The 144,179-nt window shown below is 39.3% G+C and overlaps 1 protein-coding gene across 1 annotated transcript; it reads right to left on the minus strand.

The window, feature by feature from the left end:
- Positions 1 to 2,435: 2,435 nt before the first annotated feature.
- Positions 2,436 to 71,632, minus strand: LOC128544927 (deleted in malignant brain tumors 1 protein-like). The gene is made up of 12 exons (XM_053515240.1): positions 71,620 to 71,632; positions 68,970 to 69,284; positions 64,648 to 64,653; positions 45,867 to 46,181; positions 35,625 to 35,642; positions 22,571 to 22,885; positions 21,894 to 22,196; positions 9,505 to 9,819; positions 3,935 to 4,288; positions 3,548 to 3,718; positions 2,707 to 3,006; positions 2,436 to 2,578 (listed from the first exon to the last, which is right to left on the minus strand). The coding sequence occupies exons 1-12, from the start codon at positions 71,630 to 71,632 to the stop codon at positions 2,436 to 2,438; spliced, it is 2,568 nt and encodes an 855-aa protein (XP_053371215.1).
- Positions 71,633 to 144,179: the final 72,547 nt, after the last annotated feature.

Here is a 144,179-nt window from a genome sequence, read left to right on the forward strand (position 1 = left end):
GCGCATGCGTGAAAAATGATACTCGGTTCTCGTAAACCAAGAAAATGCTCGTTTTTCAAGTTAAATTTATTAAAAATCTTTGCTCGTCTTGCAGAACACTCGTAAACTGCGTTACTCATAATCCGAGGTTCCACTGTATTTTGCTTTGAAGAATTTTGGCACTAATATACATCCATAGAACACTGCCAGTCAACAGTTTCTATTTCCCTAGTCTTTCTTTTTATGTTTTAAAATAATAATGAATGTATCCAAGATGTGCTGTTGATTTTGAGACGTGTCTGCTAATCAAGATCTGTAATGCCTTCATAACGGCTCTAATCTGAAGAACTGATTTCTGAAGCTGGTAACTCTAAGAGAACTTCTTCTCTGCAGCAGAGGTAACGTTTTGGTCTTGCTTTCCTGGAAAGGTCTTCACGAGAGCCAGTTTCATCATGGAGCTTGTTGGGTTTTGCAAATGCACTTGACACAATACTGTTCTTGCAAGAACTGTTTTAGAACAGCTGACCTTTGAGTCTTAAAATAACAACTGACTTTCTGTTGATACTTACTTACCCAATGCCATAATTATTATTTCATAGCTATAAAATACTTTTTACTTATACTTTAAGTCTATAAAACCCATGTTACTGGAGGCAAAAACAGTCATTTCAAAAGTGGTGTTTTAATGATGATAGTGGATTATTTATTTAGTTAGTTTGTTAGTTAGCTACATACTTATGTCAGAAAATCATGCGATTTTAACAATGGTTAAATGTTTTGTTTTATGTCCATTACATACTCTACAGTATATTTTTATATAATAAAGAACAATAGAGGTAACATAAAGCAAATATGATGAGACAGTAACACAGCAAAATACAAATTGTGAAAAGGTTGTAAGGAGAACAGCATAAAGCAGACATTTTGTTGCATTTTACTCACTGGCTTTGCTTAAGGAATAAACGCACCCATTTTTTTATTCATCTTTAATAATTGTTTCACTATAAATTAGGAATTTTACCATTTTGGGGTAAATTAGATTATTACACTTTTATTTATTAAAATTTGCAAAATGTTGCTGCCAAAAATCTGGAAATTATTAATAAAAATTTTTATATTAAGACAAATTATAGTTTTATAGAAAATAAATATTTGCATAATGTTTGGTTTAAAAATGTTAAATTTTTGCCACAAAATCCCAAAATGACATTTATAAAACTGATTAAATATTACAGAAATATAAGAATGCATATAGCTATGTAGCATCTACAGTGCCATGAAAAAATATTTGTTGATTTTTCTGGTATTCCCTTTTTTTTTTTTTTTTGCAATTTTGTCACACTATAAATGATTGAGATTATCAAACAAATTTTAATACTACACAAAGATAACCCAAGTAGTTACAAAATGCCGTTTTTTAAGCTGTCCAAATCTACCTGACCCTATATGAAAAAGTAATATTATAATTGTAATATAATAAAATAAGTAATAGTGCCCCAAAATCTAATTACTGGGTGCCACCCCTGGCAGCAACAACCACAATCAATCACATTTTCAATAACTGGCAATGAGTCTATCACATCGCTGTGGAGAAATTTTGTTTTACTCTTCTTTCAATATTGTTTTAATTGAGCCAAGAGTTTGCAAACATGAATGGCTTGTTTAAGGTCACCTTCAACATAAAAAAAAGTTAAATGTCTATAGTTTTAGACTATAGACTATATTGTTCTTTTCTTATTTATTTTTTTACAATACCTATAATTTCAATTTAGAAGTAAGTAATTTTGGATAAGTAAATTTGGATAAAATCAGTAAGACATTTCATAAACTTAGTTGGAGCTATTACATTAACACCACCACCAGTTTTAATTCTTTAGCTCTCTACAGTACACTTATATTACACAGACTATCCTCTTCATCATTGCCCATGTCATGCTTTTGTTCTTCAGCATCAACGTGCATCTGGTCAATGTAGAAAGTCGGCCGAATCCTCCATTTGGTCCAAAATGGTTTCTTTTTCATAATCAGCTTTGTCATCCATCTCAGTCTCTCTAAAGAAACTTTCATATGTGTTTCTGGCACCTACAAATTAATTAGTGTTAAATATATTTATGCTATAGAGACAGATATATTCACTTAAACATAGTACATAATAGAATAGAATAATAACACAAGTACTAAATACAACTATCTGTGTTTAACCTGTTGTGTTGTGCTGTTAATCTATCTATCTATCTATCTATCTATCTATCTTTCTATCTATCTATCTATCTATCTATCTATCTATCTATCTATCTGTGTTAGGTTGTTACTACAGAAACCATAGCATATTACAATAAGTAACCATACAGTAATTTAAAAAATAGCTACTATAAAATCAGTCAGCTTTAACAGTTGTGTACAAAACAAAAGTATATTAGTTACATCTTTAAAGGGTGAAACATTTATGACTTTTGCTACTCACACTGTGTGTTCTTGCTATTGACACGAAATGTCTGTCCTTTTTGTGTCTTCACAAAGTACATAATGACTGGAACTAAGATGAGAAGCAGTCCTACTGTCACTCCAACACCAATGTAGGGAGCCAGGTGCTGAGATGCTGATAGAGAAATCGAAATCATCATCATAATCATCTAATCATAATCATCATCATCATCATCATCATCATCATCAATATTGTCAGAACTTTGACTGCAGAACATACAAAATAATTCATTTATACTTTACCTTTTACAGTGATGAACAGGGGTTTACTGACAGTGGAGGTAAAGGTGCGTGCAGACACGTTGACTTTATAAGTACAGCTGTAGTTTCCCTGATGGACAGAATCTGCCTTAGAAAAAAGGAAGACAGCTGCATGTTTAATAGTTGATTGAGTCTTGATGAGATTGGATCCACTGAGCTCCAAGTTGAAGGAACCTCCTGGATACTGAGGTTCAGTGGAGCAGATGATGGAGAAGCTGTAGCCTCTTGTTACTTCTGGTCCATCAGCATTACTGAAGGAGATACTTGGTTGCTGCAAATTTACTAGAAAACAACGGACATGGTTCGTCGGGAATTTCAAACATAAAAGCCTGCCAATGTGAGTCTGTCTGAATGAAAAAATTACAAAGATAGAATACAATCAACATTGCAAAAATTGTGAAATGGATCCAAGATGGCGGGGCAGCATGAGCACACAGCAGCGGCTCTAGTGACAAATTGGTGCTTATCACCACAAAGTATTGGAATGTGTCATGTCAAGTTATCACTTTTGTTTGCACATTTGCACTTTGTTTTTTTTTTTGTTTTGTTTTGTTTTTTTTGTATAGGACTTGGATAGTTTTCTGTTGATTTAAAAATGTCAACCTGTCTTGTCTCAGCTAGTCAACTAATTAGGTTTCTTAATTAGCTAGTTAGTTTTGTTAAAGTATGCTATTTATTTATATTGTATGTAGCACCTTGGTCCTGAAAAAACTTTGTTTCGTTTCACTTTGTATCAAACTGTATATGGTTGAAATGACAAAAAAAAAAAGCTTAATTAACTTGTCTTGGTACTGGGAACAGATATCCAGAAAATGTCTCTTACCCACAGTGATGGTAATGGAGCTGCTCCTGGATGATGTGGAGTTACTTTCCCTGTATGTGTAGTCACAGGTGTACTGGCCCTGGTGTGATTCATCTACAGTCAGAGTAAATGTTGTTGTAGTCTCTGCAGTTTGCTTCTTTATTAATGTCCCAGCTTTATACAAGCTGAAATCTACAGAGATGCATGTTGGGCTGGGTGTGGAACATCTGAACTGAAGGACTTCTCCAGGTGAGACCACAGAGTTTGGGGAGATCCGAGTCAGTGTGGGACTCTGCAAATCTTATAATAATAATAATAATAATAATAATAATAACTGTACATTTTTGTATTACTATTGTAAAAGTAGTAAAGTAGTGCCTAAGAAGAAGAAGAGGAAGAAAAGCTTACTTGAGCACACGACCCCTGAATCTTCATGATGTCCACAGTCCTCTATTCCAAATCCTCTGTGTGAGCACTGATCTATGGAGCTCTCAGTTCCAGTACACCGAACATCATCCAGCCAGGTTGGTTCACTTCCCTGACCAAAGCGGGCATTATAAGGAGCGCTGACTGCTTTACCACATCCAAGCTGTCGACACACCACCTTTGCATCCTTTAAGTCCCAGGAATGATCACACACTGTTCCCCAACGTCTATTGTACTGGATCTCAACTCGACCACAACAGTTACTCGTACCATTCACCAGCCTGATCTGATTTAGTCCTGATTTATTACAGAAAAAAACACTAATGACTCCTAGACCTTAAAAATACACAAAAAATTAACACCACAAGTAGAAAAGTACTGTATGTCCTTCAAACAAATCTTGTGTTCTTGAGAATTGTCATTTTTGTTCCCTCCAAATGATGATTTAGTTAAAATAATCAAACTTTAATATAAGTGCAGGCCATATGGGCATTGGTGTCAGCCGGAGGCTTCTCATTTGCCCTGCAGAATGTGGAGTTTGATTAACAGGCGATACCCCAAACCAATATATTAAATAGAGTGTTGTTATTTGAAAAATGGTTACAGGTTATATTTGTATTCAGCCCCCTTTATTCTAATACCTTAAACAAAGCTGTTCTGTGAAGTCTCAGTTGTTTGTTAGCAAACATTAGTGAACAAACAGCAAAATGAAGCATGAGGAACACACCAGACAGGTCAGGGATAAAGTTGTGGAGAAGTTTAACACTAGAAGCGCCGCGCCAGTGTCACCTACTTATAACGCGGTTCAGCGGTCATTTGACCGCCTATTGTTTTGAATGGGAAGCTGTTGCTGACACACAATGATCGCTAGATGGCGCTTTCACCCAAAGCAAATAATTTAGCTCCAAGATCAACTTGCACTTGACAATGCGCCATTCTTTCCCGCGTTGATAATCAGCGGTATCTTTTTTTCATATTCAACTGAGAAAACCTACTACAGAGTCTCTAAGGGGACAAAGGAAGAGGGAAAAACGGCAGAAAAAAAAACAAGTCATGTTTTGCATTATAACCCAAAGTTTTTGGCATGACATTTTTCTGCGGTTTTTTTTTCCTCCTTTGTCCATCTAGGGGCTTCGTACTATAACAAAAAGGAAAGCTCTACCTAATTTTATATCGTATGGAGAAAATGTATTCGTTTTTTCATTCTATTCGAAGCTTCTGAACGTCTCGGATGGAGCAGGAGCAGCGATTTAGTTCTGAACTCGATTCCGTGAAATTATCGCTAAAACAATATTAAATTTGTATAAATCAGATCTACACACAGCAGATAATAAACTATGCTATGTCATAACCGAAGCAAACACCACGATCATGCCTTGTTTCGTTCAGTATTGCTAGGCAACGGACCATGCGCCTAATCGGCGGGAACGTGGTTCACTTTGCCGCGGTGTATTATAAACCTGCGGAATGTTTCACTGCTTATGTTCATGTAATAAAAGCGAGGGAAATGTGGAAGTAATGTGTGGCCACTTAATGAGAACTAAATCAAAGATTTCGGTAACTACACTAAGTGTAACATCTGCATAGTGACACTAAAACGCTGAACAACTTTACTTTTCCGTAACACCTTCCAACCACCTCTCATAGTCTATTGTAAGTTTTAGTGATTTGGCAAAAACTAATTATCACTACATAAGTACCCCAACACCATTGATCATGAGTTTCAGCTGAAACTAATTCTATAATGTAGATGTACATTCCAAATGTATAAAGATGCATGATATATATATATATATATATATATATATATATATATATGTGTGTATGTGTGTGTGTGTGTGTGGCTCTATTTAGGGGCAGTGCCCCCTCAACTAAATGTCTGCACATGTTAATATTAATTATATATATAAACTGCATATATGGAATAAAACCTGAGATAGTTACATATACACAATGAATGACGCATAGATAGTTGGCGCGATTCCTTGCGCCATCTGCTGAAAGAAATAAGAATCGCAGGTTGGAAAAGGCAGGAAACGGCATGACCGGCGCGCAGCTGTCAGCGATTTCACGTAAATAAGAGCAAAATAGCTTTATACTGGCTTTTACTAGTTTTTTTTTTTTAAATGTAAGCATACAGGGTGATTAAGCTCACAGAACTAGGAAAAGTCATGAAAGGAGGGTCCTGGAATTTGATCGAGTGTGAAGTATTATTTTTTTTTACCCCCTTGCGGTCAAATGATCGCTGCTCTGGGCTTCTAGTGTTAAAGCAGGGTTAGGTAATCAAAAATATCCCAAGCTTTAAACATCTCTCTGTTTAATCTATCATCTGAAAAGAGTATGGCACAACTGCAAACCTACCAAGACATGGCTGTCCACCTTAAAGGAGAGGGGAGCATTAATCAGAGATGCAGCCAAGAGGCCCATTGTAACTCTGGAGGAGCTCCAGAGAACCACAGCTCAGGTGGGAGAATCTGTCCACAGGACAACTATACTGTAAGTCATGCACTCCACAAATTTGGCCTTTTGGAAAAGTGGCAAAAAGAAAGCTATTGTTGAAAGAAAGCCATAAGAAGTCCTGTTTACAGTTTGTGATAAGCAATGTGGAAAAGGTGCTCTGGTCAGATAAAACCAAAATGTAACTTTTTGGCCTAAATGCAAAACTAACATTTACATTTATGTTTAGGAATTTGGCAGACACTCTTATCCAGAGCGACTTGCAAAATGTGCTTTGAAGTTTCCGTCAGTGAATAGATACTTACATAGGGTTTCTACATTACTAACTGTGTGTAAGTGCCATCAGTTAAACACAGTTTTTTTTGTTTTTTTTTTTGAATGGGGAGGTGGTCAGAGTTTATGGAAAGATGTATGGAGCCAAATACAGGGCAGTCTTAGACGAAGCCCTGTTAGAATCTGAAAAAGACTTGAGACTGGGGTGAAGGTTCACCTTAAAGCAGAGCAGGGACCCTATACATACAGCCAGAGCTACAATGGAATAGTTTAGATCAAAGAATATTGATGTGTTAAAATGCCGCAGTCAAATTCAGAAATAAATCTTTGACAAGACTTGAAAAAGACTGTTCCATCTAATCTCACTGAGATCTTGAACTCTAGATGTACAAAGCTGGTAGAGACACCCCCAGAAAGACTTGAAGCTTTAATTGCAGCAAAAAGTGGGTCCACAAAGTACCGCCTAAAGATGGCTAAATACAAATTTACACCACACTTTTTAGATATTTATTTGTAAAAAAAAAAAAGAAAATGAAAAGTCTGTAGCCTAGTATAAGAACGCAGAAGCGACGCAGGCAGCGGTGGCTTCTTTCTTTAATTTACATTAGTTGCGTTTCGATCGACCTGAAGTACCCTGCGAAGTATACTACACAGGGTGTTCAGCCATGTTAAGTGTGATTCCAAACCGCAGGAAACAAAAATGTTCTGTTCAAAGGGAACAACAGGTCTTCACTTCACCGGAAAAGGGAATAAAAAAATTCACATAATTCCCATATTCATTGTGTCTCGCTGGAGCTTGAAAAAGTATTTATTTATTTATTATCGTTATTATCGAGGATGAGATCATATTAAAAGGACACAAAAATTTTACATTTTATTTAATCAAGAAATCGTTAGTATTATATTGGCTAGTAATCTGTAAGAAATCTGTACATCTTTAATTAATTATTATTATTAATCAATAATTTATTTAGTTATTAGAAGTAATAGACTTTTCAATATTATGTTTTATAATGATATCAGTTTTTGTTTTAATCAATTTTCAATATTTAATGTCCGTAGTGTTAAATTTCAAGGTTAATATGCCCGTGGGTGTACATAAGCAACACTAGTTCCGGGCCGGGAGCTAATAGTTGTACTTATGTTTGGTTAGTCAGTGTAGTTAGGGGGCATCCTTCGCCCAGACTTTGTTTTTGTTTTGTTTATTAGATTACATTGTTTGCCACGTAAAAGTTAGAAAGTGTTATGTTTTATTTATTTATTTGCTTTATGCTCCACTCGCGGCTCCCATTGTTGAATTTGCTATTTGAATCTTTTGTATATTTTTGTAAATATTATTTCTTTCTTTAACTGAACTTTTGGTTTCCACTGTAACTATGGAGCAATTGCATGTATTGTTGTAAATTTTTTACTAAAGTATGCTAACACTCGCAAATTTCGAGTTAGCCTCATTCTTACACACAGTTCACTCTCCTGGCTGATATCAGTAACAGCCTTTATTATATTAATATTTCTTTTTTTTTCTATTTTCCCCAGACATCAAAAGCAAGAATAATAAGTTAATAGGAAACTGTAACATAATTGCGTGCTCATCCTAAAAAGTTCACCTTTTTCTCTACTTGGGGAGGTACTCTTTGAATTCACATTTTAAATTAAGTGACTCATGTGCCGTCCTGATGCAAATGCAGCTTGCAGGTAGATAACATGACTTAAGCAGAGTTCCTGTTTTAGTAAGAAGTACGTCAATATGAATTAGCATATTATTATTATTATTGACCATGGCATTTAATTTGCAAAGAATCTCTAATGGAAAGTAATCGAGAAATGTAGAAAAGATGACTTGTTTATAATAGCTACCCACTAACAGATTCCTGTTTTAAAGCAATCCTTAAAAAAACAAATTAAAGCCGAAGTGATCGAAGATCGGCTACAGTATGTGAATTGGGAATTTTAAAATTAACTAATGAGACTGATCCGAATACTGACTTCTTTGAGTTGGCCTAAAGACGTCTGGTCACTGCTACTTCAATGCAAATCAGTTAGCAAGGCTTTAGAAGTGTATTTTATATTAAAATTGGAAGATGGTTTGAAATATGATGTAGTTAAATAGGCCATATTCAGAGCATATACATTAGTTCCGGAGGCCTACAGGCATGTTTTTGTAATCGCAGTTTCGTATTATTATAATCAATGGAGTTTTTAACTCTTATAACTGTGGTGTTTTATTCTATCCAATCAAAAGTCCCGCTTTGAATTAAACACACTCTTATATATCTTACTTATGACCTACGGTGATCGGCAAGCATGATAAAGGCTGGAGTTAATAAGTCTTTGCTGCATCTGCTCTGGTTGCTATAGTATTCTTGCATGTATGCTAATCGCACTTTCATTGGTTGGCAACAACAATCATATTATCCTGTAGTACACTGTGCAAAAGCAAAAGTACTTTAGATTGGTTAAAGCTCAATGCATGGATAAAGGATATACTCAAGTTCTGTCACTGTTCACGAGCCATAGCAAACAGTCAACTTTAAGCTTCAGGAACAAAATGTTATAACTCCTCTGTCATGTTTTCTCAGTCACTGGTGAGTGTTGACTCTGCTGCTTGACAAAGATTATCAGTAAATGTTCAAACTATCTGCATCCTGGTTGTCTTTGAATTCTGCTCTGTCTACACACACAAACTGCTCAAGTAGTTTTAATAACAAGCTAAATAATTGTGTAATCTGTTGTTTTTTATTTACATTCCAATAAAATTATTTTGGTAAATATAAAAAAAATCACATTAATGATAAGGTCATAATTGAAAAGTTTTTTTGTACCTGAGCAAGTAACACCAGCATCTTCACCATGGTTACAGTTGTGGGAACCAAATTCAGTATGAGTGCACTGTGTGATGGAGCTTTCACTTCCAGAACAGCGAACATCATCCATCCATATTGGGCCACTTCCCTGACCAAAGGCAGCACTTCGATTTGCGCTGACAGCAGTACCACATTCAAGCTGTCTACACACCACCTGTGCATCATTCATGTCCCAGTCATCATCACACACTGTTCCCCACTGGTTATTATGATAGACTTCCACTCTACCAGAGCAGGAGTTACTGCCACCAGCGAGTCGTATGTTAGAGCCATCTAAAACAAACATCAAAATATGTGGTGATATTAGAAAGGAGATGTAGGAGGTACCTTTTAACAGTTGGTAGGTAAAGTGTCAGTTCTTAGACAGTTCTTGACAACTGCAATACTGGGTCATTTACCCTCAGAACACCTAGTCTGCTTTTTGTTTTCTCTCTTTCTCTCTCTCTGTGTGTGTGTGTGTGTGTGTGTGTGTGTGTGTATGCATATTTTATGTGTATATATATATATACGGAGTTGTATACATAAGGGATCGCTCTTCAACCGCCCACTAATGGTAGGAGTATGTGATGGCGAGAGCATGGTTTGGTTTAATGCCGGTATGTGAAGGATGTAAATATCATGCAGGTGGATAAAAACTCACACTCGATGAGAATTTGCTTAATTATTAAATGTCTCTTTGCATAAGGAGCATTAACTGAGCAATCAGAGTGAGAAAAGAGAGAATACCACTTGCAGCTCCACCACATATATGTTCTTTACCAAACGCCAAATAAACAAAGGAATACAATTTTGACTCACAACTGTCACCAGTGTCTATTGTCCTTCCCTCAATTTGTCCTGTTACAGTCACATTTATTACAGAAGAGTTTGGCAGGTTTGTCGCTGTTGTCACAGGTATCCAGCTTGCTGTTAACAAGTGGAAAATCAGAGCATTTTTTGACAAATCTTGACAATTTATAGCAAAATGTTAGATGCAGTAGTCCCTTTGTGACAGTTGAAAGGTAAATCTTTGAGTACATTTTAATATTTCATAGCTAATATATAGTCAATTTATAAAGGATGTTAGCATGTAATGTCAAAGAGTTGAACAACAAAGAACCATCAAGAATCCAAATTTTGGACAATTCAGCAGACTCTAGACAAACATGTGGGAAAGTCCTCCATATTTCTGATGAAATACTTTACATTCTTTTTGTAGGTAATAATTTATTTCTAGTGTGTTTCATGATATACTGTGTGCATGAAAACAGAGTGTTTTCTTTTTTCTTTTACCTCGACACGCTGCACTATCAATAAACACATTCCATAGTATAATTTTCCTGTCTTCCACAATAAACATTAAACATCTCACTGAGCACTTACTTGTGTGTTTCATTGAGGGGTTTCCCTGGATCCAGGCAGGACAAGCAGAATACAGGCTGAGCATTGAGCAGACAAAAGGGGGTCTACCAAAATTCAAGAAATCCTTACCCGGTCTGTAATACCTCTAATCAGGTGAGTGCTGTTTTTTTATTTGTCTCAATAAGGATAGAGCAAGCATGCTCCCTGGTTTTTGGTATCTGGACCATATACGGGGGAGGTTTGTCTTGTGGCTTTTACGCCTGTTTAGTCGCTTCTGAAAAGTTCCTTGAACTGAAGCAATGTGGAAGCTGTATTCTGTTGCCCGCTCTTTGTTGTTGTCTTTGTTAAGCTCTTTTGTTGTCTTTGATGAGCTCTTTTGTTGTCTTTGTTGAAGTATTGTGTGTTGTTTGTTGAAGATATTGTTTCTTTCTGTCACGGGTTAATTCACTTTTTTAAAATGGGTAATAAGAACACAACTACTTATCCAAAGCCGGACACAGAAGAGGTTTTGTGTGACTGGATGAATAGGTGTGGACTCACTTACTTTACCACACCATGGCTCAATAATTTATCAGGGTGGACTGAAGCACAATCTAAATTTTTTAACTATCCACACAGAGGTACTTTTAAGCCTGAATATCTAGCCTCTGCTTACTCTCAGATGTATATGAGGGTATGGGTGATCCAGGTTGGGATTATCCCTACATGGGTTCATGTTACCAAAAATTCATCGTGTGTTTGTGGGCAGTGGTGGCTCAGAGGGCTATGGCACTGAGTTACCGACTGGAAGATCGGCGGTTCAATCCCCAGCTCCACTAGGTTGCCACTGTTGGGCCCTTGAGCAAGGCTTTTAACCCTATCTGCTCCAGGAGTGCTGTATCATGGCTGACCCTGCGCTCTGACCCCAGTTACGCTGGGATATGTGAAGAAGGAATTTCACTGTGCTGTAATGTATATGTGACAACTTAAAACTTACTTTGACATAAAAGAAACTAAAATACAGAGGGAAAAGATTCCAAAGGTCACATCCGAAATTAAATTCAAGCCGCCTGTTCACTCAACCTTTTCGATCCCTCCTCAATATCATGCTGACATAGTAACATCAGCATCTAACCGACCTATTATTGAGAAAATCTCCCCTGTACCCACAAACGCATGCTCACCTCCATCGCTGAGGAAGCGAGGGGAGCCTCGCTGGAAGGGTGTTACTCAGGAAAGGGAAAGACTCCCAAGAGGGTGTAGGGACAAACTCCTGACAGCCTACTTTTGGATGATCCCGAGGATACTGATGGTGAGGATGATGATAACCTGGACCGTGAAGGTCCGGATGAGAGGTCTCGTCCTAAACCTCGACAAGAAAACACTGCGTTTGTTTTCTCCATGGGACCAAAGGGTTCAAAAATCCTTTCACCATCCGTAACACACTGAAGGACATTATTCATTTGCTCCCTTCGCCCAACAAACCTTTGCATTTTGTTGATATGCTGATAAAGACTTCTAGGCACTGTCAGCTCGTGTGTGCGGATTACCACTTTATTTTGCACATATTTGATTATCACTTTATTATTAATTTTGGGAAATGGGTATGATGATGCTGAATTGATAATAACTGTAAAATGCTTAGACCCTAAAACAGACAAATGGGTTGTAGTGGTGAAACAAGAAGAAGTAGAAGGGGGGGACGACGGAAAAAAAAGGAATAAGACTTACTTTGGGGTAATTCTAATGAGGCTATGAAATTCTTAAAAGATGAGCTAACTACTTATCTTCTCGCATGTCAACAAGCTAGTCAGAATGTGTCACAGGTAACTAACCCAAAGTCTTCCCTCTTGGCTCTTGACGAAGGCGGTCGCATCTGCTCTCCCTCCCTTATCTCTCCCCGCTTGCTTCTCTTGTCTGTCTTGTGAATACTATTCAGAGACTCTCTTCGTCTTGCTCTTGAAAATAAAAAGGAATATGGATTTGATCAAGTGGTCTCTGAATGCAATTGACACGATCTTCTCGACGAGAAGTGTGGGTTCTGGGGAACCTACTTGTCCTGCTGGGACGTTTGCTGCTGGATACACGATGGACGGTTGGGAGAAGTGGCGCATTGTGTGCCTGGCCGCACTGTCTCTGGAGGATGTTGAAGATATCTACCTATTCGGAACTCCGATAACAGGGATTCTGCTGATTGGATTAGGTGGGATACTTGGATATCGGAAAATTTTAAAAGCAGTCAGTCTCAACCCCAAGAGACTGGCTGGCTGGGAAATAGTGATGACGAGAGCTGTCAGTAATCAGACTGTGGTTCTGGACCGCAAATTGGATAACATCTTGGTGAGACTAGCAGCTATGCAACGTGATTTGGACAGACCGGGAGACCAGTGATGGACATTAAATATCTGCGAAATTGGCAGATTTTGATCGAAACCTGGAAAATATGATTTTCTTTTTCGGCTGCCCCTTTTCTCTCCAGCTACTGCATTCAAGGCCGTCGCTGGAGACATAACTAACTCCCCGAAGACCAAGATAACGAGACGCTCTGGAATCCTAATCCCCACCCCCCTTCAAGGACACCTGGCGCAGACTATTACAGGATGTTACAGGCTTACAATCTGACATGCACACACATAACACACACATAACAGCTACAGATAGACACTCTACCTTCCCCATATCCAACGCCTTCGTGTGCTTATTCCCTTCAGTGTGGGTAGGCGGAATCGGGACCAGCGCTCTCTAGCTGCAGGGACTGGAGCTGTCTGCCTACGTTGGACGTTTCCTATCCCCCTGTACCTTCATCGTTGCAATGTTTATGTCTTGTGATTACATGTTTTTATGTGCTTGTTGCTGAGGTATTTTTCACCCCTGATCGCACACTGCCCTTTTCGAAGGACAGTCTGGGAGGGGCTTTTTTCCCCTAGATATCCTATTGTATCTTATTCCTTATTTTTCTATGATGCCGCTGGTTCGGTGGCTGCCGTCGCGACTCTGTGGTCGCACAAATCATTTCACTGCATATTGTACTCTGTATGATTATGTATGTGACAAATAAACTTGAAACATGAAACATGACAGCTAATTATAGACAAGAAAAGAGTGAGACTACGCCCAAGCTCCTCGAGAGGTTTTGAGAGACCTGGACCCTTTTGGGTGGTATTCCTTTGCCTAAGGCAAAGCCTTACCCACTATTCCTTACCACCTTCTTTAATAAGTGTTGACCAAAAATTGTGAAAATTTTAAAGTTTTAATTGTCAGATCGTTCTACAATGACTATTAAAAAAATTGATGAGTGTGTAAGAACAATGGAAGAAGATGGTATTTTAGAAAGCAAACAAGTGGCATGTTTGTTTGTGGAGAGTGAAGGATACAGAGGTAGGAAAAAGGGGGCTAGAGGAGGCAGAGGAGGCCATGGAAGAGGTAGAAGAGGTCTGCAGGATCAGACTCCCCGTAGGTCTGGTAATTGTTATTATTGTAACAAAGAAGATCATTGGGCTCGTGAATGGCTCACGAAGGGTTAGGGTTAGGTTAAACAAGTGCTACAGAACCTTCAAACACAACATATGACGGCTCAGAGACAGTATGGGTATGAAATTATCCTTTGTTCTACAAGTAACTTAGAGATACAATTCACCTCTTCTTTTGATACTCTTGAATATGCTTTGGCACAATTGATCAATGCACAGGACGACACGCTAGTAGATACAGATCATGACTGCTGCTCAGAGATTGTTCACTCGACTAGTATACGTCCTGATCTGACTTCTACCCCATTAACAACTGGTGAAACTCTGTTTGTTAGATGGTTTCTGTTCAAAACCTATGACGGGAAATTTTTCTGTGGTTATGCTGTGTGTGCGCTGCCAGATATAACTTTTGAAGCTGACTGTCTCCCTTTCTCGTCTGCTCAGGCAGCTGAACTTTTTGCTCTTACCCATGCGTGTGTTTTTTCTGAAGGAAAAGATGTCACTATATATACTGATTCTCTGTTTTTGGTCTGCTAAGGGTAAGTCTATTTCTCATTCTTCTCTTGCTCAGGATTTAAAAAATGCATGCCATTTACCTAGTACTCTTGCTATTGTAAAAACTAAGGCTCATTCCTCTGGTGACTTTATGGAAGTGCGAGGTAATTCTCTAGCCGATTGCATTGCTAAAAAAGCGGCCCAAAAACAGATTTTCTTCCTGATTCTGATCAGATCAATACATCTTTTCTGAATGATTCCTCTTTTTGGCAAGCTCAAGGTGCCTACGTTGTTCTGATGGTTTATGGTACTGTGCTGATGGTCGTTTGTGCCTGCCATCTCCTTATCCTCCGTTCCTTGTGCGCAATGTGTAACACCGTGGAGGGCAGTTAAGGAAGATATGAAAAAAACTCTTTTGCATAGCTAACATGCTTGGAACAATTTATTAATTAATATCTAGATGCTTGGTGTGTGCTCAGAATAATGTGACAAAGGGTTTAGCTAAACACAAAAGTCTTCTGTTACCTACTGCTCCGTTTGCCGAGTGGCAAATTGATTTAACACATATGCCTGCATGTGGCCCAATCAAATATCTTCTGGTTTTGGTCGACAAGTTTTCTAGGTGGGTGGAAGCTTTCCCGTGTGTTCGAGAGAATGCAAAAGTGGTGACCCAAGTCATAGTGAAAGAAATAATACCTTGTTATAAGTCAATAGCCTTATGCTATTGACTCAGATAAGGGAACACCTTTTGCATCACAGGTAACACAGAACTTGTGTAAATATCTTTTACTGTCCTGGTATTTTCAAATTCCTTATCATCCACAGTCATCAGGTATAGTATAAAGAACAAATAAGATACTGAAAGAAAAATTGACTAAACAATGCAAACTATGGGGAGTAAAAACTGGGTTGATTTGTTACCTGCTGTTCTAGCTGAAATGATAATGACACCAAGAAAAGATGTGCACATGTCACCACATGGAATTATATTTGGCAGACCCTTTCTTGTGCCATGGAGGAAAGGTAAACCCGCGATAGGACCAACTGATCTTGATGTACATATTGCTGAATATTCTGCTGCTCTAATAGATACTCTACCTAAACATTATGAACAAATTGCTGATGTGACTCCAATGCCCTCAACAAAACCCACACATCCTTTTAATGTGGGAGATACTGTTCTGGAAAAATCTTTGACCCCCAGAAAACTGGGAGATTGTAAATTTGACGGATCAGCAGAAATAATCGCAATCACTCGTACTGCTCACTCATAACTTTTTCCACAGTGGATCCATGCTACTAGGCTGAAGAGATGTCCTGTGGTCATGAGATCAAAAGATGAAAAAATGCGTGTGTATTATTATCTCTCTTTCTCTGTGATTTTTTTTGTTTCCCAGACTAAAGACCTGCTGCAGTGATGACCAACCCCTGACGTGACACAGAGGGGAGACATGACAGAGGGATCGTCTTGGGTTGCCATGGGATGACTTCACTTCTGCTATTAGTGTACCATTCCTGTCTTAGCGCCTCGTGAGGTGGGACGAGTGCAGATTGGGCGTGCCGGCACTCGTAGCATCAAGAAAGGCAATAGTTCACCACCAGTAGTTACTGTATTGATGAGTCAGACCTGTTGTGTCTCTTTGGTCTGTGCATTCTTCACTGTGTACAAATTTTTTTGTATAAGTATGTTTCAGGTTATGTTCCTGTGCCGCATCCAATGACCTATTATCCGCCGGCGACTTCTGGAAAGCTCTGAGTTTTATTCAGTAATGTTTCTTATGAATAAAAAGGGGGAATTCTAAAGAATATTTAATTTCTATTGTGTTTCATGATATACTTTGTTCATGGGAACAGAGTGTTTTCTTTCTTTAACCTTGACACACTTTGCTATCAGCAAACACATGCACCCAGCTTTTTGGTGCTTTTTGTGTGTGTGCATATATACTGTATACTCCTGTCTTCCACAATAAACTTTGAACACCTCACTGAGCACTGACTTGTGTGTTTCATTGAGGGGTTTCCTGGATCCAGGGGGGGCCAAGCAGAATACAGGCTGAGCATAGAGTAGACAAAAGGGGGTCTATTAAAATTCAAGAAATCCTTACACTCAAAAAAATTAACCTGGCTACCTGTTACATGTACTAAAATGTAATATGTGTTTTGTACATAATAATTTCATGTTTCCAAGAAGAACATGAATAAATTATGTTGTATTTACATGAAATTCAACAACTTAACATGTATTAGATTTAATCATGTTGAGATAAACCAAAGAGATCTTGTCACTATAAAAAGCGGAAATATCAGATCAAACATCGCGAGAAGAGAACACAGCGTGTTGAGAAGACAAACGTTTGGCGGGCGTGTGGAAAAGGTAAGCAGGAATTAATTCCCATCTTTCTAAATAGAAACGAAATACTGAACATAAATGTCACCTGCTGTTTAGCGATGTTTAGTCACGTTATTTTGGTTTAAGCTATTTCTTGTATTTTTAATCACACTTAAAATACAGACGGTTATATGCGCATGCTTAATCTGCGGTTCGGTTCTGGTTTCGGTCTGTTCTCATGAGTTGTGAAGCGAGAGGAAGAAAGTATAAATATTGTTCATTTGATAAATTAAGTATCATGAATTTTTATTGAATCTATCTCTGTATTTTTTTACAGGAGTTTGTGAGTGAAAGTGTCCTGTCTGCATCTGACTTCAGGAGTTTCCTGACCAACCGTCTCTAACGGTCATATTTAAAAGTTATAACGTACGGGTATAAAGTACAAAACATTTCTGTTGGTGTTTAATTGTTTTTCTATGATTAATACTTATATGTGGTGTTTTGTTTTGTACATCTTTTCAAATTGAGACGTCATTTTTAAGTTGCTGCTGGAGTAAAATAAAAATCTCCGTTTTATCCAGTTTGTCTTATGCTTCCTTCGTTCACAGAATTCTGTTGACCAGGGCTTGAAATTTAAATTTACTTGAGTTGGATCAACTTAATTTACAACTGAAAAATGTGTTGTACCAACGCTATTCATTTATGTTAACAGTATTAAATTATGTTGGACGCAGCTGTAGTAAATAAGTTAAATGAACCTAATAAAATTAATTTGACTGAACCTAAGAACATTAAGTTGGGCCAACAAAATTGCTTAATGCTGAAAGAAAGCCAATAAATCAAGTGGAAATTCTTTCCATAATTTAATTACGTTCATTCAACAAGTTATTTTTTTGAGTGTATACTTTTGAACTAGTTCTTCTTCCCTGATGGCATGGCCGTCATCGGCTCTTCTGTTTGACTCTACTGTGTCATGCACACTCAATACGTGACCGGCACTAGGAAGTATAAGAGGAGTAAACAAACCACGGCTTAGTGCTCAGTCATTGAGTTTGGCCCATGTCGGTTCAGGATGTTCATCTACCAATTCGTGACTCACCTTTTTGGGTTTTGCTTTCTGATTTGAGTGTGTGTTATAGGACGCAGGTTAAATTTGTGTTTTTCCCTTGCTCCCCTTTTGTGAGAGTCCTTAGACCAACTCGCGTGGCTATCCTGCCTACTCGCTTGCTTCCGTGTTTGGGTTTACCAATCACACTACAAAGGGCTAACTGCTAAAGCTAAGCCTTCTGGTCACTTCAGGTTATTACAATCCAGTGTCTTCTTGTGCCAGTTATGTTTCAAAAGTCTTCAAAAGTGTTACGAAGTGCATCCGACGTAAAACTTTGCCAAATCAATGATGTGAATCACAAATACCATTTCCATACCGGATCGGTCGCGGCCCGGGTTAACAACGACCGCCACCGGTGCTGTTGACCTACGTGTTTGAAAAGCAGAGAGAGAAAAGGAAAGGCAAGAGTTTAGGGTTGATAGTAGGGACTTTGAATGTTGGGACTATGACAGAGGAGGCAAGAAAGTTGGTTGATATGATGCAGAGAAGGAAGGTGGATATACTGTGCGTCCAGGAGACCAGGTGGAAAGGTAGCAAGGCTAGAAGCTTAGGATCAGGGTTCAAATTGATTTACCATTGTGTGGATAGGAAAAGAAATGGAGTAGGAGTAATTCTGAAAAAGGAGTTTGTAAGGAACGTTCTAGAGGTGAAGAGAGTATCAGATAAAGTGATGAGTCTGAAGCTGGAAATTGAAGGGTGATGTTCAATTTTGTTAGTGGCTATGCACCACATGTAGGATGTGAGTTAAAAGAGAAGGAGACATTCTGGGGTGAGTAAGATGAAGTGATACAGAGCATCCCCAGAGGTGAGAGAGTGGTGATTGGTGCAGACTTCAATGGACATGTTGGGGAAGGGAACAGAGGTGATGAAAATGTGATGGGCAGGTTTGGTCTTCAGGACAAGAATGTAGAAGGACAGATGGTGGTGGACTTTGCAAGTAAATACTTTCTTCCAGAAGAGGCAGGAACATGGGGTGACATATAAGAGTGGAGGCAGAAGCACTCAGGTGGACTACATCTTGTGTCGACATTGTAACCTGAAAGAGATCAGTGACTGCAAAGTGTTGGTAGGGAAGAGTGTAGCCAGACAACACAGAATGGTGGTGTGTAAAATAACCCTGGTGGTGAGGAAGGTGAAGAGAAGAAATGCAGAGCAGGGGACAAAGTGGGGGAAGCTGAGAAAGGAAGAATGTTGTGTAGTCTTTAGGGAGGAGTTGAGACAGGCTATGGGTGGTCAGAAGGTGCTTTCAGTTGACTGGACAACTACAGCCAATATGATCAGGGAGACAGGTAGGAGGGTACTTGGTGTATCATCAGGTAAGGGAAAAGTGGACAAGGTGACTTGGTGGTGGAACAAGAAGGTCCAGAAGTGTATACAGGGAAAGAGGCTAGCTAAGAAGAAGTGGGACTCTGAGAGGCCTGAAGAGAGTAGGCAGGATTACAGGGAGATGCAGCGTAAGGTGAAGGTAGAGGTGGCAAAGGCCAAACAAAGAGCATATGAGGACTTGTATGCTAGATTGAATAGTAAGGAGGGTAAGGTGGATCTGTACAGGTTGGCGAGGCAGAGAGATATAGAGATAGAAAGAATGTGCAGCAGGTTAGGGTGATTAAAGATAGAGATGGAAATGTACTGACAGATGCCAGGAGGGTAATGGGAAGATGGAAGGAGTACTTAAAAGCGTTGATGAATGAGGAAAACGAAAGAGAACAAAGAGTAGAAGAGGTGACTGTTGTGGAGCAGGAAGTAGCAAATATTAGTAAAAGTGAGGTGAGAAGGGCATTAAAGAAGATGAAGAGTGGGAAGGCTGTTGGTCCTGAAAACATACCTGTGGAGGTACGGAAGTGCTTGGGAGAGGTGGCAGTAGAATTTCTGACTAGTTTTTTTAACAAGATTTGGGGGAGAGAGAGGATTCCAGAAGAATGGAGGTGTATTAGTGCCGATTTTTAAGAACAAGGAAGAGGTGCAGAACTTTGAGGATGCTAATGGAGAAGTACAGAGAAGTTAATAAAGAGTTGCATTGTGTCTTTGTAGATCTAGAGAAAGCGTATGACAGGGTCTTGAGAGAGGAGCTGTGGTGTTGTATGAGGAAGTCTGGAGTGGCAGAGGAGTATGATAGAGTGGTGCAGGACATGTATGAGAGCTGTAAGGATCGGTTTGGAGCCCCTTTTTATTTGCTAATGACATTGCGCTGTAGCGAAAGCAGGGAACAGGTGGAGGAAAATTTGGAGAGGTGGAGGTAGGAATGAAGGTTAGCCACAGTCGGAAGACGGAATACATGTGTGTAAATGAGAGGAACCAAGAGGAATGGTGAGACTACAGGGAGCAGAGGTAAAGAAGGTGCAGGATTTTAAGTACTTAGGGTCAACGGTCCAGAGCAACGGAGAGTGTGGAAACGAGGTGAAGAGGCGCGTACAGGCAGGTTGGAATGGGTGGAGAAAAGTTTCAGTTGTGTTGTGTGATAAAAGAGTTTTAGCAAGAATGAAAGGAAAGGTGTACAGGACAGTGGTGAGACCATCGATGCTCTACGGCTTAGAGAAAGTGGCATTGAAGAAAAGACAGGAGGCAGAGCTAGAGGTAGCAGAGCTGAAGATGATGAATGAGTTCATCAGAGGGACAACCCACGTTAGATGTTTTGGAGATAAAGTCAGAGAGACCAGATTGAGGTGGTTTGGGCATGTTCAAAGGAGATAATGTGAATATATTGGTAGAAGGATGCTGAGGTTGGAACTGCCAGGCACGAGGTCTAGAGGAAGACCAGAGAGGAGATTTATAGATGCAGTGAGAGAGGACATGAAGTTAGTTGGTGTAAGAGAAGAGAATGCAGAGGATAGGGTTAGCTGAAAGGGAACGGCCTAAAGACAAAGAAGAAGAAGAAGAAGAAGAAGAGGCATTCTAAAAAAGATGATTACAGTGAAAACGAGCAAAAAAAAAAAATAATAATAATAATAATAATAATTTAAAATCACTGTCTAATTCTAAATACTGTTAACATTATTTGTAAAGGTTAGAGGTCATATGTTTAGCTCTGTCTAATCATTTTTTAAACTCTCTTTTAAAATAGAGCTTTCTACATTTGGGTGGAGGGTGAGGGGTGTTGTTGTGTGTGCACACCCCACAGTTTGTATACCTGCTCATATGGTAACCTAAAATAACTTTACATGGGTAAAATATATTAAATGTTGTTTTTATAAATAAAATTACATTTTGTTCACATCATTTGCAAATTAACATGTTAGAAGTAAATCCCTGTGAAATGAATCCTACACAATCACAATCCCTAAAGACTTTGCTCCCTCCCCTATGGGTGGTATTGTATTCATGGTTTTTAAGACACTGATGAGTGCTGGCTCTTCTGCTTGACTCTACTGCATAAAGATTATCAGCAAACACACAAACTATCTGCATCCTGGTTGTCTTTGGGTTCTGCTCTGTCTACACACAAAGTGCTCAAGTAGTTTCAATAATCCAGCGAACACTCTATCATCAATGCATGTACATGCACAAATGTCAAAAAGCTAAGTAACTGTGCTATATCTATGTATTGTTTTTACAATTCACTAAAATTTATCTGTTTAAAATAAAATAATTACATTTATTATACGGTCATAAAAAAAAGAGTTTTTACCTGAGCAAGTAACACCAGCATCTTCACCATGGTTACAGTTGTGTGTTCCAAATCCCCTATGAGAGCACCGTGTGATGGTGCTTTCAGTTCCAGAACAGCGAACATCATCCATCCATATTGGGCCACTTCCCTGACCAAAGGTGGCATTTTGATGAGCGCTGACAGCATCACCACATCCAAGCTGTCTACACACCACCTGTGCATCATTCATGCCCCAGTTATCATCACACACTGTTCCCCACTGGTTATTATAATAGACTTCCACTCTACCAGAGCAGGAGTTACTGCCACCAACGAGTCGTATGTTAACGCCATCTAAGACAAATAACAATGTATGGAGATATTATTACCATAACAGAAATACAAAATAAATAAATTCCTTCATTTCTCAAATTGTGAGGTGTAAGAGGTGTAAGACTTTGTAACAGTTGGAAGGTAATTTGTGACAGTTCAAGGATGAAAACTAAATGCATCCTGGTTGTCTTTGGGTTCTGCTCTGTCTACACTCACAAAGTGCTCAAGTAGTTTTAATAATCCAGCAAACACCAGATCCTCAAGCTACATGCACAAATATTAGAAAGCTAAGTAACTGTGCTATATTTATGTAGTGTTTTTACAATTCACTAAAATAATTATTTTAAAAAATACATATTATATTTATTACAAAGTCATAATAAAAGAGTTTTCTGTACCAAAGCAAGTAACACCAGCATCTTCACCATGGTTACAGTTGTGTATTCCAAATCCCCTATGAGTGCACTGTGTGATGGTGCTTTCTCTTCCAGAACAGCGAACATCATCCATCCATATTGGACCACTTCCCCGACCAAAGAAGGCACCGTAATGAGCGCTGACAGCATTACCACATGCAAGCTGTCTACACACCACCTGTGCACCATTCATGTCCCAGTCATCATCACACACTGTTCCCCACTGGTTATTATAATAGACTTCCACTCTACCAGAGCAGGAGTTACTGCCACCAAGAAGTTGTATGTTAGCGCCATCTAAGTCAAAAAACAAAATATATGGTGATATGAGAAACATGACAGAAATACAAAAAGGAGGTGTAGGAGGTACCTTTTAACAGTACATAGGTAAATTGTTAGTTTGTAGACAGTTCTTGACAACTGTAAGAGGCTGTGCAACTGAGCCTCAGCTTCTAGTAGAAATACATTTTAAATCAGAAACTAAACAGAATTGCTAGTACCAAACAGCAACATAAAAAATAAAACAAAAAGCTGTTCATTTAAAACATACAAAAATAACTGTGGTGACTTCAGGATAAAACAACAGAAATTACAATTACACAATCTTACATATCACTATGGAGTGATATCTCGGACAATATTAAAAAAAAATTGCAAATTGCATTTGCAAATGCGTTTCCCATATGTGAACGCACAAAGTGTGCCATAATTCAAATGCAATTGCAAACTTTGCATTACCGTTTGCTTTTTCGCCTTCGCGAATGCACACTGACTGCCAAATTTCAAATGAAAAAGAAAAGTCCATTTGCATTTGCATTTCCCACATCGAATCATCTGCCTCCATCTAACCCTATCCTCTGCATCCTCTTTTCTTACACCAACTAACTTCATGTCCTCTCTCACTGCATCCATAAATCTCCTGTTTGGTCTTTCTCTAGACCTCCTGCCTGGCAGTTTAAACCTCAGCATCCTTCTACCGATATATTCACCATCTCTCCTCTGAACATGCCCAAACCACCTCAATCTGGCCTTTCTGACTTTATCTCCAAAACATCTAACATGGGATGTCCCTCTGATGAACTCATCCTTGTCACTCCCAAGGAGAACCTCAACATCTTCAGCTCTGCTACCTCCAACTTTGCCTCCTCTTCTTTTCTCGTCTTTTCTTCAGTGCCACTGTCTCTAAGCCATAGAGCATCGCTGGTCTCACCACTGTCCTGTACACCTTTACTTTCATTCTCGCTAATACTCTTTTATCGCACAACACACCTGACACTTTTTTCCACCCATTCCAACCTGCCTGTACCCGCCTCTTCACCTCCTTTCCACACTCTCCGTTGCTCTGGACCGTTGACCCCAAGTACTTAAAGTCCTGCACCTTTTTTACCTCTGCTCCCTCTGTATCCTCACCATTCCTCTTGGGTTCCTCTCATTCACACACATGTATTCCATTTTACTGTGGCTAACCTTCATTCCTTTGCTTTCCAGAGCATACCTCCTCCTCTCCAAATTTTCTTCCACCTGTTCCCTACTCTCGCTATAAAGCACAATGTCATCTGCAAACATCATAGTCCATGGAGACTCCTGTCTAACCTCATCTGTCATCCTGTCCATCACCAGAGCAAACAAAAAGGGACTTGGAGCCAATCCTTGATGCAGACCCACCTCCACCTTAAACTCTTCTGTCACACCTACAGCAAATCTCACCACTGTCTTACAGCTCTCATACATGTCCTGCACCACTCTAACATACTTCTCTGCCACTCCAGACTTCCTCATACAACACCACAGCTCCTCTCTTGGCACCTTGTTGTACGCCTTCTCTAAATCTACAAAGACACAATGCAACTCTTTATTACCTTCTCTGTACTTCTCCACCAGCATCCTCAAAGCAAATACTGCATCTGAAGTACTCTTTCTAGGCATTAAACCATATTGCTGCTCACAAATGCCCACCTCTGTCCTTAACCTAGCTTCCACTACTCTTTCCCACAGCTTCATTGTCTGGCTCATTAGCTTTATGCCTCTGTAATTGCCACAGCTCTGCACATCTCCCTTGTTCTTAAAAATCAGCACCAATACACTTCTCCTCCATTCCTCTGGAATCCTCTCACTCTCCAAGATCTTGTTAAACAAACTAGTTAAAAACTCTACTGCCACCTCTCCTAAGCACTTCCATACCTCCACAGGTATGTCATCAGGACCAACAGCCTTTCCACTCTTTATCCTCTTCAACGCCCTTCTCACCTCACTTCTACTAATATTTGCTACTTCCTGTTCCACAACAGTCACCTCTTCTACTCTTTGTTCTCTTTCGTTTTCCTCATTCATCAACTCCTTAAAGTACTCCTTCCATCTTCCCATTACCCTCCTGGCATCTGTCAGTACATTTCCATCTCTATCTTTAATCACTCTAACCTGCTGCACATCCTTCCCATCTCTATCTCTCTGCCTCGCCAACCTGTACAGATCCACCTCTCCCTCCTTACTGTCTAGCCTAGCATACAAGTCCTCATATGCTCTTTGTTTGGCCTTTGCCACCTCTACCTTCACCTTACTCTGCATCTCCCTGTACTCCTGTCTACTCTCTTCAGTCCTCTCAGTGTCCCACTTCTTCTTAGCTAGCCTCTTTCCCTGTATACACTCCTGGACTTCCTCGTTCCACCACCAAGTCTCCTTGTCCACTTTCCCCTTACCTGATGATACACCAAGTACCCTCCTACCTGTCTCCCTGATCACATTGGCTGTAGTTGTCCAGTTAACTGAAAGCACCTCCCAACCACCCACAGCCTGTCTCAACTCCTCCCTGAAGACTACACAACATTCTTCCTTTCTCAGCTTCCACCACTTTGTCCTCTGCTCTGCCTTTGTCCTCTTTACCTTCCTCAAGTCAGGCTTACAAGTCATGAGTCTGTCATATTTGAATAGCAAAATCAATTACCACGTTTGCTTTTTCACTTTCTCTGCGTCACGCGTCAAGCCGGCCAAAATTCAAATGCAATCGCAAAACAATCTGGGCTTCCCACACACACAGAAACACACACACACACACACACACACACACACACACACACACTCTCTCGCCTTTACAGTCCCTCTCCCACCCTCTCCTCCTCTCGGCTTCGCACACACACACACACACACACACACACACACGCACACTCCCTGCCTTACCCAGACACTCCGCTCTGTCGCATTTCTTTTCAAAGGTAAAGTGCAGGTTAATTTATTTTTTATTTTTTTACTTTTCAGCAGTGATTTCGTATATGTGCTCACGTGAGTGTGACTAGCAATGTTCCTTGCTAATTTTTACCGATAAAACAGTCTCTCTGTTAATGTGTGTGGGTGCACACGCACATTACACACCGAACACACACACACACACACATATCTAAAATCTGGTCACACATACACACACACACACACACAGCGCCTGCATGCACAAACGGAAACACTTATTTGTTGGGATTTATTTTTACTTTTTTTAAGGTAAAGTGCAGGTTACTTTGTTTCATTTTTACTTTATATTTTGTATGAATTATTTTAATGTATTTATTTTTTGGGGGGCTGTAGAACAAATACTTTGAGTTTCCATTATTTCCAATTTCCGGAATGAATTATGCTTATAATCCGAGGTTCCACTAATATATATATATATATATATATATATATATATATATATATATATATATAGTGTATAAAGTGTGAAAGCAAATTTCCCCATGAGGAATAATGCTGTTATTATGAACGGAATCACTGCTGTAAAGTAAAACAAACAAACAAATGAACCTGCCCTTTGTCTTTGAAAAGAATCACGACACAGCAGTGTTTCTGTGCAAAGCAGACAGAGAAAGTTAAAATGCTCTTTATTACTATAGGTCACACTTGGTTAATACACTTGTTTCAACAATTTCATCAGTACATTATATCACATCACATGAGTACCAAAGAAGAAAAAGGTAAACTACATCAAACGTGAAAGAGATATTTTTCTTCGACAACTGAGCACAAAGCCCCATTACGACACCATTTCATGTCAAAGGTTGTCAAATTCTTTGTAGACTTATAAAAACAAAAATCAATCAACACTTGTGATTTCACCAGATTTAAAAACATTGCCACCACATCTTCACCAGACAGTCTTTCAAAGCTCATTTTTCCTACTCATGTAAATGTAAACTTAGCCTGACCTAGAACAAAATTCAAAAGCTGACATGTAGCCCTTTTGGATCGAACAAACTTAAAACCAAAAATAAACATTCTCATTGAAAACAATTCATTAAAAAAGACGAAGCTTTTTTCCATAAGTAGGAATAGAGGTTTCAGTCTATCACATTCCATGAAGGCATAAAAGACGGTTTCTCTTTTTGAACAAAAAGGGCAATCAGCAATGACTTCAGGATTAAGAACTGAAACAAAAATATTAACTGCAATGGCACAGTGAAGAAGTCTCCACTGTATATCCTCTGCTCGTTTAGATAATGGTGGCTTATACAGTGACCTCCATTTAGGTTTTACATTTTCTTCTACACCCAAAACTTTGCGCCAAGGTGTGTCAACTTTTTCATTCAGTACTTTTTTATTGAAGACTTTAACACATGTTTTATAAAATGCTTTACCAGTAGCTGTGGACAGCATTCAGCATTTAAAAAGGTCTCTTACAACCCTCCAATTTGAGTTACAAGGTAAAAAAATTAGTTCAGAGTTGGTAACATTTACTCGTTCATAATTGTCCATCAGTAGACTTTTTTCTTCATCACTGACCAGTGACTTCAAGTTCTTTAGCATCTGTTTAACAGTCCGCAAGGACATGACTTTTAAACAACAGGGCACTTCCTCTGTTTTTCCAAAGTCCATCCCAGCAACACGAATCAAACGGCCAAGTGGCGATCTGTGAATTCAGCAACAGTGCATTAAGTCCACAAAAGGAGGAATTGTCCTTTGTTAGATCAAAACGTGCTCCATTTATTAAAGGCTCTTCCAAAAGCCAGTGAAGAGAAGGTGTTGTCTCAATTCTCTGCAAGTTAAAAAGACTCCAAACCTTAAACAGATTATTATAAAACACTGGCAGTCTACTCACATTCAGTTTAAGGGGGTCCATTAAAAACAAAGGTTTATCCAACCTCAAACCTGCAATGCTGTGCAAGATAGAGCATGTAACAGCTCGCCAACCGTTCACTGTGGACCCATACAAAAATCTTTGTAAAAATTGCAAACGGAATGCTGCTATTCTACTTTTCAATTGTATTAAACCATGACCACCCTTTTTTTTTAGTCTGTGCCAAAGACTGGAAGCTACTAAATTATTCACAATTAATATTCTCCCTTTGTATGACATCTTTGGTATTAGCCATTTCCATTTATCAAGTCTAACTTTCACTTTATCAACAACCCCTTCCTAGTTTTTCTGGATGAATGTTTCATCTCCCAAGTACACACCTAAGTACTTAAACCCTCTTGTTCCCCAGTTCAAACCTTCAGGAAGGCTGAATCTCAAAATCCCACCCTGCTCTCAACTCATTCTTATACAAGTTTTCATAGAATGTACAAGCTCTTTTACGTATTTCTCCGTGACTAGTTAAAATATCTCCTGTCTCAGAGCGCAAAGCATGCAGAGAACGTTTTTGTCCATTTTTCTTTTCAAGACTAAAAAAATATTTGGATGGTGCATCAATCTGTTTAATACTTGTAAAATGAGAATGAACATGTAATTTTGATTATTTATATCTGTCTCCAAGGCTTTCATCGACTTATTTAGCTCTTTGGTCGTTTTTGGACGTTGCAAGTATACTGTTGACAAAGTTGTTTTATTTGAACCTTTCCGAAATCCCACCATTGCTTTATGTTTTGAAACAAATCTTTGGTTTTTCTAAAGTCTTCCCAAAAGAGCTTATAGACGTCCTTAAAGTCCTTATTACACAGTAAATTTGTGTTAAAATGCCAATAAGCACTATGGGGCTTGATTTGACTTAAAAAGAAAAAACACGAAATCATGTGACGATCAGAGAAACTGACTGGAGATATAACACAGCCTTTAAAGATACCCAACTTTAAAACCCATGTATACTGTCTCTGTCCATCATGAAAATGTCTCCAAATGTCACATAGATCATTCGTATTTATAACTTTAATAAGACGTTTACGTGAAAGCATGTGGGGCTCAGTGTGATTTTTTTCATTAGGACTTTCTGTACAATTAATGACACCACCTAAGAATAAATATTGTTCTGTACTACAACTTTGTGCTTATGCACCAACATTGGCAATGGAAAGGTTGTTGTTTTTAGATATGCTTAGTTCTAGAATACAAACAAAAATCAAAACATATTTTTCAAAAATTGCTCTTATTTTTACAATCTCATCAACTTGATATAAAATTAGACAAAATTGTTTTGAAAATAAAATCCCCACACCACCACTAAGTGTGGTTTTGTGACTTAGGATAGAAACCCCATCCCATTCCTGCATCTAATCAGCAGCATTTGTAACATCACTGTGTGACTCTTAAATGAAAATAACATCTATTTATTTTGTTTAATAACTTCAAACAGTTTAGCTCTTTTTCTGCTATTTCTAGCACCATTCACATTAAGTGATGCAACACACACTTCAGTCATACTCATAAATAAAAGCAAAAGTACAACCAGACTGCTATAATTCATTTTTGTTAATTTAAGCTTTTTCACCGCCATCATTCAGGGTTAAGTTTCCGTATTATGTTCTTTAACCGGGACACTTCTTTATTTAAAAAACAGCCTTCAGCCATGTACCTTTGGGTTTTTTCTACAAACTGTCCCACATCTGGGAAGTACTTATTGACTAAAACCCCTTTCCTTTTCTTCGTTAACTTAAGGAACAGTTAGAAAACTCAATCTGTGACAGAGTTACACTTGAGTCAGATAATTCACTTTCACTCTCTGAATCGATCTGATTTTCAAGATCTACTTTCTTAATCTGCCGAGAATTGTTTACTTTGTCTGACTTTTTCCTTTTCAGTGGCACCTTAAACACTGTTTGTTCTACACCAGTTTCATTAAGCCTATTGTCAGCCTCCCAAACATCCCCAATGTCAATTTCTAAAACCATTTTATCACTTGGCTCACCTCTGTCTCTCTCTTCTTCAACATCTTTTGCACTTTGGATTTCCTCCTCCACTGAAACCGCTGCACTCTTCGCAATCCCAGTGCCATGAGCATTATCATGGGCGCTCACCTGCGCCACCGCTGATTCCACCTCCGCGGAGTCTTTTTCCCGTCATTAGCTGCGCTTTCCGCGCCAGCCGTGCGGCCACTCTTTCCTTGTTTGCTGGGACAAGATCGAAACAAATGGCCGATTGTTCCACGGCCAAAACATTTAATCTTGTCAGTGGTTATAAAAACCACATAATCAAAGTCATCCACTCGGAAATTTAGCGGGAGGTCTAGATCAGAGTCATTTGTTATAATCATGTAAACTGAGCGTCTAAAAGATACAACGTGTTTCAGTAAAGGAGAAACGCTACCAATTGGAATCTTTTTAACAGAGGAGACCAGTTTTCCATAGACAATGCTTGTATTAAAACGTTGTCACTAATAAACGGCGGGATGTTCGATTTAGTGACTCGTTTTGACGGTAATGAAAGTGGTAGAACGGGAGTGAAAACGCCGTCAAGTACGATTCCTCTCTGAACTAACTCATTGGCCTTTTCAATTGTGCTTAAAAAGATAGCGATGGCACTGTTCATTCTTGAGGCAGACAGTACATTATCGTGTCCCACAACTTCACCCACAGCTAAAGCCCAACTCTCCACGCTCACTGCAGACGCCACTTTCACACCGTGACGAAGCGTGAGTGAGTTTAAACCCCGTGCACCTGTAGCTACCATGGTTCTCCTACACCCAAAAACCCACCCTCCTACAAAGACACAACCCAAAAATTATCTATACTAAGAAAAACAACTAAATCTTCACACTATACAAAAAGAAAAAAAAGATAAAGAAAAAGGTTGAGCAAGAGAGAGTTTGTGTGAGTGTTTGTGTGGGTGTGAAACAGAGAGGAGTTGTGGGGGTATGTAAAGGTGAGAGAGAGAGAGAGAAAGAGAGAGAGAGAGAGAGAAAGAGAGTATGCACACACATAACGACAGGCTGAAACAGAGAGGAAGAAAATGGATTTTTAACCTCTCTAATGATAGTTTCTTTTGCTTTACACGCACGCACACACGTGTGTTATAAGAAACAGTAAATGCACGCAGTACACACACGCTTACAAACACAAAATAAAATTTTAAAGCACACACGTGGTCACAGGTTATAGTAAACAGTACACACGCGCACGGATGTTAATTATACCAGTAAGGGACATGCACTAAGACCCAGCAGGGGAGATGATTACCCGCAATAGAGAGAGAAAAAACATTGGCTCAGGTGTAATCATGTGGTGCTCGGTGTCAAAACAAAAAGTGCATGCGTGATACATGAATGATACTCATAAACCAAGACTTGCTCGTTTTTCAAGTCAACATTTATTAAAAATCTTTGCTTGTCTTGGAGAACGCTCGCGAACCGCGTTACTCACAATCTGAGGTTTCACTGTATATATATATATATATATATATATATATATATATACAGTGATATATATACACAGTATATATATATATATATATATATATATATACAGTGATATATATACACAGTATACAGTGGTGTGAAAAACTATTTGCCCCCTTCCTGATTTCTTATTCTTTTGCATGTTTGCCACACAAAATGTTTCTGATCATCAAACACATTTAACTATTAGTCAAAGATATCATAATTGAACACAAAAAGCAGTTTTTAAATGATGGTTTTTATTATTTAGGGAGAAAAAAAATCCAAACCTACATGGCCCTGTGTAAAAAAAGTGATTGCCCCCCTTGTTAAAAAATTATTTAACTGTGGTTTATCACACCTGAGTTCAATTTCTGTAGTCACCCCCAGGCCTGATTACTGCCACACCTGTTTCAATCAAGAAATCACTTAAATAGGAGCTACCTGACACAGAGAAGTGGACCAAAAGCACCTCAAAAGCTAGACATCATGCCAAGATCCAAAAAAATTCAGGAACAAATGAGAACAAAAGTAATTGAGATCTATCAGTCTGGTAAAGGTTATAAAGCCATTTCTAAAGCTTTGGGACTCCAGCGAACCACAGTGAGAGCCATTATCCACAAATGGCAAAAACATGGAACAGTGATGAACCTTCCCAGGAGTGGCCGGCTGACCAAAATTACCCCAAGAGCGCAGAGACCACTCATCCGAGAGGCCACAAAAGACCCCAGGACTACATCTAAAGAACTGCAGGCCTCACTTGCCTCAATTAAGGTCAGTGTTCACGACTCCACCATAAGAAAGAGACTGGGCAAAAATGGCCTGCATGGCACATTTCCAGAGCGCAAACCACTTAAGCAAAAAGAATATTAAGGCTCGTCTCAATTTTGCTAAAAAACATCTCAATGATTGCCAAGACTTTTGGGAAAATACTCTGTGGACCGACGAGACAAAAGTTGAACTTTTTGAAAGGTGTGTGTCCCGTTACATCTGGCGTAAAAGTAACACAGCATTTCAGAAAAAGAACATCATACCAACAGTAAAATATGGTGGTGGTAGTGTGATGGTCTGGGGTTGTTTTGCTGCTTCAGGACCTGGAAGGCTTGCTGTGATAGATGGAACCATGAATTCTACTGTCTACTAAAAAATCCTGAAGGAGAATGTCCGGCCATCTGTTCGTCAACTCAAACTGAAGCGATCTTGGGTGCTGCAGCAGGACAATGACCCAAAACACACCAGCAAATCCACCTCTGAATGGCTGAAGACAAACAAAATGAGGACTTTGGAGTGGCCTAGTCAAAGTCCTGACCAGAATCCTCTTGAGATGTTGTGGTATGACCTTTAAAAGGCGGTTCATGCTAGAAAACCCTCAAATAAAGCTGAATTACAACAATTCTGCAAAGATGAGTGGGCCAAAATTCCTCCAGAGCACTGTAAAAGACTCGTTGCAAGTTATCGCAAACGCTTGATTGCAGTTATTGCTGCTAAGGGTGGCCCAACCAGTTATTAGGTTCAGGGGGCAATTACTTTTTCACACAGGGCCACGTAGATTTGGATTATTTTTCTCCCTAAATAATAAAAACCATCATTTAAAAACTGCATTTTGTGTTTACTTGTGTTATCTTTGACTAATAGTTAAATGTGTTTGATGATCAGAAACATTTTGTGTGACAAACATGCAAAAGAATAAGAAATCAGGAAGGGGGCAAATAGTTTTTCACACCACTGTATATGATGGTTCAATGCCGGTATGTGAAGGATGTAAAGATCATACAGGGGAAAAAACTTACACCTGATGAAAATGTGTCTAATTATTGAATGTCTGTTTCAAATTCAATTCAAATTCAAATTTTATGTCACATACACAGTCATATACAGTACGAAATGTAGTGAAATGCTTATACGACTGCTAGTGACCCTAAAAGATAATTAAAGTTTACAATAAGAAATAAATATGAATCAAAGAAATACGATAGAAAAAATAAATAGAAAAATTAAATGAAACTAGGAAAAATAGAACTAAAAATAAAAATAGAAATATGCTAGGAAAAATAGAACTAAAAATAAAAATAGAAATATACTGTACTGAGAAATATACTGTACAAACTGAAATATACTGTACTGGGTGTGCAAATATGCAGAGAACAAAGTGTCTTTGTGCAAAGTTATTAAAGTGTCTTTGTGCAATGGTCCAGGATGTAAGCGTAAAACATGTAGTGTAGATATGAAGGAAGGTGTGCGTGTAATTATCCATAGTGTCCATGGATGTAAAAAGATTGATTGATTGATCAATTGTGAAAAGATTGTGTTAGTTCTAAATATATATATGTTTGCATGAGCTGGAGGAGCATTAACTGAAGAAACAGAGTAAAAAAAGGGAGAATACTTGCCGCTGCACCACATACTGTATATGTTCATTACTAATCTCAAAATAAACTAAAGAATACAATTTTGACTCACATCTGTCACCAGTGTCCATTGTCCTTCCCTCAATTTGTCCTGTTACAGTCACATTTATTACAGAAGTATTTGGCAGGTTCATCGCTGTTGTCACAGGTATCCAGGTCGCTGTTGAAAAATCTGAGGATTTTTTAAACAAATTTTTAAACAAATTTTGTTTGTTTCTTGACAACTGTAAGAATATATATATATATATATATATATATATATATATATATATATATATATATATATATATATACAGTATATACAGAGTTGTATGCACAACGGATAGCTCCGAAACCTCCTACTGATGGTAGGAGTATGTGATGGTGAGGGCATGGTTTGGTGCCGTATGGGAAGGATGCAAGGATCATTTAGGTAAGAAAGAACTTAAAAATGTGTCTAATTACTGAATGTTTAAATGTGTCTAATTAATGAATGTCGGTTTGCATGGAGAAGCATTAAATGAGGAATCAGAATGAGAAAAGGGAGAATGCCACTTGCAGTTGCACCACATATATGTTCTTTATCAAACTCAAAATAGACAAAGGAATACAATTTTGACTTACAACTATCACCAGTGTCAATTGTCCTTCCCTCAATTTGTCCTGTTACAGTCACATTTATTACAGAAGAGTTTGGCAGGTTTGTCGCTGTTGTTACAAGTATCCAGGTCCCTGTTAACAAGGAGAAAAATTATAGGATTTAGATTGTTAATCTTTAAGTAGTAGTAAGTACATTTTAAAATTTCATATCTAATGCATAGTCAATTTATCAGTGATGTATAGCATGTATTGTCAAAGAGTTGAACATCAAAGAACCATTAAGAAACCAAATTTGGGACAATTCAGCTGACTCTAGAAAAAAAATGTGGGAAAGTCCTCCATATTTCTAATGAATAAATATTTTACATTCTTTTGAACTAGTTTTTCTTTCCTGATGGCATGGCGTTACATTTTATTCAAATTATTTGCAAATTGACATGTTATAAAAAAAGTTAATCCCTGTGAAATGAGTCCTACACAATTACAATCTCTAAGGACTTTGCTCCCTCCCCTATGGTTGGTATTGGTAAGATGATAGAAATACAATAAATGAAATAATAGAAATACAATAGAAAAAAAGAAATTAAATTAATGTCAAATTAGGAGGTACTTTGTAACAGTTGGTATGTACATTAGACAGTTCTTAACAAATCAGCATGAATTTGGCACATTCCATAGTGATTTGATTGTATTTTTAAGACTTTGCTGCTAACATATATTTTTTTCCAGATCTGATTTATGACATGTGATGTCACAGAGTTCAGGCAAACTAAAACCATAGTGAAACCACACATCGCTTCCACATTTTCCTCGCTTTTATTACATGAGCATAAGCAGTGAAACATTTTGCAGGTTTATAATACACTGCGGCAAAGTGAACCACGTTCCCGCCGTTTACGCTTTATATCCTCAGGAGGGGTCATTACATTGTTTTAAAGATAATTTCACGAAAGCTTCTAATAGAATGAATAAACTAATGAATTTTCTTAAAATGTTATAAAGTTAAGTAAAGCGAAATGTATGTATATATATAAAATCTCAGGTATATATATATATATATATATATATATATATATATATATATATATATATATAGCAGGTTGGAAAAGGCAGGAAACGGGATGACCAGCGCACAGCTGTCAGCGATTTCACATAAATAAGAGCAAAATAGCTTTATACCGTCTTTTACTGGTGCGATTTTGAAAATGTAAGCATTCAGGGTGATTAAGCTCACAGAACTAGGAAACGTCATGCAAGGAGGGTCCTGGAATTTGATTGAGTTTTTTTTTTTTTTACCCCCTTGCGGCCGCTGCTCGGCGCTTCTAGTGTTAACAACCCACCCCCACCGAACTGACACTATTAAACTGCACTACAGAGATGAAGATGGCCACTTAATAGACTATTTGCTGTAAGTGGTGTTTTATTTTATAACATTTGTTTGGGGTAGTTTACAGTTTATTTCCCAATTTAGTTTTTTATTGGTCCCTTTTGAAAATCACTGGCAGCACCAGCAGCGGTCAGATGTGACTTTAGATAACTTAATGGTCTGTTTACCAAGTCTGGAGTTAACATTACAGCTTACTGTCAGTGTCACAAACTTAAAATGTCACTCCTCTTTTCCTCAAAAAGATTTCAAAAACGTCGAAAATACTAATAATCTCTATATTACAACACATTGTTACCATTTTTAATCCTTGGAATGGAAGAAATTAATATTTTCCTTATGATAGCATACATTGCATAGTTTTTAATCAAAAAGGCCAATTTGTCTTTTCCTCATAAAGTGTTTAGGTGAAATTCCACCTATACAAGTGTGACAAATATGCAAAGGAAAAAAATAAGGAAGGGGCAAATACTTTTTCATGGCACTGCACATGTAGTCAGATTGTTCCACTGGGATGAAACTGTGCCAGGTGGAGTTAAAGCACTTTCAAAATCCCACTAACTTTACACTGAAATGATCTCGGGGATCGCTGGGAAGCGATTCCGCTCCCTGAAAACCAACACAGAGAGACTGAGGAGGAGCTTCTTCCCGCAGGCGATAAGGTCTCTCAATCACACCACCACACAGGAGTAATATCTTTTAAACATTGACATTGACTGGACAATCATGGACACATTCATTCAAGTCACTTTTATACAATACATGTTTATATATCTGAAACCATTGCATGCATATTTGCACAGCCATTGCCATTTTAAAACACTTTAAAATTTTTATATTCCCCCCCTATATTCCTATATTTCTATATTTTGTAATATTTTTATTATGCCCTTATTTGTACAGTTTGTTTATTTTACTAGTTACATTTATTTTCTTCTCTATTTCTTTTTATTAATATTTATTCCTTAGTTTTTATTTTCTTTTTTCTTTTTAAGGTCACCAGTGGTCGTACAAGCATTTCACTGCATATCGTACTGTGTATTACTGTGTATGTGATAAATAAAATTCGAATTTGAATTTGAACATTATAAAAGCAAGGCGTGGAGTTTAGTCCGAGGTCCGGGAAGTACGTGATGTGGTGGAGAATAGGCAGTGGCGGTTCTACACTGAACTGCTTCCCGGGCGAGACTCCCTCCCGGTGCCCCCGGCAGCGCCACTTTTAAACCCCCCCTACACACACATTATATGTGTGTATTATATGAAATTTTATTTGATATAGGTATATATTAACTCATGCTTGGGTACTTTTACTATGCTAAATTTATGAATTACACTCAAAGTATCAAATCCAACTATGAAGTCTGATTTAATTGTTAACATTAAACATTTTATATCTACTTATGTTTATTTTTCTATTTATGTTTATGTTTTGCTGGCGAAATACATTTTAGGCAGAGACGTCTGCTTGGTCTTGTTAATTTGTTTTAAAACCCCCAATTCTGCGAATACCCCCAGCAGCGAAACCGGTTTGATAACTTCACACCTACAGTATCGTGAATGAAAGGTAAGATGGGGGATTACAGTAACTGTGGGTGCGCTTCACCTCAGTGAAGTCTGATTTTTTTAGTTTTTGCATATTTGTCACTTTTGTATGGAATTTCACCTAAACACTTTATAAGGAAAGGACAGATTGGCCTTTTTTTGTGAGTTATCATGAACATTTTGCATTTCGGAGGTATCATCTTAACGCATTGTAAGACATACCACTCATCAGTGATGATGAACCAGTGCCTGCTGATGATGACCAACACGTCTCCCCTGATCTACCAGAGCCAAGTAAAAAGAATGGCAATCAAACTGAATAAAATTAGTAGCATCAGTAACTCGTGCTAGTAATTATTATGGTAGTCAATATTAATATTCAAAATAATGTTTCTCAGCATTATTTCGTATTAATATTGACTACCATAATAATTAAAATAAGTAACTAGTTTACTAGCATGAGCTAATGCTGCTAATGATTTTATTTTAGCTTACCTGTTCAGTTTTATTGCCATTCTTTTTAAAATATTGTCTTTATAGATTTATATGTTGTTTGTCTTGATGTTCTTTTCTTCGTTCCTTTGTTTTACTAATATGACCCAATATATGTTCAGTGATACTTCAAATAATATGTTTAAATAGCATTGATTTCTGTATTGTGTTATATTTTTATGCTAGTAATTGGTGGTTAAAATTTATCTCTACGTTAATGAGCCAATGTATTATGGTGTGGGCTGCTGTGGGCGAGAAGGTCAGGGCCACTTTTTGGTCCCAGTCCGCCCCTGAAAAACGAATGGAGAAAGCGCAGTCAAAGCCCGGGGATTCTGCGTTCCGCGGTGGCCAGTCGTGAATAGCTGACACTGAGTAACAGCCAATGAAATTGAAGCATTTCTGCGGCTTTCCACGTTGTGTGGCGTTGCTTAAATAATAGTATAAAATCGTCCAGACTTTATAGCAACTGTAAGGTGAATGCTAATGTGTTTTATAGCTTAATTTAAAAAAATCTCAATTGTAGACATGCATTTAGTACTGAAGCATAAATTAATAATATAATGGCGTGGTTATATCGGGGGCATTTTAGGGCATGACACCACCCCTGGGAATCGAACCCGGGCCTTCAGCATGGTGGGCAAATCACCTACCACTAAGCCACCAGTGCCCAGGTACACTTAAAGCGCATAAAAACAATAAAACAATAAGGCTAACGTGTCATACATCTTTGTAGTCCTTTTGCACACACATGCGGGTGCGTTACAATAATAATAATAATAATAAATTCGGAGAACTACTACTAATAATAATTATATAATTCTAAATGGAGAAAACGCAGCCAAAAAAGTACTATCATTGAAGGAGAGAAGAAAATGAAGAATAAATACATATCAGTTTAAGCTTGACACGTTTATGAGCTCTGTCGCTTGCTGTCAATGGGTGCCTAAGAGACACAACACATTTTCGGCTTCAGTAGACACACAATACTTCAGACTGAAACACGACTGCCCCTACAGGTAATGAAGGGCATTTTCACAGTCGCAGGATCCCTTTTCTCAAAACGTGCGTTTTTAAAGGCCAGATCAGTACCGTCCAGCTTTTCTGCAGTGAAAAAAACATTTAGGAGGGTTTAACGTGCTGTGCTGCACGGAAATGTATGACAAGAAAATCGCCTCAAAAAATCTACAATAAATATCTGATTCTGATCGAGTTAGTCATGAAGTTAAAAGCGTTCTAGCCACTTTTATTAAAACCAATATAAATACGACAGTGCATATATGAGCATTTATTTTTTGACATAGTAGAGGAAGCGGAGCTTCCCTTGTAGACTTAGAGAAGCCGCCACTGTTCTACACATGAAATCTTTTCAGTTGTGGCTAAGCGCCAGGGGATTTTATTCAAGGGCCAATCACCAGAGGCAAATAAGGGGGCTTCTTACCCTTTCTATGTGATTCAGACCCTGGTTTCTGACTTTGGGTCCCACTCTAGGTTCCTTTACGGGCTGGGGTGTGGTCTTAAAAGGCTGTCTAGCCCAAGGGATCTGGAGAGGTCATCTTCTCGCGTGGCACATCAATTGCCTCCAAATGATGGCTCTATTTCTGGCCCTAAAATACTTCCTCCAGCAGTTGAGAGGCTACCATGTCCTACTGCGGGTGGACAACACTACGGTAGTCTCTTACATAAATCGCCAGGGTGGACTGTGCTTGCATCGCTTAAACAAGCTAGCGCACCAGGTTCTGCTTTGGGCACAGGACAAGTTTCTGTCCCTTGGGCCGATTTACATTCCGGGGCATATGAATGTGGGAGCAGACTTGCTGTCCAGACAAGCTGTGACACATGAGGAATGGAAACTCCACCCCGAAGTAGTCAGTCAAATCTGGGAAAGATTTTATGTAGCAGAGTTGGACCTCTGCCTCAAACAGCACAATGTCCCCTTTACTATTCTCCAGATCCAGGGGAGTCAGCGATGGCCCATATGTGGCCCAGATTACGTATTTATGCATTTCCTCCGATAGCTCTGCTTCCGGGAGTCCTGGCGAGGGTCCGTCAACGAAGTCTCTTATTGATAGCGCCCCATTGGCCGACCAGAGTGTGGTTCTTGGATCGAATATCTCTCCTCAATGGCTCACCGTGGGTGATTCCAGTGAGGAGGGATCTTCTGTCTCAGGTGCAGGGGACAATATTTCATCTACGGCCTGAGTTCTGGAAACTTCACGTTTGGCCCCTGAGGGGGACCAATTAAGAGATGCTGGTCTTCCAGCCAGCATAAGTGAAACTATTCTAAGTGCTGGAGCTCCCTCCACTAGAAGAACTTATGCCCTCAAATGGAGTGTATTTGAAAGTTGGTGCATGGCAAAACATGTAGACCCAGTACACTGCCAAATTGTTTCAGTGCTGGAGTTTCTGCAAAAAAAGTTGTCCTCTTAGAACGTATGTAGCTGACACTAGGTCCAGACAAATCAATCTGAGGAATGTTGCCGGCTCACTCCTATTTATAACCTGCAGGTGCGTCTAATCAGATGAATAGCGTTTTCACGCAGCATCGAGTGTAGCCTTTGAAAGGGAACTGTCAGTCTCCCCATCCTGCCTAGACTTTGCCCCTGGGCTAGTCAGGGCCATTTTGCATCCTCACTGAACTATCTTCCGAAAGTTTAATTCTTAACATGCTAATGTTGTCTGATGTCTCCGTTACCTTTTGTTCTGATGTTTATGCAGTAAACCCATGGGTGAACACGATAATTTAAGAATTTAATTAAACACAAATATATACACTACGGTTCAAAAGTTTGGGGTCACTTGCAAATTTCTTTGTTTCTGTTTAGTGATTTATTTTCTACATTCTACAACAATACTGGGGATTTCAAAACTATAAAATAACACATATGGAATTAGGTAATTAAGTAACAACAACAAAAACGTCTCGGGCTACTTTGCTGTAACCCTGTTCCCTAAAAAGGCGGGAACGAGATGCTGCGTGAAAACGCTATGGGAACATCTTGTCATGTTGCCGGTTGTGAAGCATGTGTGTAACAAACACGCCAAATTTTTGGCTTATATAACCTTGGTCGAGTGACGTCATCTGATGAGACGCACCTGCAGGTTATAAATAGGAGTGAACCAGAAACATTCCTCAGATTCTTGTCTTCACCTAGTTGTGAGCGTTTCTCTGTCTAACCAGCAAAATAAGTGTTTAACTCACCGATAATGGCAGAGTTTTAAACAAGATGTCCCTCCGTGTGTATAATCCATATCGGAGGGCGGTCTCTACACTTTATTGCTTCGATTAAGTGCTACGCGCGCGCCTCGCATTCCTTGAGAAGCTTCGAGCCGCCGCGCATTCCTGGGGCTTAAACTCGTGCATCCGGCAGAGCTGTGAGAGATGGATTTAAAATCCTTTCTTTCGCGTTCTCATCGGATCGGGAAATTCCTCTGTCCGCACTCAAGCACGCCCTGGCGCTTCTTGTAAATGGGCAAGGATAAACATCCTCTTTTGCTTCCGCGGAGATGGTAATAGCCTCTAAGCACTTAAAAAATAAATTAATAAAAAATATAAATAAATAAATAAATAAAAACATAGACAGCAGGTTCTGTCAAGTGGCCGGGGGGCGGAGCCTCAACGACGCTCTCTCCCCTTTTCCCATCTCCATATGAGTTAACCCTTTCATGGAGTAAGCTGTATTTATTCCGTGTTTTCCTGCCATCAACTTACTTATTTATTTATTTATTTATTTAAATATAGTTTTGGTGGAAGCGCGGGGTTATATGATGACACCCAGATAGAAGAGACGCTTCCAGGCTATCTCCCTCGTGGGACATCATCCTTCCTGAAAAGCTATTACTTCCTTTCAAGCTGTGTAGACTTTTTATCTTCCCTGGAGGGAAAAGCTTTTCAGGCAGCAGGTCAGATTGGTGCTTCATTGCACACCATGGCGGTTTTGCACGCCTACCAGGCTGACCTGCTGAGAGACTTGAGTACTGGCGGGGCTCTTTAAGGTAGGGCGTATTGGACTTAAGCCGGGCCACAGACTTGTCTCTTCGTGCAACAAAGCAGACGGCTCGTGCTATCGGCCGTTTTATGGCTGCGATGGTTTCCGCAGAGAGACACTTGTGCTTAAATCTCAAGGGCATCAAGGAGAAAGATCGTGTATTCCTCCTTGATGCCCCATCTCGCCTCCCAGCCTACTTGGCGATGTCGTTAACTCGGTCGCCACTAGGTTCGTGAGGCGAAGTTATATAACAAGCCTTCGGGAAATTCTTTCCCCGCCGTGCTCAAGAGTCGGGACTGTCGGCCACCCAGTCTCGACCGGGTCTGACTGTTGCGGGGCGTGAAACACACAAGAAGAGTGTTTTTGATCCGGGCACCACCTCGTAAGATTGGGGTGCGTCACGCAAACTGCCTTAAAAGAGGTCAGACTGGCATATTGTCTTCTTCACAAAGAAGCCCTGAGGTTCATGTGCCCAGGACCGTGGGGGGTGGCCCCCCAATGGGGAGAGGCACGCAGAATTCCATTCAAATAATGAAGTGTTCTCTCTGGCACCCCCAGGAGATTGGTGTTCTTGCTCCACCACCACCACTGGTGTTTCGGGCAACACCAGTCTCCAATAAAATGATAGTTTTTCGTTTTTTTCTGCCATGTTTCAGGATGCCGAACATCTAACCCCCCCCATTTAACCAAGCCGCCGAGACTTTTTCCCTTTCTGAGAAACTGGCAGCGTGGAAGCTACTGCCAAGTTTATCTTCTTGGGTACTAAGCACTGTAGAGAGAAACTACAGGATTCCATTCTCACATCACCCTCCGCGTTTCAATGGCAGGGTCTCCACTTCCATGAAACCGGAAAGTGCACATCTGCTGACAGAAGTTGCTGGGAAATGGGGCCATGTAACATGTTCTCCTACTAGACAGAGAGTCAGGCTACTACATTCGGTATTTCTTAGTTTCCAAGAGGAACGGGGGACTGCATCCAATTTTTTAGATTTTGCAGGCTTTACCGCTATCTAAAAATAAATCAATAGAAATATTGCCACATCACAGGAGGTTCCTAAGGTTCGCTTTCGGAGGCGAAGCTTACCAGTATCGAGTTCTTTAATTTGGTCTAGCTCTCTCACCCGCACATACACAAAATACATGGATGTAGTTCTGGCTCTTACGACTCCAGAGCATCTGTATTTATTTATTACTTGATGTGCTGTAGGTGTGACATTTATTACTTGACTGGCTGGCCCAGTCTCAGCAGCTAGCGCTTCGACATCAGCATGTCGTCCTAGCTGATCTTTGTTTCTTAGGATTGAGATCCAACGCCATGAATGCATGCTCTTTCCTGTTTAGAGGACAACATATTTGGGTGTCACATGTAATTTGAGCGTAAGCGGGCACAGCTGTCGCCCGCTCGTGTCGAATCCATTCTCAACACCCTCAAGGAAATCAAGCTAGACCAGAAAGTGACCATCACTTTCAGAGATCTTAGCTCTCATGGCAGCTGTATCCACGGTGACACCTTTGGGCCTTCTGCACATGAGAGCATTTCAGTTGTGGCTAAGAACCAGGAGATTTCACTCTAGGGCCAATTCCCAATAAGGGCTACGCGCCAGGTGCTTCATACCCTTCCTATGTGTTCAGACCCCGGTTTCTGACTCTGGGTCCCACTCTAAGTTTGTCTTGTCGTCGCAGATGCTAACGACAGACGCTTCCCTCATGGGCTGGGGTGCGGTCTTAGATGACCGTCCAGCCCAAGGAAGCTGGAGAGGCCATCTCCTTGCGCAGCACATCAATTGCCTGGCAGTCTCATTTATCAATCGCCAGAGCGGACTGTGCTCTCGCCGCTAAATAGCTAGCGCACCAGGTTCCTGTCCCTCAGGGCGATTTACATTCTGGGAAAATTTCATGTAGCGGAGGTGGATCTCTTTGCCTCGCAAGATCAGCAAATGTCCCCTTTACTACTCTCTGACTTCCAGCCCCTGCGTTTGGACGCCTTGGCGGTCCCTGAACAGGACCAACTAAGTCAAGCTGGTCTTCCAGCCAGCGTAATTAAGACTATTCTAAGTGCTAGGGCTGCCTCCCCTAGAAGAGCTTATGCCCGCAAAGGGAATGTATTTGAAAGTTGATGCATGACGAAGCAGGTAGACCCAGTCCACTGCCAAGTTGTTTTAGTGCTAGAGTTTCTGCAGGAAATATTTGTCCTCGGGCTTGTGCCCCCTTGTTAAACCACTAGAGTCAGCGCCTCAGGTTTTCGACCCTTAAGACGTTTTTTCTAAATGGTGTTACCTCTCTAAGAGGATCGGAGATTTGTCAGTCTCCCCATCCTGCCTAGACTTTGCCTCTGGGCTAGTCAGGGCCATTTTGCATCCTCACTAACTATCTTCCCAAAGTTCCATTCCCAACATGCACCCTATTGTTTTTGAAGCCTTCTGTCCTCCGCCTTTAGAGCTTCTAGCAGGAGAGTCTTCACTTACTGTCCAGTACATGCTCTTCAGATTTACATCCACCGCATCAGCCAGTGGCCTAAGTCAGAGCAGCTTTTACATGTTTTGGGGCCGCATCCGGGGGCAGCCGCCACTACACTGGGTGAGAGATGCTATTGCCCTCTCCTATGAGGCGCGTGGGCTCACTTCGCCTTTAGGAATCAAGGCTCATTCAACCAAGGAGATCGCCTCATCTATTGCACTAGCAAGAGGTATTCCCCTGCAGCAAGTGTGTGACGCATTTGTTAGATTTCTGGATGTTTATGCCACTCCGGGCTTACGAGTCCTCGAGTCGGCTTCCCAGACGTATTTCTGAGACCTTGTGCGCACACGCTACACAATTCAAGGGTCTAGACACTTGCAGTGCGGTGACGTTGGTACTCTCGTTCCCATAGCGTTTTCACACAGCATCGAGTGTAGCCTTTGAAAGGGAACGTCTCGGGTTACTTTGCTGTAACCCTGTTCCCTGAAAAGGCGGGAACGAGATGCTGCGTCCCAATGCCGCACTGCCCACGTGACCGGACGTACGTTCAGACAAATCAATCTGAGGAATGTTGCCGGCTCACTCCTATTTATAACCTGCAGGTGCGTCTAATCAGATGACGTCACCTGACCGAGGTTATATAAGCCAAAATTTGGCGTGTTTAGTACACACATGCTTCACAACCGGCAACATAAAAAGATATTCCCATAGCGTTTTCACGCAGCATCTCGTTCCCGCCTTTTCAGGGAACAGGGTTACAGCAAAGTAACCCGAGACGTTTTTTTTGTTTCATCCCTCTCGCTTTTTTGCCTTTTGTGTTTTCTCACTCCGCTTCTATGTCTGAATTTATTGGCTGACTGCGCTGTCCATCATCAATATGACATCATGATGCTCTCCCAATCCGCTGATGTGCCGAATATATTTGAGGCCTCGAGTTCAGTGTGCGTGCGGTTGCCCCTCGCCAGCGTACCTTGTGCTTCAATGCGTTCAACAAAACTCGTTCAACTTTAGTATTCTCCAAATGCTTATTGTATTTTCGGACATAAGGAATTATGCTTTGATTTGTGGAATTCAAGCCTAACCATAGATTTGTTTTTGTCTATTGACTTGTATCGAATTATATGTGTGTGTTTACACTGAACGTGTTGGAGTTTTAGTTCTGCCTACTTCGTGTCAAGTTTAACTTCAATTTCAAGAAGCATTTTGGTGCTTTGATTTATTCAATTATGTTAATTAGTATTAGATCAACTCATTGTTAGATTAGGTTAAGTGTTACGCCACCCTTGTACTTTTTGTTTCTTTAGTTTGAAGGAGTTTAGTTGGGGTGCGGTATGCACTGAAGATTTAATTTTATTTCCATATTTCTTTTCTGTTAGTTAGTTTAGGGGTTAGTTATAAGGATTGTTTGTTTAGATTATTTCTTTGTTTTGGGTGGCACTTTTATGTTTTTCTGTAATCATACAAATTTCACAACGTGAGAAAAGTCTTTTGAAACGCACTCCAGATTAACACGTCATATTTGGTCTGTTTCACAATCTGTCACAATTGTCTCACCAAATTGTACTGTTTTCATCCTATTTAATATCAAGCACATAACAAACCCACATTTCCTTCAAGTGATAACACAGTGATTTCTCCAGTCGTAATTTGTGTACAAAAATATTTAAATTTAATTGGAAGTTGTTGAGAAATATTTTATCTGTTTGGGTGGGCAATGCCCCTCCTGCCTACTGGCAACCTACACATATGCACCCTTATATATATTTTTACTAGTCAATTAAAGTTTATCAATACAGTATACATAAAATAACATTTATTAACAAATCATAATATGAGATAATTCTGTACCTGAGCAAGTAACTCCAGCATCTTCAACATGGTTACAGTTGTGTATTCCAAATCCGCTATGAGTGCACTGTGTGATGCTGCTTTCACTTCCGGAACAGTGAACATTATCCATCCATATTCGTCCACTTCCCTGACCAAAGTAAGCACTTTGATGAGCGCTGACAGCATTACCACATCCAAGCTGTCTACACACGACCTGTGCATCGTTCATGTCCCAGTCATCATCACACACTGTTCCCCACTGGTTATTATAATAGACTTCCACTCTACCAGAGCAGGAGTTACTGCCACCAACGAGTCGTATGTTAGCGCCATCTAAGACAAACAGCAAAATGCAATATCAATTAATGATAGTGAATCTCGTCAGGGACAATCTTATCATTTTGATTCATACAAATCAAACTTTTCTGTACTGCCTAACACATACAGTGTATGCTAAACTTTTTAAATACAATTTGGTACTAATGTTTAACCTGCCACCTCCATGATGTTTGGAGCTTGTTGAGTGTATTATTAGAAATGTAATACTAAGTTATTATGGACTGCCACTTCTAAGAGAGGAAGGGGAAAAATAAAGAAAGAGTATAAAGACATAGAATGAAAACCAAATAAAATAAAATCATAAAATAAAATAAAATAAAATAAGAGAGAACAAAAGGGGAAATAAAAAAAGAAAACAGTACATGACATAAAATTAAACATAGGAATAAATAAATACTTTTTAGATGGAATGGGACAGGGACATGAGGAATTGTCCTGGCACATTTTTTTAAAATATACTGAAACTCATGCATTTTAGACGCACATGTGTGTTTGTCACTGACACACTAGACGTCAAAATTTATCACACACCAATCAAACTTTGATGGATAGATACAATAAAAGGGCAAAAGTCAGCCCATTCAGGTTTGAGACAATGGATCCAAAGAGATGCAAAGGAAAAGGTCAAGGGGGATGAGGAGGAGGTCGAGGACGACAGTGACAAGGAAGGGGAAGAGCAAGGGCAAGGAGACAAGCAGTCTCGGATGAAATTCGAGCCACTTTAGTTGACCATGTCCTTGTCCATGGTATGACTATGAGTACTTTGATACTCTCCCTTTCTAAGCCCGATAGAGAAATTATTTTCGGCATGGCGGTGGAAAGTGTACAACAGAGAACCTTATTGCCATGTTCACCTCCTCTAGGCCAGGGAAGAAGCCTGCCTAGACATATCAGTAGAGGCATGCCAGGGGTGGATCAGGCATGCAAGAGGATTTTACCTCCTGTAGATGCAATTCTCTGGCCTGACCCAGACCAAAGACAGGATGCTGAGCTGGAATAATGTTTTTGGTGTGTGTTGTACTGCATAGTACATGTACGGGCATGTTATTCACAAGTTCTGACGTGTATCTTTCTTGTTACATTAGTTACTCATGACTCAAGTCCATTGAATTCTTTGTTTCTTGTTTTATTTTCAACATCAAAGTTCAACAGTTCATAAGTCCGCTGTGGTTACAACATCTTGCTGTATCTTGTAGCTTGCAGTCCTAAATTACGTTTACAACAACTTATTTGCTGTTTCTTTTAAATCAATGTATTACGGTTACAACAACTTGTTTGCTGCATCCTTTAGATTACGGTCAAAAGCTTGTGTTCTCCATACTTCCGTATCTTAACAACATCTACCAACTAAAGTGCATGATAGACATGCAGCTACACAACTATGGAATGATGTCACAGAACAACTTATAAAGTGATGTCACACTACAACTTACGAGTATCATGCTAAATGCTTGACTAATAAACTTATTGTATAATGCTTAACTAATATATTAAAAATATACACAACAACACATAACAATGAAATATGGCTCTTACCTTTCCAGCCCCTAATTGACATGCAGGGAGACTGCATTTTTATTTTTATTTTTATTTTTTTTAACAATAGAGCCACAAAATTAAACCTTCTTAACATTTTAACCTTTTTTGTATACTATTTGTCCGAAGGTATTCATATCTTTGCGTACCAAAGGAAAGGAACATAACTACTTATTATATAATTAACAGTCCATTTCACATATGAGGCACAACTTGTCGATGGGCCTTTCCAGTGTATTGTTTTTATTTTTGACCAGCACACGTCTCACAAGTCCTTTTTTATCAGGGAACATTTTTGTGATTCGTCCGATGGCCCATGAGTTTCTTGGAGAAGAATCGTCCATTATTAGAACTACATCTCCAATCGAAAGTTTTTTTCTCACTTGAAACCATCTTTGACGCTCCTGAAGCAAGGGCAAATATTCAAGCACCCATCGCTTCCAGAAAGGTATTGAATTTGCTTCCACTTGCTACTTGCATAAATGTCCTCTTTTTTGAAAAGCCCAGGAGGCTGTTTGGCTGTTTTTTCATCAGTAGTAGGTGGTTGTGTGTCAGGGGCTCCAGGTCTCTGGGATCATCCGTAACAGTGGTGAGGGGTCGATCATTCATTATTGCTTCCACTTCACACAGAAATGTATGCAAGCTCTCATCGTTTAGTGTTTGTTCTTTTAGTACAGATCTCAGGATCTTTCTAACTGATCTTATCTGCCTTTCCCATATTCCACAGAAATGAGACCCAGAAGGTGGATTGAATATCCATTGTATCCCCTTTTGCATGAGGACGCCTTAAATTTTTGACTGGTTCCACTGTTGGATAGCTTTACGCAATTCAATCTCAGAACCTACAGTATGAAGTTTGTTCCATTGTCACTTCTCATGACTGACACCTGGCCTCTTCTATACACAAAGCATCGATAGCATATAAGCAGGAGTCTGTATCTAGAGACTGCGCAACTTCAATGTGCACAGCTCTTGTTGTCAGGCAAGTAAACAATATGCCATATCTTTAAACATGACTTCTACCTCGTTTGACCTCGAAGGGTCCAAAATAGTCTACTCCTATGTTAGTGAACGGTGGATGATCTGGTGTTATTCTATCACGAGGCAGGTCTGACATTTTTTGTTCACTGGTCTTTGCTCTGATCTTTCTACATCTTTCGCACAACTGGAAAGAAACTTTCTCACAAGGGAATTAGCAGTTGGCATTTCTGCCACAACCTTGAAAGTATATAATTCCTTCCACGATGTCCAACCTTTTCATGAATGTCTCTTAAGATTAAGGTCGTGATATGTGAGTCTTTAGGTATAATGACTGGATGTTTTACCTGCTCGGGCATTGCAGACTTACCGAAACGTCCTCCAACTCTTAGCACTCCATCCTGCAGTACTGGGTCTAGTTTGGAGAGACAACTGTTTCCTTTTACAGATGCATTACCCTTTTGCAACATGGAAATTTCGTCTTTGAATTTTTGGTTTTGAACGAACTTAATAATTTTGTTTTCTGCTCCTAAATTGTCAGAGGCTTGTGGTTTTCTGTCATTGAGTCATCTACATGTTTTTGACCTTTTTTATTCTCTGTCTAAGCATGTCCTTGAAATGAAGGATCCAGGCAACGGATCTTTTCAACTTGTACCAGTCAGAGTGGTAATTAATTGGTTTGTTCACGGCATCTGTGCTCTCTGTAGTACTCACGAGGTTCACTGCAACTAAATGTTTAACCTCATTGTCGTCCTCCTTTATCGACAGGTCATGAATATTCTCAGGCCATCTACACTCTGGTTCTTTGAGAAAGGAGGGACCATGGATCCAACTGGCGTTTTTCATGAATTTTTTACAAGAAACTCCCCTAGATGCAGAGTCGGCTGGATTTTTTGAAGTATTTACATACCTCCACTGCTGTGGCTTGGTTGACTCTCTTATAATGGCGATTCTGTTAACAATAAAGGTTTTGAAATGAAGTTTTTCATTTTTAATGTATCTCAAGATAGTTGTACTGTCTGTCCAAAACATAGAGTCCAGCAGCTCTATTTCCAGTTGACCTTTCAAAATTTTGTCATTGTTCACAGCAAGCACTGCCGCTGTCAATTCCATTCGGGAAATAGTGGGTTGTTTCAGGGGCGCTGCGCGAGAATTCCCCATCACAAATGCACAGTGTGTGAGTCCATCAGCATTTACCAACTTAAGGTATGATACAACTCCATATCCCATCTTACTTACATCTGAAAAATAATGAAGTTGGGCTGTGGTTGTGACTCCAAAGTCAACTGGTTTTACGCATCTTGCTACACTAAACTCAGACAATTGATGCAACTCTTGTAGCCAGGCCTTCCATCCTTTTGTAAACTGTTCAGGAATGTCATCATCCCAAGCGAGTTTTTCTTTACACAACTGCTGCACTAGGATCTGGCAGTATGACTGGTGCCAGGAAGCCCAAGGGGTCATAAATTGAACTAGTGATTGACAAGATTCCTCTTCTAGTCACAGGCCGCTCTTTTAGACTAATCTTAAACTTGAACGTGTCTGAATTAATTCACCACAACACCCCTAGCGCTCTTTACAGGGAGTGCGTCTTTACTCAAATCTAGGTCCCTCATGTCTTTGATTCTTTCACTCTCAGGAATGGAAGTCAGTAAGGCACGACTATTACTTGCCCACTTGGTGAGGTGAAACCTACACTTGCGCAAAGGTTGGTGAGATTGTTTTATAACACAACTGCTTGATTATGACTAGAGACAGACTTTAAGCAGTCATTTACATAAAAGTTTTTAAGTACTGTGTTGACTGCCTCAGCAGATGCATTGCTGCGTTTTTTTTTCTGCTGTTTTTCCTAAGGGCGAAGTTAGCTACACTTGGAGATGATTTTGCGGCAAACAAATGAACGACCATTTTATACTCGACCAAGTCCTGACTTACATCTCCATTCGGCCACCATAGGAAACGCAACAAATCTGTGTCCTTTTCCGGAACTGATAGTACATGGCTTCCACATCTGCCATCATGACAACTTCCTCTTGTCTAAAGCGTGTAAGCACTCCAATGAGTGAGTTTGTCAGGTCGGGTCCCTGCAGGAGCTCGCTATTTAATGATACTCCCTGATAGCTAGCAGCACAGTCGAAGACTACTCTTAGATTTTTCTTTTGAGGATGGTATACACCATGGTGAGGTATATACCACACTTGCCCATCTTGTCGACTTAGGTGAGGAGTAGGGACCTTGACTGCATGACCCTTTTCAAACATGTCGTTCATGAAGCTTAAATACTCTTCATGAAAGGAGCGGTTATTCTTAAACTTCCTTTTGAGGTTTAGTGTGCGCTGCATGTCTGCACTTTGGTTATTGGGCATTTGAATAGCTGCTTTCTTAAATGGGAGGCCGATGTAGAAGTGATTATCGGTAAACTGCAGAGAGTTAGTTACAGAGTCTAAAAACTGATAGTCCTTTTGTGACAACTCAGCATTGTCATCACAATTCCGTTTAGGAAAATCATGCTTGTACTGTTGTATCAGCATTTGTTCTACACTTTCGATGGAAACTCTGTTGACTGCAACGCTCGCTTGCTCATTGTCAGTGTCTTCCTCGACCGACTCTCAAAGAGGTCCATTTATGGTCCATCCAAGAGCGGTCTTTACTGCATATGGCCCATTGTGCCTGCTGTTAATTATGCGCCATGGTTCTAGAAGCATATGCTCTTTGTTACCTATGAGAATTTAAACTCTAGCATTAATCTGAGGCAATTTTACTTCGCTGAGGTATGGCCACTTATCAATGTCGTGCTGTTGTGGAATGTTTTCCACTGAGACTGGGATACTCTTTTGTGTGAACACTTTGGTGAGTTCAACAAAAGTGTAACCTCTAACCTCTAAGTCAGTAAGCACATAACTTTCTTCTTGTTTCCTGGCGTTCATGGTGCTTAACATAATGTAATTGTTTTTTACCTTGTACGTTTAATCGCCTTGTTAGTGACTTGGTACAAAAAGTAGCAGAACTACCTGGGTCCATAAAGGCATACACTTCTACTGTCTTATTACCTTTCTTGGACTTTATTTTAACAGGTACTATGGAAAGAATACAGTCATTTCAAGCCCCAGTGCATGCGCTTGTTTCGTGACTCACTGTAACAGGCAGTGTTTTAACTGGTTCAGTTTCGTCAGCTTTTACGATCGCTTGAGCTGTGTCTTGTGCTGCAATGTGTAGCATGCGAGGATGTTTCTTTGAGCACAACTGACATGTAATTTTCTTTGTGCAGTCTTTGCTTAAGTGTCCTTTTACTAAACATCTAAAGCAAAATCCATTCCTTTTCAAAAAGTCCCATTTGTCCTCCAGCACTGCTCGCCTCATCCCACCATCTCTCAGGGATCGAGGGCGGCATTCATCCCGTCTCTTTTCTGTTCTGGCACCTAGGTGGTGGAATGAACTTCCTCTAGATGTCCGTACATCAGAGACTTTGACTATCTTTAAACGACGACTCAAGACTCATCTGTTTCTCCAGTACTTGGACTAACCTACCCCCACCCCCCCGAAAAAAAAAAAAAAAAAAAACTCTTCTTAGTTGTGTTGGACTAATGGCACTTAATTAGTTATTAACCTAGTTAACCCAGTGTAAGTATGTATCCAATTATGTAAACATTAAAGCACTTTTTGTAAGTCGCTCTGGATAAGAGCGTCTGCCAAATGCCTAAATGTAAATGTAAATGTCCTTATATGTTTACTCTAATCTTTACTGTAATCAAGTCTTTATGATTTTTACCAACCTGTTTTACGCCATGGCAAAGCTGCTACCTCTTTTTCCTTCAATTTTTTGCTTGAGCCCTGGAGGAGGTTTGTTGCAGTGTTTTTTATCACAAGTTGAAGCGTTCAGGTTGCCGAAAAGTGGGTTGGACGTTACCGTTGCTTTTTGCTCTACAAATTCCATCAACTGCACAAACTTGGCTCTTTTCTGGGTGCGCCTTTCGTGCATGTATGCATGGTTCCTCCATCTTTCACGCAATTTGTAGGGCAGTTTTGAGACTATAGTCCTCAGGTTGGAGGCATTGTCTAGCTCATCCATGTAATCGATGCTTGACATGGTATTGTAACAGTTTACCAGGAACAGGGAGAAAGTTGTCAGGGACTTTCCGTCCTCTGACTTTATTTCCGGCAAGTTGAGTGCCTTTTGCATCAGCGTTGTAGCGATTATTTGTTTATTTCCAAACTTATCATGTAACAATCTCATGGCTTCTGCATAACCGCAATGTTCTGGCATGAGCTGGCAGCTTCTCACAAGGTCCCTAGGCTGTCCTACTGGTATACTGCTCAAGATAGTACAGCCTATCCGCATTGCTATCAGTTCTGGTTTCAATGACATGTTTAAAGGCCCTCACAAAGGACGTGAACTCAAGAGGGTCACCATCGAACGAAGAAACGTCGCGCAGAGGTAAGGAAAATTGCCTTTGACTCTTCGCAAACATTTCTGTAATATCTGCCTGAAGTGGCATCCTACCCTGAGACTCTACTGTATCAGTATTGTAAAGTGAGTGTTCGTTACCTTGGGTAGACCGTTCCATTAAGGTGCTTGACATTATGGGTTTGGCATGTACGGGCACACTTAAGTGTGTTGCCTGGAGGCGTGATGGCAGTCTGAGATAGTCTGTTGACGTGCTGTGGTCATTGTGTTCCTGTTTGGGAGCGCATGCACCACTCGTTTCGACGGTCACGTCCTGTCTTGCAAGACTTTGTCGTTCTTCACAACCCTGATACACTTTTATTTTTGCATTAACTTTTGCAAGCTTCGCTTCGAATTCCAGCCTTTCTTTTTTAACCTTTAATCGTGCTTGGAATTGTGCTTCCTCCATTTCTAACGCCTGCCGTTGCTCTAAAATTGCTGCTTCAGCCAGCAAGGATGCTCTGTCAGCTTCTGCCTGTTTTAGCCGAGCTAAGGATGCTGTAGATGTTGAGGACCTTTTTGGATGCTGCCGTCACTACGCTTTCGTTAGACGCGAGCGTCCCTAATTCCACCATTGACATACTGTCTTCTGGTAAAACTCCGTCATCGAATGTTGGAGGCGGCTTAGAGCGGTTCTGAGTTTCTGCAATCCACGTCTTTACCCTTTTTCTGAATTCTGTGGCACACAGCAATTTAGACATATACCAGTTTTGCCGATCTTGTTCGCGTTCGTCTTCAGTTAAGTGCAGTCGCACGTCCCTATTGCTTTCAACAGGACTTTCAAGTCGTCTAGTAGCGCCTTGTATTTCGTATGGTATTTGGTTTCAACGTCATACAGATTGTAGGCATCGTACATAAGCAACTCTAATTTGCCGGTTAATGGAGTTAATAAACTCCACTTGCCTTCTCTGGCGTCCTTCAGTTCGTGAAGCTTGTCTGCGGCGTCTTTGTCGTCAGGTGTCATCACACGCTCAGGTTTGGCGACAGCGGCGTTGTCCTCGTCGTCTGACATAGTGGAATTTAAAGCAGGCAAGTTCTCTTATCGCTTTCGTTTTTAGTTGCTTGTTGACAGTCGATGCGCATTTCTAAGAACACACGCGCGCTCTTCACTCCACATTCCCACTCTTAAATCACTTATCTTAATTTTTGCAGCGGAGTTCGCTTTTGACTTTACATGTACGTGCATGTTATTCACAAGTTCTGACGCGTGTCTTTTTGTTACACAGTGTCACTTACGACTCCAGACGTTCGTTGATTTCTTTGTCTCTTGTTTTATTTTCAACATCAAAATACAACGGTTGTTACAGTTTCTTGTATAAATCCACTGTAGTCATGACAAGATGTTTGCAGTGTTCTGTAGCTTCGATAGATTACAGTTACAACAACTTATTTTACTGTATCTTTTAGCTTACAGTCTCACGGTCAAAAGCTTGTGTTCTCCACACCTTTCTGTATCCTTCCGTGTCTTAACAACAACTGAACAACTAACGTGCGTGATAGACATGCAGCTACATAACTGTGGGATGTCACAGAACAACTCATGAAATGATGTCACAATACAAATTACAAGTATGATACTTAATGCTTAATGCTTAACTAACAGACTGAAATAAAATAAACACAACAACAAATTACAAGAATGAAATATGGCCCTTACAGTAATCAAAGAATAATGAGATGGAGTTCTCATCTTGCAACCATTCACACTTGACATTAAACACATCTGGGGCAGTGATAATATAATTGCGGATGCCCTATCTCGAGTATGAGTTTTGTGTACTTTCCCCTATTTGTTCCTCTTTCTATCCTGTTTCCTGGGGCCCAGGAATCGGAAATTGAAGTGGAGGTGAGTCAGGATCCGTTCAAGATTTTTTTTTTTCTCTTCTTCTCTCCCCTTTTTTTTTCTTATATATTGTATTCCTTTGGGGAATATTTTTGTGGGGGAGGTGTTACGCCTGTTTATTGCCCCCTCTGCTGGCTTTGCTGTAAGTGCAATCGTTGGCTGGCAACAGGTGATACTGTATCAATCACTGATTAAGCTTCTGGGAGAGATGATAAATAACAGCCTGGTATGTCTTTTAGTGGCTCTCTCTCTCAGGTGTTGTGTTTGCTTGTGTTTTTTCTTTCTTCCCCTCTTCTTAGTTCCCTTTCAAAGGCTACACTCGATGCTGCGTGAAAACGCTATGGGAAACATCTTGTCATGTTGCCGGTTGTGAAGCATGTGTGTATCAAACACGCCAAATTTTGGCTTATATAACCTCGGTCGGGTGACGTCATCTGATGAGACGCACCTGCAGGTTATAAATAGGAGTGAACCGGAAACATTCCTCAGATCTTTTGTCTTCACTGACCTTGTTGTGTTTGCGTGTGTGTTTAAACCAGCAAAATAAGAAAGTGTTTAACTCACCGATATGGTAGAGTTTTAAACGAGATGTCCCTCCGTGTGTATAATCCATATCGGAGGGCGATCTCTACACTTTACTGCTTCGATTAAGTGCTACGCGCGCGCCTCGCATTCCGAGCCGCCGCGCATTTCTGGGGCTTAAACACGTGCATCCGGCAGAGCAGTGAGAGACGGGTTTTAAAACTCCTTTCTTTCGCGTTCTCATCGGATCGGGAAATCCCTCTGTCCGCTCGCAAACGCGCGCCGCGCTTCTTGTGAATGGGCAAGGATAAACATCCTCTCTTGCTTTCGCGGAGATGATAATAGCTCTAAGCACTTAAAAATAATATAAAAAAAAAAAAAAACATAGACGGCAGGTTCTGTCGGGTGGCCGGGGGCGGAGCCTCAACGACGCTCTCTCCCCTTTTCTTAGCAATCTCCATATAAGTTAACCCTTTCATGGAGTAAGCTGTATTCATCCCGTGTTTTCCTGCCATCAACTTATTTATTTATTTAAATATAATTGAGGTAGGAACGCGGAGTTATATGATGACACCCAGATAGAAGAGACGCTTCCAGGCTATCTCTCTTCTGGGACATCATCCTTCCTGAAAAGCTATTACTTCCTTTCAAGCTGTGTAGACTTTTTATCTTCCCTGGAGGGAAAAGCTTTTCAGGCAGCAGGTCAGGTTGGTGCTCCATTGCACACCATGGCGGTTTTGCACGCCTACCAGGCTGACCTGCTGAGAGACTTGAGTACTGGCGGGGCTCTGCAAGGTAAGGCGTATTGGATTTACGCCGGGCCACAGACTTGTCTCTTCGTGCAACAAAGCAGACGGCTCGTGCTATCGGCCGTTTTATGGCTGCTATGGTCTCCGCGGAGAGGCACTTGTGGTTGAATCTCAGGGGCATTAAGGAAAAGGATCGTGTATTCCTCCTCGATGCCCCATCTCGCCTCCCGGCCTGCTTGGCGATGTCGTTAACTCGGTCGCCACTAGGTTCATGAGGCGGAGTTATATAACAAGCCTTCGGGAAATTCCTTCCCCGCCTTGCTCAAGAGTCGGGACTGTCGGCCACCCAGTCTCGACCGGGTCTGACTGTTGCGAGGCATGAAACACAAGAAGAGATCCGCCTCAAAAGAGGTCAGACTGGAATATTGTCTTCACAAAGAAGCCCTGAGGTTCAACAGGATCATGGGGGGTGGCCCCCCAATGGGGAGAGGCACGCAGAATTCCTTTTAAAGAATGAAGTGTTCTCCCTGGCACCCCCAGGAGGTTGGTGTTCTTGCTCCGCCACCACTGGTGTTTCGGGCAACTCCAGTCTCCAATAAAATTGTTAGTTCTTCGGGTTTTTCCTGCCGTGTTTCAGGATGCCGAACATCTAACATCCCCCCTGTTTAACCAAGCCACTGAGCTTTGCCCCTTTCTGAGAAACTGGCAGCGTGGAAGCTACTGCCAAGTATATCTCCTTGGGCACTAAGCACTGTACAGAGAAACTACAGGATTCAGTTCTCACATCACCCTCCGCGTTTCAATGGCATGGTCTCCACCTCCACGAAACCGGAAAGTGCAAGAGGAACGGGGGGCTGAGTCCAATTTTTTAGATTTTGCGGGCCTTACCGCTATCTAAAAATAAATCAATGGAAATATTGCCACAACACAGGAGGTTCCTGAGGTTCGCTTTCGGGGGCGAAGCTTACCAGTATCGGGTCCTTCCATTTGGTCTAGCTTTTTCACCCGCACATACACAAAATACATGGATGTATTTTGGCTCTTACGACTCCAGAGCATCCGTATTGAATTACATGACTGGCCGGCCCAGTCTCAGTAGCTAGCGCTTCGACATCAGCATGTCATTCTAGCTAATCTTTGTTTCCTAGGATTGAGATCCAATGCCATGAAAGCATGCTCTTTCCTGTTTAGAGGACAACATTTTTGGGTGTCACATGGAATTTGAGCGTAAGCGGGCACAGCTGTCTCCCGCTCGTGTCGAATCCATTCTCAACACCATCAAGGAAATCAAGCTAGACCAGAAAGTGACCATCACTTTCAGAGATCTTAGCTCTCATGGCAGCTGTATCCACGGTGACACCTTTGGACCTTCTGCACATGAGAGCATTTCAGTTGTGGCTAAGAACCAGGGGATTTTACTCTAGGGCCAATCCCCAATAAGGGCTACGCGCCAGGTGCTTCGTACCCTTCCTATGTGGTTCAGACCCCGGTTTCTGACTCTGGGTCCCACTCTAAGTTCGTCTTGTCGTCGCAGATGCTAACGACAGACGCTTCCCTCATGGGCTGGGGTGCGGTCTTAAATGACCGTCCAGCCCAAGGGAGCTGGAGAGGCCATCTTTTTGCGCGGCACTCAATTGCCTCAAAATCATGGCTCTATTTCAGGCCCTAAAGCACTTCCTCCAGCAGTTGAGACTACCATGTCCTAGTGCGGGTGGACAACACTATGGCAGTCTCGTATATTAATCGCCAGGGCGGACTGTGCTCGCGCCGCTAAATAGCTAGCGCACCAGATTCCTGTCCCTCAGGGCGATCTACACTCTTGGAAAATTTCATGTAGCGTAGGTGGACCTCTTTGCCTCGCAAGATCAGCAAATGTCCCCTTTACTACTCTATGACTCTAAGTCAAGCTGGTCTTCCAGCCAGCGTAATTAAGACTATTCTAAGTACTAGGACTGCCTCCCCTCAAATAGAATGTATTTGAAAAGTTGGTGCATGACGAAGAAGGTAGACCCAGTCCACTGCCGAATTGTTTCAGTGCTGGAGTTTCTGCAGAAAAAAATTTTGTCCTCTGGCTTGTGCCCCTTTTGAACCACTAGAGTCAGCGCCTCAGGTTTCTGACCCTTAAGATGGTTTTTCTAAATGGTGTTACCTCTCTAAGAGGAGCGGACAGCTATTGCCCTCTCCTATGAGGCGCGTGGGCTCACTTCGCCTCTAGGAATCAGGGCTCATTCAACCAGGGGAATCGCCTCATCAATTGCACTAGCAAGAGGTATTCCTTTGCAGCAAGTCTGTGATGTGGAGAGTTGGTCCTCTCCGCACACATTTGCCAATATGCATCCTATTGTTTTGAAGCCTTCTGTCCTCCGCCTTTACAGCTTCGGAGCAGGAGAGACTTCACTTACTGTGTCCAGTACGTGCTCTTCAGATTTACGTCCACCGCATTAGCCAGTGGCGTAAGTCAGGGCAGTTTTTACATGTTTTGAAGCCGCAAGCTACGTGAGAGATGCTATTGCCCTCTCCTATGAGGCGCGTGGGTTCACTTCGCCTCTAGGAATCAGGGTTCATTCAACCAGGGGAATCGCCTCATTAATTGCACTAGCAAGAGGTATTCCTTTGCAGCAAGTCTGTAATGCGGAGGGTTGGTCCTCTCCGCACACATTTGCCAATATGCATCCTATTGTTTTGAAGTCTTCTGTCCTCCGCCTTTACAGCTTCGGAGCAGGAGAGACTTCACTTACTGTGTCCAGTATGTGCTCTTCAGATTTATGTCCACCGCATTAGCCAGTGGCGTAAGTCAGATCAGCTTTTACATGTTTTGAAGCCGCAAGCGGCGTGAGAGATGCTATTGCCCTCTCCTATGAGGCGCGTGGGCTCACTTCGCCTCTAGGAATCAGGGTTCATTCAACCAGGGGAATCGCCTCATCAATTGCACTAGCAAGAGGTATTCCCTTGCAGCAAGTCTGGGACGCGGAGGGTTGGTCCTCTCCGCACACATTTGCCAATATGCATCCTATTGTTTATGAAGCCTTCTGTCCTCCGCCTTTACAGCTTCGGAGCAGGAAAGACTTCACCTACTTTGTCCAGTACGTGCTCTTTAGATTTACGTCCACCGCATCAGCTAGTGGCGTAAGTCAAAGCAGCTTTTACATGGTCTGGGGCCGCAACGGGGGGTGGCCCCCACTACACTGGGCTATTGCCCTCTCCTATGAGGCGCGTGGGCTCACTTCGCCTCTAGGAATCAGGGCTCATTCAACCAGGGGGATCGCCTCATCTATTGCACTGGCAAGAAGTATTCCCCTGCAGCAAGTGTGTGACATGGAGGGTTGTCCTTTCCGCACACATTTGTTAGATTTTATAATCTGGATGATCATGCCACTCCGGGCACACAGGCCCTTGAGTCAGCTTCCCAGATATAGTTCTGAGACCTTTTTGGCCTTGTGCGCACACGCTACACAACCTTGGGGTCCAGACACTTGCAGTGCGGCGGCGTTGGTATTCTCGTTCCCATAGCGTTTTCACGCAGCATCGAGTGTAGCCTTTGAAAGGGAACGTCTCGGGTTACTTTGCTGTAACCCTGTTCCCTGAAAAGGCGGGAACGAGATGCTGCGTCCCAATGCCGCACTGCCTACGTGACCGGACGTCCGTTCAGACAAATCAATCTGAGGAATGTTTCCGGTTCACTCCTATTTATAACCTGCAGGTGCGTCTCATCAGATGACGTCACCCGACCGAGGTTATATAAGCCAAAATTTGGCGTGTTTGATACACACATGCTTCACAACCGGCAACATGACAAGATGTTTCCCATAGCGTTTTCACGCAGCATCTCGTTCCCGCCTTTTCAGGGAACAGGGTTACAGCAAAGTAACCCGAGACGTTTTCCCACTAAAAACTCGCGCGTGTATAATTTTATTTTACATCCCTAGACCCCTTTAGTTTTGTTATGTAACTATTTTCTCATTTTGGTAAATAAATGGAGTTTTCCCCAAAATGTGGTGTTGTGCCTGTTTTGCGACACACAAGCCAGCCATAACAAAGACAACATACATTTTGAGGAAATAAATAGTGTGAGTCTGTCAACAATTGACCGTGTTGTGCAACGCAACAAGATAAGAATGAAACAAGGTTATCGGGTACCATTTGAGCAAAACTGTGAGAAAGTGAACGAGCAACAATGTCAATATGTGCAGGTAAGTAAACTTTTACAGTGCTGTATTGTCAGGGAAGCAGCACATGTATGCATCATACATTGGCATTTACAGAACTAAATGTAGTTTGTTTTCACTGTGTACAGAGAATCTTTGAGCTTGACTCAATGGTTAGGCCTCATGAATACATCTTCGTGGATGAAGCTTGATTCAATCTAGCAAAAAGGAGAAGAAGAGGTTGCAACATCATAGGTCAATGTGCCATTATTGAACTGCCTGGCCAGCGTGGTGGAAATGTAACTATCTGTGCTGCCATCAGCAGCTATGGGGTTCTCCACAGTCATGTTACTATTGGGCCATACAACACCGAAATTCTTCTAACGTTCCTGAATGGTCTTTGGGATGCTTTGCTTGAGCGGAGAGATTGCAAGCAGGCAGAGCATCCCATGTATGTTATCATTTGGGACAATGTGAGATTTCACCGTGGTCCAAGAGTACGCGATTGGTTTCACAATGAGCAGAATTTTATGAATGTGTTTCTTCCACCATACTGTCTCTTTTTAAACCTTATTGAAGAGTTTTTTTTGGCATGGAGATGGAAAGTATATGACAAAAACCCTTACACACAGAAAAATCTATTTCAAGCAATGAATGGAGCATGTGGTGCAATAGGTGTGGAATCTTGCCAGGGCTGGATTCTGCATGCTAAAGGATGCTTTCCTCGTTGCCTTGCAAGGGAGAACATGACATGTGATGTGGATGAAGTCCTGTGGCCTCACCCAGCACAGAGGCATGATGCTGAGGCAGAATAATTTATACGAATGATGTAAAAAAAAAAAAAAATCAGTGGTTCTCAAACATTTTCTGTCATTCCCCACTTAAGGCGGTGGGAGAATTTTCAAGCCCCATTTGTCAACAAGACGATAACGAAAACGGACAAGTGTACTATTTATTGAAATATCAATTTCCAAACCAATAGGATCAAATAACACCAAGTTCAAAACAGATAAAATACATGTGCAGATGTTATAACAGGCTTACTTCGTCACTAATCTAGAGCTTACTTTCAAAGAAATCGAGTTGCTTATTAACTTGACTGGGGTGTGTTGTCTCTAAGTGTCTTCCTAATCTGTTGGGTCTCATGCTGTCTGCTGCCAGCGGTTTAAGACACAAAACACACACGGGTCTCTCCTCTGCCCCCACCATCCCCACCAATCCAAGTGCAACATAGGCTTCATCGTGTTTTCCTTTCGGCTGGCTTTTTGGTTGATTAGGCTGATGATGCTGAATCACCTGCTTTTTTGTGGTCCATGTAACAAATGTATCCATTGACGTTATTATGCTCACTACACACTGTACGCTACTGACCCGATGTTATGCTCTAAAATGCCCCCCTGCCACAGATTGCCCCCCCACATAAACTTTTTTTTAAATAATATGTTAGAACATTAATTCATAGGTTTGTGGTTTACAAATTACAAATTATAACAAACAAATTTAATTATAAAATTAGCAATATAAAAAAATGTTGTATAGCGGAAAAAATATATAAATGATATATATTTTTTCATATATAACATGTATATTTTTATATTGCTTATTTTATAATAAAAAAAAATTTCCTGTAATTAGTGTTATTTGTGATAAATAATTTGTTATTTGTACATTGACAAACCCCTGCAAAATAAATGTGCCATAAAATAATCATTTTGGGGGATTTGTATTAATCGTCTCGATGGCTGTCACGTGCCCAGGGTTAATTATAATAGTAATAATATATTTGATAATAATAAACCTTTGAATGTATGTCTTAATATAATATTTGATAGAGATTATGTAGGGGGGCAATCCGTGGCAGGGGGGCATTTTAGCGCATAACACCTGTTTGTGTCCGCGGTAAAGTTAGTTTTATATTCGCATCTCCGAATTCAATAGCTACGTAAATAAACCCGCAACTTTGTTGCCACACTGAAAACTAGAAATGCAGGACTAGTACTGCCTGATAAAATATTAATTTTTAACAAAAATACAGAAACATCAGCATACACATTGAAATAAATGAAATGACATATATAATACTGAATGTTTCCTCATATATTGTTCCTCTGCAATTAACATGCCGACGTTAAACCGTTATTGTTGCACTGTGGTTCCACTTTTTCTCTGATGTTATTTTAATTTACTTGTATTAATGATCCATTTCTTTGTGTGTTATTATTTAGTTTCGAGTGTCCGATAAAGAAAATAAAGATTAAATAAATCAATAAAGAGAAGCATGAATTAGAATAGGTACTTTCCTATTATTTTCCACTAATTCCCTCCCGTTCATTGCGCCCCACCTGTCATGCCTGTATTCCCCACTAGTGTGTTTTGTGTGCGTGCCCCACACTTTGGGAACCACGTATATATATATATATATATATACAGTATATATTTATATACACTACCGTTCAAAAGTTTTAGAACACTTGCAAATTTCTTTTTTTTGTTGTTTAGTGATTTATTTTCTACATTCTACAACAATACTGGGGATTTCAAAACTATAAAATAACACATATGGAATTAGGTAATTACGTAACAACAACAAAAACAACAGTTAGTTGTTATTTTAAGACACAGAGGTCGGCCTTTCTGTAATAGTTTTGGCAAGAACAGTATTGTCAAGTGCATTTGCAAAATCCGTCAATAAACCATAATGAAACTGGCTCTCATGAAGGCCGTCCCAGGGGGGCGAGACCAAAACCTACCTCTGCCGCAGACGAGAAGTTCATTTAGAGTTATCAGCCTGAAAAATGACCAATTAACAGCACCTCAGATTAGAGGCGTTATGAAGTCTTTACAGAGCAGAAGTAACAAAAACATCTCAATATTAACTGTTCAAAAGAGATGCATTTTTGGACGCCTTCAGCATTCCTTTACAATGTAGAAAGAAATAAAAATCAGGAACGATCATGGAGTTAGAAAGTGTTCTAAAACTTTTGAACAGTAGTGTATTTATATATTTTTTATATAAAACTTTCTTTGCTGCAGTTCTTTTTTGTTTAAATGTGAGTACAAGAATAAATGAATTAATAAATATTATTTTCCCACTATCCCACAGTGTTTTGTATTTATTTATTAAATTATTTATATGTTTTAGTAATTTAATTAGCATAAAGACCACAAACTTGGATCAGACTGAATGCGCAGCCGGCACCTCTGATCTGAAGCTAGGACTGTTAAATATTAGATCTCTCGCATCTAAAGCAGTTATAGTTAATGAAATTATCACAGATCAGGAGTTTGATATACTCTGTTTAACAGAAACCTGGATTAAACAGGACGAGTATGTAGCTCTAAATTAAGCTAGTCCTCCTGGATACAGCTACATACACCAGCCTCGGTTAACTGGTAGAGGAGGAGGCGTCGCAGTTATTCACAATGATAATTTGACTATTGTACAAAAACACGGACACAAATTTAATTCATTTGAAATTCTTTATAGTAACATAAGTGTATTTAACTATATTAAGTCAGCTCAGTCGATCCCGCTAATTGTCATTTACAGACCTCCAGGGCCGTACTCGGAATTTCTTAGTGAATTTGCAGATTTCCTCTCAAACCTAGTCGTTTCTGTAGACAAAATGTTAATTGCTGGAGATTTTAATATTCATTTTGAAAACCCAGAAGACTCTCTGAGAACTGCATTTATGTCTATACTGGACCTGGTAGGAGTAAATCAGTGTGTAGTAGGACCCACTCATAAAGCAGGTCACACTTTAGATTTAATAATATTATTTGGATTAAGTGTAAGAAATTTATTCACAATACCACTATCTGAAGTTATCTCAGATCACTATCTTGTCTCAATTCAAGTGTGTCACAATAATAATGTACACACAGCGCCGCGCTACCGTATGAAACGTACATTCACATCAACTACCAAACAGAGTTTTATCAGTAATCTCCCAGAGTTCCCAACTTCGATTAGATCACCGTCTGACCCCACAGAACTCGATCAGGCGACTGAATATTTAGAGTCGACATTTCGCTATACCCTAGATAATGTAGCTCCAGTCAAAAGAAAAATTATTAGAGATAAAAAACTTGCTCCCTGGTATAACGATCACACGCGCACTCTAAAACAGACCGCTCGGAAATTAGAACGTAAATGGCGTCAAACTAAATTACTAGTATTTCAAATAGCATGGAAGGAGAGCATCCTGAACTATAGAAAAGCTCTTAGTGTAGCTAGATCAACATATCTCTCCACTCTTATAGAAAATAACAAAAATAATCCTAGATTCTTAATTAATGCTGTAGCCAAATTAACCAGAAATAAGACCACTGCAGAAATCTCCACAACAACATCATGCAATAGTGAGGACTTCATGAACTTTTTTAATAATAAAATTGTAAATATTAGGCATAAAATTGAGGTTTTGAAACCGAACAATGTAATTGATGCAGATGTTAATCTAGCCATGTCAGACCAGAACCTAGAATACTTTACTCCCCTTGAAGAGAATGAACTAATTTCACTTATCTCTTCTTCAAATTCATCAACCTGTATATTAGATCCTGTACCGTCACATTTTCTTAAACAGATAGTACCAGCAATAATAGAACCCCTGTTGAGAATAATTAATTCTTCACTCAGCATTGGATATGTTCCAAAATCTTTTAAATTAGCAGTTATCAAACCAATAATTAAGAAACCTGACCTCGACCCCTGTCAGCTGTCCAGTTACAGACCAATATCAAACCTCCCCTTTATCTCTAAGATCCTGGAAAAGATAGTAGCGGAGCAGCTATGCTCATATATACATAGAAATGGCATACATGAACTGTATCAGTCAGGATTTAGGCCTCATCACAGTACAGAGACAGCGCTCGTTAAAGTAGTAAATGACATTCTATTGGCCTCTGATCAGGGTTGTGTAACTATGCTTGTATTACTTGACCTCAGTGCAGCTTTTGACACTGTTGATCACGCTATTCTTCTTCACAGATTAGAAAATGTAGTGGGAATTAAGGGTACAGCCCTCTCCTGGCTCAGATCCTATCTGACCCATCGTTATCAGTATGTAGACTTAAATGGTGATTATTCTGCATGTTCTCTAGTGGAGTTTGGCGTTCCGCAGGGTTCAGTTTTAGGTCCACTGCTTTTTTCCCTTTACATGCTTCCTCTGGGCAACATAATCCGTAAGCATGGTATTAGTTTTCATTGTTATGCTGACGATACACAGTTATATGTCTCAGCAAAACCTGATGAGAAAAAACAGCTTACTAAAATTGAGCAATGTGTGCAGGACATAAGAAATTGGATGCTAATTAACTTCCTTCTGCTAAATCCGGATAAGACAGAAGTTCTAGTCATAGGACCGCATACAGCTAGGAGTAAAATTTTAGATCACACCGTAACTTTAGATGGCCTTTCTGTTCCATCAAATGCAACAGTGAAAGACCTTGGTGTGATTATTGATTCCAGCCTTTCATTTGAAGCACATGTAGATAATATTACCAGGATAGCATTCTTTCACCTCAGAAATATTGCCAGAATAAGAAATTTATTGTCGCTAAACGACGCAGAAAAACTAGTTCATGCTTTTATCACCTCTAGGTTGGACTATTGTAATGCCTTACTGTCTGGTTGTTCAGCTAGATGCATAAATAAGCTTCAGCTAGTCCAGAATGCAGCAGCGAGAGTCCTCACCAGAACCAGCAGATATGAGCACATCACCCCTATTTTATCTTCACTCCATTGGCTCCCTGTGAAATTTCGCATTGATTTTAAAATACTACTCTTGACATATAAAGCATTAAATGGTCTCGCGCCGCAGTACCTGAGCGAAATGCTAGTGTCCTACGATCCGGCACGCCTACTTCGATCAAAGGATGCAGGCTTCTTGTCAGTACCGCGTATTATGAAAATTACAGCTGGGGGCAGAGCTTTTTCTTATAAAGCCCCAAAGTTATGGAATAGTCTTCCAAATAGTGTTCGGGACTCAGACACAGTCTCAGTGTTTAAGTCCAGGCTAAAAACCTATTTATTTAGCCAAGCATTTTTATAAATAGATTTGCCATAGGTAAAGGAGCAGATCTGGGGGACTCATGGACGTAGAGTATTATGGTGAACTGGTATGTTTGGATGCTGTCTTCCTCACTCTCATCGATCACTCAGGTTTGCTGACGGTGAGGTGATTGTTTGCTTTACATGTCAGGAAGCCCTCATGTTTGTGTTTCCTTCTGGCTCTCCCTTTAGTTATGCTGTCATAGTTAGTCCTGCCGGAGTCTCTGCTTGCACTCTACAGTTAATATACATTCACATTATACATTGTGTGACTGTGACCATACCTAACTGCCATCTCTCCTCTTCTTCTCTTTCCCCCCCTCTTTCTTTTTCCTCTCTCCTCCTGTCCCCCCCTTTCACTCTTTCTCTCTCTCTCTGTCGAGCTACACATGTCGTTCCTGAGCTGCCAGTGATCCAGACTCCCTCTGCCCTCCGGACCTGTCTGACCCATCCTGGTGCCCCGCTTCTGGCTGAAGATCTCGTCACATGGATGCCCCGTGTGTCTCTCTGGGATGCGTCTGGTGTCTGGGAATGATTCTCTCTACCTAGAAAATGGTTCTGGCCTTGACTGGTGTTGGCAACTGTTTCTCTGGGGACTTGACAGTTCGATAGTTCATGACTGGAACTTCTTACAAGTCTACCTGGGTCTTCAATAACTACCTGGACTCCATATTAACATCAATTAACATCAGCTATTATAGCTGAACTGCCTTCCACCCTACACACTGTATAAATGCAGATCATTTACTGCTTTCTGTTTCACCCAAATGAGGATGGGTTCCCTGTTGAGTCTGGTTCCTCTCAAGGTTTCTTCCTATTACCATCTCAGGGAGTTTTTCCTTGCCACTGTCGCCCTCGGCTTGCTCACCAGGGACAAACTGACCATTTTGATTCATACAAATTCACATTTCATACAAACTTAAATAATTCTTCTGACTATGTAAAGCTGCTTTGCGGCAATGAAAATTGCTAAAAGCGCTATACAAATAAAATTGAATTGAAATTGAATTGAATTTATGTAGTGTGTAATCGTTGCTGGGTTGTGTTTGCACATTGGCTGGTTTTGTGTGGTTTTTGACAGTAGTGCTTGATTTTGAGTAAAGTTAAAATAGTTTTGGTTCAAATGTTTGGTTTTGCAACAAAAGTTGAAGGTTTTGGGACTGTAGCCTGAATTTTAGAGTTTGTGTTTAGTGTTTTGAGACAAAGAGATGAGAGGAAATTTATTTAGGAAATGTGTTTTTCGCAATTCAGAAAAACTGTAATATGTTTATAAGTGACACTACACAACACTACAGATAAATAAACATTTCAGACAAGAAGCAGAAAGGCTGTGCAGATAATAAAGACACTGCTATGATGAAGAGTGACTGGGATAGAGAGAGACAAAAAGGAAAAGAAAATGTTGCAATAATGGTGTTAATGTTTATAACATGTTAAACAAACCAGCTCCGTTTCAAGTGTGTCTGTGTGTATTCTGTTTTTTTTTCATCCCTCTCACTCTTTTGCCTTTTGTGTTTTCTCACTACGCTTCTAGGTCTGAGTTTATTGGCTGACTTGGCTGTCCATCATCAATATGACATCATGACGCTTTGCCAATCCACTGACGGGTCGAATATATTTGAGGCCTCGAGTTCAGTGTGTGTGTGTGTGAGCGCGCCTTGAATTAGCAACTTGTGCTTCAATGCGTTCAACAAAACTCGTTCGACTTTAGTAATCTCCAGATGCTTATGGTATTTTCAAACATAAGGAATTATGCTTTGCTTTGTGGATATTCAAACATATCCATAGATTTGTTTTTGTCTTTTGACTTGTATCGAATTATGTGTGACTGTGACTGTGTTAAAGTTTTAGTTCTGCCTACTACGCGTCAAGTTCAACTTCAATTTCAAGAAGTATTTCGGTGCCTTTATTTATTCAATTATTTAATTAGTATTAGACCAACTAATTGTTAGATTAGGTTGAGTGTGCACCACCATATGCACTGAAGATTTCGTTTTTTTTTTTTTTCATATTTCTTTTCTGTTAGTTAGTTTAGGGGTTAGTTATAAGGATTGTTTGTTTAGATTATTTCTTTGTTTTGGGTAACACTCTTACTTTATTTTCTGTAATCATACAAATTTCCCAACATGAGTAAAAGTCTTTTGAAACACACTCCAGTTTAATTCGTCATCCTTTCACAACCTGAAAGGTCCTTTCTCACAATTGTCTCACCAAAATGTTACGGTTTTCATCCTATTTAATATCAAGCACGAAACAAACCCATATTACTTTCAAGTGATAACACAGTGATTTCCCCAGCCCTAATGTGTGTACATGTGTACAAATATGTCAATTTAATTGAAGGCTGTTAAGAAATATTTAATCTGTTTGCGTGGGCAATGCCCCACCTGCCTGCTGGCAACCTACTCATATGCACCTTTATATATATTTTTACTAGCCAATTAAAGTTCATCAGTGCAGTAAACATATAATAACATTTATGAAAATGTCATAATATGAGTTTTCTGTACCTGCACAAGTAACACCAGCATCTTCACCATGGTTACAGTTGTGTGATCCAAATCCACTATGAGTGCACTGTGTGATGCTGCTTTCACTTCCAGAACAGCGAACATCATCCATCCATATTGGGCCACTTCCCTGACCAAAGGTGGCATTTTTATTAGCGCTGACAGCATTACCACATCTAAGTTGTCTACACACCACCTGTGCATCATTCATGTCCCAGTTATCATCACACACTGTTCCCCACTGGTTATTATGATAGACTTCCACTCTACCAGAGCAGGAGTTACTGCCACCAACGAGACGTATGTTAGCGCCATCTGAGACAAACAGCAAAATGCAATATTAATTAATGATAGTGAATCTCATCAGGGACAATTTTATAATTTTAATTCATACACATTCACATTTCATATAAACGTAATTCTTTTGACTGTGTACGCTTTGCAACAATGTCAATTGTTAAAAGTGCTATACAAATAAAATTTAATTTAATTGAATCTTAATAGTTTTTCCATACACTTTTCCATAAACTGATTTGATTTCATTTCTGTCAGCACTTTGTTTCTCAAAAAAATTTTTTACATAATGAGGAATACATTTTTCTGTACCTCCTAAAACATACAGTGGATGCTGCACTTTTTAAATACAATTTGTTACTAATGTTTAACCTACCACCCCCTGATGTTTGGAGCTGTTGAGTATATTATTAGAAATGTAGTACTAAGTTATTATGGACTGCACTTCAAGATGAACATAAAAAATTAAAGAAAAGAGAACAAAAAGGGGAATATAAAAACAGGAAACAGTACATGCCAGAAAAATAAACATGGGAATAAATGAAAAAAATCCTTTTTAGTTAAAAAGAAAATCAGAAACAAATCCCAAAACAGGTCAAAGAGAGAATGAAAAGAAGATGAAGAAAAAGAAAAAGGAGAAGGGGAAATGAAACCTGTCAGACATGCATTTTAAAAGATTGAGTAAGATTGTGAAATGTTCTTCTTTATTGTGATTCAGTTACTGACTCAGCGATTTGTCATGATTTTCCCGAAGCAAAGTGTTGTGCAATTTTATGTTCAGCATGATTTAAAGTTTAAAGTTGAACACACTGTCATAAACTGTTGTCCGTCATAAAGTTATCTGTTGGAACTTTATGATGACATTGAAATTAAGGTCATGTGCTACATCCCATATTAAAATTGCAGGTATTTACTACTGTAGAAAATTCAGAGAAGTGATGCATTACAAGCTTAATGTGCTTGAAACCATATTTAGAAGTGTGCAAATTTACATAAGCAGGTTACTGTATTTAATTATTATTTTTATTTATACATTTTAAATCTTCAATTAGTATAATAAATCTTAATAGGTAATCATAATTAGTGCATAACGTTAAAAAGTTAAATATTTTCTGTAATCAGTCTTTTTCTACTTTCTGAGATTAGGTTTTTGGTGTAAAAAGAATTTATAAATCTAGTCATTTTAAAGTGGAATTTTATTTTTTAGATAATAATTAATTTGAAAAAAAGTCATTACATCAGCAGAAGTGTTCTACAGTAAATACATATTTAAATGAGAAGTTTACTTACCAGCCAGCAGAGAGGCTCTAAAGGCACTGACTATGGAGAGAAAATAAAGGATTTTTTTTCTCTAATAATCTTGGTAAAAATACGCTAAATTAACTGTAATATAAATGGCCCTTAGCTATTTTGAGAGCTATAGTACTACATCATTAAGTGCTGGAGGAAACCTATCATTAATTGCATGAACTATGCATGAACATTAACTATAAGTAAAAATGATACACATAAATGATACACATTAAATATGACACACATAAAACAAAATACACCAAACTAAAGCTGTGTATATTGCAACCTATGTTATTTCAGGACTGGAATCATTGTGGAATTGCATTACATTATTTATAATAATAATAATAAAATATTAATCATTATAATTATTTAAAATTTCATTTAAATATAATATTTAAACACCATACAAAGACTAGGACTTATAGACAAACATTCATTCATGTCTTTATAAAATTGTTGAATTTACCAAATAATAAATGGAGAGAGAGTCTCAGCATCCTGTTCCTTGTGGTGTCACTTGGTCCTAATTAGGGGTCCCAGTTCTGCCGTCTTCTTACAGTGAAACTCATGAGGTGATGAGGCTTATGGTCTTTTTCTATACATTTGAAGAGGTGGAGTTATTATTTTGTCCACTTCCTGTTTCTGTGAGCAGTTAAAATGTAAAGATTTAGATGTAAAGGTGCTCAAAGGTAGCAAAGAACCATGGAACAAGACTTACACAATAAAAACAATACACCAACATAATTAACAACCTAACCTGTTAATTTATAGCAATCTATATATGGAACATGTAATGTTGCAACAAAATACATTATACTATATGACTGTACTGAACCCCACCCAGTTTACTCACTTTAATCAGTTATTGTGTGTGTGTGTGTGTGTGTGTGTGTGTGTGTGTGTGTGTGTGTGTGTGTGTGTGTGTGTGTGTGTTTCTAAATATCAATAACTTCAATCTTGCCTATTATTGGTTGGGACTGGATTAAATCACTCTTAAGAACTCTTTATAACAGCATTTTTGGCCATGACCCCACACTGTGTATGATGCCACTGTGGTTACCTTTTTTCAACATCTTTCTGTTAGTTTGTCTCTGTCCCCTGCCTTGCTGTTCCCTGCACACATTCTGTTGAATGTGCAATGATATCTCTGTTTTTCTTTCCCTCTCTCTCTCTATCCATCCCCACATCTGACCTATTACATTTCCTTCTATCTGCCAGCTTGTTTTCCTAAATAAAATAATCCTCTATTAACCCTCTTGTCATAATCTTATTAATTAATTAATTTTATTAATTGCATAATAACTATAGGAAAATATTATACACATAAATCATACTGTATACTGCAACCTGAACTATTAATGATGATTTTTGTTTCGTGCTGAGCATCTGCCTGCAGCATCCCTACAACTATCAGCCAGTGAATGTGTCATCATATTATCTAAACTGACTGATGGTAACAATACCACTTTATTTAAACCTGAATTTTTATTATTATTATTATTATTAATAATAATAATAATAATAATAATAATAATAAAACTTTCATTCGTGGACCTTCAAAAAAGGCTGTGACAGAATGTCACTTTAGACATTAAGGAGGAATAGGGCAGATGCTCAATTATTATTCCAACCCTGTTTAATGGCAAGAAACACTTGTTAAAGATCTAATTTATATAGCTGGACAAGAAAAAAACAAAAAAAAAAAAAACTATACAATCTTTCTTAAGCATAACAAACATAAACAAGATTCTCTCAAAACCTTATTTGTTTGAGAATTATGTATAAAATGCATAAACTTTCGAAATTTTTACTTCCCCTTGTTACTCCCATTCATTTACTATAGTAACTCCATAGACGTTTATTATAAAGTTGTCTTTTAGGTTGAGCTGCTTATAACAGCTTCTCTGGACTTGGACTGGAGGCATGAAAAATGTCAACTGTGAGGGTCCAAACCAGTTGTAGTAGGGTGGATATTTTGGCATTCCTGTATGGTCTTTGTCTGATTGTTTTATACCTATTTGGAAACTATAAAAAATCACATAGAACTTTATAAAACTTTCTTAACAGTTCTTTGAGTACTGTTGATTTTTGCTCTGAGGGTACTGGCTCACTAAGCTTAACCACCATTCATTAACCCTGTGGCATAATTTGATACTTACATTATGTTAATGTTATTTTTCCTTTAGCCATTGTTATGGTACTGCTCCTTTTCAATGCTCACTTGTTCATTATGCATGGCAATGTGCTTGCTATACTCTGAGTAATCCAACCCATCATATTAATGTGTGTGTATTTCAAGAACCTACAGCATTTTTCCTGCTGTTAAAGAGTAAGAGAAGTTTGTTTTATCTTACAGAGTCAAATAAATTGATATGTAATATTTATCACTTTAGGTGAAAACCATGACCATGCAGGTTTAAACAGATTACAGTGAATGCGACAGATGTAGAGTATAAGATGCATAAAAAAATAGACAAATCCTTTGTGACATCACTCATAGGTTTTCTATAGTAATTTTAAAACTCTGATGCCACCTAAATCCTGGTTAATCCATAAATGGGCAAATGGGTGGAACCAATGGAAACTGGCTGTTGGTTAGACTATGCCTAATTAACCACAGTTAATTACTAGCTTAGCTGTAGCTTAGACAAAATGCTAAGGTGGTTTGCATTCATTTATATAATCGTACTTTGCATTTGATTGAACTCCATCATCCATACCCTACCCATCATCCTGTGTCAAGTCCTACATTTCCTGCCGTACTGTAAATTGAAATACAATGATTCCAGTTAGCTGGTTAGTCATAATCACTCTACAGACAGATAGTAGTTTGAAAGCCAAATCAGCCACACCCAAATTGTGCATAATTTTATGGCTTAACATAATTTAAACTGATGAGTTACATAAAAAATTCACTCCTGTACAGGTTTTATTTATAGAAAATCTAGCCATGGTAACCAAAATATTTTTTTATTTGTTTATTTCTGTTGTAAAGTTGGATAGTTTAACATGAGGCTCTATGAAGCTTTTAAATCCATTTTGGTGGTCATTTGGGCAACTGCATATATTGGCACTTCTGCATTGGATTTAAAACTGGAGGTTGCCCCTTTGCCTTCATCCCTGGAATAGCCTCTCTGGAACTGCACTGGAGGCAAAACCCAGCCATTCTGAAAATGGTGATTAGATGATGGTGTCAAATATCAGTCCAAATGTTCTTATTGGTAATTAAGTGGTTTAAGCTGTAGTGATAGTGAAGATCTACCCTGCTAACCCTAAAAATAACTCCACTAGTAAGTATTCTCAGGACCTGAGTTTGCCATAATCTCTTCTGGTCTCTTTTATAGCTCGCACAACATCTTGAGAGAGGTTGGGGAGCAAAGTATACACTGTTACATTGATCATTCTCAGAAAAAAATAACAATGCCAAATTCTGTGTAACAGAATATTGGTTTTGGTAGTCAATATTGGTAGTTTGATTTGGTTTATATAGGTGCAAAGAATATTAAAGGTAATGTCATTCTGTTGCTCCATTTTCTCCACTTGTTAATGACACACTTGACCATGTTCCATTATAAGGTAATTTATGTAACAAATTATAATGAATAATACAACAGAGAGCAACTCATGTGTGGCAGAACTGTAAAGAGAGAACTACAAGAAAGATTAATCACAATGCAAAGTGCTGGCATTCAATAGCAAGCTGGTATTCTAAGGTTACTTTTTTTTCTTTTTAGAAAAATAAGAAAGTACATGAAATAAATTGATTAAATATACATCAGTTTCACCACCAAATTATAACAAACCATTCAAATCAAACAAATAAAAAAAATAAACAGCTCAATTAATAAAAAATTTAATTTTATAAAGATTGCCCTAAATGTACTATAAACAAACAGACTCTGTACGACTGAAGACTTTCAATAGTTTAAAATAACCATAACTACAGTTGTAATAATTATTTTTTACAATTGTCATCACTTTTAATATTTAAATTGCCAAACCCTGAAATTAAGCAATTTAACGGGTTCGACCCTAAGTGCACGGGCGGCACCATAAAGCACATGTGGCGAGGCATGTGACGAGGTCTTGAAAAGAAAAGGATAATTTATTTAGGAAAATGGGGAAATGGAAGGGTTAAAGGAGGGAGGATGAAAATAAAGGGAAAGAATAAAGTAAAAAGGTGCATGTGCAGGTCCGAGGCAATAGCACGCGGATGCAGCGCTTCTGCACACGGTAGTCCTCACTGGCGTCTGTTGGCTGGTCAGCTTTTCCGGCTTTGATCGGGGGCTTTACCACAGTCCTCCTCACGGGATTTTCCTCTTCAGTGGCAGTGATGCGAACGCGGGCTCGGCATGGGAGTGAAGGGACTGCAGGAGCTCGCGCAGTTCTTTCTCGCGCTGTCCTCAGTGCTGAGACCAAAGGGCGTTATTCCTTGTCCTTTTTAAAGTCCCTGTGGCGTGTCATATCGCCCCACTCGCATTCCCCACTCGTATGCCCCACTCGCATGCCACTTTCTCATACTCCACTTCATTACATTCTTCCTAGACCCCGGACTAAACTTCATGCCTTGCTTTTATAATGCAGAGCAATCCCGAGATCCTATTAACATTAATTATCTCCAGCCCGTCCAAATAGGCGGCCCCGTCCCTTTACATATCTGCAAAGGGAGTGCCGCCTACCGAGGGAGCCTACGGAGTGAGCGAGGAGTAATAATAGATTTGGGCGCACGCATATCACAGGCACACGCCGTGACAGTAATTACCCAGATAGCACACACAAGTCACGGAGACGTCTATGCAACATCATCTTTTTTATCTGGCAGATGTCTGGCAGAGGGCGTTTGGTCATCTGGCAGATGTCGCCGAGCATCCGTGAACAACGCTTAGCCTATGTATTTAAGACGTAAATGAATTGAAACGTCCCTGATACGCTCTTTAGACAATGTCAATCAGATGTTCATACATCTGCCAAATGTCTGATTCATGTCGGATAGACGTTGTTTTATTAAAATACCCCCCCTCCCATTATTTTTAATTAAATAAATTAACCATGGTCAATTCTGTGAAGACAAATGGGATAAAATGGAGATTTTTATTTTATATTTAATAAAAAACCCTGTTTTACACCAGCAGCAACTTACAAATGAGGTCTCAATTTGAAAATATGTACAAAACATACAGTAAAACACCGTCATCGTGTTTCTGTGGGAGAAAAAATACCTGCAAGCTCAAAAGACAATGACGGTAAGAGATTTTTTATTGTTTTTTTTTTTATTATTATCATTATTGTTATTGTAATCTTATTGTTGCTGTAAACAAAGCTCATTTTTTAATACTGTCAAATCTCAGATTACATTTTTCTTTTAAATCTAAGATCTTAATGTGTTCTTTTCTTCTCTCTTTCAATCCACCCTAATGCACCATGGATCCAGTTGTTTACTACCTGTTTGGTAGAGGATCTTTCTTGGATACACTGAACTGTCCATTTTGCCATCTTGGTATGTTTTAGATTTGACTAACTTGCACTAAGGCATTAGGATTCTTAGTTATTAGTTATTCTATAAGTTATTTGTACACATACATTATATAAAAACTATAGAGTAAAAAAAGGGACAACATTGTACTCTATTTGTAATAAAGTTTCCAATCCAACTTTAATTGGAACATTGGGAATCTTGTTTGAAATTGTTCAGTTCTTCATAGGTTTTTAGTCAATGATATTTCACAGCAATGTTTAAGTTTGTGAGAGAAAATGTTCCACTGTTATAGCACAATAGTCTAAATATTTCATTTTGTTTTTTTTATTTTAGGATTTTACTGTAATGCTATAAAACTGAACTTCTTTTTTATTGTATTTTGCATCATACCTGTACTATACTGTATCACAGTTCTACAGGCTATTTTAAAAATATTGTAATCTTGAGTTTGTGTTAACACTTTATTGAACATGTGTGTTCATAAGAATTTATGACAAAAATTGTTAAATATCAGGTTTTTTGTGTTATTGCTTTATTTGGAGGTGTTTGATCTTCAATTTAGAAAAAAATCTGTAAATAACAGTGTTTGCTTTATTGAAGGTGTTTGATTGTAATAATTTTGAAAAAAAAAAACTGTTAAATAAAAACATTTTGCTGCTACACGTCTAGTGCTGTTTTAATGAATGAGATAAATCATATACATTTTGGGAAAAATCTGTAAAATAATGGTGTTTCACTGCTAAACATCTACTCCTGATCGTTTAATGAAGGTGTTTAGTCGTATAAATTTAGGAAAAATCTGTAAAAATAACGTAGTTTCTCTGTAAAAGATAAAATAATTTCTGTGAATTTAATGTTTTTGAACATAATATAAACTAGAGTATTTTACCTTAATTTTACGTTTTTTGTTCGGCAGCCGTTGCTGCCAGTCATTTGACCATTTTTTTACGCTTTTTTTTTTTTTACAGTGTATGTCATTGGCATAATCACAGTAATCTTTAATTAAACTGTTGCTGCACAGGATGAAGATTCCCACAAAAAGTAGCAAAAAATTTTTGGTACACATCTGGGTTAAGGAGATCTTTCATCATGACAGGTCCGGTATACAGTAAAAACTGCCTGAACTCTGTTGCCTTCCACCTATAAATTTCCCTCAAACCCTTGTTTTTTGTGCAAACTCCATGGGCACACTTCTCTTAGCATTCATCAGCCTTTCTGACAATGTGTTTGTTTGAAATCCCGACAGCCTACAAGTGAGAGGACCCATCTTCAGCCACAAGAGAAGAAGCTGTCTCATGATTCCGAGGCACACAAGGTGCATGTAGTCAAGCAGGAAACCAGAGACCATATCTACGGATGCTTCTTTAAAAGGTGATGGACCATGGTGAAGAATTTCTGAAACTCTCGTTTGTTCTCAAAGGCATGTAGTTTATTGGAAATGTCATTCTATTTTCTAGGTACACACCATCCTGTGTGCATTTGTCACATCCGTGATAGCCTGTGTGACCTTTAACATTTTCTAGGAATGCATGGGCAGGTGCATCGCAGACCATCGAAGAGATACGTGAAGTTAACATCACTCCTTCAAATTTTTTTTTTTTACAGTGTATGTCATTGGCATAATCACAGTAATCTTCAATTAAACTGTTGCTGCACAGGATGAAGATTCCCACAAAAAGTAGCAAAAAATTTTTGGTACACATCTGGGTTAAGGAGATCTTTCATCATGACAGGTCCGGTATACAGTAAAAACTGCCTGAACTCTGTTGCCTTCCACCTATAAATTTCCCTCAAACCCTTGTTTTTTGTGCAAACTCCATGGGCACACTTCTCTTAGCATTCATCAGCCTTTCTGACAATGTGTTTGTTTGAAATCCCGACAGCCTACAAGTGAGAGGACCCATCTTCAGCCACAAGAGAAGAAGCTGTCTCATGATTCCGAGGCACACAAGGTGCATGTAGTCAAGCAGGAAACCAGAGACCATATCTACGGATGCTTCTTTAAAAGGTGATGGACCATGGTGAAGAATTTCTGAAACTCTCGTTTGTTCTCAAAGGCATGTAGTTTATTGGAAATGTCATTCTATTTTCTAGGTACACACCATCCTGTGTGCATTTGTCACATCCGTGATAGCCTGTGTGACCTTTAACATTTTCTAGGAATGCATGGGCAGGTGCATCGCAGACCATCGAAGAGATACGTGAAGTTAACATCACTCCTTCAAATTCAAATCCATTAGCCAAGTTGTTAACATCAGAGATAAAATCTTCAAGATATTCTGCTAGTGATGTTGGTTTACACGTGCCACAAAATAAACTTATTGTCACTGGTTCATCTTGTTTAATATTTTGCAGTGTTCCTACGATGGGCCAGAACTGTGTTGTCAAGCTCTTATACAAGGGCAAACCATCAATATCGACCTCAAGGTCCAATGTGTGGATGTTGCACAGAAGGTCAACATTCTGATGTAGCACTTCTTCAATTGAATTCAGCACTCCGAAATGAAAATACTGGCCACCAGCCTTGTCTTGAATTTCAGGGTTCAAACGCATAGTTCCTAGCAGAGTCCTGGAGTCTTTTGGAAGATTTAAATTGTGCAGTCGTAGAATGTGAAGCAGTGAATTCAATGCCACATGTGTGACTTTGTGTTCAGTTGCCCAGGTTACCAAATCTTGCTCTAGAGAAATTGGATCAGTTTCTGATTCCGATTCTGTGTCTGATTCACTGTCCTCAGAAACATTTTCTATATTGACAGCTTCAGTCTCATCAATATGAGAGACCTAGTCCATAAATGTTTCTTCGTCAATTTTACCTTGACAGGTGTTTCTCTGCATGTAACCTAACTCATTCTCATAAGTTTTCGTATTGTTGCTGCGAAAGTTTCGCGTTTGTATAAGCATTTAAATTATATAACTTTTCCGTTTATACAATAATACGTTAATTAATAACATTAATAGCAACTAGTTTTTACATCTTTATACTATTTGGCCTCGCCTTTTTTCCCATTTTTGGTGCTTTTTGGAGACTGCGCAAGTTTTTTTCTTCTAAGAACAACAAACGAAATTCAGCTCAAAACAACTAAACTCCGACTCAGGAACGACATCATGTCTAAAATTCAGCTTGTTCAGTGTGTGGAGTGTAGGATGTTTAGACATTCTTCCTCCGTCATTAGTGGTAATTTTATTTGTGATAGGTGTGTGTTAGTGAGCACTCTGATGGAGAAGATATCAGCATTAGAGGAGCACATCCAGACTTTAGAGAGGGTTGGAGAGTGTGAGAGCAGCGTTATTCCCGTAGCAGGGATAACCAGCCCCCGACTCTGGCATTAGAGCCCTCATAACGCTAAGGCTAGCCCACTGGAGCACATTTACATTTACGCATTTGGCAGATGCTCTTATCCAGAGCGACTTACATTTTTGATCTTATTACACATCTGAACAGTTGAGGGTTAAGGGCCTTGCTCAGGGGCCCAACAGTGGCAACTTGGTGGTTGTGGGGTTTGAACCTGGGACCTTCCGAACCGTAGTCCAATGCCTTATCCACTGAGCTACCCTCTTCTGCGCTTCACGTGTCCAGCAGGTTCGCTCTCCTCAGCGATGCACCCACTGAGAAACCTGAAAGAGCTCTGGTTATAGAAGACTCTATACTGAGACATGTGAAATTAGCTAGGCCTTTAGGGGCGCCAGCGGCAGTGGTTAGGTGTATCCCGGGAGCCAGAGCACCGGACAGAGCAGGTAATCTTAGGGCTCTAGGACAGCACAGGTTCTCTAAGATAGTAGTACATGCTGGAGCTAATGATATACGCCTTTGTCAGTCAGAGATTAGTAAAAATAACTTTATAGACGTGTTCAAATTAGCCAAGGTGATGTCCAATGACGTAGTATGCTCTGGTCCCATCCCAATGAGACGTAGTGACATAACTTACAGCAGGTATTGGTCGCTGAACCGCTGGATGTTAAGGTGGTGCTCTGAAAACAACGTGGGCTTCATAGATAATTGGAAGACCTTTAAGGGCAAAGCTGGCCTCTTCGGGCGGGACAGTGTCCATCCCACTCGGGAAGGTGCTGCTCTCATTTTCTGTAGTATAGCTCATAGTCTCAAAAGAGGCCTACTTAATCGGTGACAATCCAGAGCCCAGGCCAGGGAGCAGACAGACAGGCTGAACCAACCGTCTGCTGGCTGCATAGAGTCGTCACTCAGGGTTCATTGTATTGAGACTGTATCTGTTCCCAGAATTAAAAATTAATTTAGAAAGACTTAGAAAGTCTGTTTAAGTAATTTAATTAACATAGATAACACAAACTTGGATCACACTAATATCAAATCATCCCTTTATCTCTAAGATTCGGTAAAAGATAGTAGCACAGCAACTATGTCCATATCTACATAGAAATAACATACATGAACTGTATCAGTCAGGATTTAGGCCTCATCATAGCACAGAGACAGCACTCGTTAAAGTAGTAAATTACCTCCTATTGGCCTCAGATCAAGGTCGTGTAACCATGCTTGTATTACTCGGTGTCAGTGCAGCTTCTGACACCATTGACGCATTCTTCTTCACAGATTTGAAATTGGAATTAAGGGTACAGCCCTCTCGTGGCTCAGATCCTATTTAACCGATCAGTATCAGTATGTAGACTTAAATGGTGATTATTCTGCATGTTCTCTAGTGGAGTTTGTTGTTCCACAGGGTTTTAGGCCCACTGCTTTTTTCGCTTTACATGCTTTCTCTGGGCAACATAATCCGTAAGCATGGTATTAGTTTTCACTGACGACACACAGTTATACATCTCATCAAAACTTGATGAGATAAACCAGATTAATAAAGTTGAGCAATGTGTGCAGGACATAAGAAATTGGATGCTAATTAACTTCCTTCTGCTTAACCCAGATAAGACAGAAGTTCTAGTCATAGGACCGCATGCAGCTAGAAGTAAGATTCTAGATCACTCTGTAACTTTAGATGGCCTTTCTGTTCCATCAAGTGCAACAGTAAAAGACCTCATGTAGATAATATTATCAGGATAGCATTCTTTCACCTCAGAAATATTGCCAAGATAAGAAATATATTGTCGCTAAACGATGCAGAAAAACTAGTTCATGCTTTTATCACCTCTAGGTTGGACTATTGTAATGCCCTACTGTCCGGTTGTTCAACTAGGTGCATAAACAAGCTTCAGCTAGTCCAGGATGCAGCAGCAAGAGTCCTTACTAGAACTAGAAGATACGAGCACATCACGCCTATCTTATCTTCATTTTATTGGCTCACTGTGAAATTTCGCATTGATTTTAAAATACTACTTTTGACATATAAAGCATTAAATGGTCTCGCGCCGCAATATCTGAGTGAGCTGATAGTGTCTTACGATCTGCCAGGCCTACTTCGATCAAAGGATGCAGGCTGCTTATCAGTACCGCGTATTATGAAAACTACAGCTGGGGGCAGAGCTTTTTCTTACAAATCCCAGAAATTTTGGAATATTCTTCCAATTAGTGTTCAGGACTCAGACACAGTCTCAGTGTTTAAGTCCAGGCTAAAAACCTATTTATTTAATCAAACATTTTTATAAATAGATTTGCCTTAGGTAAAGGAGCAAATCTGGGGGACTCATGGACGTAGAGTATTATGGTGAACTGGTACAGTATGTTTAAATCCTGTCTTCCCCACTCTCATTGATCACTCAGGTTTGCTGACGGTGAGGTGATTGATTGCTTTCATCTCAGGAATCCCTCATGTCTGTGTTTCCGTCCGGCTCTCCCTTTTAGTTATGCTGTTATAGTTAGTCCTGCCGGAGTCTCTGCTTGCACTCTACAGTAAATATATGTTCACATTATACATTATGTGACTGTGACAATACCTAACTGTTATCTCTCCTCTTCTGCTCTCTCTCCCATTCCTCCTCTTCCCTCTTTCCCCCTCTCTCTCTTTCCCTCTCTCTGTCGAGCTACACATGTCGTTTCTGAGCCTGATCAATTAACATCAACTGTTATGCTGAACTGCCTGCCAACTAACACACAGTAGAATGCAGATCAATTCCTGCCCTCTGTTTAACCCAGATAATGATGGGTTCCCTGTTGAGTCTGGTTCCTCTCAAGGTTTCTTCCTTCTACCATCTCAGGGAGTTTTTCCTTGCCACTGTCACCCTCGGCTTGCTCATCAAGGACTATCTGACCATATTGATTCATACACATTCAAATTCCATACAAACCTAAATAATTCTTTCGATTGTTTAAAGCTGCTTTGGGACAATGGCAATTGTTAAAAGCGCTGTACAAATAAAATTGAATTGAATTGAATTGCAGTTGGCGCCTGTATCGTCTGCAGTTGTTTATCCACCTTGTCCTTGGCCTTTCTTCGCAATGTCCAATAGGATGGTTCATTCGAAGCCATAGTAATAAGACCTCAACAGAAACACGCCCCCCCCCCCCTTTTTTTACTGGGCTTTTATGTGCATTAACATTTTTGATATACATACCTTTAGTTGTAAACAGATGATTGTAGATAACTTTCTGTAGTAAAATTAAACAAAGGACATGGTTAAATACTGAAATTTACATAAATAATTTGTCTTTAAATAACATTTTAAAATAATACATTTTGACTTTTTGTATTCATACATTTTATGATTTATGAAAATAGTGGTGTATATTTAATTTAACTCAAAGATTAAATATGGCGGTCTTCCTAATTATGTCACCCATGCAATCGTGAATTTTATTCTTGGCTATTGATGATAAATCAGATATTAGAATGATTTCTGAAGGATCGTGTGACACTGAAGACTGGAGTAATGATGCTGAAAACCCATCTTTGGTCACAGAAATGATATTATGTGGTATATTAACATGCTATTTTTCACAATTACCATTTTTCACCCTGTATAAGAGACTTATTTTAAAACATTTAAAATCCCACTGATCCCAAAATTTTGAATGGCAGTATACTTCATGTTAATCTAATGTTAAATTGAGTGTTGAATTGCACTTAGTCTCGCAAGATTTTAATTGTTTCATTTGTTTGAAGGCAGGCGATTGGCTGTTTGGTGCTGATGTTGTGCTTTCCTGTGCGCGCTGCAAGAACACGGACATCAACAACATCAAATCCCTAGGCAACGAAGAAAGCTGATGATCAGCGTCGGGGTACGTTACTAGCAAAGCCGGTCTGGAATAGTTTGGTCAACTTGCATTTGTTAACCGTGAGGTTGCACTTTCGTCACTGCATAGACTCCTTTTGTGATTTATCAGAATGCGTCCACAGATAGCACAGTTATGTCGCGGAGACGTCTGCTAAAAAGCGTATCATCTGGTAAACATTGCGTTCATTTTTTTATAGTCGTATTTTGATTGTCTGTAGATCACCTGTTTGAGCTGTTAAATAATACATCGTCTTTATGTCTATACGACGTATCTTTATTATCCGAAATTTGCTGGTACTGTATGTGGACGGGAAGCTGCAGCATCAGCTATGACTTGAATGATGTAAGGGGAAATACGTGAATTAATTTTTTTATTTACTGTCTGAAACGGGCTTCCAGTGCGCGCTTTCACTTTGCTGAGTTTTGATCTAAAGTCAGATGAACGCGCGCGCCGATATGAAAGATTTATAAGAGATTTCTCTTTCCCAGAAATATAATAAACACAAATTTATACTTGTTAAATTCATGCATGTACTGTACACACAAAAAAATGCTAGGTTGTTTTTTCTACCCAAATCTGGGTTACCGCTGTTGTGTCATATTTCTGGGTTATTTACAGAGAGTTGGGTAGTTTTTGTGTAACCCAGCTGCTGGGTTAAAATTTGCTTAGCCCTTCCCCCAAAGTTCACTGGTGTATTCAGCGGCTGTCAGTCAGCTTCGTGTCTCTCTTGAGCTCACACACTGCTGATGGCGGTTCATCCTCCTCTGCATTTAAGGGAAAATGACGTTAAATACAAGGTCTGTATACACATGTTTACTCACCTAAGTCACATATGACTGAAAAAGTATTACTATATGTAACATTTATTACTGTTTCCTGCTGGCCTGAGGTAAAATAATTTAGCTAGGAATAGCTGCTATAGTTAGTGTATGAAAAAAATGGTGAAGATGTCTGAGCTTTTTAACTTTCTCTGTAAAATGTTTGCAGGGTCTACCAAGATGATAAAGTGAGGAATGAACGCTAAACTCTTAACTGTGCTAGCATGATGCAGGCATTTAGGTAGGTTGCTAGCGTTAGCAACCACATATCTTTCTAAATAGAAACTAAATACTGTCACGTTTAGTCACGTTATTTTTGGTTTAAACTATTTCCTTGTATTTTAAATCACACTTAAAATACTGATGGTTATATGCGCGTGCTTAATCCGCATACAGCTAGGAGTAAAATTTTAGATCACACCCTAACTTTAGATGGCCTTTCTGTTCCATCAAGTGCAACAGTGAAAGACCTTGGTGTGATTATTGATTCCAGCCTTTCATTTGAAGCTCATGTAGATAATATCACCAGAATAGCATTCTTTCACCTCAGAAATATTGCCAGGATAAGAAATTTATTGTTGCTAAACGATGCAGAAAAACTAGTTCATGCTTTTATCACCTCTAGGTTGGACTATTGTAATGCCTTACTGTCTGGTTGTTCAGCTAGATGCATAAACAAGCTTCAGCTAGTCCAGAATGCAGCAGCGAGAGTCCTCACTAATACCAGAAGATATGAGCACATCACGCCTATCTTATCTTCACTGCATTGGCTCCCTGTGAAATTTCGCATTGATTTTAAAATACTACTCTTGACATATAAAGCATTAAATGGTCTCACGCCGCAGTACCTGAGCGAACTGCTAGTGTCTTACGAACCGCCACGCCTACTTCGATCAAAGGATGCAGGCTGCTTGTCAGTACCGCGTATTATGAAAAATACAGCTGGGGGCAGAGCTTTTTCTTACAAAGCCCCAAAATTATGATATAGTCTTCCAAATACTGTTTGGGACTCAAACACAGTCTCAGTGTTTAAGTCCAGGCTAAAAACCTATTTATTTAGCCAAGCATTTGTATAAATAGATTAGCCTTACGTAAAGAAGCAGATCTGGGGGACTCATGGACGTAGAGTATTATGGTGAACTGGTATGTTTGGATGCTGTCTTTCACACTCTCATTGATCACTCAGGTTTGCTGACGGTAAGTTGATTGTTTGCTTTACATCTCAGGAAGCCCTCATGTGTGTGTTTCCTTCTGGCTCTCCCTTTAAGTTATGCTGTCATAGTCTCTGCTTGCACTCTACAGTTAATATACATTCACATTATACATTTTGTGACTGTGACCATACCTAACTGCCATCTTCTTCTCTTTCTCCCCCTCTTTCTCTTTCCTCTCTCCTCCTGTCTCCCCCTTTCACTCTTTCTTTCTCTCTGTCGAGCTACACATGTTGTTCCGAAGCTGCCAGCGATCCAGACTCCCTCTGCCCTCCAGACCTGTCTGACCCATCCTGGTGCCCCGCTTCTGGTTGAGGATCTCGTCATATGGATGCCCCGTGTGTCTCTCTGGGATGCGTCTGGTGTCTGGGGATGATTCTTTCTACCTAAAAGATGCTTCTGGCCTTGACTGGTGTTGGCAACTGTTTCTCTGGGGACTTGACAGTTCGATAGTTCAGGACTGGAACTTCCTACAAGTCTACCTGGGTTTTCAATAACTACCTGGACTTCATATTAACATCAATTAACATTAGCTATTATAGCTGAACTGCCTGCCACCTAACACACTGTATAAATGCAGATCATTTACTGCTTTCTGTTTCACCCAAATGAGGATGGGTTCCCTGTTGAGTCTGGTTCCTCTCAAGGTTTCTTCCTATTAATCTGCAGTTTGGTTCAGGTTTCGGTCTGTTCTCATGAGTTGTGAAGCGAAAGGAACAAAGTATAAATGTTGTTCATTTGCTAACTTAAGTATCATGATTTTTAATTGAATATTTATCTCTGTATTTTTTCACAGCAGTTTGTGAGTGAAAAGTGTCCTGTCTGAATCTGACTTCAGGAGTTTTCTGACCAACCGTATCTAACGGTCATATTTAAAAGTTATAATGTACAATTATAAAGTACAAAACGTTTCTGTTGGTGTTAAATTTTTTTAATGATTAATACTTATTTGTGGTGTTTTATGTTTTGCACATCTTTTCAAATTGAGACCTCATTTTTAAGTTGCTGCTGGTGTAAAACAGTGTTCTTATTAAATATAAAAAAATCTCTGTTTTATCCCGTTTGTCTTATGCTTCCGTTCTTCACAGAATTCTGTTGACCATGGTTAATTATAATTAACCGAGGGTATTTAATTAAAATAATAGGAGGAGGGTGTTTTAATAAAACGACATCTATCCGACATGAATCAGACATTTCCAGATGAAAAAGATAACGTTGCATAGATGTCTCCGCGACGTGTGTGTGCTATCTGGGAATATATTGTGGCCTGGGCGAAGTTTCGACTGGCAACCATCATGCTTTGCGGGAGGGGTTGTTGTGTGTTCACCCTTTTGGGGAAGGGTGTTTGGGTTGGTGGTTTCGGCCAGGTTGTGTGTGTGGTGTTGGAGGTGTGTTCTATTGATTGTGTGTGACGTGTGGAATGTGCTGTTCCTGTTATTTACATGCTGTGCAGAATAAATTACTCCCAGCCATTTGCATTGGGCAGCAAGGAAGCTCACCCATCTCTCCACGTTCCTTCGTAGCGGTGAAAAACGCTACATGGAGGGCGACGCGCTCGGGGCGTTGAAAGACCTTAGGGCTAATGAGCGGAAGGACTGGGCGAATTTCCCGTGGCTCGGGCCGCTTGGTAGGTGAACCTAGCTTGGGACAGGGCTACCCGTTGCGGCTAGGCCTCGAACCCGCCGCCGAGATTTCGCGACGCCGCCGAGGCCAGGGACCGCCGGACTACCGCTGCAATGTTCTCAGGCCTGAGGACAGCGTACCCCAGCAGCCGTTAAACTAGCACCGGCGGGCACAGAGGGGAAGCTGACTCCCACAGCCGTCTTTGTTTCCCCAACTGCTGGATTCAACTTCCGGTCAGGACGTGTAGGAAATCGCGGGGGGGTCTACGTGAACTGTGGCGGGTGCTTGTAGACACCGGCTCTACAGTTTCGCTGCTGCGCTGGGAATTATTAGAACAAGGCGAGCATGGATGAATGCTACCGGACCCAGCCTTGAACATTTGCACCGTGTCGGGGAGCTATTTACATTTACATTTACATTTAGGCATTTGGCAGACGCTCTTATCCAGAGCGACTTACATTTTTTTTTTATCTCATTACACATCTGAGCAGTTGAGGGTTAAGGGCCTTGCTCAAGGGCCCAACAGTGGCAACTTGGTGGTTGTGGGATTTGAACCTGGGACCTTCCGAACCGTAGTCCAATGCCTTAACCACTGAGCTACCCCTGGCCCCCTATTTGGAGATACAGGCCTGTTGCACAGTGCGAATACAAGTAGGTGCAATTGGTCTTTCTCATCCATTTTTTGTGGCAGACATCGAGGATGATTGTATCTTGGGATTGGACATTTTGAAAAGGTGGGGGGCGGTACTGAATCTCGCTGACGGAACTTTGCGTGGTAACTTCGGGTTAGCCAGGTTGCTAGTTCCCAAAGCGCAGCCGGATGTGTTAGTAGCGCGCACCAGGGGGGCGGAACTTCCGGTGGACGCGCCATGTAAATATTCGGGAGCAGACCGAGCGAGAATAATGACCGAGCTTATGCAGCATAGCAGTGTGGGGCTAAGTCAGACACAGACCGACACCGTGAAGTCCCTTTTACACGAGTTCGCGGACATTTTCACGGTAGATGAGCGCGAGTGCACTCATACCAATTTGTGGCAGCACACGATCGATACGGGTAACGCAGCTCCTGTTCGGCTATATCCGAGACGCCTTCCATTAGCTAAACGAGCTATCGCCGAACAGAAGCTGCGTGAGATGGCCGACTCGGGCGTCATAGAGCCAGCATCCGAACCGTGGTCTTCATCGGTTGTGCTTGTGTGTAAAAAGGATGAATTGTGGCGGTTTTGTGTTGACTACCGGCGGTTAAATGAGGTGACACGCAAAGATTCTTATCTGTTACCGCGAATAGATGATGCACTGGAACTGGCAAATGGCAAACTTACTTTACATTCTGTTCAAATGTCATTACCAATAAAGAACCAAAATACAGCATACAGAATATTTTTATCAAGAAGTGTTTGTGTTCAGTGATTTCTGTACACACTTATCCTATCATTTAAAGCCAAACCTATACATTTATGACTGAATGTTCAACATTTTTTCATGGCCAACCCAATTAAGCCTACAGTACATGTAGATTCTAATAAAGACATAATTTCCCACAATTTCTTCCACACATTTTCTAAGCCTGCAAATGTTTAAGTGTCCAGTGTGTTAGAGAAATATGCAGGGCATCGCCAGGCCTCAGTGTCAAGTCTGCAAAAAACACTTTACCAAGTATCATTCATCCAGACCTTTGGGGGGCGGTAGCGGCCGCGAAATGACCATCAAATGACCAGGAGGAGGAAGAAGAAGACGAAGCGGCCAGTGAAGATGGGTTTTACTTTTTGCGCCGAATTTAAAATTAAGTGTGCAGTTATTATTGACAATAATTAAAATATTTTTAAAAATATAAAATATTTTTTAAAAAAGAAATGTTAAAAGTTAAAGTCTCAGAGTCTGTGGTAAAAAAAAAAAAAAAAAAAAAACATGTAGCATATTTTAGCTGAAATTTACACAGCTTATGTTTGTTCTTAAATTGGTTAACCTGTGGTTTAACATGTGGATTAGCATGTCTACGTAACTAACACTAGTGAGGTTGAAAGTTGTTTTGTTTTTATTTGTTTTTTAATGGTAAAAATCAGTCAGCTGGTTATAGTATTATTATTATTATTGGGCTGGTCCTAAGTTAACCTGTGTGGTTTGATATATTAATGACAATGACAATTGTTAAAAGCACTATACAAATTTTATTTGTATAGTGCTTTTAACAATTGTCATTGTTTAAACAGCTTTACACAATCAAAATAATTATTTAAGTTTGTTTGGAATGTGAATGTGTAGTATTATGGAGGGTTCACTGTTTAACAGCAGTTACCAGAACGTGAAACTTTAGAGACATTAATGTGTTGTCATGTGTGATATTAGAGTGAAAGTCATTGGCTCCTTTAAGAGTTGTAACTTGCTGATGGCATCATCAATATAGGACCAGCTTCAGTCTATTGCATGAAAGAGAGCAGTCGCTGTTGTGGTTAATTTCATCCTAAGCCATCTGCTACAGTTCTTGTCTTTCGGAAGTATCGTTGGTATGTGAGTTTATGTTAAGAGTTATTAATCTATATTTTATGGTATTTTATGTTGAGTACAAACTTTGATTCTTTGTACAGATGTGTGTCACCATGTTAATTGGGTTATACACAAATATTATATTACCTATGTTATGGTTACATACAGTACATGAACCTTTATAAACATACTAGTGTTTATTTCATGAAGACAACATTGCACTTATTTAAACAAGACATTTTACCATTACAAGACGAAGACATTCATCTGCTTCTGCTCTATGACTCTGATGCGCTGAAACGTAAGTTTGAGTTGTGAAGTTTGACTGACAGTTTGAGTGGTTCTAAGAGATGCGCTTTTTAATGCCTTTAATTGTTTAAATATTTGTTAAAAAGACAAACAGACATAAAGGGTTACCAATAGCATTGATTTAGGCATGGATAACTTTAAAAGATTTTAATTTGATGTGAACCCAGACCTGAAGACTGTTCCCTTTAGCAAGGTATTTATTTGTTTATTTCTGTCTGTATTTTACTTCGGTAAAACATTATGCCACATGCTGTGCATGCTATTGTTCATGTTAACCTAACATGGTTTGTACTTTCTTTTAATGCTGCGTGTTTAGTTTTTAAAGTGGATTTGGGGCAGCAGCTTTCAAATAAACCAGTAAAAAGAGAACCACGTGTCTGCCTATGCTTGAAGGACATTACAGTGAAAACTCAACTGTTCATCTATGCAACTGGGCATTGAGAGACAGTTTTGCAGGATTAAAGAAATGGTGAGCCTGTTATCATGTGTGTGCACCTCTGCCATTGAAGGACTGATAGTTGAGTTGGCATGTATATACACACATAAAGAAGTAAGAACACGTACACCGTGTTAAAAGAGAAAGCCATTAAGAACTTGGACACTAAAAAGTCAGGAGTGGAGCTTTTGTGATGGTTTGCTAAAATATTTTTCTGTGAACAATAATTATTGTGATGTGTGTTGTGTATGTTTGATTTATTTTTTCAGGTCATTTAATTCAAGACTTTTATTTAGACATTTTTAAGGGACCATGGGTAAAGGGTAGCTACTAATTGTTTTTTGTTTTTTTCAAAAGTGTGTTTTGGAGATAAGTGAATGTTATGCCATTTCATAGCAAGTTTCTGGGTGTTTCAATATTTGAGGGTGTTTTTGAAAGGTTATATCCAAATTTGGATCACATTATTTGTTTGTTTAGAGTTTACATTTCAGTGACTTTTACTTTTAAATTAGAGTTAAAGGTTGATGTAGAGGTTTCATTTACTATACTTTTTCCATTTACAACATTGTTTTAATTTAAGCCAGTGAATCAAAATGTCAGAATTAAGTGAGCCTGCAGTACTGGGTAGGGATAGTGCAAACCCCAGAGATCAACAAGGTCAAGAAAGTGGTGCTGAAGACTAGCAAGAGCAGCCGCTAAAACGAAGTCATAGAACAAGAACACTAGCAAAGACTAGAGGTACAAATCGAAAACATTGAAGTACTTCAACAAAGGTTAAACTAAACCTATACGAAATGGAGAACATGGATGAAATCTTCCAATATGCCCTTATCACAGTCAACAGAGCCTTTATCTGATGATCTGCTCAATAATATGATTGGTGATGTCAAGTCTTTTAGCAGATGTCCAGCGTGTTTATGATGAACTATGAAAGATCTCAACTACCAATTGGGACACACGTAGAAAAGTGGATTGGTATGTAGAGATTTCTAAGTTCATTTTACACAGAGCTGCAAGTCGAGTAGGTGGAAAGATTCCTGAAGCAGACGGTCAAGATTGGCCAGAAACAGGTTCTTTTTTCGACTCAAGCACCAGTAAATCAGGCACTGTCATTTCTATCTTGAAAAGTGCCTTAAATCACTCAAGCAGGTCTTCTATAAAATGACAAGAAACTGATGCTGTTGGTGCAAGATGTTCTGATAGTGTTACAAGAACAAGAAAGGGCACAATTGAAAATACAGCATCTGGAAGCAAAGGTCAAAAGGAAGATAGCTGAAGCAGTAGTCATAAAGCATTGTTTAAAACGGGAAGCAGCAGAATTGAATCAAAGAATGAAGAGAGGAAGAGGAAGGTAACATTTCATTTCAGCTAGAAGAAGACCCCTTAGCGCTACAAAAAAACTTTAGAGGAAAAAAGACAAAGGGTGGAACATTTGGAGGTAGTAAAGTGTCTCAGTGCAGCGAAAGCAAGAATGCTTATGTATGATCAAGTCCAGGCCCTAGGAGAAGAGCAGAAAGACACACTGGAAAATGAGATCGTCAAAAATAACAGTGTGGCTGCTCCCACAAGTCCAAGCCACAGGCTCTTCAAATGAAAATACAGTGGAGCTTGTCAAGGTGCTGGCAGGTGCTTTAAGTGCTAACATAATTCCTATTCCAGAACCCTCAGTATTCAGTCTGAACCAAATCTGCCTATGTTGCTGCATGCAAGCTTTTGAAGAAGAAATATGGAAACTTGTTTACAATTGCAAAGTCATACAGGGACAAGCTTCAGGCACGGCTCAGGATAGGAGCCAAGGACAGCTTTAAGCTTAAAGAGTTTGTTGATTTTCTCCATAGTTGCGAGGCTGCCATGGTCTACATAAATGCTGTAGAAATTTTAAATGACTGTAATAAAAACAGGAAAATACTTTGAAAATTAAAAAAAGAAGAGAATAACCAATTTCCCTCCTTTAGTCAATTTGTTAAGTATCTATTAAGGGAAGCAAAAATTGCCTGCAACCCTGTCATATTGATGTAGGCACTGAAACAAGGTGAAGCAGAAAAAAAAAAAGTTTTGCAGACATCAAAGCTCTGACCACTAGGTTTAGTGAAAAGAATGTTTTAACATTCAATTTTTGTAAGAAGACTGGGCATACTTTGCACAAATGTGGGAAGTTCATGGAGAAGCAAATTTTAGACAGAATTAAATATGTTCGATCTGTAAGGCTATGCTTTGGTTGTCTCAAGTTTGGTTACCACTCAAAGACCTGTAATGGTAGGAGCGATTGTGAACTGTGCCACAAGAAAGGCCAAGTACAAAGCAAGAAAACTACAAAGAAACAACTACATTTGCTACTTCGAATAGAGTAATATGTTATGAAGCCAACCCATAAACACCTGCAGTCAGTGGTGGCTCAGCATTTTAAGGCTCTAAGTTACGGATCGGAAGGTCTGCGATTCAAGCCCCAGCTCTGGTACACTGATAAAAAAATTTTAAGGTAACATTTTTTATTTTTTTTTTAAATTAAGGTAACTTTTTGCATCAGATTATTATGTAGTTCAAGCAAGACTATTCTTTGTATTTACTACTTACATTTCTTTATGTAAGAAATATTTTTTGCTTGTAAAGTCTACTTAATTTTGCTAGTTAAGTCTATATGTGTAGACAAAGATACTCTCTGCTAGTTTGTCCAGAATGTTGGATTTCACTGAAGGACTGCTAAATAAGGTCCCATCTTTTCTGTAAGCATCATTTCCAGCTTGTAGAATACTGTAAGCTCAATGTCAAAGGAGAAGGTTGGTATCTCTAACTGAGTTACCCAAGACTCTCTGAAGATGACAGAATGATGGTATCACTGGATGCAGTGGAACTGGCACCAACATCTTCTGATGACTCAACACAACTGCTATTTAAGCTGTCTTGGAGTCCGTGAGCACTGAAAGAATCCTCCAATGTTAATGTGACTACAGGTTTAGTAAGAACCACCTTGATGGTATCTTTGTCCTTTATTTCATTAGTTTCAAGAAGAGAAAAAAACTGATCATTAAAATCTTGGTCTAGAAACTGCAAACCAAAATCGTGTTCAATTGCAAACGTCTCTTATTACAATATTTTTTAATTCCTCCACAGTCTGTGGGATTCCTGTGGGGCAAGGAAAGCTTGCGTATCTCTTCTTTTAATATGACCCTAGGTCTGGCAGACATTTTGATGAATCTGTGGTAGGAAAAAAGAAAAGCATTGGTTATAATGGATTTAGGAACACAAAGAAATACTAATTATATCCTATTACAAAGACATAACTAAAATTTTGTGTAAACAATTTTAAACACCTAATTGCAGTGGCCAGCATACAGAGAACAAGGCATTTTGAAGTATGTAAATATTGGTCTTTGAGGATGATTTTGGTCTTTTTATAAATAAATAAAGTGCATGAACAATGAACTACTTCAATTCATTGGACAGACTTGGACAACTCAATTTTTGTCCAAAAATTATTAAAAACGTATAAGCTAAACACATTGTTCCACTGAATGTTTATTTATTTAAAAATATCAGAGGGAAAGTTATTAAAAAGTATGGCAATTAAGTAAGTTATGGCAATTCTGAGCATTTAGGGCAACATTTTTCAAAAACTGCTCCACCAAACATTTTGGAATTATGACAGGTCACCCAGTGTTGTCGTTTTGTTTATAATTATTTTTGGACAACAATGGAGGTCTAACGCACAGACAAATAAGATAATAGAGGATGCAGAACCAGATATTCCTTGTGAGTATGGGGTTGCTGAAAATCTAATGTGTTTAAACAGTGGCCAAAGTTATCCTTTAAGGTACTTAAACTGTATTGTCACTTATCAAGCGACCCTAATTTTGTACACACTATGTTTTTTTTTTTTTTACCTCTGTAATGACAGTGAAGTAATGAAATTAAGAACAATTAAAAATCTATAAATATACCATTTAAGTATATTTAAATATACTTTAAGTACCTAATCTTGTATGGGAATATGATGCTTCAGGGTGACAAATCACTTCTGCTCAACAGTGTATGCTGCAAGTGGATAGGAATCTGTTAATTCCTGATGCAAGAGCACTGTCACTTGTCTAGTGTATACCAGTTCAAAAGCCCTAAGGTGCTCACTGTACCATAAATGTAGACACTTGACATCAATTGCATGCTGGCCATGCACAATAAGGATTAAACATATTTCAACAAATTCTGGAAGCCCTCCGTGGATCCACAGGGCAAGATCATACCCACTGTTACTCACTGTTACTGGTGCCATAGCAGGTAACTATATTTGCCACCTAAATACATGCCTCTCCAGGAAACGTTCTTTTCAGTGCTTCCTGTATGTTTTCCTTAAGGACATCCACAGGTACTGTGGACAGATTTGAGACACTGAGGGCAGGTGTGAGTATGTCCGTGCCATGCAGATGGTAAGCCAACATTAACTGATGCTTTACAGCAAGAGACATTAAAATGTTGCTGGCATGTCTAACAACCCACTTTAAAAAAAGCTATGCTTCGCTTCAAAGCGCATTGTCCACAGAGCTACAAGTGGTCCAAAAGCCTTTATTAGCTCCGCCTAATGCTCAAGGAAATGGTCCTTCGGCAGAAGTTTTGCCTCTGGAAAAACCTGCCTGTATCTATGCCTGTGTCCCGAGACCTTGATGTCAAGATATTTAATTGTGTCATCTGTGTAAAATGGGGAAACCACCAATTCAACAATGTCTTTAAGATCCATTAGAAGACACCATGCCGGTTCATTCTCTGGCACTTTGAATTCAATTATAAAAGGCAGCAGGCACAACAAGCACCAATTTTCATAAGCGTTTCCACCTATGCTTTTCCTGGTGGCAAAGGTCAAGGGGACAGGCTGTGGGCTATTAAATTTGTCAGCCCACTTGTAGAGGAATTGTCTGATTAGGTCATTAAGTGAAAGTAAGGTAAAGTTTTTTTTTTTTTTTTTTTTTTAGCAAAACACTAAGGCACAAAGCCAACTCCAGCGGTACTATTCCTTTGAACAGGTCATGGAGCAAGTCTGGTGGATACCTTGACAAAACATGAAAATATTTTAATTTACTTGTTAAGGCACACTGCCTTTTCACACCAAAGCAGTGAGAGACAGCGGGACTTTCTAAAGCTGCCTGTACATTTAGAGAATGTTTATGCTTTGTTCTTGCTCTGAAGGATCCAGTTCTTACTTCTTTTTGCTGAAAATCAGAAAGCTCTCCCAAAATTGTCTGCTACTACACCAAATATTGTGCCTTTTATCTTCTTTCCAAACACAGGAATAAAGAGTCCTTCCCCTTCCAACTGGACAAGGTCTTTCAATAGTGGTTCAAGAACTGCCTTATAACCATATGTTTTTACATCCTTAGTCTTGCACAGCACGGCTAAATAAATTGACTTCAATGTAGCATGAAACTGTGGTGGCACATTTGCCAATTTCCAATACACTGCAGTAATCTTGTGTTTTCTTTCCCGAACGTTTCCAAGGGGATAGCACACCTCAAAATCATCAATGTACAGAAGGAGAGAAAGTGTTCTGGCTTCAGTGGTTAAAAAGTGCATTTTCTTTAAAATGCTTTCCATCATGGAAAGACTCATAAACACCCTCACGAGTCATGTAGGTACAGTCGAAAGCTTTCTCCTGTACATCTTTCAGACTTTATATCTGTGACAGCGACTGAAGAATAGGGACATACTGAAAGGTTCGACCGTCCTTCTTGTCCAAAATATATTCAACAGGCTCAATCACATTAAATTTCTCCTTATAAAACACCCGTCTTTTGTATGATGTGGCAAGAGAACCATCAGCTCTAAAAGCTGAGCTTATAGGGTTTGATTCGCTCAACTGTTTGACTAAATCAGTCACAACTAGGTTATCAAGCACACAGTCATGTTTTCTTAAACATAAGTTTACGGTCTTTCTTATGCCAGGAACTGATACTGAAGAGGATATAAACTGGAGCTCGGCAGCTACTTCAGTAATGCACTTGCTTGACACATTGTAAACACTCTCTAATTTGAATAAAAGATGGCCTAATTTCAGATCAATTTCTTCTTCTCTCAGTTCTTCAGTTTTACATTCTTCTGAACAGTCATTTATTCCTAAGCACTCATATTCCTGTGAACAATGTGCTTTAGGAATATAATCTGCCACATTTGGCTGATCTGTGTACTTGTGTATAATTTGTTCCCGGAAGTCACTTGAAAATGTGGTCTATGGTTTCGGGATCTGTGTGACGCAAAGGTTCCATATAAATTTGTGCAAAAATCACACTCTAGAAAGACATAGTGCACAGTTTCTTTTTTCTTAAGATGAACTCCAAGATGCTGGAAGTAATCCTTCTCAGTGGGGAAACAAGAACTGCAAAGTTCACAACTGAAAGAAATTACTTCTGGTGTTGGCTTGTTAACTGAATAATTCCTTGATAAATGTGATTTGAGAGCATTTAAAGTTTTGAAGGAGCAGGGGCAATCAGCATGTAGGCAGAGAAGACATTGGCTGTGATTGTGCCTTAACCTGTAGTGCCCTAAAAGGTCATTAGTTTTAGGGGCAACAAAATCACAAATCTTGCAAATCCATCCCATAACAAAGAAAAGACTCTAGATCCAACAATAAACTAGTTTACAATAAACTCTGCTTGGGTTGGACTCAGTCGGTGGAGAGTAGAGCAGAGACAGACCAATCGGTGGCCGCGTTACAGGACGCACTCGATGACGCAGACTGGGACATGTTTAGAAACAGCTCCGATGATGACATCAGCATGTTTACGGAAGCGGTTGTGGGATTCATTGGGAAACTAGCGGATGATACCGTGGAGAAAAAGACTATTAGAACGTTTCCCAACCAGAAGTCTCAACCACCACCCGCAACGCTCTGAGATCTCGCACCGCTGCCTACAACACGGGACTCGCGTCGGGGGACATGGAACCGTACAAGGCTGCGTCATACAACGTCCAGAAGGCGATGAAAGAGGCGCTACGGGAGAAAACTAGAGTCACAACTCCAAAAGAGTGACTCTAGGAGCCTGTGGCAGGGATTAAGGACAGTTACGGACTATAAAACACCAACATGACGAATGCGGACGCGACTCTGGCAGACGAGCTGAACACTTTCTATGCTCGCTTCAAGGCTGCAGCTAAAGACGCTAGCGATGCTAATGCTAGAGGCGCTAACGGCTACAGACAGGAAGACACTGCCAGCACCGGAAACGCGTTCATCATCACCGAGCATGACGTGAGGAGAGCCTTCAAGAGAGTGAACACCAGGAAAGCAGCAGGACCAGACGGCATCTCAGGTCGTATTCTCAGAGCTTGCGCAGACCAGCTAGCACCTGTGTTCACAGAGATATTCAACCTCTCTTTATCTCAGTTGGTGATCCCCACATGCTTCAAAGAGTCCATCATTGTTCCTGTCCCAAAGAAACCTCAACCTGCTTCTCTTAATGACTATCGCCCTGTAGCCCTCACCTTAGTAGTGATGAAGTACTTTGAACGCCTGTTCAGAGACTTCATAATTTCTTCACTACCGGACACACTCAACCCACTACAGTTTGCATACCGCCCAAACCGTTCTACTGATGATGCCATCTCTTACCCCCCCACACATCACTCACTCACCTGGACACTAGGAAAGGGAATTATGTGAAAATGCTCTTCATCACCTACAGCTCTGCATTTAATACCATAATTCCCTCCACACTCACCACCAAGCTGGAGCACCTGGGACTCAGCTCATCTATGTGCCAGTGGATCTCCAACTTCCTAACTGGCAGACCACAGGCAGTAAGGATGGGCGGTCATATCTCAGCCTCCCTCACTCTCAGCACTGGAGCACCCCAGGGCTGTGTTCTGAGCCCCCTGCTGTACTCTTTGTACACATTTGACTGCGTGGCCACTACCAACTCCACCGCCATCATCAAGTTTGCTGACGACACTGTCGTGGTGGGCCTGATCACCAGCAACGATGAGTCGGCCTACCTAGAGGAGTTTGGAAATCTAGAGAAATGGTGCCAGAGGAACAATCTCCTCCTGAACGTCAGCAAGACAAAGGAGCTGATTGTGGACTTTTGTACAAAGCAGGAGAGGAACTACCAGACCCCAGTCATCAACAGCAGCCCAGTGGAGAGAGTGGACAGCTTTCGATACCTCGGTGTTCACATCACGCAGGACCTGTCATGGTCCTGTCACATCAACACTGTGGTGAAAAAGGCCCGGCAGCGTCTCTACCACCTCAGACGCTTGAGAGACTTTAGACTGCTCTCCAAGGTACACAGGAATTTCTACTCCTGCACCATAGAGAGCGTCCTGTTGGGAAACATCACAACCTGGTTCGGGAACAGCACCATGCAGGACAGACGAGCTCTACAGAGGGTGGTGCGTTTAGCTGAACTAATCATCCGCACCGAGCTCCCTGACCTGCACTCGATCTACAGCAAATGGTGCTGGACTAAGGCCAGGAAGATGGTGAAGGACCTCAGCCATCCCAACAATGGACTGTTTTCTCTGTTGCGGTCTGGGAAGCGATTCCGCTCCCTGAAGACCAATACAGAGAGATTGAGGAGGAGCTTCTTCCCGCAAGCCATAAGGTCTCTTAACCACCCAATGCAGGACTAATTTCATCTCTTTTACATTCAACACTGACTGGGCATTCATGGACACTATGGACACATTCATGCACACTTTTTGCACTATATACTTATACTTTTATTATGGACCACCGCACAAATCACTTATAAGACAATAATAAGACACTTTAAGAAGTCACTTTATGCATATTTGCACACCTCAGCCATTTTTACATTACTTATATGGAAAAATTTTATATTTTCTTCTTTTATATTTCTATATTATATATATTTTGTTCTTATTTGTACACTATATTTTTATTTTATTTTATTTTACTTAGCACAGTATATTTTATTTTTACTAGTTAATTTTATTTTTCTGCAATATTTCTTTTACTGCAATATATATATTTTTTTTTACTTGTACAGTATATTTTACCAGTTAACTTTATTTTCTACAGTATTACCTTTTATTTATATTTATTTCTTATGTTTAAGCTTTTATTTTAAGGTCACTGGTAGTCAAAAAAGCATTTCACTGTATACCATACTGTGTATGACTGTGTACGTGACAAATAAAATTTGAATTTGAATGTTTTGAATTTAAGAACTTGGGTTCACTTTAGAAGCATTTATTCCTCCGTTTGGTACATTCGCAACAAACAGATCCCAGCAACACACATCACTTACTTGCAGTGACTTTGAGGCACACATTGTACACATGATTGGTCAAATACTACAGATGATATTCCTAAAGCACATTACTCTCAGGCATATGAGTGTTCAAGAGTATACAAGTGTTCAGTATGAAACTAAAAGAAGAAAACTGAACTTAAAAATTAACTCAATTTTGATATGGCTATTAGAAAATACAGCCTAAATTCTGAAATGATGATCATGTAAACATACAGTGCATTCTTCCCACAGGTTGCTGGATTATAGTTTAGCGTTTATTCTGAAAGTAAGCACAATTTGTCTTATCTTATCTTGTCATATCTGCCAGGCTAAACAGCAAGGATACCCTCTGACTCAGACACTCACCCTCACTATTCAGCCTACCATATGTACAGTAACAGCACACTAGTGCAAACAGGTCTGCACCCAAAACAGTTTTTCAATCGTAAAACAGGAAGATTTTTAAAAGGCAAAAGTCGACCTACCAGGGCAATAAATGGCAGGGTTATTTTGCATTCATTTAATGGCAGATTCTGCCCACCCAGCAGCATAATACATTTTACAAGTGGGTGAATTACACTCAAAATATTGTTGCTACATTGTTGACTCGACTATCGTAAGAGTGCATTAAATTAAATGCAAAAACAATACAAACATAAAGTCATCTTGATACCATCTTTTGTCTAAGATAAGTGAATGCAAATAGAATTTTGCACCACTTTCCCCACCGCAAATTAAATGTATACATACCTTCATCCAGTGTAAAAATCAAAATATCTGGGAAGAATAAAAAGTCACAGTTAGCAACTAACCAATAATAAAAAATAAAAATAAAAAAATTCATAGAAAATTGATTAATGACATAATATCCCTGGAAAAAACAATAACCACTGCAGATAATTAGACCATATTTACATATATCTATACTTAGCTACAATACAGACATAGCACACAATATTAATTATGTTTATATATTAATTGATATATTATTCCTTTAACTTTCACATATTTTTCTCTTTAATATATCACAGGTTGGTTCAGGATTATTCAGTTATTGATACATGGCAGGTCAAGGTGGAGTTACTGTTTGCATGCATGGGAGGGGGGGGGGGTTATGTGCTAAAATGCATAATCACCCCTCCCCAAAATCACTATACAAATATAAATATTACATCTATAATATCATCATATATGCCTCCTAGTCATGTGACAGCCTTCGTTAACATTAATGAAATATTAGCACATTTATTTTCATCTGATCTCTCCAAAGTGAAATAACTAAATATGTATCCTTTTTAAATGAGTAGCTGTTTATGCAATTGATTTGATATACAACATGAATAATTTTATATGATTAATAGTGATGTTTTTAACATAATTACAAAGTTGTGCAATGGAAAATTGCATATTGCATATATAAAGATGCCAATTAACATTTATTCTCACTATTTTAGTTAAAAATGAACTGCATTACAAACATCTGCAAACTTTATGTGCCACAAAGATTTTTCATAGTTTTTCATAATAGTCTCGATGACTTTATATATTTATTAAACAGTCATGTTATAATATAATATTTAATAAAGATTGTGTGGGGCAATTCATAGCAGGGGGCATTTTAGCGCATAAAACCGCGTTCAGTTCAGCTCGGTTTAGTCAGTCCTATGAAAAAATGCTTCGCATGCCGTGTTCTTGAGCCTTGCTGACCATTTGTCATAGATTATACATGTAACACCGGCGTTCAGTTCGGCACGTTCAGTCGATCCTATACCTTTGCATGCTGAGTTTTTTCTCCATGTCGTGAAATGAACGACGTCTGCTCAGAGACGGCTGCCCACTTACACCGCCCACTCTGTAAAATTTGTGCTCATTTTTAAATCTGATGGAGATAACCTGCCCCCCTCTATCTTTCAAAATTAATCAGTAGTGGAGTTAGGCTCTGAAGGCATCTGAAATTGCTTTTTTAATTAATTACTTAACTGTTTTCCAACACATTTAAACTGCTTTGCTATTAAATCGTAAATTAATAACTATAATATATTATATTATATAGAAAAGCTCAAATATAACAGGTTGATTTAATAAAACGTGCTTCTACTTAGATGCCACCTCCTAGGCCAACAATAACTATTTGTCTAACCATTTAACCAACTATTTCACAAAATTTATTCTTACCTTAAGTCATACAAGTGAATCCACAGTTCGTCTTCTGCTTCTTAGACCTTTCGCGCATGAGGGAAACAGAATGTTCCAAACAGTTGTTTCCTACCGCAATGAGACTTGGGTACACTTTTAATTTAATACGGGGTTTCCCATGCTTTTTTCATGGGGAAGCAGTTTTATTTAAACAGAGTGAAATGAACAAGATTATTGCTTGTTGTGTGTGTGCACCTAAAAAGATTGTCAGGGATTACGTAAAAAAAAAAATAATAAGTTAAGGAAAAAATGCGCATTGTCTTGTGTTCTGAACAAATGCAGATTAATTTCTAACTTAGATATATTTATGTAAACATACATACTTGATTTTTTATTGTTGATTACACAGATTTAATCATGCTACATTTACAACATCTCAGATTCATTTTTTTCAGTGTAGGTTGCCGCTGTTGGGCCCTTGAGCAAGGCCCTTAACCCTGTCTACACCAGGGGCGCTGTTAAATGGCTGACCCTGTGCTCTGACCCCTGTCTACTAACAAAAACCTGAGATATGCGAAGAATAAAGAATTTCATTGCAGTAATGTATGTGTAATAAATAAAGGCTTCATTTCTTAATTTAATTCCTTTCTGGCTTTCATCCACAACTCAGCCAACACGAGAAATCCTTGTACTGTATATGTACTGTTGGATTCTAAAAGTGACACAACCTTTATTCTGAGTGAAGTAGCAGAAAATTTGGAAGTAAACAGAGAACATGTCAAGCTCAAGCTTTCTACTATGAGTAAACTTTACAAGAGAACACAACCTACTGGTCTGTGGCATCTATGCCAATAAGAAAATTTCCTTACCACCTTACCACCAGTCTACACACAGGACTTTATTCCAGCCAACAGAAGGCATTTACTGTACCAACAAATGAAATTGCAAAGGCTTGGCCCCCCTTGAGCACCTGCAAGAAGAGATTGCACCACTGCAGAACTGTGAAGTGCAGATGTGGCCATTAAGACTGCGTGTGTTTTCCCGCGAGATGCCACAAGCAAATTCGGGAATTTAAATAAATGTGTTGTGCTTTACTGAATATCCGCCAGATGGCGCATGGAAGGACTTTATCTAATAGCCGGACCAAGTGCTGTACAACGAAGAATTGTGTATAATTACTTAGTCTAAAACAATGTTTCCAGTGCTGAAGCAAACATGAATTTTATTTTGTTTTACAACAGATCTTTCATGATAAATGTGTGTATATGTGCTTCATATTATTTTCATAATGATGAAATGAGATGCCCAAATTCATGCTTTAAAATTCTTTAAAGTTTCTTATATAATTTTTGTAATGTTTTAACAGGGACAAAACAGTGAAAGACATGGCAATGTCTCGGTTTAAATGGTGTTGAAATTAATTTAATTTCCTCATAGTAGGCTATCTGATAGTCTTAACTATGCGAATGTCCTGATTCGTAAATATACCAACATATCTTATTTAAAACGTTAAAATGTGTTGACATCATCAGAAGACATGAATGAACAATATATATGTATTTTCATAAGTAAATATTATTTTTTCAGGCTCTTTATAATAATCATCATATTTGCTGTTTGTGTCCAGCATTGAATAATTATTTCATCCATTATTTAACCACAGCTGGAAATAATAGCTGGAATGTGATGTGATTGTGAATTTATGACTGAAATAAAGCTGTTCGTCTTTTGTAAAGTACTTTCACTTTACAAAAGGCAGCGTTTTTATCAAAAGGTTGATAAACGTGTGTTGTACAGTATATACACCGCGACAGTGCGCTCAGTTACTCATGTCTCATCTTTCATGTAGGTCTGCTCGGACTTATTAATGCGTTTTAAACATGCCCCTTAAACATGCGTGTGTATACAGCTCAAAACCTCCATCAGTTATTGAAGATAGCATCTATTTAGAAAAAATGCCCCAGTGATTTCGGAGCTTCAGGAAATCTCCCGGCGCTCTGCGCATAACACCGGGCCAACTCATGTCGGAAAGAATTTATAAACGGTTTCTAAACGTGGGCTATTGTTTTTTTTACTTATAATATTTGTTAATTTAATTGAAATGAGGTTTAAGCTCAGGACTTCGATTCGGCATCGTGATTCTCTTCTTTAATTTACTCCATAGTTTTAATCTGCGCTCAGCCGCATGCATAAAGTTTTTCAGAGTGCACCAGCAGAAGTAGACTAATGATTATGAACGCGTCGGGAAAACAGCAAGCAGACTGACTCTGACCATTTAAAAAAAAGTTTGCGTTAATTTTCTGACGCGCTCAAGTTTACCAAAAACAATACAGAACAGCGCACCTTATTTGCTTTCAAACATTTACAAAATCACAAAGTTTTTTAGTTATTGTGAGTGCGCTTAAATAAAAGTTGAGTCTTATAAAGGAATGTAGTCTTATATAGTTTTATTATATAGTTTTTGCACATTAATCTGAGTCCTCATCTGTTACATTTTAGTGAGACAACAAGTGCACAACAACGCGGAAGTGCGGCATGGAAGCGGGGCAAATGGAACGCGCCCCAGGGACTTTAAAGATGAGCCAGCGCAAGCGGACAGAGGCAGGAGCTGCTGTCCGCAAATGCCCGTCATACTTGTATTTTATACAGTAGCGCGGGGTGCATTGGCAAGGATAGCCCATCAGCATTTCATGTGGGCATTATAAGATTTGTATTGAAAACTTCTAACTAAAAAGTGGCAGCTGGCACGCCTAAAAATAGACGCAGGTTAATTTTTTTTTTGTCTAAATTAAAATCCTCCTCTTTATTGCCTCCTATTCCTATTAATCCTATTGTTCTTTTAGTGTCACTGTGTGAGCTTTACAATGCCAGACAACATTCAAATGCAAATTATTCACTCTTAATTAATGTGTAACTCAGTGTGAATCAGCTGTTCTCACCTATACATTCAGAGGATCTGTAATGCACCTCTCCACACTTTAAAAACCTCTTGAATCTGAAGCTCTTCTGAAGACTTTCCGCCCTCTTTTTAAATTTGTGTAAATTTAATCTTCTGAATTCTAGATTCTAAAGGTGACATTGTTCACGTTTTTAATCCTTTGAATGGAAGAAATTGATATTTTCCTTATGATAGCATAAATTGCATTGTTTTTATAATTGTTTTTTGTCTTACAATGCATCAAGATGATACCAAACAAAGATGAAAAAAGGTTCATGATAACTCACAAAAACAGACCAATTTTTCTTTTCCTCATAAAGTGTTTAGGTGAAATTCCACCTATACAAGTGTGACAAATATGCAAAGAAAAAAATTAGGAAGGGGCAAATACTTTTTCATGGCACTTCACATGTAGTCAGATTGTTCCACGGAGATGAAACTGTGCCAGGTGGAGTTATAGCACTTTCAAAATCACACTAACTTTACACTGATATAAATAACTTTAAATGGTGAATGCTTTTTAGCACCCTTGAGACGTAGTAAGACACAATGCACAGAATATTTTCTAATTTTCTATAATTATTGGGTATTACTTTGTATTCATAATGATAAACTACGCAACACCAAACCTGAAAGTAGTGCTTCTACATTAAAAATCTGCACATAGAGAATGCTTTTATGATATCTCTTGAGCTGGAAAGATATTCTGAATGACCATACCACAACCTTTATATCACACGTAATTTGCAACCTTTTTGTACTTCAGGGACTGCTTTATGTACTGTGTATAGACAATTCACAGACTTGGTCTGGTTGAACGATTGAATCAAATGCTGAAAAACATGATTTGTAAGTTTGTTCACATTAATGCTCAAAATTGTGACAATGGTTTAAAGCCCTGTTGTTCACAGCAAAAAAGTTTCGACTTCATAAAGTTCTAGACCTTTGAATTATTGTAGGGGTGTAAGCCTCATGACTTCCTGGATGTAATTAGGGGAAAAAAATTGTGGGAGGGGTGAATTTCAATATGTTAATAAACAATAATCCTGACCAAATAATGTGAAAAAAGAAAGGAAAGACCATTTCTCAAGGACCATTTAAGGTCACACAATGAGTTGGAGAAGTGGGCTATGAGGTAAGACAAACAGATAAAAACAGGAGGCTCCAGGTTTACTTCCTTGATTTTTTTGAAACCATGGAGGAAAATCCCTGTTTTTCTTGCTATGTACAGTATGTTCCTAAGGAGGCGGAGCTGGGACTGGAGGTAAGTCTAAAACATGTAGCCCAACTCGTCCTGGTCCCTTGTGGAGACAGTCTCTTACTGTCACAGAGCTCAGGTTTGCAATTTGCAAAAACAGTTTTTATATTTTTTAGATATTTTTCTGCATCTGCCAAGTCATAATAAACTCATAGAGGCGAGGCAAGGCAAGGCAAGGCAAGTTTATTTGTATAGCACATTTCATACACAATGGTAATTCAATGTGCTTTACATAAAAGAAGATAGTTATAAAAAGATATAGAAAATAATAGCACTCAAACTTTTTAAATTATTTAAATTTGATTTAAAATAAAAATAAAAACAGCTCGTAATGACACTTTTAAAACTACTTAAAATTTGATTTAAAAACAGTTTTTAAAAAATTATATAATAATAATGATAAAATTAAGTAAATATAAAACACATTGCAGTCAGTTCGGACGTAGCACAGTGCTCATTCAATACAGTAAATGCACAGCTAAACAGATGAGTTTTAAGTCTAGATTTAAATGTGACTAATGTTTTGGCACATCTGATCTCTTCTGGAAGCTGGTTCCAACTGCAGGCAGCATAATGACTAAAAGCGGACTCCCCTTGTTTTGTGTGAACCCTTGGTATTTCTAACTGACTCGATCCTAACGATCTGAGTGGTCCGTTAGGTTTATATTCAGTGAGCATATCTGCAATGTATTTAGGTCCTTGGACATTAAGTAATTTATAAACAAGTAAAAGTACTTTAAAATCTATCCTAAATGTTACAGGAAGCTAGTGTTAGGACCTGAGGACTGGTGTGATGTGCTCAGATTTTCTGGTTCTAGTTAGAATTCTGGCAGCAGCGTTCTGGATGAGCTGCAGCTGTCTAATGGTCTTCTTGGGAAGGCCGGTGAGGAGACCATTACAATAATCCACCCTGCTGGTGATAAAGGCATAGACAAGTTTTCTAAGTCTTGATTGGAAACAAAACATCCAATTCTTGCAATGTTTTTAAGATGTTTTTAAGTATGCTGATTTAGTTACTGCTTTGACATGACTACTGAAACTAAGGTCTGTATCCAGAATCACCCCAAGATTCTTGACTTGATTTTTTTTTTGTTTTTTGACTCCTAGACTGAAGCTATGCATTCACCTTCAGAGCTTCATATTTATTTCCAAATGCAATGACCTCAGTTTTATCCTTGTTTAACTGAAGAAAAGTTTGGCACACAAACTGTTAATTTCATTAATGCATTGGCAGAGGGAGTCAACTGGGCTGTAGTCATTTGGAGATAGGGCTAGATAAATCTGGGTATCATCAGCATAGTTGTGATAGGCAATTTGGTTATTTCTCATTATCTGACTTAGTGGGATCATATACAGTACAGGCTAAACAGGAGGGGTGTAGTAGTCCGTAGTTTTTCAATATTGTATTATCAAGATTGCTTTTTTTCAGAAGTGGCTTTACAACTGCGGAGTTCGGAAAAGTCACAGAGAAAAGTGAGGTGTTCACCCACTTTTAAAAGATCTGCTTCTAAACAGTTAAACACACTTTTGAAAAATAATGTGGGAAGTGTGTCAAGGTCGCAGGTTGACAATTTGAGGTACTGTACTATTACTCCCAAGATTTTGCTATCAATTGCTTGAAAGACAGACATAGTAACTGTTTTGTGAGGTTGTGTTTGAGTTTTTCTGACCTCTGCATAACTTGATATGTTAATAGCCCTTCTTATATAACTGATTTTCTCAGAAAAGAAGGAAGCAAACTCATTGCATTTGCTATCGGAGAGCATTTCAATGGGAATCTGACTTGGTGGGTTTGTCAGTCTCTCAACATGCTGAATCAGGTCAAAAGAACACTTAACATTTCTTTTGTAATATTGATTTCTGCATTAAATCTGCATTTTAATTCTGCATTTCTGCAAGTCTCCTGTTATAGCAAAACAGTCAAACTCTGAGGAAATCACTGATAGCAGTTCTGTTAACACTAGAAGCGCCGAGCAGCGGTCTCGATCAAATTCCAGGACCCTCCTTTCATGACTTTTCCTAGTTCTGTGAGCTTAATCACCCTGTATGCTTACATTTTCAAAATCGCACCAGTAAAAGCCAGTATAAAGCTATTTTGCTCTTATTTACGTGAAATCGCTGACAGCTGCGCGCCGGTCATGCCGTTTCTTGCCTTTTCCAACCTGCGATTCTCATTTCTCTCAGCAGATGGCGCAAGGGATCGCGCATACTATCTATGCATCATTCAGTGCCTATATGTAACTATCTCAGGCATTACTTAATTTTATAACGTTTTGAGAAAATTCATTAGTTTGTTCATTCTGTTAGAAGCTTCCGTGAAATTATCTCTAAAACAATATTGTTTTACATATTACATATGTAATGACCCCTCCTGAGGATATAAAGCCTCATTATTGAATTTGAATAAATCAGATCTACCACAGCAGATAATAAACTATGCTATGTCATAACCGAAGCAAACACCACGATTATGCCTCGTTTCGTTCAGTGTTGCTAGGCAACGGACCACGCGCCTAATTGGCGGGAACGTGGTTCACTTTGCCGCGGTGTATTATAAACCTGCGGAATGTTTCACTGCTTATGCTCATGTAATAAAAGCGAGGGAAATGTGGAAGTGATGTGTGGCCACTGAATGAGAACTAAACCAAAGATTTCGGTAACTACACTGAGTGTAACATCTGCATAGTGACACTAAACAGCTGAACAACTTCACTTTTCCGTTTACCTCTGAGAAAAAAAGCTGTATTTAGTTTGTTTATATTTAGAATGTTTATAAAAGTACAAGTAGTAGGCGCGCACACACACACACACACACCCCTCCCCTGAGCCCTCGGTCAACATCTAATGACCGCCGATATGCAAATGAGTCAAGACGTAGCCTAACGTGGTGTCGTGTCGGATTTCAGCGGTCACGGAGTGGAAAGACTTTGAAGCAGTTGCAGCGTTTTTTCAGTTACAACAAGCACAGCGATGAGTCCACGTTGTTTCACTGTTTATGACATAGTGTCACTGTTTATGACATATGCATAGTGACACTAAACAGCTGAACAACTTCACTTTTCTGTTTACCTCTGAGAAAAAAAAGCTGTAATTTGTTTGTTTATATACAGACAAATATACAGCAGGAAGCTACACATCCTGCTCCAGTGCTCCCAGTGATCCAGATCCCATCTGCCCTCTGCACCTACTGACTCATCCCTATGTTGAACTGGACTTCATGTTAATTTAAAGAATTTCTGATATATTTTACTGTACTTTCAGCTGCATAACACACATGGTGTTATATCATCTCTATCTGTTATCACCCAAATGAGGATGGGTTCCCTCACAAGGTTTCTTCCTATTACCATCTCAGGGAGTTTTTCCTTGCCACTGTCGCCATCACCCTTGGCTTGCTCATCAGAGACATTTCATTCATTCATCTCGTTATTATCTAGACACATTTTTCTCACACATACACAAATTATTATTATTATTATTATTTAATTATTATTATTATTATTATTTTTTTTAATGAATTTCTTTCATTTTTGTGAAGCTGCTTTGAGACAATGACCATTGTTAAAAGCGCTATATAAATAAAATTGAATTGAATTGAAAAATACAGAGTAACACATTCCAACCACCTCTCATAGTCTATTGTTAGTTTTAATGATTTGGCAGAAACTAATTATCACTACATAAGTACCCCAACACCATTGATCATGAGTTTCAGCTGAAACTAATTCTATACATGCAACAGAAAATGTAGATGCAGTTTCCAAATGTATAAAGATGCATGCTATATATACACACCGTTAGGGGCGGAGTAACACACTCGGAGGAAAGCGCTAGCCGCCCCTTCCGCGTGCGCGAGCTCTACGCCCCTGATTGGCTGTAGAGCCGTGATTAATGTGGGAGCACAAGTACCTCTCATCCCGCCCCCCTGAGAGAGCTCGGCCAATCAGCTCTCTCTGTGCCTCCGGCTGTGAGAGGAAAACAGCGATCTCCGGATGATAGGGCGAGCGCTTTACCACTGCGCCACTCGGAGGCTACTTTGTGTACTTTTATAAACATTTTAAATATAAACAAACAAAATACAGCTTTTTTTCTCAGAGGTAAACGGAAAAGTAAAGTTGTTCAGCTGTTTATCCCCACATGGAAAGAACCTATATGAGGATATATGGGCATATATGAAACCTATATGCAGTATATATGCACATATATCCTCACCTATATAAGGATATATGCGCATATATGAAGCCTATTTGCAGTGTATATGCATATATATGATATATATATGCTGCATATAGGCAAAATTGAGGTGCATATATGTGCATATACAGGCCATATAGGTCTCCTGTATTGCTTCTTTATATCCACATATAAGCCCTATATGTACATACAGATGGAGCCACGCCAAATAGCCGCGGCCATGTGAATGGCGTACGGCTGCCCTATGCACGCCGTAATCACCCCTCCTTTTCCTCCGAGAAAGGCGTGTCAAGATTTCACAGTAAACACGTCCATTCAAGACCTATTTATGCATTTACCTGGTTCCACCACTAGATGGCGCTTTGTTCTCAAAAACACGTTAACACAAGCCAGCAATTCAGCTGCGCTGAGTTGCAATCACGTGATTTTAACAACCCGCTCCCACCCCCGCCGCCAAACTGCACTAGAGTTGAAGATGGCGGCTTAATGGAGTATTCGCGGTAAGTGGTGTTTTAATTTATAAAATTTGTTTGGGATTAATTTACAGTTTATTTCCCAGTTTAGTTTTTTATTGGCCATTTTGAAAATCACTGGCAGCACCAGCAGCGGTCAGATGTAACTTTAGATAACTTAATGATCTGTTTACCTGGAGTTAACATTAAGTCTGGAGTTAACATTACAGCTTATTGTCAGTGTCACAAACCCACAATGTCACTCCTCTTTAACTAAAAAAGACACTAAAGCTTCGAAAATACTATTAATGTCCCTATTACAAAAGCTGCACTACCGGATGAAAAGTGTTTGTGCTCTATAAAAATACCTTTAGAGTCTGACCGCGTGTTGTCTGGATAAATTCAGCATTTATTTATTCTTTGGGTAAGAGTTAATCTGCAGGTTATATCTGTGAATATAATGTGATGCAGTTCATGAAGGACACAAGCTGAGGATAGATGTACAGGAGCTAGCGAGCTAAACGCTCATAACCGGGTTTATATTTTTCTCAATCTGGCCGTGACTTTGCGCGGTAGCGCGAGCGCTTAGTTACCGAGCTGGATAAAAACTCTGAGGTGTTTATCAGTTAAGGAGTGGGGGGAGGGGGAGGTGTGGGGGGCTTCAGTACTCAGGAAGTTATAGTTTGGCTTCAGAGATGAACTAATATATACGAGTGTTATATCGCCCAACTTATTTGTATGAAAAGCGCATTAAGTAAATTCTCGGTTAATTTAATGCAGACGATAATACAGACAGACCGGGGTTAACACTAACAAAGTTCAATGGTTAAAGTTATCCCAGTTTATTTACATTCCAGAATTCCCCAAAACAGTATTTTACACACTCTGTGGTGTAGGTTTACTAATATCTTTTATATTTATTACAACTAGATATTCTGTAAAGTTTATTTATCTTTGTCTTTACTAAATTCTCCTGTTGTCTTTAATCAGAGCTCTGCTGTGGAGGACTGGCTGGTCAGACGGATGACGGTTGGCCTTTTGGAGATACTGGAGGAGCCTGAACAAGCTGTTGAGGGAGCTGTAGGAGGGATGACGTCACAGTGCAACAGCTTTAGAATGATGTTTGGTCAGGTCTACTGTATATTCTGAACATAGAATTGCAAAACGTCTAATACTTTAGGGGGGAAACATAGACTTAAACTGTTCCATCTTTAATATTTTTTAAAATTGATCATTAATCAATAAAAACTTTGACTAGTTTTGGATGAATAAATTTTATTTTTAAAGTCATGTGTGCGTGTTTTAATTGTTGGGGGATTGTTTGTGTATTTAAAAATACATTTACTTAAACAAACAACTTTAATGTGCAAAAAATGGGACCCGACGTTGTTTTAAATAGTCAAAGAGTTGGGCTAATAATAATAATGATAATAATAATTATAATAATAATAATAATAATTATTATTATTATTATTATTATTATTACTGGTTATAGAAACAAATGAAAACAACAGTTAAACACTTGATCATATGTATCTGTGCTAGTTTATGTTTGTGATTATGTGACCCATAATCATTTTTTTCTCAGTATAAAATTTTTGGGGGGTTTTAAGGACTCCATCAAAAGAGCAAAGACAAACTTAGAAGGAGTGGAAGGTAAGAAACCTCAGTGGACAATACTGACTGTGACATGGTGCTAATTGCTCTGTGTGTGTTTTTGGCCGGGGGAGGGGTTCTTTAGACTTACTTGTCTGTGCGCAATGTTTGTGTTAAACCAACGGAGAAATGCAGGAGCGCGCGCGCGCGCACACACACACAGACACACACCTCTCATCCACAAACGCTTTAACTGTTGTCTTGTAAATCGTTGATTAAACCTATGAACACAGCTGTTCAGCATCAGTCCTAAACACAAGCGCAGGGTCTGTTTTTGTTTTTAATTAAAATACACCAATATGTTAATAATTTACACAATGATAACATGTTGTTTATGTTTAATGTTTATTTTGCGGGAAAAGGTAATAAGCAATATTTAAAATAAAACAAACCAGAAAGTAAGTGTTTCATACATTAAGGGGCTGTGTATAACCAAGTGCCCCAACAGACATAGCAACAGTGTTTGCGCTGTGGGGGATAGGAAGGTGAACGAAGATAATCATTTACAAGACAAAAAACGTTCTGAGGTGTGTTATGCCCTAAAACGCCCCCCTGCCCCGGATTGCCCCCATTACGCAATCACTATCTTCAAAGAAAAGCCGCCGCCCCTTTTCATTCAAACACGTTAGCGAGTGTTTTTCTTTACCTCCGCTCGGTTTTGTGAACACAGTTGCCTTCAGTAACACGATGGAACCAATTACCTAAACAGCAGCAACAACAACCATTATGATCACACTGTTGAATTTATATGGCTTAAAAAGTTTGCAGCTCTGTCCTCTTTGCATTGCTACGTGTTTATTTATTTCTTTTTCGCATCGCACGTAATGCACTCTAAAATCGACACTATCAAACTTGATATAATTATATAATATCCAATCAAACATCACCTTATTAAAAGTAACGAATTTGTCACTACTCTTCTCTCATGCAGCACGGCTAAAAAGATAATAAAAATTACACCAAAGTGCTGCAGGTTTGGTGTCTGTGAGCTTTTCCTAATCAGAGTTAGACGGGGGGCATTTTGTGGCTGCTCCAGTTACACTTTACTTAGATATTGCACAGAGGAGAGTTCATTTCTGTTATCTTCATCCTAGCTTAATTTCATCTCATGAAATAATAGTAAGTTTTGTAAAGCCTGAGTTCATCTCCCCAGCCAGTGTTGTGTATGGGCAGGGTAGCATCATGGCAGGATTGGTGTCATTTTTATTATCTTTTTAGCCGTGCTGCGTAAGAGAAGAGCAGTGACAAATTCATTACTTTCGTGAATAGACTATTTTGTCTGCAAGTAAAATACATCGATACGTTAATAATTTACACCACGATAACATTACTGCAGAAGGATCTAGAGACGTGACTTTGAGACGTTCACAGTATATTCGAACCATAGACAGGGTTTATTCTGCAGAACATTACAAAACAGCCATGTCCAATAAAACAGTGATTCTTTAATAAGCCACATTGGTTTCGAGTCAGTAGTAAAATTAACGAAAGACTGAGAAGCCCCGTAATTTTATATATATATATTTTAAAATGTTCAAATTAACGTTTCAGAGTAGCCTATATAATTTGTCTTGTCATCTGTTTACAGCGTTGGCTGATTTTGTGATTGAGACCCATGGGTTACATTGTAATATTTTTATTAGTAGTAGTAAGCCAGTCTTTAGTAACCTTGGATAAATCACAATATAAGCCCCCGCACGCGCTCTCTCTCTCTCTTTCTCTCTCTCACACACACATACACACACACACACGTACACACACAAACAAATAAAACATGAAATCGCGTAAAACCAAATGAAACTATGGCAAAAATATATAAGCAGTAAAAATTACAGTACTATCCTGTAGGTGATTCCTGTCCTGATAACAGGCGCTGACCCTCTGGAACTGTTTAGTTCTGTTAGTATTGTGTTCAAGTGTGAATGTTTATGGGGATTTAATCTGTCTCTAGTGCCGCATCTATTCACCGTAGTGATAAGTGATTAATGTCCCATCAGATCTTTAATGGGAGACGTTATGCTGGTTAAATGACTAAAGACAGACTGATCCGTATGAACAGATATTTGTTTGAGATATTATGCATTATTAATCGATTTGTTATGCCAATTTTTGACTATCAGCAAAAAAAAACATCAGCGAAAACATCAAAAATATAACGAAAACAAACCCAAGCAGGAGTTAAATTTCAAGCTTTACTTTGCAGCAAAATATTATCTACCAGTGTATTAAACGGAAATAGATAAAATACACCGTAATGTAAAATACTGTACATAGCCCACATTTGTATTTCATACCTACAACGACTAATATAGATAAATTACAGATGTTACCGTGTCTTTAAGTATTATTAAGGATGTCGTGAAAAATATTGCAATAAGTAGTTTTATTAATTAATTAATTTAATCATTAATTAAAAATAGCATAAGCATCATGGATTGTGTATTGAGGGATTTAAATCTGTTTTATAAATTGTTTTTTATCCCTCTTTTTTACCACATCATCTATTAATGAAACTATGTTGACGTAAGTTATGTTATAAATATATATCAAATATAGTAACCGGCTGCTTGGACACTGCAGTTAACTGAAGCAGTCAATGCTCTATCTGGCGGAATTATACAGCATTGCAACCATCTTTTTAGAAAGCGCATGGGGGCGTTTATGGGGCGGGGCATCGTTAACTACGTCATCGCGGGGGATTAAATTCCGTGCACGGATCGATCATGGTCCTGTCACGGACCTGTCATGGACCTATCATGCTCCAAGCGGCTATTTGACGTGGCTCCCACTGTACTCCTTCCAAGCTTGCAAGAATGTGCAGACATATAGAACTTATATATAAATAAATAATTACTGTTAATGCCTCAAAAATTACTTTTATCAGACTATATCCTGTACATATTTTAACTGCACATGGCTGGTGTGCTTAGTGCTAGTGTTAAAAATGATCATGTTATAATGGGAACACAAACTTTAGAAGCTGAAGATACAGTGGCAAAAAAGTCTATGTGAACTTTTTGGAATTTTTAGAATAATGCAGAAAAAATTGGTTTTCTGCATTATTTGGCAAAAAATGGGATCTAATTTTCATCTATGTCAAAAGTATTGACTAATATAATGTGCCTAAAATGATTCTGATCTTTCATGTCTTTATTGCTAACCATAAAAACCTCATAGTGCTAGTGGAAAAGTATCTGCATCCTTGAGTTTATGACCTCAAAAAACCCAATTGGAGACAGGTTATCACACCTGAAGTCTTGTTAAGAAAATAAGTTTGGTGGTGTGCTCTAGAGCTACTTTGACTGATTTAAAAACCACTCAAACTTTTTTAAGTTGGCTCTGCAGAAGAAGACTGGATTAATGTGAGCCATGCCAAAAAGAGCTTTCAGTGGACCTATGCTCAAGAATTGTTGATTGACATAAAGCTGGAAACGGTTCCAAAAGAAGCAAGCAAATTTAGACATTTAATAAGTAGGGGTGTCCATGGCAGGACACCACAAAGGAAGCATCTGCTTACTAAGAAGAACATTGCTGCATGCCTAAAGTTTGCACATTGACACTCCACAGTGGTATTGACAAAATGTTTTGTGCACTAATGAAACTAAGATTGGACTATTTGTAAAGAACACACAGCACTACATCTAATGTAAAAAGGCACTGCGATCATCATGCAGGTACTAATTCCAAGGGTTCACTTGTTCAATAAAGACATAAAATATTTTTTGTTATTATTTTAGGCACCTTATATTCATTTGTGGTCCAAACACAAAAGAATGACATCATATACATCTGTCACCCATATCTATCATCTATATAATCAATAAATACTGTTAGTATATTATTTGTGTATGCATATTCTTTGTCTATATAGTGTTAGTTCAATTATTATTATTATAATTATTATTATTATTGTTTATTTATACCCCATTTTGCTTTGTACTGTTCTAGTTATTCACTGATGGAGCAAACTGTTTTATAGGATGGATGATTTTAATGCCATGTGTTACTGTGTTTCAGTAGAAAGAGGTACAGTAGAAGGAGCCCTTAAGACACATAAAAATAATACTCATATCGTAGCATTAATGTTGGTGCGTCTACTGACATCTTTAGAAGAAAACGTAGTAGTGCACATCGCTGCCATAATTAAATTTAAGCTTTGAACTCGAACTGTGGTATTTAGACAGTAATCTTTAACATCTGTTTAAAAACCGTCTTTGGTTTTTAAAATGAAATAATTTTAACACAAGGGACAACATGGCTTATCTTCTACAGTATATTATGCTCAGACTTTGCTATTGGTCATATTACTTGACTTCAAGGCCTGCAGAACAAACACAGCACTTTGTACTTTTCTTTCAGCCTACACAAGATTGCAAAAAAAGATAATAATAAAAGAAATGCAAGAAATAAAATAATAATAATAGTAATAATTCATTAGTATTATTATTAATTTTTATAAACTTCTTGACTTTTTTTCCCCACTATCCACTTAGTAGTCTTTCTGTGCTCTGTTTAGCTATAGTGGAAAAACATAAATCAATTCTTTTTTAAATAAATTTTCGCTAAAATCAATTTTATATATACAGTTGAGTTCAAAATAATAGCAGTGTGTTAAAAAAAGTGTGTAAAGCTCCATATCCATATAATAACTTTTAATTTAAATAACACAAATCCATTGGACTCCCTGCACGTTCTATTCTGAATCAAAACATGAAGAAAAATGTGCTAAATAGATTATTAGGTTGGAGAAAGTAAAGAAAAACAAATATTAGTCTGTTCAAAAAATAACAGTGTCATCATTCATCCTTACAAAGTGATGAATTTACCGTTTAAACAAAAATGCTTGAAGTGAAATCTCTTTTTTGAACTTATATTTAGTTGTATAACCAGGTTTCTGAGAACTGCTTCACATCTGTGACAATTGTACTACACGCCGCAATTCCTCTGCATTTCTTGGTTTTGCCTCAGAAACAGCATTTTTATTGTCACACAACTTAGGTTTTTTGATTTAGGGTCTGGGGATTGGGCTGGCCACTCCATAACGTCAATGTATTCAAATTGATCCATGATTCCTGAAATGTTATAAATAGACCCAACAGCATGGTACGAGAAGCATCCCCATATCATGATGCTTGTGCCTCCATGCTTCACTGTCTTCACAGTGTACTGTGACTTAAATTCAGTGTTTGGGGGTCACCTGACAAACTGTCTGCGGCCTCTAGACCCAAAAAGAACAATCTTGCTTTCATCAGTCCACAAAATATTGCGCCATTTCTCTTTAGGCCAGTCAATGTGTTCTTTGGCAAACTGTAACCTCTTCAGCACATGTCTTTTTTTCAACAATGGGACTTGCTGATAGCTTGGCTTTACATAGTCGTTTTCTAACAGTAACAGTACTCACAGGTAACTTTAGATGTTCTTTGACCATGCTGGAACTGATCATTGACTGAGTCTTTGACAATTTTGTTATTCTTCGATCCATTCGAATGGTAGTTTTCCATTTTCTTCCACATCTTTCTGGTTTTGATCTCCATTTTAAAGCATTTGATATCATTTTAGCAGAGCAGTCTATCATTTTCTGCACAGGACAACCTTTTTTGCATTCATTCTTAAATAAGAGGAACTTGTTTGACACCTGTTTTTCACAGAATAATTTACCTCTCCAATTGACCTCCACACTGCTATTATTTTGAACACGTCCCATTTCAATTAATGATTAAATAACACAGAATCAGGTGCATCCAATTAAGACAGTTGGGTCTGTTGGTTTTCTATTACTCCACTACACCTACAAGTAAATTATTTACCATGAAGAAATACAATTTCTCCCCAAGACAATTAATAATCCTGTTACTTATGTTGGACTGCTATTATTTTGAACATAACTGTATACTGTATGATGTCAGTTACAGAATAAGGATATTTTTTATTTTAGCTATATGAAATTCCAAATTTATAAAATAAGAAAGATATTAACTTAACATTTCTAAGAATATTGTATTAAAATGTATATAATATGTTTATATAAAAGTTTATATAATTTAATAAAATATGCACTGTAAGTGTCTTTCTCTGAAGAATAAAAGTAAAGTAAGCATTTAAAATTTAGCATTGTACATTAGGTAATTATTACTTTTTACTGTTTTTTTTTTTTATGTATGATCTATTTATAACAAATACACAACACACCAAAAAAAAAAAAAAAAAAAAAAACCCAATCGAAACATACAAAAAACACAATCACACAAGACAATAGAAAGATACACTACAATAAAAAGTTATGGAAAGAATTACAGGAACAATAATATTGGAATGAATAGCATTATAAGGACAAGTGAAACAGAGTACAACGGGGGGAAAAAGAAGAAAAGAAAAAAAGAAAAAAAAAAAAATAACAATAAAAAAATAAATAAATAAAAGGGAGGGGGAGCACAGACATACATGTCAAAGTCTTCCTAAACTACTGCAGAGTCGGTGAACCGAAGAGATTCAACATAATTAAGAACAGGTTGCCAAATTTTAGAAAATTTAACCTGAGTACCACGTAGTGAATGTTTAATCTTCTCCAACTTCATAAAAGTAAGGGCATCTTTTATCCAGAGAGATCGAGTAGGGGGGTTAGAGCCCTTCCAGTGCATTAAAATAACACGTCTTGCCAGAAGAGTAAGAAATGCAACAAGTTCAACAAAGTAAGAGGGCATGGAGTATCCACTGGGTAAAACCCCAAACAGGCCAATCAAAGGTTCCGGGAGGATCTTAACTGAGGTAATGGCTGACAGAGAGTCAAAGACAGATGTCCAAAATGAGAATATAACCGGGCATGACCAAAACATATGGATGAGATCAGCAGGATCACAATGACATTTATCACAGTTAGAGACAGTGCCAGGATATATACGAGCCAGTTTACTTTTGGACCAGTGGACTCTGTGCACCACTTTACACTGCAGAACTCCATGACGCGCACAGATAGAAGAGGCATGTATTCTTTTCAAGACTAGCTGCCAGACCGAAGGACTAATATCAATACCAAGGTCTACGGACCAAACATAACGCAGACCATCTGAAGCAGAAGAATTAATTGAGAGGGCAGTAGAATATAATTTTGAGATCGCACCTTTAATGTTAGGATCCAACTTAAGAACAGAATCAAGTGGGTTAGAAGAAGGAATAGCAGGGAATGTGGAAAAGTTAGTCCGAGTAAAATCCCGGGCCTGTAAGTATCTGAAAAAGTGAGTGTTCGGTAGATGAAAAGCATCTTTTAATTGGTCAAAAGAAGCAAAGATACCATTAATGTACAGATTCTCTACTGAAACAATCCCGTAATCTTTCCAAATCCCAAAGGTTTTATCTGTAAGAGAGGGAGGGAATAAAGGATTTAAGTGAAGGGAAGATGACAAAGGTATGGCCTGGAGTCCAAAGTGTCGCCTAAATTGGGTCCAGATCTTGAGACTGGCTTTAACTATAGTATTTGTGGAATATGATGGAGCATGTAGTGACAACGGAAGGCACAGCAGAGAAGTAAGAGATGAGGGAGCACAAGAGGCAGCCTCAATTTGCAGCCATGGTGGTGGTTTATTGCTAAAACACCACCAGTACAAGATGGAACGAATGTTTGCAGCCCAGTAGTAAAATAGAAAGTTAGGTAATGCTAAACCGCCCATATCTTTAGTTTTTTGAAGGATATCTTTCCGGATTCGGGGGACCTTTTTATTCCATATAAAGTGAGAGATGCAAGAGTCGAGTGAGTGGAAAAAAATGTTTAGGTATATAAACAGGCAGACATTGAAAAAAGTATAAAAATTTAGGGAGCACATTCATTTTGATACAGTTTATGCGGCCGGCTAAAGATAAAGGTAAAAGAGACCAACGTTGGGTGTCATGAGTCAGTTTGGCCTGAAGTGGGGAGAAGTTAGCTTTAAACAGATCCGAATATTTTCTAGTGACCCAGACACCTAGATATTTGAATTTTTCCAGGGAGACCTTAAATGGTAATAAAGAGAAAGTATAAGACAAAGCTGCGTCATTAAGGGGCATAAGTTCACTTTTGTGCAGATTCAATTTGTAACCAGAAAATTGGCCAAAGTTCTTCAGCAAGTCCAGAAGTAAAGGAATGGATCGATCCGGGTCTGAGATAAACAGTAAAAGATCATCTGCATATAAAGACAATTTATGCTCAGTACCTCCTTTGAAAACACCCTGAATCTGACTGGTTCTAAGGGCAACTGCTAAAGGCTCAATGGCGATGGCAAACAGCAAGGGAGAAAGCGGGCAACCCTGCCTGGTCCCACGCTTCAGAAGGAAATAGTCAGAGAAATTATTATTTGTACGAACCCGGGCCAGGGGGGATGAATATAAGAGCTTTATCCAAGAAATAAATACATCACCGAAGCCAAACTTTTTAAGAGTAAAAAAAAGATATGACCACTCCACACGGTCAAATGCCTTCTCTGCATCCATTGAAATAATAAATTCGGGAATGTCTAAAGATGAAGGCGAATAAAGAATATTTAGTAGCCGTCTGACGTTATGAAAAGAGTGCCTGTTTTTAACAAAACCGGTTTGATCTGGGGAGATGATTGACGGCAAAATAGCCTCTAATCGTCTTGCCAGTATCTTTGCTAATAACTTTACATCAGCACAAAGCAAAGAGATAGGACGAAAGCTACCACAAAGAAGGGGGTCTTTATCTTTTTTAAGTAAGACGGAGATGGTGGCTTGACGCAGTGTGGTAGGCAAAATGCCAACCTGTAACGATTCATTAAACATCCTTAACAATAAAGGGGAAAGCTTGTCCGCGAATGTCTTATAAAATTCCGCAGGAAAGCCATCAGGTCCAGGACACTTTCCATTTTGCATTGCCATTAGAGCGCCTTTAAGCTCCTCGACTGTTAATGGTTCATCTAGTCTAGCTGACATTACCGGATCAATAACAGGAATGTCCAAAGGTCTAAAGAAATTGTTCAGCTGACTCTCATCAGATAGGCACTCGGAGGTATAAAGTAAAGTGTAGAAGTCCCTAAATTGGTTATTAATGGCTTGAGGATTTAATGTAATACCAGTATTAGTTTTAATTTGCGTAATATTTTGTGATGAAGCTGATTGACGAATTTGATGAGCAAGCAACTTACTGGGCTTTTCTCCAAATTCATAAAAATTATGATGTGTTTTTTGAATCAATTCTACAGCCTCCCCAGAGGACATAACATCAAACTCCGCCCTTTTAATGAGCAGGTCTTTAAGTAGATCGGGGTCCGGTGAGTCTGCATACCTAGTTTGTAGCTCCGATATAGTCTTAGTGAGAGAAGCATGTTTTTCTGCTGTGAGCTTAGTTTGAAAAGCAGAATAAGATATTATCCTCCCACGTAAAAAGGCTTTACATGATTCCCAAATTGTCGATGCAGATGTATCAGAGTTAACATTTGTATCAATGAAGAGATCTACACTATCATTGATAGCTTTGATAAAGTCAGGTTCAGTGAGAAGTAAGGGATAAAAGTGCCAAGGGGAGCGTGACAAAGGTTTGCCTGGGAGTAAAATGTCCATTACGACTGTAGCATGGTCAGAAATTACAATGGGATTATAAAAGCATGAACTGACTGCGGAGAGTAATTTATCATCAATGAGAAAGTAATCTATTCTAGAAAAGGTGTGATGAACCTGAGAGAAAAAAGAGTACTGCCTGGCATTAGGGTTAAAATAACGCCAGACATCAAAAACTACATACTGCTCCATGAACATTTGAATAATTTTAGCAGATTTTGATGCAACATTTTTACTAGATGTGCGGTCAAGAGTAGGATCAAGGCAACAGTTAAAGTCTCCCCCAAGAATAAGTTGACTGGAGTTCAGATTGGAAAGAGCAAAAAAAAATTTTTTGAAGAAGCATTCATTGTCCCAGTTAGGGCCATATACGTTTGCCAAAGTCAAAGAGAAGCCATCTATTTTACCTACAACAATTATAAACCGTCTATTCGGGTCGGATATAACCTTAGAAACAGAGAGTGGAACTGATTTATGGACGAGTATTGCCACACCTCGAGCCTTACTTGTGAAAGAAGAATGATACAGCTGACCCACCCATCCAGTGCGAAGTTTAAGATGATCTGAAACCTTAAGGTGGGTTTCCTGTAGAAAAGCAAGTTTAGCGTTCAGGTGTCTCAGGTGAGATATGATTTTATGACGTTTCACTGGAGAATTAAGCCCTTTAACATTCCAGCTAACACATCTTAAAGCACCACCTGGAGCCATATAGGTATGGGGGGCAAAGATAATTTAATGCTGCTCAGGCAGAAAATATGCCCACCTAACTCGATCTCTCCGAGAGATACCCTAGATCTAAAGACTGGTGTTGCAAGAAACACAAAGGAAGAATACATGGCTAGGTTAGACATAATTAAATCCAAATGAAGCACACAAACAAGAGTTGACAAACATAACACAAGGTATCTAAACAACCAACAAAAATAATCTACCCCCACCCCAAACCCTTCCCCAACCCCAAGTTTCCAAACCACTGACAAAACAGTATCCAACAACAGGAACAAAAAGAGATCCACTGACACAACCGTCAGCAAAACTTACTACTTCCTAACTTTAAATGCTCTATACCCACATTTTAATAAATTTAGATAATTAAGTTAAACCTTAGTAAACATTAGTGAACATCAAAGTTGAAACTGAAACCTCAAAAAGAATAAAAAATGAGAAGGGAAAAAAAAAGGGGGCCTCAACATCAGCACTTCTGGAAAAAGGATAGAAACCATTTAACTTGTTAACTTAAAATTGTAACATGTTCTGAATCAAGTGAGGCGAAGGCAGTGAAAACACTTAGAAAAAAAAGGGAAAAGCCCCAAGGAGAAGAACAGAAAAAGTACTGTTAATGTGAAGGCTCTCACATGTTCTTAACAAATGTAGCAGCTTCCAAAGGGGAGAGGAGCCACTTCTTCTCTCCATTGGGCAGTGTGATGCGAAGTCTAGCTGGGAAAAGTAATGCTGGTTTATACCCGCCCTTGTACAGCTCGTTAATGGAGCTTTTATACTCGGCCCGCTGTTTGACCACCTCAGGACTGTAGTCGTCGTAGATGCGAAGTTTATGTCCGTTATAGGTCAGATCGCGTCGTCTGCGAGCTTCGCGAATAACCAGGTCTTTGGCTTGAAATCGGTGGAATCGCAATATGACAGGTCGAGGCCTCTCTCCTGGAGCAGGTTTTGGGGCAAGGCTCCGATGAGCTCGATCCAGTTCGGGGGGCGAAGCAAGAACGTCCTTGCCGAAAATGTCAAAAATAAGCTGGGAGAAAAATATGGTTGGGCGCGGACCTTCAATCTGCTCAGGTAATCCAATTAATCTAATATTCTGGCGCCTGCTGCGACTTTCCAGATCCGCTAATTTAGCTTTAAGAAGGTCGTTTTCTGCTTTCAAACTACAGCTTGCGCTTTCAAGTTTTTGAAGACGCTGATCAGTTTCAGTTGCGTTATCCTCCAGCGAAGTAATTTTTTGACCAAGATCAGCAATTGAGGATTTTATGCTGACCAGCGTAGATGACAACGAGTCAAAAGATGACTTGAAATCGGTTGCAAGGGCCGTTCGATGCTCGTCTAGCAACAGGCTAATCTCGGCCATGGTAATGCTACTGGATGGAGGAGAATCCCCGTCCTTTTCTGCAGCTTTCGCCCTCGTCTTCGACATATTCTCAAAAATGAGCGAACTAGAAGAGCCTGATATTGGTTATTGGGAACTTAATACGTAAAGTGTTGAGGTTTTAATAGGTTAACTGAAAATTTGTGGGAGCGAGCAAAACGCGTCTACACCGCACGCCTCATACCGGAAGTCCCTACTTTTTACTGTTAATAAGTGCATATTTCATTAAACAAACCATATTTTCATAAATAAATGTATTTTAAATTATGCATCAGAAATCTACTAGCAAAAGCAGGTTATTATCATTATTATTATTAAGATTATTCTTACTATTAGATATTAAATGTATATTGATGTTTCTTCAGCTTTGTTCTTAATATTAAAAATCTGCTTAGCGTCTGCTAAAGAGCGTATCATCTGGTAAACATCGCGTTTGTTTTTTAATAGTCATATTTTGATCGTCTGTAGATCGTCTGTTTGAGCTGTTAAATGACCCATCGTCTTTACATCTATACGACGTATCTTTACCATCCGGAATTTGCTAGTATGGGGACGGGAAGCTGCAGCATTAGCTATGACTTGAATGATTTAAGAAAAAATACGTGACTTTTTTTTAAATCCAGATATTTTACTAGAACGTATAGCACTTTTAAAGACGAACACTACATTACTTTGTAGATGTAAATGCAGGTTCATGTTCCTTTTCCCATTTTCTTTCTTATACATTTAAAAAAAGGAAGTTGGCTACCTGTACTAAAATGTAATATGTGTTTTGTACATAATAATTTCATGTTTCCAAGATAAACATGAATAAATCATGTTGTATTTGAATGAAATTCAACAACTTAACATGTATTAGATGCAATTATGTTGAGATAAACCAAAGAGATCTTGTCACTATGAAAATCAGAAATATCAGAAGGATGGCATTAGAATGGATTGGAAAGGAGGAAAAAATGCAGGAGAAAAAAAAAGGAGGAAAATGATGGAAAAATGTATCCAAGAAATGGATTGGTTGGGACATAGATGAAATATGTTTTGAAAAGTGGGACAGAAAAACATCTGTAACTTCTTAGTTACTACTGGTTTGATGGGTAGGATATAAGATGTGGAGGTAATAATCTGGAAATAGAGTGGAGAAACACCAAAGGAGAATCAACCAGAAGGTGGCGGTAGTGCAACACTTACAGATGCAAGCCGCCGTTAAACTCCAAAAAAGAAGAAAAAAAAGAAGAACAGTTTGTTGAGAAGATAAACGTTTGCCGGGCGGGTGGAGGAAGTAGGAATTAATTTCCATCTTTCTAAATAGAAACGAAATACTGAACATAAATGTCACCTGCTGTTTAGCGATGTTCAGTCACGTTATTTTGGTTTAAGCTATTTCTTGTATTTTTAATCACACTTTAAATACCGACGGTTATATGCAGTTCGGTTCTGGTTTCGGTCTGTTCTCATGAGTTGTGAAGCGAGAGGAACAAAGTATAAATATTGTTCATTTGATAAATTAAGTATCATGAATTTTAATTGAATCTATCTCTATATTTTTTGACAGCAGTTTGCGACTGAAAAGTGTCCTGTCTGCATCTGACTTCAGGAGTTTCCTGACCAACCGCATCTAACGGTCATATTTAAAAGTCATAAAGTACAAAACGTTCCTGTTGGTGTTTTTTTCTATTATTAATACTTATTTGTGGTGTTTTATGTTTTATACATCTTTTCAAATGGAGACCTCATTTGTAAGTTGCTGCCGGTGTAAAACAGTGTTTTTATTGAATATAAAATAAAAATCTCCGTTTTATCCCGTTTGTCTTATGCTTCCTTCCTTCACAGAATTCTCTTGACCATGGTTAATTATAATTAACTGAGGGTATTTAATTAAAATAATGGTAGGGGGGGTGTTTCAATAAAACGACGTCTATCCGACATGAATCAGACATTTGGCAGATGTATGAACATCTAATATATATCATCTAAAGAGCGGTCAGGGTCTTTTTAATTCATTTACGTCTTAAATACGTAGGCTAAGCATCGTCCTAACATCTGGCACAGACGTCTCGGCGACATTTGCCAGATGAAAAAGATGACGTCGCATAGATGTCTCCGCGATGTGTGTGTGCTATCTGGGAATATATTAAACAATAAATTTTTATATATAGGAAACTAGAGCTTATATTTATTAATATATTGCAGTATATGAATAGACCATGTATGGATATATATTGCAATGCAGACAAAAACCATTGATTGTACTTAAAATTGTTCTATTGAAACATAATTAAACCTTTCTTATTAAATAATATTAAATTTATTAAAATTAAACTGACAAATGGCAAACTTACTTTACATTCTGTACAAATGTCATTACCAATAAAGAACCAAAATACAACATACAGAATATTTTCTATCAAGAAGTGTTTGTGTTCAGTGATTTCTGTACACACTTATCCTATCATTTAAAGCCAAACCTATTTTTGATTATACATTTATGACTGAATGTTCAACATTTTTTCATGGCCAACCCAATTAAGCCTACAGTACATGTAGATTTAAATAGAGACATTATTTCCCACAATTTCTCCCACACATTTTCTAAGCCTGCAAGTGTTTAAGTGTCCAGTGTGTTAGAGAAATGTGCAGGGCATCGCCAGGCCTCAGTGTCAAGTCTGCAAAATACACTTGCTGCTTTGCCTGCTGCGGATCAAATAAAGAAGACCATGAGGAGCAGGAGGAGGAAGAAGACAAAGCGGCCACTGAAGGTGGGTTTTACTTTTTGCGCCGAATTTAAAATTAAGTGTGTAGTTATTATTGACAAGGAGTCAAAATATATATAAAAAAATGTTAAAAGGTAAAGTCTCAGAGTAATTGGTCAAAAACCATGTAGCATATTTAGCTGAAAATTACACAGCTTATGTTTGTTCTTAAATTGATAAAGGAATTCTAATGCTACCTGTGGTTTAACATGTGGATTAGCATGTCTACGTAACTAACATTAGCGAGGTTGAAAGTTGTTTATTTATTTATTTTTTTTTTATTGGTAAAAATCAGTCAGCTGGTTACAGTATTATTATTAGGCTGGTCCTAAGTTAACCTGTGTGGTTTAATATATTAAGTTACTTTTTACCTTTTCTTTTTTAAAAAAAAAAAAAAACAGTAAGTTAATGTTACTGCATGATCAGTTTTTGCAAACTAGTAGTTTTATTATTCAGTTTAATTTTATTTTTATAGTGCTTTTAACAATTGTCATTGTTTAAACAGCTTTACACAATCAAAATAATTATTTAATTTTGTATGGAATGTGAATGTGTAGTATTAGTTCATTGTTTAACAGTAGTTACCAGAACATGTAACTTTAGAGACATCAGTGTGTTGTCATGTGTGGTATTAGAGTGAAAGGTGCTGGCTCCTTTATGAGTTATAACTTGCTGATGACGTCATCAATGTAGGGCCAGCTTCAGTCTATTGCATGAAAGAGAGCAGCCTGCTGTTGTGGTTCCTTTCATCTTAAGCCATCTGCTACAGTTCTTGTCTTTCGGAAGTATCGTTGGTATGTTAAGAGTAATTAAAATATATTTGATAGTATTTTGTGTTAAGTGCAAACTTTTATTCTTTGTACAGGTGTGTGTCACCATGTTAATTGGGTTATACACAAATATTATATTACCTATGTTACAGTTACATATTGTTATTTGCTTATTTTGGTGCGTTATGTTGCTATTTATTTAGTATACAGTTTGGAATGTGAAAGATTTAATACTTTATTTACAATTACAGTGCTTTATTTCATATACATCAGTGCAGACATTTATGCAGTGTTATTGCATACATGCTTATTCAATTAAATTACATTTTATTTGTATAGCGCTTTTAACAATTGTCATTGACATTAATTATTTAAGGTTGTATGGAATGTGAATGTGTTTGAATCCAAATGGTCCGATAGTCCCTGATGAGCAAGCCGAGGGCGACAGTGGCAAGGATTATCTGTCTATCAAAGTATGCAGGGCACGTTGGGGTGGCAGAACAATCAGTTAGTTATATTCTATAAATAAGGATATGTTTGTGTTGAATGGTTATATTGGTAATTATATACACTTTGCTTTAACTGGGTTCTTTTTAATGACTGCAGTATTTTTCCTGTGGGCATCGCCATCGTCCCATGTACTTTAAATCTTCTTCCGAGTTCCTCTGCGATTGTATCCAGGAACGTGAAATACACCTTGGCTCGATAGAACTCTTCATCAGTGTGGAAATGTGGCTGACAGGAGCTGCTGTAGCACTATGAACATAAAGAGCTTTTTTATTGTGTGCACGTATCTGGGACTGTAGAACTTTGTACATTCCACTCATGTTCGCAGCTCCATCATATCCTTGGCCCCTGATGTTCTTCTAGTCAAGTCTATTGTCCTGAAGTTGAGAGATGAAAACATTCTCCAACTCTTTCCCTGTTTTGGACTCGAGAGTGCAGACCTGTAGAAAACACTCCTTTACTTCCATGTCACTTACATAGCAAAGGACAAAGGGTGCCGGCTCTTTGTGAGAGACATTTGTGGTCTCATCCAGAAAGATGGAGAAGATTTGAGCTTCTTTGATTTCATTCTGTATTTTTCCCCTAATAAAGGTTCCCAATGACATTATGTCATTCTGGCTCCTGTTTGAAAGAAGGGACACTTGGGTCTTTTCATGGAGGCTTGTTTTTCCTGAATGGCATCCAAATACAGCTTCATTACTCTATCATATTGGGCCAATGTTTTCACAAGTTTAATAAAGTTGCCTTGGTTGGCACTTGAGCTTGACTTATCTCCTCTAAAAGCTTGCTCCTGTCATGCCAGACACAAGGAAATATCAATTAAACGGGTTAGGATATCCCTGTTCCTTTGTCTTTCTCTCTCTTGTGTTGATTCCCCTGAATATCTCAAAAGCAGCTTGTAGAGCTTTTTTGGAGTATATGTTCTATCTCACCATGCTCATCATATGGGCCTTTGTGCTGGCATGCTCTTTAATTTTTCCAATGGTGCTTATCCATGTATCTATGCCTAATGTTTTCCAGGCTCTTTTGTTCTTGAATTTCTCTTCTCTTAGAAAAATGCGACAACTAAAGCAGTACATGGCATCATTTTTGGGTGAATACTCCAACCATGGGCGATCTGTGTACCATCTCCTCAGGAAAGACCGTCGTTCTGCGTTTTTTTAGGAATGTCATAACAGGCTGGCAAGGTCCAACTTTCTCACACATAAATATATATTTCAATATATTTGTCACTTAAATTAATATTAAATGTCTGCATGTGGCAGGATCTGTAGGACAATTCAAAACCATTAGTTTTGCAATTAAATCCTTTTTATTTGCAGCACTTCTATGCTAGCTTTCTTCTCTTATTTCTTCTGACTGTAACTCTCCTGCAGTGGCTCCAGTTTTTCCTGATCTACAGTGGTTAATCAATCGGAATGTAGGTCCTACCGTCGCCGCGCTCGGCGGTACCGTTTGGCTTTGTGCGTTTGCTGGCTTTTACCGTTAAGTGGCGCTATATAACTACAGGCTGACGCCTCATGCCTTAGTTCATTCTCTGCTGGATTAATGAGACAGAGTTTTTTAGAACTGCAGGTAGTAGCGGATAAAATCAAGTAAAACATTGTAGTTAAACAAATTTATAATCACAGAACTAAAATGACGATACAAATGTAGAATTTAAATTAAATTAAATCTTATTAGGATCAAATTTAAACAAAATAAATGTTAACACAGTGAGCCTTTAAATTTTATCATGTGTAATTAGAAAAGACGCGTGTAGGGTTTTGTGTCGTCTTATATCTTGTGTTCTTTAAATTTATAGTAGATTTATTAACTAAAATAAATGACCATAAAAATTATAACATTGTCAGGACGTTCTACTGCATCAGCTGATGTTGGTCATTTAGCCCCGCTTGTGTTTTTGCGTTATTATAAGAATGAAATGCAGTAGACTGTTATGATCTGTAACGGATTCGACCCATGTTGCACGGGCGGCACCATAAAGCATGAACACGAGGCGAGGTCTTACGGGAAAAGGGTAATTTATTTAGGTAAAATGGGGAATGAAAGTGTTGAAGGAGGGAGAAAGGAAAGAATGGGATAACGGTTGTGCATGTGCAGTTCCGGGGGCTGTGCCACACTGGCATGCGGGCACACAGCTGATGCTAAGTGTTGGTGCACGGAGTGGCAGAACTGAGCACGCGGAGGCAGCGCTCCTGCACGCTCCCTCGTGACGGCGCTTCTCCCGCTGTCGATGGCCGGCGCGAGTTCTCGCTGACGCAAAAACCTAACCACACTTTTCCTCTTCGGCAGCGGGGCTGCGAGGGCGGGCACGGTGCGGGAGTGTAGATGCCGCGGGAGCTCGCGCAGCTCTTTCTCGCGCTGTCCTCAGCGCGGAGATCAAAGGGCGGAATTCTAGTGTCCTTGTTTAAAGCGCCTGGGCCGCGTCACATCTCCCCACTGACATGCTTTTTTTTAATATTCTCCATCACATCACGTACTTCCCAGACCTCAGACAAACCTCCATGCCTTGCTTTTATAATGCGGAGCAAGCCCGAGATCATATTAACGTTAATTATCGCCAGCCGGCACAAATAGCGGCTCCGTCCATTTGCTGCCTATTCAGGGAGCCTACGGAGTGAGGGAGTAGTTATAGTAGATTTGGGCGTACACCCATCACACGCGCACGCCGTGGCAGATCATAATAATTGTCCTAAACTTGTATTTCATAAGGTTTTCCGAGCGGTGGTACAGCGCAACGGGGGTCATTATTTACTATTAAACATTAAACGAATTTACAAAACTTAATGCGTGCGATTAAGCGCTGATTCTACGTAAGAAAGTAACGAAGAGGATCCTGATGCTCAACATTCCAGAGACCAAACCCCATTTAAATTAAATTAACAAATATTGCATGTAAATAACAATAGCCCACGTTTAAAAAAGCATTTTTATTTAGATTATAAAAAAATAACCCTGCATCTGTTTTAGGTGTTCCAGCTGCCACTGTTCTAAAATTCAAATTTAATCAAATCTTATTAGGATCAAATTTAAGCACAGTAAATGTTAACACAGTGAGCCTTTTGATTTTATCACTTGTAATTAGAAAAAAAGCGTGTATGGATTTGTGTCATCTTATTTCTTGTGTTCTTTAAATTTATAGTAGATTTATTAACTGAAATAAATTACCATAAAATTAAAACAGTGTTAGGACGTTCTACTGCGTCAGCAGATGTCGGTCTTTCAGCCCCGCTTGTGTTTTTGCGTTATTATAAGAATGAAATGCAGTAGACTGTTATGATTTGTAACGGGTTCGACCCATGTTACTCAAACAACTCAGTTCAGGTGTAAGTAAATGGATAGAAAGTAATTGTCTGTGCTGTTTGGGGGAGGGACGTGCTAATGATTTGGTCGGGTCTGTGTGTGTGTGAGAGAGCGAGAGAGGGGTGTCGCGGTCGTTTTCAGTGAAACAAAGGCTCAGCTGAAAAATGTTAGGCACATCAGTCACTTAACCCCCAATAAAAGGTATTTGAGTGTTATGATAGTTGTAATATAACATATGCGCACTGAATACTAAACCCAAACCAGGCACGGAGATTATTGAACCAAGATAGCCCCCATACCCGTTTAAAAAAAAAAAAACAAAGAATATTATTGTGTATAGACTGATTAAAAACAATGCAATTTATGCTATCATAAGGAAAATAACAAGTTCTTTCATTCCAATGATTAAAAAAGGTAACAATGTCAACTTTAGAATCTATAATCCAGGAGATTAAAATTACACAAATTGAAATCACTGAAAGTCTCCAGAAGAGCCTCAGATTCAAGAGGTTTTTAAAGTGGGGAGAAGTGCATTTCAGTTCCTCTGAATAGGTGAGAACAGCCGATTCACACCTTGGGAGGGTGAATAATTTGTATTTGAATGTTGTCTGGCATTGTAAAGCACTATAGTGACACTAAAAGAACAACCCAGGATTAATAGGAATTCTTATACTGCATAAACATTATTTAGCACAAAAAAATTCCTCGCGCTCAGGAAACTATGCGTGCGGTTGAGCGCTGGTTAGACTATAGGAAATTAAATCGGAGGGTTTTTATTTAGACTATTTAAAAAATAACCTGCGTCTATTTTTAGGCGTGCCAGCTGCCACTTTTTATTCAGAAGTTTTCAATACAAAGCTTATAATGGCCACATGACATGACGGAATAAGGCACGGCTGGTGATGATTGGGGTTTGTTGGGTTACAGTGGATTTTACTACGCGGTGTGAGTGCAATGGCCATCCGTCTGCTCGCGCTGACTCTGCTCTCCGCGGATGGCCGTACCGCCCCCCTCCCACCTCTCGCTCCTTTGAAGTCCCCGGGGCGCGTTCCATTTGCCCTGCTTGCATGCCGCACTTCCGCGTTGTTGCACGCGCGCTGCATACACAGCGCGTAGTAAAATCCACTTTAACCCAACAAACCCCGAGTATTTTATAGCGCGGGGTGCAAGCCCAGGCAACGATAGCTCACCAGTCATGTGCAATTCTGCGGTCCCGCTGCTTCGCATGTCTGAAGGGGAGGCCGCCTAACTAGTGAGCGAGGAGCGATATTGATTTGGGCGCACGCCGTGACAGGCTGAAAAAACTGTATCAGATTAATGTGCAAAAACTATATAATAAAACTATATAAGACTACATGCCTTTATAAGACTCAACTTTTATTTAAGCGCACTCACAATAACGAAAAAACGTTGTGATTTTGTAAGTGTTGTGATTTTGTAAGTGTTGTAAAGCTGCGCTGTTCTGTATTGTTTTTGGTGAACTTGAGCGCGTCAGAAAATGAACGCAAACGTTTTTTTAAATGGTCAGAGTCAGTCTGCTTGCTGTTTTCCCGACGCGTTCATAATCATTAGTCTACTTCTGCCGATGCGCTCTGGAAAACTCCATGCATGCGGCTGAGCGCTGATTAAAACTATGGAGTAAATTAAAGAGGAGAATTACGATGCCGAATCGAAGTCCTGAGCCCAAACCTGATTTAAATTAAATTAACAAATATTATAAGTAAAAAAACAATAGCCCATGTTTAGAAACCGTTTATAAATTCTTTCCGACATGAGTTGGTCCGGTGTTATGCGCAGAGCGCCGGGAGATTTCCTGAAGCTCAGAAATCACTGGGCATGTTTTCTAAATAGCCGCTATCTTTAATAACTGATGGAGGTTTTGAGCTGTATACACACGCATTCCTGCCTAAACAACTCTAAAAACTACACCTGTAACACAATAAACAGTAATATTTCAAACATTCTGCAGGCTGATATTTGGAGAAAGGAAAGAATAATGAATAAACCAGTTGTTGGGTCAAAATAACCCAACCAGGTGTTCATTTGTAAACTACATCTCATATGAGCCAACATGAGCAACCCAACAATGTGTTTAAAGTACCTGAAATAATCCAGAACTTAAATAACAATAAACCGATACAGAGATACGCTGTATAACGGTCACTGTTGTATTTACGGCAACGAGCGAAAATGTCACTTTGCGCCACCTGGCGGCCATTTTACGAATTACTTTGAAATGCAACTGATTTATTTTGGCCGCTGACGTTTTTACGCGGCGGTGAGCGCGACGGTAATAACCATTCCAATTGATCAACTACTGTATACTAGCAGTTCTATACTGGCTTTCTTCTCTTGCATCTCCTTCTTGCACTCTCCTGCAATAGCTCCTTGATCTTGTTCACCAGAAAATTCTTGCACATCATCTATCACTTCTTTTTCTAAATCTGAATGACTACTTTCTTCCTTTTCTTCTTCCCTGCTACAAACTGGCCTGATCCATGAAGAGAGTGAGCTGCTACCCTTACCTCTCGCTCCCTCTCCTTTCTCTCCTTATGAGGCATTGCACTGCAACCATCAAGTAATCAAAATTCACATCAGTACAAAAAACAGTTTTGATCTTTAAAACTGTCATGATTGATATGTAAAGGTCACTAGAGGGCAGCAATGCAATGTTGATTGAACTATAGGTCTATGTTATACACCACTATTATTACATATGACAAAGGCATTTAAAGACCATTTAATTTCTAAATTGTATTTTACGATAGCTTAGGATTATACAGTGCAAAACCTGGCCTTCTAGTAAAGTTTATTTTTACCAATTTGCCTCCTGGGTGGTTGTCAGTATTATTTGTCCTGTGTTTGTGAATTGGTTGTGCACTCTCTCTTATTTAGTTGTGTAAGATGTTCATTTTCTTTTTTTCTTTGCTTTGCATACATGCAGATTACATTCTGCATGATAAAATATATAGAATGCACAGTGACCTTATGATTCTCATTCTCATTGTGTAACGTTTTTTTTTTTATTTAATACAACATTATTACAGTAGTAAACCATGTTTTTCTATGTTTATACATGCGAAGATGGGCAGGGAGTATACAATACTGGATTAAAAAAAAAAAAATCCAGCCAGCAAACACATGCATAATATAATAGCATCGTAAACTTTAACCTACCATGCTGTGTGACCATAGGCTATATAATATGATGAAATGTTAATAAATTAAATCATGTAATTTACATGCATCAGCACATTCAGCAGATAGGCATAAAATCAAAATCAAAATTTCTTATAATATATTTCACTCTCATAATATAAAGACTTACACCTCCACCAGAGAGTTTTATGTTATCAATTGATATCAATTATTGATAATGAGTCCTTAATATTACAGCACTTTATCTAATATGAATCAATTTCAGCCATTAATAAACCTTAAAAAAGATTTTAGGACAGAATAAATAATTAACAATATTAACAATAAAATTAAAAAGGAAAGTGAAAGAAGAGAAAACACGATAATTCAACAATAATAATATTTTTTCCATACTCAAACCCAAGTAGATCTTCAAATTTCTGACTGGCAGCCCACAAAAAAAAGTCAGGGTGCGAAACTCTTTTTTTTTTATTTTTCATTTTTAATTTTGTACATAAAAGTAGTGTGTTTGTGGAACTTGCCGTTTGTCTCCGCCTTTCATTTCATATGTAATTAAACAAGCTTTATTTTCACGAATAAATGTATTTAAAAATATCAGCAATAATCTGGAAAACTATTTATTTTAATATACATTTTTAGAAACCATTGTTCTTTATACTAATAACAAGCCAAAAGCATAAAAATGTTGAATTTACCGAACATTAACTTCTTAGCATCCTGGTCCTTTAGGCATCCTTTAGTTTAGGTGTTAATCACAGTTTCCACCAGTGCTACCTTTTTATAATAAAACCTGTGATTACATGAAATTGAGGGTCCTTTTTCATGCAATAATTTTTTTGACCAATATGTGTTATAAATATCACTTCAACGATAAACTTGAGTGTCTAGTTTATGTGTATTGCAGTGAATTAAAATGAGGTGAAGTAAGAGTGAGATACGTGTAAGTACAAAATTATAAATAATAACTAGGGAATTGATATACATGCTAAAAAAATCGTACCTAACAACCTTTCGTCAAACTCAATCTTGACAGTTTTATTGCTCCTTTTATTGCTTTTTTTATGACCTTTGGATGACCTTTAGGATTTTTATGATCTGGAGGTTTGATTTAAAAAAAAGGGGGTAACGATGCTTATGCGCTAGACATCGTTTCATTCATTCATTTAACTTATTTCTTTCATATATTTATTTCATTTATATACGCATTTATTCATTTATATACGTATTTATTTATTATAAGAATTTGTTCAGTGTGTTTTTTATTTGAAAAATATGCTTGGTGAGGGACTCATTTTCATAAATTTCGATCAGCCATAACATCAACACCACCACCAGTTCTAATTCTTTAGCTCTTCAAAGTACATTTATATTACACAGACTATCCTCTTCATCATTGCCCCTTTGTAATTGCAGTTTCGTAGAGAAAGAAGTTTTTAACTCTTATCACTGTGGTCTTTTATTCTATTCAATCAAAAGTCCCGTTTTGAATCGAACACACTCTCATATATCTTACTGTTAGGGGCGAGGTGACTAAACAGGAGTGAACCCTATAGCAGACAAATTGTGTTTAAATCTTTCTTGGACACACTGAGGCTTGGGTAAACAGGCGCAGCAGAAGCAGAGGAGAAAACCAGTGACTGTGTGTGCTTATACCCCTATAAGCTGTAAGTACGGTTCATCATGAATACGTTTCCATCTTTACGCGTGAAAAACTAAACATGTCCAATATTCGCAGACCTGAAAAAAAAAATTAAACAATTTTTTTGCCGGTCCTCGCAGTAGCTTGCGGACCTTGCAGAACTTCGCGAAACATCTGCGGCTAATCGCGGCAGCTCACGGTGCCTAACACCGCATCTCAACGTGAGTCAAACCGCATAGGTGAGATAGGGGTATTAGTGACTGGGAGAGTGGGGACTTTAGTGATGAGAGAGGAGGTGGGACTATGACGCGAGGGAATCTCCACAATCCCAGAAGCTGAACGCGGGGAATCCTCTTGGGTTTTTGCGAGCGATTTTTCGCTGCCAATCCGCTTAGCATGCAGCGGTTGGAGGGTGAAAATCTTTTTTTTTTGTCCAGACAAGGGTCGATATCCAGAAATCCAGCAGAGAGCGAACAAATCCAAATTGTAAGTACAAATCCGAAGTCCTGAGAGCATGCGAGGTCATGTTAATCAGTCTGACAACAACAGAAGTACCGGGGGGGGCATAGACAAGAGAGAAACCTGAGAAACAGGCAGGGTCGATAACAGGTTAGGTTAAACCGATAACTACTTGACGGAAAAAGCGCAAAGCACACGAGTGAGATACTGCGACACTGAATGGTTCTCTCAGCGTGCTTTAAAAGCTGAGAGATGATTGCATGATCAGGTTCTGGTGTGGATGAGCGGCAGGTGAGCTTGCAGGGAGAAAAACCTGAAGTGGAGCTTAGGGTCTGGAGGTGCTGGGTTAATGAGTCTTTGTTCCATCTGCTCTGGTTGTCTGGTTGCTATCGTATTCTTGCATGTATGCTAATTGCACTTTCATTGGTTGACAACAACCATCATATTATCCTGTAGTACACTGTGCAAAAGCAAAAGTAATTGGTTGGTTACAGCGCAATGCATGAATAAAGGATATACTCAAGTTCTGTGACTGATCACGAGCCATAGCAGTCAACTTTAAGCTTAGGGAACAAAATTAGAGTTATAACTCCTCTGTCATGTTTTCTCAGACACTGGTGAGTGTTGACTCTGCTGCTGACAAAGATTATTAGTAAAGATTCAAACTATCATGGTTGTCTTTGAATTCTGCTCTGTCTACACACGTATGGTCTAAACTGGTCAAGTAGTTTTAATAACACAGCAAAAAGTATATTATCAAGCTTGATGTCCAAATGCTAACAAGCTAAATAATTGTGTAATTTGTTTTTTTTTACATTCTAATAAATTATTTTTGTAAATATAAAAAAAAATCACATTAATGATAATTTAAGGTCAGAATTTAAGAGTTTTTTTGTACCTGCGCAGGTAACACCAGCATCTTCACCATGGGTACAGTTGTGGAAACCAAATCCTTTATGAGAGCACTGTGTGATGGAGCTTTCACTTCCAGAACAGCGAACATCATCCATCCATATTGGGCCACTTCCCTGACCAAAGGCAGCACTTTGATTTGCACTGACAGCATTACCACATCCAATCTGTCTACACACCACCTGTGCATCATTCATGTCCCAGTCATCATCACACACTGTTCCCCACTGGTTATTATAATAGACTTCCACAGAGTTACTGCCACCAGTCAGTTGTATGTTAGCGCCATCTAAAACACAGCAAAATGTATGTTGATATTCGAAACATGACAGAAATACAAAAAGGAGGTGTAGGAGGTACCTTTTAAAAGTTGGTAGGTAAATTGTCAGTTCTTGACAACTGTAAGAATGGGTCCTCTACCCTAACACCTAAGCTGCTTTCTTTTTTCTCTCTCTCTCTCTCTCTCTCTCTCTTTGTGTGTGTATGCATATTTATGTGTATATAGATGGAGTTATTCAATTCAATTCAATTCAATTTTATTTGTATAGCGCTTTTAGCAATTTTCATTGCCGCAAAGCAGCTTTACACAGTCAAAAGAATTATTTAAGTTTGTATGAAATGTGAATTTGTATGAATCAAAATGGTCAGTTTGTCCCTGGTGAGCAAGCCGAGGGCGACAGTGGCAAGGAAAAACTCCCTGAGATGGTAATAGGAAGAAACCTTGAGAGGAACCAGACTCAACAGGGAACCCATCCTCATTTGGGTGAAACAGAAAGCAGTAAATGATCTGCATTTATACAGTGTGTAGGGTGGGAGGCAGTTCAGCTATAATAGCTGATGTTAATTGCTGTTACTATGGAGTCCAGGTAGTTATTGAAGACTCAGGTAGACATGTAAGAAGTTCCAGTCATGAACTATCGAACTGTCAAGTCCCCAGAGAAACAGTTGCCAACACCAGTCAAGGCCAGAACCATTTTCTAGGTAGAAAGAATCATTCCCAGACACCAGACGCATCCCAGAGAGACACACGGGGCATCCATGTGACGAGATCTTCAGCCAGAAGCGGGGCACCAGGATGGGTCAGACAGGTCCGGAGGGCAGAGGGAGTCTGGATCACTGGCAGCTCAGGAACGACATGTGTAGCTCGACAGAGAGAGAGAGAAAGAGTGAAAGGGGGAGACAGGAGGAGAGAGGAAAAAGAAAGAGGGGGGGAAAGAGAAGAAGAGGAGAGATGGCAGTTAGGTATGGTCACAGTCACACAATGTATAATGTGAATGTATATTAACTGTAGAGTGCAAGCAGAGACTCCGGCAGGACTAACTATGACAGCATAACTAAAAGGGAGAGCCAGAAGGAAACACAAACATGAGGGCTTCCTGACATGTAAAGCAAACAATCACCTCACCGTCAGCAAACCTGAGTGATCAATGAGAGTGAGGAAGACAGCATCCAAACATACCAGTTCACCATAATACTCTACGTCCATGAGTCCCCCAGATCTGCTCCTTTACCTATGGCAAATCTATTTATAAAAATGCTTGGCTAAATAAATAGGTTTTTAGCCTGGACTTAAACACTGAGACTGTGTCTGAGTCCCGAACACTATTTGGAAGACTATTCCATAACTTTGGGGCTTTGTAAGTTATATGCATAAGGGATGGCTCCTCAACCGCACACTCCTGGTAGGAGTATGTGATGGCGAGAACATAGTTTGGTGCCGGTATGTAAATAATGCAAGAAAAGAACTCACACCTCATGAGAATGTGCCCAATGATTGAATGTCTGTTTGCATTGAGGAGCATTAACTGAGGAATCAGAGTGAGAAAAGGGAGAATACCACTTGCAGCTGCACCACATACTTGTTCTTTATTAACCTCAAAATAAACAAAAGAATACAATTTTGACTCACAACTGTCACCAGTGTCTATTGTCCTTTCCTCAATTTGTCCTGTTATAGTCAAATTTATTATAGAAGAGTTAACAAGGTTAACAAGGAGTTAACGCTGTTAACAAGGTGAAAAATCTGAGCTTTTTTTTTGACGACTCACACATCAACAGGACACACTTCTAACCCACAGACACACACACCATGGCCGAAGCCACTAACCCAAACACCTTTCCTCGACAGGGTGAACACCTCACAACCCCTCCCGCAAAGCATGATGGTTACTAGTCCAAAACTCCGCCCACGCCACACTGGCCCCACCCAAGCTGTGACCGTCCCCGGTCACGATGGCGAACTCAGTCCTGGAAGCGTGACGGTGGTCGGCGCTGGCGTTGTGAACGCCGGAGTCTTTTTACGGGGGAAGGAGGGCCGCTACCCTCTCCCCTCGTCCCAATCCTTCTACCGGTCGCTGGTCAGCACGGCGAGTTGGGTGGTAAGCGTCCGATTGAACTGCTCCTAGAAGCCGTCACTTTGTGGATGAAGGGGCGTGGTGCGGGTCTTTTTCACCCCGAGTCGCTCGCACACCGCCGCAAACACCTCCGCCTCGAAGTTACGCCCCTGATCGCTGTGTAACTGCTCCGGAGCGCCAAATCGGCTGAACACCTCATCCACCAGCACTCGGGCGGTGGTGGAAGCGCTCTGGTCAGGCACAGCAAACGCCTCCGGCCACTTGGTGAAGTAGTCCATGGCCACTAGCACATACTGGTTCCCGCGATCTGAAATGGGAAATGGCCCGAGAATGTCCACGCCCATACGCTCCATAGGTGCCCCAACATGAAAGTCTTGCAGGGGTGCTCGCGAGCGCTGGATAGTGCCCTTCTTTGCCATGCAGATGTTGCATCTGTGAACAAAGAGTTCACTATCAGTGTGGCAGCCCGGCCAGTAGAAACGAGCGCGCAACTGCCGCATAGCCCTTGCCCGATCGAGAACGCGGTTTTAGGTCGTGCTTCCGGGGGCGAGCTCTACTTGCCAGTACCCGCTACGCAGATCAGAATCTTTGCGCGTTACCTTGTTCAACCGCCGGTAATCAACACAAAACCGCCACGATTCGTCCTTTTTACGCACCAACACAACTGGTGAAGACCACGGTCTGGACGCTGGATCAATGACGCCCGAGTCGGCCATCTCACGCAGCTTCTGCTCGGCGATAGCTTGTTTAGCTAAGGAAAGGCATCTCGGATGTAACCGCACAGGAGCTGCGTTACCCGTATTAATCGTGTGCTGCACCAAATTAGTATGTGTGCACTCGCGCTCATCTACCGCGAAAATGTCCGCGAACTCATGTAAAAGGGACTTCACCGTGTCGGTCTGTGTCTGACTTAGCCCCACGCTGCTACGCTGCATAAGCTCGGCCATTACTCTCACTCGGTCTGCTACCGGATGTTTACATGGCGCGTCCACTGTAAGTTCCGCCCGCCTGGTGCGCGCTACTAACACGTCCGGCTGCGCTTTGGAAACTAGCAACCTGGCTAACCCGAAGTTACCACGTAACATTCCGTCAGCAAGATTCAGTACCGCACCCCACCTTTCCAAAATGTCCAACCCCAAGATACAATCATCCTCAATGTCTGCCACAAAGAATGGATGAAAAAGACTGATTGCACCTACTGTGCGACAGGCCGTATTTCCAAATAGCTCCCCGACATGGTGCGAATGGTCAAGGCTGGGGCCGGCAGCATACAACCGCACTCGCCCTGTTCTAATACTCCCCAGCGCAGCAGCGAAACTGTATAGCCGGTGTCCACGAGCGCCCGTAGCGAAACGTTGTCCAGGCCACAGTTCACGTAGACGCCTGCACGATTTCTGACCGGAGGTTGGGCCCGGCAGTTGGGGAAACAGAGACGGCTGTGGGAGGCGGCTTCCCCGCAGCTAGATGTAACGGCTGCTGGGGTACGCTGTCCTCAGGCCTGAGAACGTTGCAGCGGTAGTCCGGCGGTCCTTGGCCTCGGCGTCGTCCCGGAATCTCGGATGCTGAGTCAAGGCCTAGCAGCGACGGGTAGCCCTGTCCCCGGCTAGGTTCACCTACCGAGCCGCCCCGAGCCACGGGAGAACGCTCGGCTCTTTCGCCGTGGTGTTCTGCCATGATGGGCTCGGCATGCTCGGCTTCGCGCAGCGCCTCAGACAGGGAAGCCGAACGTGCCGCTAACTGGATGTGCTCGCGAAGCCGCGATGGCCGGATTCCCCGCAGGAACGCACGGCAAACTAGCTCTTCCTGCTGGACGGGCCCGAATTCCGGGTAGTGGTGTGCAAGAGATCTCAGGTCCATGGCGAACGCCCCCAGTGGCTCGGAGGCGCTCCGCTCGCGGGTCGCTAGCTCTTCGCACGGGGCCTCCTGACAGTCACCCGCGCCGAACCGGAAGTGTAGCGACTCCCGCAACTTCGCCCAGTCCTTCCTCTCATCCGCCCGGAGGTCTTTGCCCTCTAGCGAGAGGGCCACCCGGATGGCTGTTTCCGCCGGGGACCAGCCTGCGAAGTCGGTGGCTAGCTCCACCTGGGCGATGAACGCTTGGGGCTCGACAGCGCCTTTGTAGGACGCTTTTAACAAGCAGAAGACGACCTGTGGATTTAGGACCAAGTGCACTTTGAAGGAACTGTGGATGTTCAGGAGTGTATGCACGGGTTGTTTTTTCTACCCAAACGCTGGGTTGCCTCTGTTGGGTCATATTTCTGGGTTATTTAGAGAGAGTTGGGTAGTTTTTGTGTAACCCAGCTGCTGGCTTGAAGTTTGCTTGGCTCCCCCCCAAAGTTTACCGGTGGATTCAGCGGCTGTCAGTCAGAGCTTCGTGTCTCTCTTGAGCTCCCACACCGCAGGTGACGGTTCATTTAAGGGAAAATGACGTTAAATACAAGGTCTGTATTCACATGTTCACTCACCTAAGTCACATATAACTGAAAAATTATTACTATATGTAACATTTATTACTGTTACCATGTTAAGGTTACACTCAAACTTTCAGGCTGGTCTGAGGTAAGATAATTTAGCTGACAATAGCTGCTCTAGTTAGCCAAAGAACCCCACCTGTGTGTAAAAGAAACGGATAAGATGTCTGAGCTTTTTATCTTTCTCTGTAAAATGTTTGCAGGGTGATGAAGATGGTGAAGTGATGAATAAACTGTTAACTGTAGCGCTAGCATGACGCAGGCATTTAGTTAGGTTTCTAGAGTTAGCAATGACATTAACTTTAGAACTTTATTAATCTCACTGCTTGGGAGAATAAAATGCTGGGGTGTTACAAAACACTAACCCTCTCACAAATATCCAGACCTGCTAACCTCCCGTTTTTCACTAGCTAGTAATTTACTCGGCGATTAAATTTCTCCAGCGTTCCTCCTGAGGTATAACAATATTTTACACCTTTCCCCCCTTAACAAGTATGCAAATGTATCACCAGTGATTGCATGTAAGCTAACCAGGTAGCCCTCTTTAACCAAAGTTGCTTGTGACTTAGGCTAAATTAACTAGTCAACGCGCCAACTACAGGAGAAAGTACCACAGCTGTACAAATAACTACTAGATGGAAGTATTAATATTTGGGTGATTGTAATGTACCAGTATGACCCCAGCTATGACATTTTTTCGGTAATTAGCTTAAAATCAACGCAGACCACAAGATCAGCTAGTCTTACATAAAGAGCTTTATCCTAAAATCATGCTTATTATTATTATTTTTTTTGGTAATAGCTGTCTCCATGTTTTTGTTTCAGGTTACCTATACCCTATCTTAATGGACAGCTAAATTTTTTATTTAGTATCAATCCTATTACACACTAAATAAATAGTCTTATTCAGTTTAATCTCCCTTTCTAAGGTTGGAACCAACATGGTGGAATACCTCCAGCAGGCTGAAGTGTCAAGGTCATACCCCTACATTCTGACGTTGGGAGATGATGACCAGCGCTGCTCTCAGGCATTCGTAATTCTGGTGGGACGGGCTCTGGAGCAATGCACACTACTTGGGGCGGTTGATGTGTGCTTTAAGGCATTTTATATTTTTGACATTAACTATTTAAAGCAGTGTGCTCCTGTATAGGACTTTTTGTAATGTTGCTATGAAATAGCGAGGCCTACTTGAAAAGTCATAGACAGTGTTTGTATGTTAAAATGAGACCAGGGCTGGATAGTTTTGTTCTGCAGAAAAGATATCTGAAGTCACAGAGAGATCCTGCTCTGTAGAAGCTGCCTCAGCCTATTTGTGTTATTACTTCATTCTGCCCTTGTGAGTAATAATATAGTAATGATGTTGCTGTTGTTAAATTAACCCAGCAATATTTACCCAGCAGCTGGGTTAAAAACAACCCAGACTGGGTTGTTTTTAACTCAGTATTTTTTAGGGTGGTTCTTCCTTCAAGTTTTGTGGTGGATGAAGTTGCATTTCAAAGTACAAAATTACACAACTGGTATTTTAACTATAATATTGTAGCGTTTTTTACAGCTACCAATGAGCGTTAAGAGACGAGTGAGCTTCCTTGCTGCCCAATGCAAATGGCTGGGAGTATTTTATTTAGCACAGCACGAAAGTCACACAAACAGCACATTCCACGTATCACCAAACAATCAACAAGACACACTTCTGACCCACACACACACCCTCGCCGAAGCCACTACCCCAGACACCTTTCCCGAACACGGTGAACACATAACAATCCCTCCCGCAAAGCATGATGGTTGTTACTCAAACCCCACCCACGCCACAATATATAAGAAATGCCTAACTAGATAATGTGAGTATATGTAACTTTAAAATGAGACTAGGACATTTAATAAAACAAAATTAAGTAGACTTTACTAGCAAAAAATATTTTTTACATAAAGAAATGTAAGTAGTAAATACAAAGAATAGTCTTGTTTGAACTACATAATAATCTGATGCAAAAAGTTACCTTAATTTTTTTAAGTAGATCAGGCTGGATATTTTTATCAGTGTACTCCTCCTAGGGAATTCATACAGGTACAATCGCCACCAAATAGGGCCAATATGACATGAGTAAAAGTCTTTTGAAATGCACTCCAGTTTATTTCATCATCCTTGGTCTGTTTTACAATCTGTCACAATTGTCTCACCAAAATTTAACGTTTTTTTTTTCATCCTATTTAATATCAGGCACGTAACAAACCCACAGTTCTTTCAAGAGATAACACAGTGATTTCCCCACTCCTAATTTG

The sequence above is a fragment of the Clarias gariepinus genome, chromosome 16 (assembly GCF_024256425.1).
Source record: "Clarias gariepinus isolate MV-2021 ecotype Netherlands chromosome 16, CGAR_prim_01v2, whole genome shotgun sequence".
Lineage (NCBI taxonomy): Eukaryota > Metazoa > Chordata > Actinopteri > Siluriformes > Clariidae > Clarias > Clarias gariepinus.

Excerpts from the sequence above, each read along its gene's own strand:
- LOC128544927 (XM_053515240.1), bottom strand. Across the intron at positions 22,197-22,570 it reads CTTTGGTACAGAAAACTCTT|TACGACTCGTTGGTGGCAGT; the intron begins TTATTATGACTT and ends ATGGCGTTAACA. Across the intron at positions 2,579-2,706 it reads CCTGTTCATCACTGTAAAAG|CATCTCAGCACCTGGCTCCC; the intron begins GTAAAGTATAAA and ends TTTCTCTATCAG.